The sequence below is a fragment of the Gymnoscopelus microlampas genome (genome assembly GCF_963454915.1).
Source record: "Gymnoscopelus microlampas genome assembly, chromosome: 16".
NCBI lineage: Eukaryota > Metazoa > Chordata > Actinopteri > Myctophiformes > Myctophidae > Gymnoscopelus > Gymnoscopelus microlampas.
Genome location: NC_139953.1, coordinates 39271408 through 39415586, shown reverse-complemented (window position 1 = coordinate 39415586; position 144179 = coordinate 39271408). Strand labels below are relative to the sequence as shown.

Sequence of the window (144179 nt, the reverse complement as noted above, 5' to 3'; positions counted from 1 at the left end):
TGATACCTCAGCTCTGAGCAGCGTTGCCAGATTTTGTGAGTGAAACGAGCGACCAGGTCTATGAAAACAAGCCCAAAAGAAGCGACCGGTTTTACCACTTGACTGAGCCCTATTATATCGGCTATTTGAACATCGCCAATCTACAAGCTCACAAAGAGTCGCAATGCAACGCGTTGTGAGCTTCGTAGATCTGCTATTTTCAAAAAGCATCTTGAAAGAAATTGAACATTTTTAATGTTTTGAAGCATTTTTAACAACACCAATCTTGTGTCGGGGGCCCTGGCACAAAATCTTTTCAGACGGGAGGTCCTTGACAATGCAAATGTTTGAGAACCATTGGTTTAAACAACATCTAGGAAGCAAGCCCAAATATGCAAGTAGGCTACAGTTCAGAAAACTACTGAACAGAAAAACAAGCCCAAAGTCTTATAATAAGCAGACTTGGCAACACTGCCTCTGAGTCTCTTTTAAACACAGAAACAACATCACTGGACCTACCTAGATACCTCATTGGCCTCTGCAGTTCGTTGGAGCGGTACGGTGACCGCCATATTTCCGGGGGGAACGGGCACTGGCCAACACCGCGTGTTGAATACTGGCCAACCACAGCGCGGCTTTTCCAGGACTTGTCAGAATCTAGTTGTCCCGCCCCCACCTGCCTCTGATTGGCCTACTGAACGCCCCCTTCTGTGACGCACACGGAAATTTCCAGCTGCCCCCCCGGAAGCGGAAGCGCGTCCGCCATACAGAAAACTATGAAAACAAGCCATTTGAAAATAGCCGATCTACAAGCATTGCAACGCGTTGTGAAAAGAAAAAAGTTAAATATTTGGAATATATTTGAAACGTTTTAACTACAAAAAAACTGTCGTGTGGCTCTCTGTCACAAAATATTTTCAGATAGGGGGTCTGCAGAGAAATACATATTAATTTGGGGGTCCTTGACATGAAAATGTTTGAGAACCACTGGTTTAAACAATAATAAAAAAACTAATTGGAAGCAAGTCCAAATAAGAAACTACACTTTTACAACAAGCCCAAAAAAACGCAACCCAGCGTGCGTGTGTGTGCACGCGTGCGTTTATGAGCACGCGCATGTGAGTGTGAGTGTATATGAGCACGCACATGAGTGTGTGTGCGTGCGTGTGTGCATGTACACTGGGTGTGTCTCATCCGTGCATCAGTGAGGGATCATAACAGGACGGGTGCATTCCAGTTCCACATCAGAGCAGAGTGTTTCAGGGCAGCAGAGGTGAAGTACCTTCCTTTCCCTTTAATCAGTGGACCAGGAGGTTCTGGAGCCCACCAGACCCTCACCAGGTGCTTCCCCCTGTCTGTCTGTCTGTCTGTCTGTCTGTCTGTCTGTCTGTCTGTCTGTCTGTCTGTCTCTCCCTCTGCAACGCTCCCGCATCCCTTCTCTCTTCTGGTCGTAATCACAATTCACAACCCACACCGGTGGAAGAACTACTAGTTGTTACGACAACAACGGAGAAATGCGAAAAATATTACTTAAGTAATAAAAGTGCAAAAGTAAGGCATCAAAGTGTGAAGTATTTACACACCGAAAGAATGAAGTATTTACACACAACATTTGCAGTTAAAGTGATAGTTCAACCCCCTAAATGACTTTTTTTCTATCGATTAGTCACCCCATGGAGAACTGAATTCATGGATATTTTTTGTTTTTTGTCGCATTCCTAAGCCAATAATTTGATGACCGGCAGCGGTGCCGGTAGGAGACGCAAAGAGTCTCCTTTGTGTCTCTTACCGGAACAGCTGCCTACCAGTCCGCTGGTCATCAAATTATTGGCTTAGGAATGCGATGAAAACAAAAAAATATCCATGAATTCAGTTCTCCATGGGGTGACTAATCGATAGATAGATTTCTTTTTTTTTTTGAGTGAACTATCCCTTTAAATCACGGGTCAAATTTGATCCCCTAGCACCAAAAGTGTCGGCAGGTTTCTAACACAATGCAAGGGTTAATAAAGTACAGTACTTGAGTAAATGTACTTACTTACTTTCCACCACTGTAAACCTAATCAACCGACCACACAAGATGAGGTTCTATTGGTCCATATCCCTCCCTTTCTCTCGTCCTTTCATCTTCGGTGGGGGGGAGGTTGGTTGAAACAGGAAGTTAACATCGACAGAAGTTTTAAGGTTGAAAGGTGTCCAGTCACACGAGGTCAGCAGACGATAGGCCCTTCAGGAGAACAGAGGAGTCGAGTGTGACAGATAAGATTGTGTCCAAGTGCTTTCTCTGACAGCTGATTGGATGAAACCAGATTTTTTGTATTGGTCCGGGAAGGAACACTGTATTGTTTGGTGGATTAGATGTCTCCATGAAGCCTCAGACTCACACAGACCATCTCCCGTCTATTATCCCGTCTCCCAGAGAGTGTTTAAGGACAGGAGAGAGTTGAGCTGGGAATCGCGTTTTTTGGCCATAGACTCTCACTAACGTCGATTTGGAATGACCTCCTATCCTCGTCGATACTTCTTATTTGTCAGTTAACCGCTTAAAGGTAGTGTAAAGCTTTGTATTCTGATAAGTAATCATTACTATAGAGTGTGTGTGTGTGTATGTGTGTGTGTGTGTGTGTGTGTGTGTGTGTGTGTGTGTGTGTGTGTGTGTGTGTGTGTGTGTGTGTGTGTGTGTGTGTGTGTGTGTGTGTGTGTGTGTGTGTGTGTGTGTGTGTGTGTGTGTGTGTGTGTGTGTTCCCTGGGGCTCCACGGCCGTGTATGCGTGGCTTGTTTTCATAGACCTGGTTGCTCATTTCTCTCGCAGAATCTGGCAACACTGCTGAAGTACTGTTAAGTACACCGCTGTTTATGGACAGAAATGTGTAGTTTTGGCTTTTTTCTGTGTGTTCTGTTCCGTCTCAAATTTATTTCACATAGGATCCCTCCAGCGTCAATTTACCGGTGTTAATTTAACTCCGAGAGGGTACAAATAAGACCCTTGCAGGCAGGTGTGTCTAGTAGGCAGAGGTGGGGACTTGGACTCGAGACTCGAGACTCGACTTGACTTGAAGTCCCGATTTTGATGACTTTAGACTTGCTTGACCAAATCAAAAATAGACTTGGACTTGCTTGGGACTTGAATGCCAAAGACTTGAGACTTGACTTGACTTGAACACTAAAGACTTGAGACTTGACTTGACTTGAGCCCTCGTGACTTGAAAATTCAAGTCTTTTCAAGTCACCTTCAAGTCACTTTCAAGTCACTTAAGAAAGCCAAAAATGTTTAAAAAGTGTGCATCAACTATAATGTTATTAGTCAGAAATCCCGGCCGTCAGTGACACCTAGTGTAGGGTTGCCAAAGCTGCTTATTTACCCTAACCGTTGGACAAAATTTGGTTTGTTTTTGGCTTGTTTTTGGAAGTCGGTTCGCTTGTTTCTCTCCCGATACTTGGCAACACTGGCCCACATGTTGCACGTTACCAAACAAACAACACACCGGCTTCACTCCTGCCGTTGCTGCTGGAACTGAAGCCAGGTGGACTAAAATGTCAACTCCAGCAGTTATAGCTTTCGGTTTTAAAGATAGACAAGACGAGAAAAGCAGTATGCAAGGCAAGACCTATACTTCACATTAACATTACTGCGTGCTAAGTGCAAACTATAACCAGTGGTGGAAAGTAACTAAGTACATTTATTCAAGTACTTTACTTAAGTACAATTTTGACTTATTTTTTACTTTACTGAAGTATTTGCAATTTTCAGTACTTTTACTTCTACATTATTTAGCAGACGCTTTTATCCAAAGCGACTTACAGTAAGTGCATTCAACATAGGTAGGGAACGAAACTACTAATCACCAGAAGTCTGAAGTGCATTTTCTGCAAAAACAAGCAACTAAGAGTATACCTAGCGCTAAGGTAAAAGTGCAATATATCAGCTACCTACTTCTACTCAACTACATATGAGAGGCAGATATTAGCCTACTTTTACTCCACTACAATTATTTGAACATTTTAGGTACCAATTACTTTGTAGATTTTGGTTATTAATACAAAACATACATTGACCACTTCAGCGCTATATACATTTCCTCTTCTACCCCGGATTTGAACGCGGTTTCCAGTGCAAGTGCTGAAATTTCACCATCGTGATAATAGAGCCTGCCTGCTTGATCAGAGGATACACTGTGTCAGATCCTGTGTCTAGGTGAGACATGGCCTTTGACATTATCTAAATGTCTCAATAGAAGAGCAGGGAGACAAAATACAACCACCCTGATTGTATAAGTTATATTGTAGTAACATACTCTACCATACAGATTGTACAAAATTACATTAAATTCATTAAAAAGGGCCCTTTTAAACCCTGTCCTCAAGGAGGAAATTAAAAGTACAGTATCTGCGTTCTGTTGACCTGGAAGAACCCATGTTTTAAAACAAATGCAAATTGTGAAAAATGCTCATGATTTATGTAAATCTTTACATATCTTGAATTAACATTTTGACTTGTTTGGGACTCGAAACAAAAGGTTAGGACTTGTTTGGGACTCGAAACAAAAGGTTAGGACTTGTTTGGGACTCGAAACAAAAGGTTAGGACTTGTTTGGGACTCGAAACAAAAGGTTAGGACTTGTTTGGGACTTGAAACAAAAGGTTAGGACTTGTGTGGGACTCGAACCAAAATGCTAAGGACTTGTGTGGGACTCGAAACAAAAAGCTGAGGACTTGGACTTGACTTAGGACTTGGCTGTGTTGACTTGGACTTGACTCGGGACTTGAGAGCAAAGACTTGAGACTCGACTTGGACTTGCAACATAGGGACTTGGTCCCACCTCTGCTAGTAGGGTTATGATGCCACAGCATGGGAGGACGACCGCAGTTCCGACCACCGTTCAGATTATGGGAGAAGAAAACTGACAAAACAATGTTGAACCTGGTCTCTTTCCAGGAGATCCCTCTGTCAGAGATCCTGCAGGTGGATCCGGCTCAGGACTTCAGCTCTCTGCCGCCGGGCAGCAACCGCCACTGCTTCGAGGTGATCACATCCAGCATGGTGTACTACGTGGGGGAGAACATCATCAGAGCGGGAGGAGCAGGAGGAGGAGGAGAAGGAGGCCCCCACCTCCTCCACCACCACCACAACGCCACCCTGGCAGCCTCCGGCCTGGGCCTGGACGTGGCCCAGACCTGGGACAAGGCCATCAGACAGGCCCTGATGCCCGTCACCCCACAGGCCAGTGTCGGCGCCGTCCCTGGCCTGGGCAAAGACCACAGTGAGTTAATAGTGCTATTATTACTTATTTCACTTGATGGTTAACAACCATTCAATCTGGGAATGCATCTCTGTCATTTTAGATTTCTTTGGCTATTAAAGAACATTGCTCAAATACAAGCTCATAAAAACTATTGTTTCTATATCAGTGGTACTCAAACTTTTTCTTGTCAAGGACCCCCAAAATGATATGTTTTTGGCCGCCGATCCCCATTAAAATATGTTGTTCCAGGGACCCCCCGTCCCCCCCAAGAAGCAAAGATTTGAGTTTAAAATGTTGTTTCAAAAAAATATAAATTCAAAGATTTGCACAAATGTTCAAGATTTAAAAAAAATAGCAGATCTACAAGCTCATAGCGCGGCACTCGGTGCCGCGCTTTGAGCTTGTATATCTGCTATTTTTGAATAGCCAAAGTAAATAATGTTTATAGCTAAAAATCTCAAATGGCACAGATGTGTTCCCGGATTGAATGGGTTAACAAATAATTGCGATTAACACAATTTAATTGTGTGGCTTTTAGGCCCTGTAAACAAAAGTTGCACTGGGCAGATACTGTATGACAAAAACTTAAAGGGCAAGACCACTTTGGTAGAGGTTTGGGTTGTGTGTAGTTAGCTTGCCATGATGTAACTCCAAAGGTGGACAAGAAATCAAACATAATTGCTCCTTTGATTAGAAATTGAAAATATGCTCCTCATTGACTTGCATTGTACGGTAAAACAGCTCTCAAAGTTATTCTTTTAGCACGTAAACGAACACAAACAAAGCTGATTCAGACAATATACTGTAGAACATCACCAAACCCAGTGCTGTTTACTTTTTTAATAAAAATGTCAACTTCCTGCTGATTTTACTATTTGAAGATCCGGATCCACGGATCCAGTCCGGGTTTTCTTCTTAATAAAAATAGCAAAATCAACGGGAAGTTGGCCGTCACAAAGTTAACATTTTTATAATAAAAAAAATAAGTCATGTCTACTAATACTACTAATATTAATAATAAAGGATGCTTGCATTACAATCCATTGAGCTTCGCTGTCATGAAAGCAAAACTGACGATAATTTCTTCTCATTATCAAATATGATGATGACCCTGAATGCCTTCATGTTTTGTTTGCGAAATGTTATGTAATGGAGACCAGATGAACCGAAATGAAAAGGGCTTTGAAATGGAGCACTAATGTACCGCAGCGAATAAACACTCACAGCTTTTAATGTGACTAATTCCTAATTCACACACACACACACACACACACACACACACACACACACACACACACACACACACACACACACACGCTCTAAGGACTCCACACGCTCTTTATAAATGATGTGTTTGTAAATGTGTCCTTTGGCTTTTCTAAATCGTCGCTGTCGGGCAGAAAACTCGTATCTCCACGTTTCACAAACTAATTTCACCCACTTTTTTACCTTGTAAACCTGTGATGTGACAATAAACCTGATTCTGATTCAACTTTTCATGTCACTTTCGTAAATCGATGCCCTGCCAGTTTCACACGAAAAGAGTGAAAATAGCTGACGTACAAGCTTGTACATCGCACTTATTGTAAGTCGCTTTGGATAAAAGCGTCTGCTAAATGACTGTAATGTAATGTAATGTAATGTACATCGAACTATTTTAATCTAAAAACATAATAATAATAATAATAATTCAAAAAGTTGCGATTTTGGACATACAAGGTTTCCACCCGACAGTGGCGAAATAATCCACAGTCCTTAAACCCACACATCTGGTTAGCAGAACTATGTAAAAAAAAAAAAAATCAAAAGAGGAAAAAAGATCTGACCTCGAACAGACATCCATGAAAGCAGCACAATCTTATTTCATAATCGTCTCCGTCGGGTGTAAACCTCATATGTCCAAGAATGTTACTTTTCAGGATTCAAATTCAAAAACATCAAAAGTAGCAGATCTACAAGCTCTAAACGCGTCGCTTCGCGCCGCGTTTAGAGCTTGTGGATCTGCTACTTTTGATGCTTTTGTGTGTGATGCTGTAGTATGATCAAGTAGGGCGTTAATTTATGAAAAAACACAAACAGTTTGAATCCGTGGTTCTTAAAGACGCACTGAAGTGACATTTTCGGACATTTTATTTTGAAGGTTCAGCCCGAAACGTCGGCTCAACGACTCTAATCCAATCAGAAGGTCCCATCCCTTCAGGCTATGGGACGTTGGATCTCAATCACTTCAGCCGTGAGCAACACGGCTAGTGTTTGTTTACAAGTGAGAGAGAGACGGCCAGTGAAGCGCGTTTGCTACTACCTGGCTTATTTCTAACCTATAATGTTTTCAGATACATATTTTAGTGTGCAGATGAAGTTTAAAATGAGTAATACACTCATCTTCAATGAGATTCAAAACGGAGTATCTCTGTAATTAAAATCAGCTGTGTTTGAAGAACGTGCAGCTATGGGAATCAAACAGGTGCATGTAATCAAGATTCATTTATATTCACGAAGGTCGAGTTATGTCATCACGCAGCACGTTTTCGTTTACAGGAAGTAATTAAGATTGGCTTTTTAGGGACTTTAGATGTAAAAATACACAAAAATGTTTTTTTTTCATTTTTTTTGGCATCTATTATTAGGTATGCCCATATGATGACCACGGATATGCTCTAAAAGTGTGAAAAACATATTTTTCATTTCACTACACCTTTAAAGGAACTCGTAATTACGGCTAAGTACAGTTAGTACTGCTCTAGTAGCAGTGTCTTGTTAAGTGACATTAACCCATTAACCCACAAGACCCGAGGCCGACTCTACAAAATGTCTTCTAAATCCTAACCGTTTAAAAAAAAAAGAATGTTGCTATATCAGTGGTTCTCTTTTTCACTTTTTCACGTCAAGGACCCCCAAAATGATATGTATTTGGCCGCGGACCCCCATCTCAAAATATTTTGTTCCAGGGACCCCCAGAAGCAAAGATTTAAGTTGGCAAATGTTCGCTTTAAAAATATAAATAATATATTCAAAGAATTGCAAACATTTTCACGAAATAAATAGCAGATCTACAAGCTTGTAGTGCGGTACTCGGTGCCGCGCTATGAGCTTGTTTATCTGCTATTTTTAAATAGCCAAGGAAATCTAAAATGACACAGATGTGTTCCCTGTCTTAATGGCTTAATGATAATAATAGTCTTTATTGTCCCCTCAGGGATATTCGTCTTCACAGTCTGTTCCAACAGAAAATCACATAACCATAACAACACATAACAACATAGCACACAACAACATAACACTAAGACCATACATGAAAGTCCCCCCGTATACACAGAACCATCACATCAGTGAGGCAGTTTGTTTAGTGCAGCAATGGCTGAAAGGGACAAAACTGCTACCAAAACAAACCATTTTTGCCATTTCAAAGTTCTGTATCTTCGTCCAGATGGCATGTAGTCAAGTGACGATCTAAGGGATGATCGGTGTCATTATTGTGAGTGCTAAACGTGTGATGGCTTTATTGTTCATTATCTGAAAGCGTGGGTGTGGGAAGTCCGATAATCCACCCCATTCGGATGCTATCAATGCATTGAATGGGAGATTATCACATTTTATCAGACCATTGAATGGGCGAAGTAGGCGACATACTGACTGTTAGAGCTGTTATTTTTCCTTATCACCCATATGTATAGATACCAATGCAGGGCGAAACATCACATCAGTATGTATACAAAGTACCAGTAACTTTCATCAAAGGCGACAAGAAAAAACCAGACTCAGGACACAGGCAGCCATTGGATGTAACGAAAGTCTATTATTCAGAGAGAGAGAGTAATGGAAGGTTACAGTATCAGCAGGTTCCCGCATCATCGGTCGTCGCCTCTCTCCGCCCTAAACAGAGAAAGCACTGGACTTTAACAGCGTCCAGTAACATAAACATATGACATCATTGAAGATACATCGAGCGTCCATCCGTCAGAGGTGTCGTCCTACTATTGGTGGATAGTGATGCTTGATACGTCGTCGTCAGATGAGGATGATGATGGTAGATGATGAAGATGGTGTGACAGTTTATCTTTGAACAACAGCGTCCACATGTCTCGGACAACATGTTGGCCTCGGGTCTGACCTGTCACTGGTCAGTGATGACTTCAGTGGCGCTGAAGGAATTGTTAGCGCAGAGAACATCGAGATACAGTGTTCTTAAAACAAAGATAAGCACAGAGCGCCTGTGACTAGTTTGGCCTTGCATAGACAGAGACAGAGAAATAGGAGAATATAGTACATGACAGAATTTAGGCCAATATGAGCAGCTATTATATTAATTTGACATTTAAAGCAGGTTAAGGGCACTAGACAAATTATGATCAATCAAAATAACTCCATCAAGCCTACATCTTATCATGATTTGGATAGGGTCAAAGGGCAAGCTGATCAAGTCTTGTACCTTGTGACATTATTCAAACCAAATCAGACACAGACAGGCAAACTTAACATTGTGACAGAGATTTCAATGACTTAAGGGCAAAAATAAATGGTTAGTTATTCAGATAACATACACATTTGTACTTCTTCAAAAGGACTGTATCATTTATTCAGATATTAATTCAAAATTGTACTTCTTCAAAAGGACTGTATAATTTATTCAGAAATTAATTCAAAATTGTACTTCAAAAGGACTGTATAATTTATTCAGAAATTAATTCAAAATTGTACTTCAAAAGGACTGTATATAATGGTTATTTTATTCAACTAGGAAGCAAAACATGGTTATATTTCATGACATTTTAAGACACCACACAAGTTTTCCCTTGCAATTTGCAAATAACTTTATTATAATTCAAAAAATCTCAGCTAATGTACTGTCCCAAACAAACCTTTTCAAAATATGTTTAGATTTATCAATTTTCAGCACCGTTAATGACATTGGCAGCTTAGAGATAGAGTGAGAGAAAACTAACCAGTCTGACAAGTTTTCAAATAATCTGACAAGAGACCTACGTAACTTATCAAAGACGATTCTGGACACGTTCAGAAAAAGAAAAAGTTACCCTCCTCGTTGTGAAGCTGCGGTCCAGTGCTTTATTTAACAAGTTGACCTGTAGGTCCAAGTATTTGAAAATGGAACAATACACTCCTGATACCTGTATTTATTACATCATTTTACACTTTATTTAGGGAAAAACTCACGTGGAATGGTCTTAAAACTCAAGAAATACCTCCCGATTGCATCATGTAGGCATGGGGGCATCAAACAGCTATCCAAGACATTAGTTGAAATCTGTAAGATAGATGGAAATCAAATTTACTGTTTGGCATGAGACCTACAGTTGACTATAGTATGAAACAGAGTTTAAAACAGTTTGGAATAAAATTAAAGTTTTAGCCCTGTATGTCACAATTAGCAGGTATTGTGACATTATTGTTGTCCAGGAATTGGATTAATGGAGTGGCTTACATTCTCGTTCTAAAATGAAACAAAGACAAACAAAGCATTAAACATTTAAATCAAATCATTCATCAAACTCCCCTCTATTTGACACCCACATATCTGTAATATAGTGTGTGTCAGAGGATGAATCTGTTGATGAGAAAGAAAAAATCAAACTGAAAATCAAAAGAAAAAAATGAAAAAAAATCATTTTTTTTTTTTTTTAAATTATAATTAAAATATTTAAAATTAAAATATAACAATGAAAAATAAGGAATAAACATCTTTGTTCTGAAGAGTATATTAGAGTTAGGTAAAGTACACCAAAATAGATCGAAATTAATTTTTTTCCAAAAAGAGCAGATCTACCAGCTCAAAAAAAATCTTAAGTTCAAATGATAAAATATTTTCAAAACTTTTAAAATAATTCAAAATGACTTTATAATAAACTTAATATTATAGTTAATTTTTTCCAATATTGATATTAGAACATATTGAATCGTATTAGGGTTAATTTAACTGAGATGGGTTGAATGAAGTTGAACAATGGAGGCTGTAGGGGCAATCGTTGCTAAGCAACGTGGCAGTTAGGATTACGAGAACTAACACTTCCTGTAAGGAATTATGGGTAATGTAGTTTTAGAGACCAGAGTGGTAAACTAATTTTAACTGACTGGAGAATGACTGAAATTTGGACTAAGATTGTTAGAGAACGAGCAAGACAGACAAACGCGCATTCAAACATTCACGCATGCCTGCATAGCTGAATCGCTCACACACAGAAAAGAGAGAAAGATAAACAGAGAACTTTCACCTTACGCTCTCTCACTCCCTTGCACTCACACACTGGCGGATCCACACAGAGAGAGAGAGAGATAGAGAGAACAAAAAAACAATCGTTCATTAATACACACAGACATACCGAACATACATATTTCAGCGACAAACTAAATTTGGAATGAGAAATATTTTACTGACTGGGTTCAGTATTAGGTTACTTATTAGTTTAAATTATATTAAAAATATTTAAAACTTAGAATTTAAAACTTAGGATTTAAAACTTATTATTAAGGCAAAATATATTCACTGGTTCAAAGGAATATAAAATGTATTATTAAGGCATTTAAAACGTATTGTTTAAAGCTCAATATATTAAATGGATGGATGGTTTAACAGTGGTCAAAATAAAACCGGTCTGTGTTCAATATATATAACTTTGACTGGTGACAGAAGAAATCAGAGAAAAAAATATATATATTTAACAAACCATATAAGACAAAACAAACAAACAAAAAAATGTACTGACAAAGTAAGTAAAACACAAACTTCAAACGGACTCGGGCCGATGCAGAAGTTTCTGAATTACAAGGCAGGCAACCTGGCAATGCCGTACGGGAGTATGCAGCTGCCTATTAATGTTTTGTACTCGCGGACTGGGGCCGATGGGTGGTACTAACATAGAAATACAACTGCATACAAATGTGTTACCTGTAGCTAACAGGTAATATGAGGCCAGGGGAAGAGCAACACTGAAGTACCCTTGAACAGCTGATTTGAGACCCGATAAGGCGGACGTTTTATGCCTGTCTATCTAGAACAGTAGACTAGAACATTAACCCACATACAGCCGATAGGCAGTGTGTAAAGGGGTGGCAGGGGTTAATCTTAGGTCAAATATCAGTATAGAAGGAAAAATGAGTACATTATGACAAACCTGAAATAGTATATATTCATGTAGGCACCACACAGACAACCCCCTCCCACCTAGTGTAAAACTATTATTAGATAAATCTAATCGAACCGAACACCAATGACGTGATAAAGTGGTAATTCGAGGTACAAAAAAATGAATCCATATGTTTATATATATGGTCACGAATACATCGAAACACCCAAGTTTGGATTGTGGGTTATTTCTAGATACATTTACATAAATATATATATAAATAAAGACAAATAACTGTAAGTAACAGCTGATAGCCAAACATCAGTGTAAAAAAACGTTGAGGATGGATGTGTCTGGTGGTGATCAATATATACAATGGACAAGCCAGAAAATAAAACAACATAAATAAAGACCACTGTATTCTAAATAAGAGGATAATTTATGAGACATTCAGGGAATGTCCTCCCAGGTGATAAAACATTTTGACTTGACTGACTCCCTGGCGGAGCTGTGTTAAACAGTAATTTAAAAACAGGCTGATAATTTATGAGACAAATCGTTCGGTAAAGACAATAAAATAAAATAAAAGGTATACTCATCAGATCAAGGTTCACAGGGAGAAGTTACGTGGAGATCCCAATCACTGGACCATGGTAAAATAAAATAAAAATATATACATACCGAATCAATGGTTCGGGGATCTTGACTCCGATGGCTGGACCATGTGGAATTTGAGACATGTCGAGAGTCACAGGGCAAGTCCAAAGGTCCAGCGATCGCGTCCAGGTCCAAAACAAAATAAATAAAATAAAAAATGTGATACTGTTCAAAGATAACCTTCATCTGAATAGAAGTGATACATCGTTACACCCAAGGCTGGTTCGTTTGATACGTATTAAAACAGGGGAAGCCAGGGGAAGAGAGTCTGACCGTACAGTTCCGGTCAATAGCTCAGTTCCCCTCGTCCACCCTGTTTCAACCATATCCGGCTCGAAGGACCAATTGTTAGAGCTGTTATTTTTCCTTATCACCCATATGTATAGATACCAATGCAGGGCGAAACATCACATCAGTATGTATACAAAGTACCAGTAACTTTCATCAAAGGCGATAAAGAAAAACCAGACTCAGGACACAGGCAGCCATGGATGTAATGAAATATCTTGTATTCAGACAGAGAGAGTGGGAAGGTTACAGTATCACAGTGGTAGGCATCATCGGTCGTCGTCTCTCTCTGCCGTTAAACAGAGAAAGCACTGGACTTTAACAGCGTCCAGTAACATAAACATATGACATCATTGAAGATACATCTATTGGTGGATAGTGATGATTACGTCGTCGTCAGATGAGGATGATGATGGTAGATGATGAAGATGGTGTGACAGTTTATCTTTGAACAACAGCGTCCACATGTCTCGGACAACATGTTGGCCTCGGGTCTGACCTGTCACTGGTCAGTGATGACTTCAGTGGCGCTGAAGGAATTGTTAGCGCAGAGAACATCGAGATACAGTGTTCTTAAAACAAAGATAAGCACAGAGCGCCTGTGACTAGTTTGGCCTTGCATAGACAGAGACAGAGAAATAGGAGAATATAGTACATGACAGAATTTAGGCCAATATGAGCAGCTATTATATTAATTTGACATTTAAAGCAGGTTAAGGGCACTAGACAAATTATGATCAATCAAAATAACTCCATCACTGACCTACCCGAGATTTATCAGACCATTCATTGGGTGTTATCAAGACATACTGACCTACCTACCGACGGAGATGACTTAAAAAGTTCAGTTTCGGTTTTGGTTTCGGACCATGACGGAGGCGCACAGTCTCAAGCGAACTGGAGCACGCGAGGGACCAACGAGCGAGCTAAAGCGAGCGAGTTGCCGTCCCGAACCTTGCAACGTTCGAAGGCCGAGGGGCAACACACAATGATCTTAACTTACAGACGTATGGATAGCAGTGGTTCTCACCCAGTGGTCCGTGGACCACCAGTGGTCCTTGGGGGGGTTCCAGGTGGTCCCCAGCTAAATGATGGAGAGTTGGTAACCAAATGGACCCCTTATAGATCTTTAACTCTTGAGAGCGTAAAATGAAACCAAATTGGTTTCATTTAGAGTTAAATTATTGTTAAACATCTGCATTACTTAATTAAATAATTGTTATTTTGCCTGTTATTATCTGTCCTATGGTACAACATCACTACAGCATGGACAAAAATCTTACCCAAGGACAACAAAATATATAAGTTTTGGGTTCTGAGAGGCTAAATCTCATCAAACGGTGGTCCAAACAAATAATGGACCTTGATATGAAAAGGGTTGAAAAACACTGATGTAATGTGTTATTATTGTCTCCACAGAGGACCTGTCACTCAGTATATCTGTGTCAAACTCCCAGATCCAGGAGAACGTGGTAGGTATCTACTCTAACATGAGGTATTTACTGTAGTATGTAGGTATCACTATCTACTGTACCATGTAGGTATCTACTGTACCATGTAGGGCTGCTGGGCCTTGTGACTTCAAATCTATATCACCATTGTTTCAAATTTCTGCCTCGATAAAGTCTTTATCAACGATTATATAATAGAAAGTGAAAATAGCAGATCTACAAGCGATGCGACGTGTTATCAGCTTGTAGATCGGCTATTTCTGTATGCCACCATTGTGCAACGAAGCATAATACATAGGCTTATGTGGTTAATCAGAGTAATGGATTCAGTCGATTGTACAAAAGTCAATAAATAATGGTATTGTGTCAATTCGTTGATATATAAGAAATAAATATATATAATTTTTTGAATATATATATTTATATATGTATAAAAACCCTGCTTCGATTATTCTATTAAGTCGGTTATTGGCTCTAAAATATATATTTTCAGTCAGCCCTAGTACTATGTATGTGTGACTGTGACCTGTACAAACATATTCTGGTATTTTGTTGTGTTGTTTTGTAATAAATGGTTACGTGAATTAATATTTTCAGTAGGTATTGTTATTTTAGAATGATTGGTAACCATTGCCATGATGTGCTGTGTGTCCATCAGGACATCAGTTCTGTGTACCAGATCTTTGCAGACGAGGTGTTGGGTTCTGGACAGTTCGGCATCGTCTATGGAGGTGAGACCTGCATGCACAAACAACTCAAAACCCAACATTTGCCTTCTACCTCACAACCCTCCCTCGCTTTCTTCACTTTTTCTTACTCAACCACTAAGCCACTTAATCACTTAACACACTTAAATAATGTGTGTTGACTGTGTGCTACTGTGTTGTGTAGGGAAACACAGGAAGACTGGCAGAGACGTGGCCATCAAGATCATCGACAAGATGAGGTTCCCCACCAAACAGGAGAGCCAGCTCCGGAACGAGGTGGCCATCCTGCAGGTAATAATTGTCTGTAGTGCTGGAGGTCGTAGCTGTCATTTTAACACTGAGATCTGCTATTGTCGGCTTAGACTTTATAAATGGAATTCAGAAAATCACAAGAATTACAAATGGAATTTAGAAATCCAAAAATGTTGATGTCCTCTCAAGTATACCAATACAAATGTGTGTGTGTGTGTGTGTGTGTGTGTGTGTGTGTGTGTGTGTGTGTGTGTGTGTGTGTGTGTGTGTGTGTGTGTGTGTGTGTGTGTGTGTGTGTGTGTGTGTGTGTGTGTGTGTGTGTGTGTGTGTGTGTGTGTGTGTGTGTGTGACAGAACCTCCACCATCCTGGCATCGTGAATCTGGAGTGTATGTTCGAGACCCCGGAGCGAGTGTTTGTGGTCATGGAGAAGCTCCATGGCGACATGTTGGAGACCATCCTGTCCAGTGAGAGGAGCCGCCTGCCCGAGAGACTCACCAAGTTCCTGGTTACGCAGGTCAGTGGGGGCGGGGCTTCTTAGACCACTGGTTCTCACAGTACAATGGAAACAAGTCCTCAGGACTTTTTTTGCGTTATCCTTTTAGCCCAAATGTATGACTGTACCCGTTCTGTTTGCATTTCTGTCTAATAAAGTATTCAATCAATCAATCAATCAATCAATCAAAATGAGTGGTGGAAAGTAACTAAGTGCATTTACTCAAATGCAGACCCCCATCTGTAAAGATTTATGCCAGCGACCCACAGAATAGAAGTTTTGTGTAAAACAAAAAAACACTTTCAAGATTTTTCCAAAATGTTTCAAAAATAGCAGATGTACAAGCTCGCAGCGCGGCACGAAGTGACGCGCTGTGAGCTTGTATATCTGCTATTTTTGAAAAGCCAACATATAAAATGATTGCGATGCTGTATTAGCACATTTTTCTGGGGACCCCCTGGAACCCCTGGGGGTCCCCGGACTAATGTTCTGTGGAATCCAAATAACTGAAATCAGTCGTGGCGACTGAGAACTTTAATCCATGGATGTTGTCTTGGTTGTCTCCTCCAGATCTTGGTAGCTTTGAGACATCTCCACTTCAAGAACATCGTTCACTGCGACCTCAAACCCGAGAACGTTCTCCTGGCCTCCGCAGAACCCTTCCCTCAGGTCAGAACCCTTACACATACTGTTTAAATCAGGGGTCTTCAACAACGTTTTTCAGCCCAAGGACCCCTCAGCTGAGAGAGAGATGAAGCAGGGACCCCCACTACATATTGTATACAATTGTGTTGCATGTTAATCCTTTTCATAGATTTCATAGATGGCTTCATAGACTTGTTTGTCATCAGTGTATGTTGGATTCATGTTTGTTTGTATTTTCAGACATTAACCACTAAACAGTCAATACTTAGAAAACCTGACCTTTCACTCTGTACTTGGTCTGCTCTTTTTTCCCTCTACTCCAAACCTCTATGCCAAAAATAGCGTATCTACAAGCTCACAACGGCTTGCGCTGTGAGCTTGTAGATATGCTATTTTTGGCTAAAGTTCTCAGAATAGGGATGCTAGAGGTTATTGTAAAATAAAAGGCCCCCCTGTAGTAACTCTGAGGACCCCCTGTTGAAGACCCCTGGTTTATATCCTTTTTTCCCCTCTTTTTTTTTCTTTCAATTTCCTTCACATCAAACAGACATGAATAGAATAAATAATTCTCTGATATCCAAGTAGATGAGACCATTTTTAATGTTCTTAATAGTTACTGAGTAGACCCTTAGTTTTTAACATCTATTAATCAAGGTGCTCCAAGTGATATTTTGTGGTTAAAACAATTTTGTTGAAAGGTTAAAGCTCTATATTGTGATAGTAATCATTGGTATAGAGTGTTTGTTCTGTAACAGGTGTATCCCATAGCCACTGCTATGCCCAAAATAGGTACACCAGACCCTCTGACCCCTCTCTCTCTCTCTCTCTCTCTCTCTCTCTCTCTCTCTCTCTCTCTCTCTCTCTCTCTCCCCCCTCCACCCCATGCAGGTGAAGCTGTGCGACTTCGGCTTCGCCCGGATCATCGGGGAGAAGTCGTTCCGCCGGTCGGTGGTGGGAACGCCGGCCTACCTGGCGCCCGAGGTGCTGCGGAGCAAGGGCTACAACCGCTCGCTGGACATGTGGTCGGTGGGCGTCATCGTGTACGTCAGCCTGAGCGGCACGTTCCCCTTCAACGAGGACGAGGACATCAACGACCAGATCCAGAACGCCGCCTTCATGTACCCGCCCAACCCCTGGAGGGACATCTCTGGAGAGGGTGAGAGAGGGGGAGATATAGCATATTATCGTCTGTGTCGGGTGGAAAACTCATTATGTCCAAAAACGGTTACTTTTCAGGATTCAAATGAAAAAAAAAAACAGCAAAAGCAGCAGATTGACAAGCTCAAAACCAGTGTTTATTTTGTCGACTAATACTGTGTCTGTCGACTACCTTTTTTCACTGACGAAAAAGAAATAAAAACGAAATAAAAACTACGCTATGATGACCAAAACTATGACTAAATATATTGACGATTTCGTCAACAAATAAAAACTAGACTAAAATGTTAGTGAGGGAGTGGAGAAGAGAGGCAGTAGAACTAAGAAAAGTCATCATGGTTGCGCATGGGTGTCACAGACCAAAATTTTTCGGCATGCAGCTAAGTGAAAATCTTTTCGAGGACATCACGGCCAGCCAAAAAAAAAAAGAATCGACTAAATCAACTGTAGATTTAGTCGACTAAAACTACACTAAAAGTAAAACATTTCAGGTGACTAAAATATGACTAAAACTAATCAGAATTTTATTCAAAAGACTAAAACTAAATGTAAATTTGCTGTCAAAATCAACACGCTGTAGTACTGTATGATAAAGTATCTCTATTTTGTAAATAACACCCTATTTTATCATACTAGAGAGTCACACAAAAGTATCAACAGTAGCAGATCCGCAAGCTGGAAAGGCGGCGCGAAGCTTGTAGATCTGCTACTTTTGATGTTTTGGAATTTTAATCCTGAAAAGTAACAGTTTTGGACATCCCATTTCCACCCGACAGAGACGATATCAAACTGGAAAAGATGAAAAAAAATCAGAATAACTGCATAGACCGAACTCCATCTGGGTCAAATGGTTTGACTCACAGTACAGTTGCTCTGCTTTAACTCTGTGCTTCTCCTTCTCCCCCACACAGCCACAGACCTGATTAATAACTTGCTCCAAGTCAAGATGAGGAAGCGTTACAGCGTGGACAAGTCCCTCAGTCACCCCTGGCTTCAGGTACAGCTCCACCGCCTCACCAACTGCTGTCAAAGTGGGACCCCCCCCACCCTGACAAGCACTTGGAATTGTAGGAGTTGAGGCATTACATTTTGTTTGACTCGGTTCCACAGATAAATATTGTGAAAATAGCCAATCTACAAGCTCACAGCGCCTCGCCTATTTTCACCATTTTTTACCTCTTTCTTATATCATTAGACAAGTTGGCCATTGTTTGACCAGTTTTTATAGTTTGTTTGTTGTTATACTTTTGATGCAGTATTTATTTATTAAAGGAGAATTCCGGTCATTTTAAGTGTTATGTTTGATGTGTGTCAAATCACTTACCAACGTAGAAATGAAAATCGCGTTACTCCACAGATCCCCCTATCGACCCCCACCGTTGGCATAATAGGAGTCGCCCGCATAGCAGCAATTCGCCTAGTACTAGGAGAAAAAAACAGACTTTACATTTGTTAAAATAGGCAAATTGCTGCTATGCGGGCGACTCCTATTATGCCAACGGTGGGGGTCGACAGGGGGATCTGTGGAGTAACGCGATTTTCATTTCTACGTTGGTAAGTGATTTGACACACATCAAACATAACACTTAAAATGACCGGAATTCTCCTTTAATTTCATTTATTTAAAAAAAAACTTCATGATTTTTCTTTTTTTGGGGGGGGGGGGGGGGGTCCCCAGATGACAGTGGGGGTCCCGACCCACAGGTTGAGAACCGCTGCTCTTAAGTGGTTAATAATTAGCTTGGTGATGCTAACTAACCCCAACTTCCTATCTCTCCTCTCTCTCTCTCCTGCTCAGGACTACCAGACGTGGCTGGACCTGCGGGAGTTTGAGACGCGCCGCGGCGAGCGCTACATCACCCACGAGAGCGACGACGCTCGCTGGGAGGAGCACGCCGACGAGAGGGGCCTCCACTACCCCACCCACTTCATCATGGCCCCCAACCTGGAGGACATGGACGAGGACCCCTAGTGGTCTGTCTGGGGAAGAGCACACATGCAAAAAAATTAATGAATACATGTAGAACCCAACAACGCAACGGGGAGGATTCAGCCCAGCTGCAATTTGAGCTGATTTTAGCTGAGTTTTTGCTCTTTTAATCGGGAGCTAATTAGAAATGAGAGCGCAGGTGGAGACCAGACAGCTAGCGGCCTTGGAAGATCAGATATACTTGGTGATCATACTGGCGATATAACACGGAGAAGACGCCGAATACACCATTTTTGAGATGAAACTGTTTTAAGTCAGAGTGACCTAAAGTGAACGGAAGGTGTGTTTTCGGTGTATAGCTCACATTAGCGGGAGGGGGAGGGAGGGGATCGAACCTGTGATCTTTCCACCGCAGAACGACGGCTGCTCTGCATGACCAACACTGGGTCCCTTTTGGTCGCCGTGGAGACCTGTCACTACGGAGCCTGTTGCCACGGAGACAGTGAGCTTCTTCACAAACAAAAGGCCATCACAAGGCTTTCCGTCACCTTGAACTGAATTGTGGGAAAAGCATGTGAACCCTGTACATATAACAGGCACCTGTATGCGCAACGCGTGCACGTGTGTGTGTGTTCGTGAGTGCGTGCGTGTGTTTGTGCGTGCGTGTTTGTGCATGCGTGTGTGTCTGTTCGTACGTGCGTGTCTGTACGCGCGTGCGTGTCTGTACGTGCGTGTGTGCGTGCATGTGTGTGTTTGCAGACATGCAGGGAACACTTGAGGTGCTGCTGTACTGTACATCTTTCAGGTTGTTTTCAGGTGGGTTTTTTTCCCCGACATTCCAGAGAGCAGCGCTTCATGGATTTATTGTTTTCTGCGCTCACTCGCCTTTTGTTTTCCTACAAGAACCTATAAGAGACACGACGGCGTTGTTGTGAGCCGGGAGAGAAGACATATGAACATTTCCCAGGGATTTCCCCCCCCCCTCAGAATTCAACATTCCGTTGCGTTTTTTAATAAACTCTTGCGCTGCCCTAGAGCGATTTGAAAGGGCCAAATATTGTATACAACGGGAACAGGACCAAAACCTTAGTCTTTTTTTTGGGGGGGGGTGGGGGGTTAGATCTAAAAACTTTTATTCTTCAATAGGGTATTTTTCTTAACTCGTCACGACGTAGGGGATTTCATAAAACTACCAGAACTGTTGTCAGTCTGTTGCCAGAGCTGTTTCTATATTTTTTACAAAAACGTTCAGGATTCATGGAACTTTTATTATTGTCGTTTTACTGCTGTATTGAGACGAGAAATCTCCTTGATCGTCGCTGTCGGGCAGAAACCACGTATATGTCCATAATTTCAACTTTTTATGTTATTTTTGTAAATGAATGACCTACGTCTTTGTGCAACGGTGTCGCACAATGCTTGTAGATCTGCTATGTTGTTTTGCTATCTATTCGTGAAACATATCGTTGCTGTCGGGCAGAAACCTCTTATCTCCATATTCTAACTTTGTATGTTTTTTCGTAAATTAACGCCCTACTTGATCATACTACGGCGCCACACAAAAGTAGCAGATACACATGCTCAAACTTGAGCTTGTAGATCTGCCACTTTTGCTAATTTTGAGTTTGAATCCTGAACAGATTCAAATTCAACCCGACAGAGACGATATTGAAAGTTTGTGACTAAATATGAACTACATTGGATCCATTGGAACACAGGTTATATTTCTTTCGATTTCCTGGAAAAGTAACAGTAATAGTAATAGACATACAAGTTTTCCACCCGACAGCAACAGTAAAATAGTTGATGTGATTTGAAACTGGAACGGACTACGTCTCAAATACGTTACTGACTATAATGTACATATTTTGTATTGTTCATGTAATTGTTGGGATTGTTTTTGCACAAGTTGGTTAACTCACTTTAAGCAACATGATTCTCAAAGTGGGGGTCTGGGACCCCCAGGGGTCCTTGAGGGGGGTTCCAGGGAGTCCCAGGCAGCATTAGTTGAACCACTTTAACCCTTGGCTGTTTGATACCAGCGCATCGCGATGCGACACGTTGTGAGCTTGTAGATCTGCTATTTTTTTTTTAAAACATGATTTTTTAATTATATTTTTGAATGTTTTCAGACCATTCGGTTCCATTTGTACACACTGTAACTTGAGTTAAATTTACCCTGTGGAGTTGGGGGGTCCCCAGATGATTTTTTTTTGGGGGGGGGGGGTCCCCATTTGACAGTAAAGTGGACGATTTAAGGCTTACAATATAATGCCTATTTAATACCTCAAAAAATAAATGAAAAGACCATTACTGCATCAAAAGTAATCAACAAACTATAATATAAAAACTGGTCAAACATTGGCCAAATTGTCAAATATTAAGAAGAAGGAGATCAGCTATTTTCACAATATTTATGTGTGGAACCGAGTCAAACTCAAATTAATTTATTACTTCAACTCCTACAGCTCCAAGTTCCTGTGCGTCCGGGGGGGGTCCAAAGTTCAAATACGATTATTTTGGTGGTCGTCGTGGCCTGAAAGAGGTTGAGAACCCCTGGACTAACGCATATCAAAGCGGGGGTTCCTGAGATGAAAAGGGCTGAGGATCACTGGCCTAAAAGGCTTGTTTTATACTCGTAAGGTCTTGTTGATAGCGTCAACTGACGCCAATAATGCATTCTCTAAAGATGTATTTTTGGTATTTTTTATGCCTTTATTGATAGGATAGTAGGCTGACAGGAAATGGGGAGAGAGATGGGGAGTGACATGCAGCAACGGACTCGAACCCATGACGCGTTGTCAGGCTGCTTTGGAGCCTAAGCGCCCGGACCGGCCGAATAATGCATTCAAAGAGTCGACGCTAAATTGACAAAACATGGCCTGAGCTGCTGTGGAAAAAACTCTGAGAAGAACGCCTCGTCTGTTTGTAGAGAAAGCACTGTGATCTGTATGAATCCCTCTGATACTATCATGTTTGTCCTAAAACACAGCACTCAACAGAGATTATTTTACTCTTTTTTTTTTAGTTTTTATTTCTAATTACAATCTGGACAAAAGGTGAATAAAAAAAAACAATCTCCCATAAAAGCATCACTTGTTTTTGGAACAGTTTGTATCAGTTCCGTTTTTTTGTTGTTGTTCATTCTTACCTTGGTTCGTCGGAAGTGGTTGAAAGCAAATTATGTAGTTTATTCCGAGATCTGACTCCAGCCTGGAAATTAATTCCGTAATTGTTTTCCCCATTTCATTAGAGCATGGGGTCTTCAACCCTAGCATCCCTATTCTGAGTGGAACATCAGCCGAAAGTAGCTGATCTACAAGCTCACAACACCTAGTCGATCGGCGAAGAGGTTTGGTCAGGTGTAGAAGGAAAAAAGAGCAGACCAAGTACAGAGCCAAAGGTCAAGTTTACCAATTATTGAGGGATTGAGTGGTTAAATGTATACAACACTGATGACAGTCCTGTCAAACACGTTTATGAATCCATCTATGAAATCTATGAAAAAGTTGCCACACATTTTTATACAACATGTAGTGGGACGGCATACGTCCAAAACTGTTACTTTTCAGGATTCAAATTCAGCTTTGAGCTTGTAGATCTGCTATTTTGGATACTTTTTTGTGACGCTGTAGCATGATCAAGTAGGGCGTTAGTTTACGAAAAAAAGAAAAAAAGTTAGAATATGTAGATAAGAGGTTTCTGCCTGCCAGCAATAATATTTTACAATGTACAATAAGCTTTTCAACGTTTTCACAACCCCCCACATTGGGGTGTAGTGAGTTGAGTCAAGGTTAGCCGTGGCTCAAAGGCTCCAAACCTTCATTTGGACCGTAATCACTATTCATGTCACACAGACAGTAGAACACAAAGACATTAAAGCTCAATCCATGGCAATTTAATAGAATTTTATTGTTCAATCAAAGCTGCATTTTGCCTTTGGCTCAGGCACAATTGAAAACATGTTGACATGTGTTATGCCTGCAATGAGTTATGAAATAATAACAGCATTCCCTCTATTAAAGTTGTTGGTGACCCTGAGAAATAATGGTGCTTCTCAGATGCAGTCAGTCGTGGAAGAAGCACTCAGATTTCCTTAAGTATTGCATTCTTACGTGAGTTTTCCATGTTAGTGTGTATTATTCAGGGTTTTATAAATAAAAGGTTTAGGCATCAAACCTCATGAAGAACGTTATCATCACTCTATCTAAACTCTAAAAGGTGGGTTAAATATTACATTCTCGGTTGCATCTTCAATGCCAGTGTGGCTCAAACGTTAAATCAGTGGTTTATAAACAGAAGGTTTAAGGGCCAAAACTCCAGAAGAAAAAAAAAATCACTCTCCGTCTAAATTCTCAAAGGTGGGTGAAGTAATACATTCTCTCTTGCATCTTCCATGCCAGCTAGCATGTGAGATAAATCAGTGATTTATGAAACGTTGGTTAAAAGTTCAAAACTCCCAAAGAACTTTTTCACTCTCCATCTAAATTCTAAAAGGTGGATTAAGTATTGAAGTATATTTTCGATCACAAGAGCGGGCATTTAATACCGGTTTCCTGAAGAAAGCTTAAAGTTGAAAGAAGTCCAGAGTCCAAGGCTTTCAGGTCAAAGCATCTTTTTATTTCAGCCTGACTGGGACGTCTGCCATTGTGGTCAGATCAGCAGCGCGCCCAGTCACATACAAAACACAATCATTTATACAGAGTTCACCTTCTACAACAAGGAGGGGCTAGGTGGTTTAAGCCCAGCCCCCCAACCCCTGTTCACCAATCACACACATACATGCATTCTAACACAGTTGTTGTCGGGCCGAGTCCCCGCCTACCTCACACATTTAGCAGTTATTACAGTGTAACAATCTGTCTTATTTCTAATTATCAAACTTTACTCTTACACAAAGTCTGGTTTAGTATTTCTTGTTCAACATCTCTCAAGCTTTAGAATGAATTCACACACTCTATACTTTCATGGTTACAAACCGCAGTTAGAAATACATAAAGCAACATGTACTCCAGAATGAATCTTCCCTTAATGACATTTCTCTTTGTTAACAGCAGGTCATAGTTATTCAACTTTATTCATTTCAACTATAGCATATGTTTTCACACTGTGTTACTTACTACAAATAAGCTTTTACCCAGAAATAACAATCTGACTCTAACTTCATCTCTGTCCCATGTCCTAGAGACAGAGGGAATTAACAGATGTTCCCCTTTGACCATCACCCTTGCATAAGGACAATAGCCATGAAATCAACCTCCTGATTAACAAAAGAACTTGGCTCTATGACTTGTTTTGAGTTCACACTCAAAGCTGGGAACCTCTGTTTCAGGACAAAAGGCAGGAAAGATCTGTACACAATAGAATCTTCTGTCTTCTTTGGTTAGTCAAATCAAGAGGTGTTTTCTCTGTGCCTTCTCAAACCCCCACGCATCTGGGCTTCTAAACTTAAACCATGGCCAGAACTTTTAGAGTTCTTGGGAATGCAAATTGATGATCGCCTCCCCCCAGATGGGACAGACACTGTTTCCGACTCCAAACACTGTTAACTGCAAAACTCAAAACCACCTAGCACAATATTAGACCTTCCAATGTTTACCCATTTAGATGGAATATTGTGGTTATATCATGTTGCCATGTTTGAAACGATACCACATTCCCCTCTTGGGAGACTTCACAACGTCTCCCACAAAGGAACTTTCAAACCTGTGAAATAATACAACTCCGGGTTAAAGTGTCCTCCAGCCATCTGTCCAACCTAAGAAGAATCAACACTTAACAACCTGCTTATGTATGACACTGAACCTGTAAAACAATCGTCATTTGGTTACTGATCAAAACACATCGTATAGCATCCTGTAACAAAAGTGTCCTTTAGTGTCCACGCGCGCAGAAATGATTTTCTGTTTTTCCTTTTTCGCCTGAGCTAACAAAGCGCAGTTGCGGGATTCTTCTTCTTTGAATGTCCATGTTTTGCACACCGATTCCTCAGTTCATTGAATCAGAAACTGTTCACAGCTTGAGACAGGGGAAAGAATGGGGTTTTGTGGAAATGATGAAGGGTGGGGGTGTAGTGTCATTTTCCAATGACACCTGATGGGGCATGAGTCAGAGGAAAGTGTGGTACGGAATTGATAGGGGGTGGGGGCGTAGTATCACTATTCAAATGTTGGCAACTAGTGCTGCTTCTCTATTATGGCGTCGATAAAAAGGCATATCAAAACATGCACGGGCTTCCAGGGGTCCACTCTCCATGAGAGAGCATACGACTTTCACCTGGACACAGCAACTTAATTGAATCTCCAAGGCCTGCAGATCTGGATTCTGGACCATCTAGCCGTCCGCTTGACGTCTGTGGCTCTATCCTTCTGCCGTCCTGTAGTGTTGTAGTTCGAAGAGTAGTTAGCAGCCATCTGGTTGAAGATTCACACCGGCTCCTGGTTGGTTGAGCTGCTCCTAGTTTCCTTGAAATCTGCTGTCATCCGGGACCTGTCTGTTCTCCTGCTGTCCTGTAGCGATGCGTTAGATGAGCCAATGCTGATGAGTAGACCGACGGCCTGGCGATCGATGCTCCTTTCTCCGCTGATGCCGTGACACGACTCCATCTTGCAGCCCTGGACACCATCCACTCAGCCATGATCCCCTCTGGATTATCAGCCATCTGTGTCTCCAAGTTCCTCCAGCTTTCTCCAACTCCATTCCTGACATGAAAATACTTGGCAAAACTTTCCCTAAACTTTTCCTAATAAATCAAACATTTATCAATGACAATAGATGTGTCCAAACAGATAATACATTTTAACTAGATCTTCACCAATTGATTCCTACATAAATTACTTCTAGCTGAATTTTCCTATTTAACTCTATTTTAACAATAATTCAAAAGGTATACTATAGTATACTCTCGGTATAAGCATTCCCCTCTTGGTCCTAGATTTAGTAATACCAGAATTTTTCTCTCAATATTTTCAAAATGTGTACACTCCTTAGAACCTAATAAATCTATGTTACTTAAGTACAGATCTACAAAGATCAGTGTAAGATCAGTGCTGGGTGATGTTTTGTCACAAGGGTGCAAAGCCGTTTTAAGCAAATGGAACAAAGACCCCCCTCACTATCTGCCAATTTCTATCTAATCTGTCTACCTTTTCCTATCCTGGCGTCTCGAGCCTGAGGATAAACTCCCCTCCAGTCACCTAATTGTGACCCTCAAGGTTCTGCCAAAACTATACTAATTATTAGGTCTGCACCAGAAAAAAGACTTCTTCCACCCCTGGTAACTCACATCAACCAACACTTACCTTAAAACTGCGTCAGATTCTCTTTCTTTCCCTGGTTCCTAACAAAAACAAACAAACAAACAAAATGTGGTAATTTCAAAGCAGACACAGACATCTCCTATTAAATGCTTGGATTTTGTATATTGTTCTGTTACCTTATATAAACGAATTTCAGCCTATTTTTAGCCCCAGTGGTGAACCACTGAATTAAGTATTTAGTTCACTTATCGAAACTCTAAATATTATACTCGATCTGTGAGATTAAAAAGGATAGTGATCCAGACCGGGAACTGTCTATACGCTGTCACTCAATCTAAGGCAAATTTTACAGTTACACTTTAGCACAAAAGAGAAAAGTCTATGTCCTTTTAAAAACCTGAACAAAAAAGTGTAGTCCCTTCTCTTGGCCCTCAAAGGCCGCCAATGACTCTGTCCTAAGATCTCCTATTTAATAAACTAAAATCTAATTCACTTTAGCAAAATAAGAATCACAAATATCTCCCTGTTGCAGTAGTTCAGGTGTTTTTTGGAATGAACCCCCAACCCCTGCAATCAGAAAGCCAGTGAAACTTCTACTTTCTAGTTCCTACATTTTAACCTTCAATTATAACCAAATCATAATTTTAAATCAACACTGTCTATGTACTTATTCACGGCTGAGTCAATTAAATAAAGTGTATCTTTTTAGTCGAAGCACACATGCTAGCTATATCACATGTCCCTCAATATTTAAAGTAACACCAACAGATCCTAATGTGGCCATGTTATGCTTTTCCAATCCGTGTTCAAACCTTGGTGTTCTCGGAAAAACACAAGCAACCCTGTTTCTGGCCAGATAACAGGATCTTCCAAAGGCATGCATTCCCCGGTTTGCATTCTCTCCAAACACAACCCTGATTCGACACAAAAGGACAACACACTCATAACAACATATTAGACCAGTTAAATAATTAAGCCGTCATAAATGAAGCACTAATCAAACCGAATCAATCCTATATAATAAAACCGTAGCTCTCAATATTTAAATATCTTCACACGAACATCTACAAATCTATTGTTGATCAAATTTTAACCTTTGCTCTTATTATTTCAATTATACTGTAACACTCCAATTTTTCCTTTCTTCTAAATTCACTTCTTACTGTCCTATTTTGTAGATTACTTTAACAGTTCAAAGATTATTTTCACTATCGCTTAGACTAAATCGTTATGTCTCTGTTCATCAGTTAAATATTTAAACAATCATTTCATCTCACCCCTCTACAACACTCTTTGCAAAAGATATGTTGTACAAAAATGAAATCCACCAATCTATCTCAAAAACAACACCGGATCCAAGCTATTCCAAGCACCGAAAAAATCTCAACATCCAGTCCAACAAAAAATAAAAATAAAACTTCCTCCACAAGACACAAAATGCGCCGCTCGCCAACACACACACACACACACACAAGACCAGTCATACAACGTCAAAACACAAAATCCCACTCACATCTTACTCACAGACCACTCATCAAAAATTCACGCACGAGACAAACATATACACAGAATCACACTCACACCTTCATTGTCCAGTCCAAGAAAAAATTGCACTACCACGAAAGTGATAATTTAAGAAAGCAGTACGCAGCCGGAAAGCCACAAAGTCACCTCAAAGTAAGAATGATCACACGCTCCTTGCGTCCAGCGCGCGCAGCCTCTGATCATCTAAATCTCCTCCTTGTACCTCCAACACACATACTCACAGACATGCCACTCGCCCCTACAACAAAGACTCATCACATACCCTCACAAGACCAACATTAAAAGAACAGGAAAAACTCCCAAGCAACATTACCACGAATGTGATAATTAAGATCCCATTACACAGCCGAAAAGCCATGACCCCACAAAGACGTTTCATCTCCAAGCAGACCGAAAAGCCTACATAATTAAGTCCATCCATAAACCAGGAAGTAGCCGCTTGCAAAACGGTCACAAAGAAAGTCGCATTACGAACGTAACACATAAAAATTCAACCCCCAAAAAACTCCCATGCGATCACAAAATAAACAATGCCTTGTACCTAAATGTATCTCTTTTCCCCCTACACGGTAGAACACTACAAAATACATACTCATAGGAAGAAACCATATTCTGCTATACTACTCAACGATTTGATTCGACTAATTGTTAGACTTATGCCGATAGTAATTTTCATAATTACAAGTATTTTGCAATGTTCCCAAGATATGTACAAGGCTTACTCATCGTTCGTTCGAGCGTTCCAAAACTAAACCCAGGATTCTTGCCGGGCTAAGGCACTCGAAGTCCATCGCGCGCCGATATCTAAAAGCAATCGTACACTTACTCTTAGTTTATAATCGGACCCTGGGCCCAGTCCTATTGCCAACCGCAGTGGCGTGCGTGCGTGCGTGCGTGCGTACATGTGCGTTCATGTTCTTATTTACATTATTCAAAGTCCTGCTGCTGCACTTCAAACGTATTTACAGTGCATTCAACTCTCAAAAACGACCATAGCAAGCTCTCCTGCTCCTCACAGCTCGTCGATTTTGGAAGGCGAATTGATATTGTTCTAAATGTCATTGTATTATAATGCAACCTATTATTGTTGATTACTGAACCGAGTTGAAATAAACTTCTTTTTGACTTCACTGCCTTTTAGCTCACTGATCAAACGGTTCTGTAATATGAAGTCCTATGATATTGTTATAAATTCAAACACTACCACCAGTAGCTCCACACTCGATTAGAAATAGCTTTTTTGACGTCACTGCCTTTTAGCTCAGATCGAAAGAATATGGAACAGTTCGAAAGAGGTGTTAAAATTTTACAATAATATACCTGTCCCCAAAGCCAGCGCTTTTCGTAACCTCAGTACTTTTGCGCACAGCAGCTCTGGATTTAGTTAATTATCACAGGGAAAAATGATTCCTAAAAAAAATATGCAAGCATTTAACACTCCTGTGCAAGGTCCCAAAAACGAGTAAAATGAGCTTTTTGACCAGGCTAATCATCTCCCCCTCTGCAAATATTCAGTCAATTTCTTGTACTTAACATCTTGCAAATATATCAGAATATATTTACTATTAACTGACTTGCAATTGACTGAAGACTTCAAGAAAATCAAGATAAATAAGCCATTGTCTTTCATTCCCAGGTTATTCGAATCTGGAACACCTCAAGGGGCGCCAAAACCTCCACACACACTAATATTGTTTTTTCCAAAATCAATTCGAAAGAAGCTCTCCTACTCTTGCTCACCAGTCAAACGATTCTGGGAAAATGAAGGCCTATATATCACTATAAGGTATAATTTAGAACAATTTTAGCTCCAAGGCCTTTACCGGCTCAAGAAGCATTTTTTTTTCCACAAAGCACACTTACCTTGGGCCCTGGGTTCTCCCCCCAAAAAACCTCCCCCTCAGGAAACCAGCCATTCGCCCTTAAAATCAAAAATAAAACCACACAAAAAATCAGGTTCTTTTCGTATACCCCATTCTTCAAAAAGAAGAAAAGAATATTAAAACGACTGCCGACAAACGCCATTATGAAGTATATTTTCGATCACAAGAGCGGGCATTTAATACCGGTTTCCTGAAGAAAGCTTAAAGTTGAAAGAAGTCCAGAGTCCAAGGCTTTCAGGTCAAAGCATCTTTTTATTTCAGCCTGACTGGGACGTCTGCCATTGTGGTCAGATCAGCAGCGCGCCCAGTCACATACAAAACACAATCATTTATACAGAGTTCACCTTCTACAACAAGGAGGGGCTAGGTGGTTTAAGCCCAGCCCCCCAACCCCTGTTCACCAATCACACACATACATGCATTCTAACACAGTTGTTGTCGGGCCGAGTCCCCGCCTACCTCACACATTTAGCAGTTATTACAGTGTAACAATCTGTCTTATTTCTAATTATCAAACTTTACTCTTACACAAAGTCTGGTTTAGTATTTCTTGTTCAACATCTCTCAAGCTTTAGAATGAATTCACACACTCTATACTTTCATGGTTACAAACCGCAGTTAGAAATACATAAAGCAACATGTACTCCAGAATGAATCTTCCCTTAATGACATTTCTCTTTGTTAACAGCAGGTCATAGTTATTCAACTTTATTCATTTCAACTATAGCATATGTTTTCACACTGTGTTACTTACTACAAATAAGCTTTTACCCAGAAATAACAATCTGACTCTAACTTCATCTCTGTCCCATGTCCTAGAGACAGAGGGAATTAACAGATGTTCCCCTTTGACCATCACCCTTGCATAAGGACAATAGCCATGAAATCAACCTCCTGATTAACAAAAGAACTTGGCTCTATGACTTGTTTTGAGTTCACACTCAAAGCTGGGAACCTCTGTTTCAGGACAAAAGGCAGGAAAGATCTGTACACAATAGAATCTTCTGTCTTCTTTGGTTAGTCAAATCAAGAGGTGTTTTCTCTGTGCCTTCTCAAACCCCCACGCATCTGGGCTTCTAAACTTAAACCATGGCCAGAACTTTTAGAGTTCTTGGGAATGCAAATTGATGATCGCCTCCCCCCAGATGGGACAGACACTGTTTCCGACTCCAAACACTGTTAACTGCAAAACTCAAAACCACCTAGCACAATATTAGACCTTCCAATGTTTACCCATTTAGATGGAATATTGTGGTTATATCATGTTGCCATGTTTGAAACGATACCACATTCCCCTCTTGGGAGACTTCACAACGTCTCCCACAAAGGAACTTTCAAACCTGTGAAATAATACAACTCCGGGTTAAAGTGTCCTCCAGCCATCTGTCCAACCTAAGAAGAATCAACACTTAACAACCTGCTTATGTATGACACTGAACCTGTAAAACAATCGTCATTTGGTTACTGATCAAAACACATCGTATAGCATCCTGTAACAAAAGTGTCCTTTAGTGTCCACGCGCGCAGAAATGATTTTCTGTTTTTCCTTTTTCGCCTGAGCTAACAAAGCGCAGTTGCGGGATTCTTCTTCTTTGAATGTCCATGTTTTGCACACCGATTCCTCAGTTCATTGAATCAGAAACTGTTCACAGCTTGAGACAGGGGAAAGAATGGGGTTTTGTGGAAATGATGAAGGGTGGGGGTGTAGTGTCATTTTCCAATGACACCTGATGGGGCATGAGTCAGAGGAAAGTGTGGTACGGAATTGATAGGGGGTGGGGGCGTAGTATCACTATTCAAATGTTGGCAACTAGTGCTGCTTCTCTATTATGGCGTCGATAAAAAGGCATATCAAAACATGCACGGGCTTCCAGGGGTCCACTCTCCATGAGAGAGCATACGACTTTCACCTGGACACAGCAACTTAATTGAATCTCCAAGGCCTGCAGATCTGGATTCTGGACCATCTAGCCGTCCGCTTGACGTCTGTGGCTCTATCCTTCTGCCGTCCTGTAGTGTTGTAGTTCGAAGAGTAGTTAGCAGCCATCTGGTTGAAGATTCACACCGGCTCCTGGTTGGTTGAGCTGCTCCTAGTTTCCTTGAAATCTGCTGTCATCCGGGACCTGTCTGTTCTCCTGCTGTCCTGTAGCGATGCGTTAGATGAGCCAATGCTGATGAGTAGACCGACGGCCTGGCGATCGATGCTCCTTTCTCCGCTGATGCCGTGACACGACTCCATCTTGCAGCCCTGGACACCATCCACTCAGCCATGATCCCCTCTGGATTATCAGCCATCTGTGTCTCCAAGTTCCTCCAGCTTTCTCCAACTCCATTCCTGACATGAAAATACTTGGCAAAACTTTCCCTAAACTTTTCCTAATAAATCAAACATTTATCAATGACAATAGATGTGTCCAAACAGATAATACATTTTAACTAGATCTTCACCAATTGATTCCTACATAAATTACTTCTAGCTGAATTTTCCTATTTAACTCTATTTTAACAATAATTCAAAAGGTATACTATAGTATACTCTCGGTATAAGCATTCCCCTCTTGGTCCTAGATTTAGTAATACCAGAATTTTTCTCTCAATATTTTCAAAATGTGTACACTCCTTAGAACCTAATAAATCTATGTTACTTAAGTACAGATCTACAAAGATCAGTGTAAGATCAGTGCTGGGTGATGTTTTGTCACAAGGGTGCAAAGCCGTTTTAAGCAAATGGAACAAAGACCCCCCTCACTATCTGCCAATTTCTATCTAATCTGTCTACCTTTTCCTATCCTGGCGTCTCGAGCCTGAGGATAAACTCCCCTCCAGTCACCTAATTGTGACCCTCAAGGTTCTGCCAAAACTATACTAATTATTAGGTCTGCACCAGAAAAAAGACTTCTTCCACCCCTGGTAACTCACATCAACCAACACTTACCTTAAAACTGCGTCAGATTCTCTTTCTTTCCCTGGTTCCTAACAAAAACAAACAAACAAACAAAATGTGGTAATTTCAAAGCAGACACAGACATCTCCTATTAAATGCTTGGATTTTGTATATTGTTCTGTTACCTTATATAAACGAATTTCAGCCTATTTTTAGCCCCAGTGGTGAACCACTGAATTAAGTATTTAGTTCACTTATCGAAACTCTAAATATTATACTCGATCTGTGAGATTAAAAAGGATAGTGATCCAGACCGGGAACTGTCTATACGCTGTCACTCAATCTAAGGCAAATTTTACAGTTACACTTTAGCACAAAAGAGAAAAGTCTATGTCCTTTTAAAAACCTGAACAAAAAAGTGTAGTCCCTTCTCTTGGCCCTCAAAGGCCGCCAATGACTCTGTCCTAAGATCTCCTATTTAATAAACTAAAATCTAATTCACTTTAGCAAAATAAGAATCACAAATATCTCCCTGTTGCAGTAGTTCAGGTGTTTTTTGGAATGAACCCCCAACCCCTGCAATCAGAAAGCCAGTGAAACTTCTACTTTCTAGTTCCTACATTTTAACCTTCAATTATAACCAAATCATAATTTTAAATCAACACTGTCTATGTACTTATTCACGGCTGAGTCAATTAAATAAAGTGTATCTTTTTAGTCGAAGCACACATGCTAGCTATATCACATGTCCCTCAATATTTAAAGTAACACCAACAGATCCTAATGTGGCCATGTTATGCTTTTCCAATCCGTGTTCAAACCTTGGTGTTCTCGGAAAAACACAAGCAACCCTGTTTCTGGCCAGATAACAGGATCTTCCAAAGGCATGCATTCCCCGGTTTGCATTCTCTCCAAACACAACCCTGATTCGACACAAAAGGACAACACACTCATAACAACATATTAGACCAGTTAAATAATTAAGCCGTCATAAATGAAGCACTAATCAAACCGAATCAATCCTATATAATAAAACCGTAGCTCTCAATATTTAAATATCTTCACACGAACATCTACAAATCTATTGTTGATCAAATTTTAACCTTTGCTCTTATTATTTCAATTATACTGTAACACTCCAATTTTTCCTTTCTTCTAAATTCACTTCTTACTGTCCTATTTTGTAGATTACTTTAACAGTTCAAAGATTATTTTCACTATCGCTTAGACTAAATCGTTATGTCTCTGTTCATCAGTTAAATATTTAAACAATCATTTCATCTCACCCCTCTACAACACTCTTTGCAAAAGATATGTTGTACAAAAATGAAATCCACCAATCTATCTCAAAAACAACACCGGATCCAAGCTATTCCAAGCACCGAAAAAATCTCAACATCCAGTCCAACAAAAAATAAAAATAAAACTTCCTCCACAAGACACAAAATGCGCCGCTCGCCAACACACACACACACACACACAAGACCAGTCATACAACGTCAAAACACAAAATCCCACTCACATCTTACTCACAGACCACTCATCAAAAATTCACGCACGAGACAAACATATACACAGAATCACACTCACACCTTCATTGTCCAGTCCAAGAAAAAATTGCACTACCACGAAAGTGATAATTTAAGAAAGCAGTACGCAGCCGGAAAGCCACAAAGTCACCTCAAAGTAAGAATGATCACACGCTCCTTGCGTCCAGCGCGCGCAGCCTCTGATCATCTAAATCTCCTCCTTGTACCTCCAACACACATACTCACAGACATGCCACTCGCCCCTACAACAAAGACTCATCACATACCCTCACAAGACCAACATTAAAAGAACAGGAAAAACTCCCAAGCAACATTACCACGAATGTGATAATTAAGATCCCATTACACAGCCGAAAAGCCATGACCCCACAAAGACGTTTCATCTCCAAGCAGACCGAAAAGCCTACATAATTAAGTCCATCCATAAACCAGGAAGTAGCCGCTTGCAAAACGGTCACAAAGAAAGTCGCATTACGAACGTAACACATAAAAATTCAACCCCCAAAAAACTCCCATGCGATCACAAAATAAACAATGCCTTGTACCTAAATGTATCTCTTTTCCCCCTACACGGTAGAACACTACAAAATACATACTCATAGGAAGAAACCATATTCTGCTATACTACTCAACGATTTGATTCGACTAATTGTTAGACTTATGCCGATAGTAATTTTCATAATTACAAGTATTTTGCAATGTTCCCAAGATATGTACAAGGCTTACTCATCGTTCGTTCGAGCGTTCCAAAACTAAACCCAGGATTCTTGCCGGGCTAAGGCACTCGAAGTCCATCGCGCGCCGATATCTAAAAGCAATCGTACACTTACTCTTAGTTTATAATCGGACCCTGGGCCCAGTCCTATTGCCAACCGCAGTGGCGTGCGTGCGTGCGTGCGTGCGTACATGTGCGTTCATGTTCTTATTTACATTATTCAAAGTCCTGCTGCTGCACTTCAAACGTATTTACAGTGCATTCAACTCTCAAAAACGACCATAGCAAGCTCTCCTGCTCCTCACAGCTCGTCGATTTTGGAAGGCGAATTGATATTGTTCTAAATGTCATTGTATTATAATGCAACCTATTATTGTTGATTACTGAACCGAGTTGAAATAAACTTCTTTTTGACTTCACTGCCTTTTAGCTCACTGATCAAACGGTTCTGTAATATGAAGTCCTATGATATTGTTATAAATTCAAACACTACCACCAGTAGCTCCACACTCGATTAGAAATAGCTTTTTTGACGTCACTGCCTTTTAGCTCAGATCGAAAGAATATGGAACAGTTCGAAAGAGGTGTTAAAATTTTACAATAATATACCTGTCCCCAAAGCCAGCGCTTTTCGTAACCTCAGTACTTTTGCGCACAGCAGCTCTGGATTTAGTTAATTATCACAGGGAAAAATGATTCCTAAAAAAAATATGCAAGCATTTAACACTCCTGTGCAAGGTCCCAAAAACGAGTAAAATGAGCTTTTTGACCAGGCTAATCATCTCCCCCTCTGCAAATATTCAGTCAATTTCTTGTACTTAACATCTTGCAAATATATCAGAATATATTTACTATTAACTGACTTGCAATTGACTGAAGACTTCAAGAAAATCAAGATAAATAAGCCATTGTCTTTCATTCCCAGGTTATTCGAATCTGGAACACCTCAAGGGGCGCCAAAACCTCCACACACACTAATATTGTTTTTTCCAAAATCAATTCGAAAGAAGCTCTCCTACTCTTGCTCACCAGTCAAACGATTCTGGGAAAATGAAGGCCTATATATCACTATAAGGTATAATTTAGAACAATTTTAGCTCCAAGGCCTTTACCGGCTCAAGAAGCATTTTTTTTTCCACAAAGCACACTTACCTTGGGCCCTGGGTTCTCCCCCCAAAAAACCTCCCCCTCAGGAAACCAGCCATTCGCCCTTAAAATCAAAAATAAAACCACACAAAAAATCAGGTTCTTTTCGTATACCCCATTCTTCAAAAAGAAGAAAAGAATATTAAAACGACTGCCGACAAACGCCATTATGAAGTATATTTTCGATCACAAGAGCGGGCATTTAATACCGGTTTCCTGAAGAAAGCTTAAAGTTGAAAGAAGTCCAGAGTCCAAGGCTTTCAGGTCAAAGCATCTTTTTATTTCAGCCTGACTGGGACGTCTGCCATTGTGGTCAGATCAGCAGCGCGCCCAGTCACATACAAAACACAATCATTTATACAGAGTTCACCTTCTACAACAAGGAGGGGCTAGGTGGTTTAAGCCCAGCCCCCCAACCCCTGTTCACCAATCACACACATACATGCATTCTAACACAGTTGTTGTCGGGCCGAGTCCCCGCCTACCTCACACATTTAGCAGTTATTACAGTGTAACAATCTGTCTTATTTCTAATTATCAAACTTTACTCTTACACAAAGTCTGGTTTAGTATTTCTTGTTCAACATCTCTCAAGCTTTAGAATGAATTCACACACTCTATACTTTCATGGTTACAAACCGCAGTTAGAAATACATAAAGCAACATGTACTCCAGAATGAATCTTCCCTTAATGACATTTCTCTTTGTTAACAGCAGGTCATAGTTATTCAACTTTATTCATTTCAACTATAGCATATGTTTTCACACTGTGTTACTTACTACAAATAAGCTTTTACCCAGAAATAACAATCTGACTCTAACTTCATCTCTGTCCCATGTCCTAGAGACAGAGGGAATTAACAGATGTTCCCCTTTGACCATCACCCTTGCATAAGGACAATAGCCATGAAATCAACCTCCTGATTAACAAAAGAACTTGGCTCTATGACTTGTTTTGAGTTCACACTCAAAGCTGGGAACCTCTGTTTCAGGACAAAAGGCAGGAAAGATCTGTACACAATAGAATCTTCTGTCTTCTTTGGTTAGTCAAATCAAGAGGTGTTTTCTCTGTGCCTTCTCAAACCCCCACGCATCTGGGCTTCTAAACTTAAACCATGGCCAGAACTTTTAGAGTTCTTGGGAATGCAAATTGATGATCGCCTCCCCCCAGATGGGACAGACACTGTTTCCGACTCCAAACACTGTTAACTGCAAAACTCAAAACCACCTAGCACAATATTAGACCTTCCAATGTTTACCCATTTAGATGGAATATTGTGGTTATATCATGTTGCCATGTTTGAAACGATACCACATTCCCCTCTTGGGAGACTTCACAACGTCTCCCACAAAGGAACTTTCAAACCTGTGAAATAATACAACTCCGGGTTAAAGTGTCCTCCAGCCATCTGTCCAACCTAAGAAGAATCAACACTTAACAACCTGCTTATGTATGACACTGAACCTGTAAAACAATCGTCATTTGGTTACTGATCAAAACACATCGTATAGCATCCTGTAACAAAAGTGTCCTTTAGTGTCCACGCGCGCAGAAATGATTTTCTGTTTTTCCTTTTTCGCCTGAGCTAACAAAGCGCAGTTGCGGGATTCTTCTTCTTTGAATGTCCATGTTTTGCACACCGATTCCTCAGTTCATTGAATCAGAAACTGTTCACAGCTTGAGACAGGGGAAAGAATGGGGTTTTGTGGAAATGATGAAGGGTGGGGGTGTAGTGTCATTTTCCAATGACACCTGATGGGGCATGAGTCAGAGGAAAGTGTGGTACGGAATTGATAGGGGGTGGGGGCGTAGTATCACTATTCAAATGTTGGCAACTAGTGCTGCTTCTCTATTATGGCGTCGATAAAAAGGCATATCAAAACATGCACGGGCTTCCAGGGGTCCACTCTCCATGAGAGAGCATACGACTTTCACCTGGACACAGCAACTTAATTGAATCTCCAAGGCCTGCAGATCTGGATTCTGGACCATCTAGCCGTCCGCTTGACGTCTGTGGCTCTATCCTTCTGCCGTCCTGTAGTGTTGTAGTTCGAAGAGTAGTTAGCAGCCATCTGGTTGAAGATTCACACCGGCTCCTGGTTGGTTGAGCTGCTCCTAGTTTCCTTGAAATCTGCTGTCATCCGGGACCTGTCTGTTCTCCTGCTGTCCTGTAGCGATGCGTTAGATGAGCCAATGCTGATGAGTAGACCGACGGCCTGGCGATCGATGCTCCTTTCTCCGCTGATGCCGTGACACGACTCCATCTTGCAGCCCTGGACACCATCCACTCAGCCATGATCCCCTCTGGATTATCAGCCATCTGTGTCTCCAAGTTCCTCCAGCTTTCTCCAACTCCATTCCTGACATGAAAATACTTGGCAAAACTTTCCCTAAACTTTTCCTAATAAATCAAACATTTATCAATGACAATAGATGTGTCCAAACAGATAATACATTTTAACTAGATCTTCACCAATTGATTCCTACATAAATTACTTCTAGCTGAATTTTCCTATTTAACTCTATTTTAACAATAATTCAAAAGGTATACTATAGTATACTCTCGGTATAAGCATTCCCCTCTTGGTCCTAGATTTAGTAATACCAGAATTTTTCTCTCAATATTTTCAAAATGTGTACACTCCTTAGAACCTAATAAATCTATGTTACTTAAGTACAGATCTACAAAGATCAGTGTAAGATCAGTGCTGGGTGATGTTTTGTCACAAGGGTGCAAAGCCGTTTTAAGCAAATGGAACAAAGACCCCCCTCACTATCTGCCAATTTCTATCTAATCTGTCTACCTTTTCCTATCCTGGCGTCTCGAGCCTGAGGATAAACTCCCCTCCAGTCACCTAATTGTGACCCTCAAGGTTCTGCCAAAACTATACTAATTATTAGGTCTGCACCAGAAAAAAGACTTCTTCCACCCCTGGTAACTCACATCAACCAACACTTACCTTAAAACTGCGTCAGATTCTCTTTCTTTCCCTGGTTCCTAACAAAAACAAACAAACAAACAAAATGTGGTAATTTCAAAGCAGACACAGACATCTCCTATTAAATGCTTGGATTTTGTATATTGTTCTGTTACCTTATATAAACGAATTTCAGCCTATTTTTAGCCCCAGTGGTGAACCACTGAATTAAGTATTTAGTTCACTTATCGAAACTCTAAATATTATACTCGATCTGTGAGATTAAAAAGGATAGTGATCCAGACCGGGAACTGTCTATACGCTGTCACTCAATCTAAGGCAAATTTTACAGTTACACTTTAGCACAAAAGAGAAAAGTCTATGTCCTTTTAAAAACCTGAACAAAAAAGTGTAGTCCCTTCTCTTGGCCCTCAAAGGCCGCCAATGACTCTGTCCTAAGATCTCCTATTTAATAAACTAAAATCTAATTCACTTTAGCAAAATAAGAATCACAAATATCTCCCTGTTGCAGTAGTTCAGGTGTTTTTTGGAATGAACCCCCAACCCCTGCAATCAGAAAGCCAGTGAAACTTCTACTTTCTAGTTCCTACATTTTAACCTTCAATTATAACCAAATCATAATTTTAAATCAACACTGTCTATGTACTTATTCACGGCTGAGTCAATTAAATAAAGTGTATCTTTTTAGTCGAAGCACACATGCTAGCTATATCACATGTCCCTCAATATTTAAAGTAACACCAACAGATCCTAATGTGGCCATGTTATGCTTTTCCAATCCGTGTTCAAACCTTGGTGTTCTCGGAAAAACACAAGCAACCCTGTTTCTGGCCAGATAACAGGATCTTCCAAAGGCATGCATTCCCCGGTTTGCATTCTCTCCAAACACAACCCTGATTCGACACAAAAGGACAACACACTCATAACAACATATTAGACCAGTTAAATAATTAAGCCGTCATAAATGAAGCACTAATCAAACCGAATCAATCCTATATAATAAAACCGTAGCTCTCAATATTTAAATATCTTCACACGAACATCTACAAATCTATTGTTGATCAAATTTTAACCTTTGCTCTTATTATTTCAATTATACTGTAACACTCCAATTTTTCCTTTCTTCTAAATTCACTTCTTACTGTCCTATTTTGTAGATTACTTTAACAGTTCAAAGATTATTTTCACTATCGCTTAGACTAAATCGTTATGTCTCTGTTCATCAGTTAAATATTTAAACAATCATTTCATCTCACCCCTCTACAACACTCTTTGCAAAAGATATGTTGTACAAAAATGAAATCCACCAATCTATCTCAAAAACAACACCGGATCCAAGCTATTCCAAGCACCGAAAAAATCTCAACATCCAGTCCAACAAAAAATAAAAATAAAACTTCCTCCACAAGACACAAAATGCGCCGCTCGCCAACACACACACACACACACACAAGACCAGTCATACAACGTCAAAACACAAAATCCCACTCACATCTTACTCACAGACCACTCATCAAAAATTCACGCACGAGACAAACATATACACAGAATCACACTCACACCTTCATTGTCCAGTCCAAGAAAAAATTGCACTACCACGAAAGTGATAATTTAAGAAAGCAGTACGCAGCCGGAAAGCCACAAAGTCACCTCAAAGTAAGAATGATCACACGCTCCTTGCGTCCAGCGCGCGCAGCCTCTGATCATCTAAATCTCCTCCTTGTACCTCCAACACACATACTCACAGACATGCCACTCGCCCCTACAACAAAGACTCATCACATACCCTCACAAGACCAACATTAAAAGAACAGGAAAAACTCCCAAGCAACATTACCACGAATGTGATAATTAAGATCCCATTACACAGCCGAAAAGCCATGACCCCACAAAGACGTTTCATCTCCAAGCAGACCGAAAAGCCTACATAATTAAGTCCATCCATAAACCAGGAAGTAGCCGCTTGCAAAACGGTCACAAAGAAAGTCGCATTACGAACGTAACACATAAAAATTCAACCCCCAAAAAACTCCCATGCGATCACAAAATAAACAATGCCTTGTACCTAAATGTATCTCTTTTCCCCCTACACGGTAGAACACTACAAAATACATACTCATAGGAAGAAACCATATTCTGCTATACTACTCAACGATTTGATTCGACTAATTGTTAGACTTATGCCGATAGTAATTTTCATAATTACAAGTATTTTGCAATGTTCCCAAGATATGTACAAGGCTTACTCATCGTTCGTTCGAGCGTTCCAAAACTAAACCCAGGATTCTTGCCGGGCTAAGGCACTCGAAGTCCATCGCGCGCCGATATCTAAAAGCAATCGTACACTTACTCTTAGTTTATAATCGGACCCTGGGCCCAGTCCTATTGCCAACCGCAGTGGCGTGCGTGCGTGCGTGCGTGCGTACATGTGCGTTCATGTTCTTATTTACATTATTCAAAGTCCTGCTGCTGCACTTCAAACGTATTTACAGTGCATTCAACTCTCAAAAACGACCATAGCAAGCTCTCCTGCTCCTCACAGCTCGTCGATTTTGGAAGGCGAATTGATATTGTTCTAAATGTCATTGTATTATAATGCAACCTATTATTGTTGATTACTGAACCGAGTTGAAATAAACTTCTTTTTGACTTCACTGCCTTTTAGCTCACTGATCAAACGGTTCTGTAATATGAAGTCCTATGATATTGTTATAAATTCAAACACTACCACCAGTAGCTCCACACTCGATTAGAAATAGCTTTTTTGACGTCACTGCCTTTTAGCTCAGATCGAAAGAATATGGAACAGTTCGAAAGAGGTGTTAAAATTTTACAATAATATACCTGTCCCCAAAGCCAGCGCTTTTCGTAACCTCAGTACTTTTGCGCACAGCAGCTCTGGATTTAGTTAATTATCACAGGGAAAAATGATTCCTAAAAAAAATATGCAAGCATTTAACACTCCTGTGCAAGGTCCCAAAAACGAGTAAAATGAGCTTTTTGACCAGGCTAATCATCTCCCCCTCTGCAAATATTCAGTCAATTTCTTGTACTTAACATCTTGCAAATATATCAGAATATATTTACTATTAACTGACTTGCAATTGACTGAAGACTTCAAGAAAATCAAGATAAATAAGCCATTGTCTTTCATTCCCAGGTTATTCGAATCTGGAACACCTCAAGGGGCGCCAAAACCTCCACACACACTAATATTGTTTTTTCCAAAATCAATTCGAAAGAAGCTCTCCTACTCTTGCTCACCAGTCAAACGATTCTGGGAAAATGAAGGCCTATATATCACTATAAGGTATAATTTAGAACAATTTTAGCTCCAAGGCCTTTACCGGCTCAAGAAGCATTTTTTTTTCCACAAAGCACACTTACCTTGGGCCCTGGGTTCTCCCCCCAAAAAACCTCCCCCTCAGGAAACCAGCCATTCGCCCTTAAAATCAAAAATAAAACCACACAAAAAATCAGGTTCTTTTCGTATACCCCATTCTTCAAAAAGAAGAAAAGAATATTAAAACGACTGCCGACAAACGCCATTATGAAGTATATTTTCGATCACAAGAGCGGGCATTTAATACCGGTTTCCTGAAGAAAGCTTAAAGTTGAAAGAAGTCCAGAGTCCAAGGCTTTCAGGTCAAAGCATCTTTTTATTTCAGCCTGACTGGGACGTCTGCCATTGTGGTCAGATCAGCAGCGCGCCCAGTCACATACAAAACACAATCATTTATACAGAGTTCACCTTCTACAACAAGGAGGGGCTAGGTGGTTTAAGCCCAGCCCCCCAACCCCTGTTCACCAATCACACACATACATGCATTCTAACACAGTTGTTGTCGGGCCGAGTCCCCGCCTACCTCACACATTTAGCAGTTATTACAGTGTAACAATCTGTCTTATTTCTAATTATCAAACTTTACTCTTACACAAAGTCTGGTTTAGTATTTCTTGTTCAACATCTCTCAAGCTTTAGAATGAATTCACACACTCTATACTTTCATGGTTACAAACCGCAGTTAGAAATACATAAAGCAACATGTACTCCAGAATGAATCTTCCCTTAATGACATTTCTCTTTGTTAACAGCAGGTCATAGTTATTCAACTTTATTCATTTCAACTATAGCATATGTTTTCACACTGTGTTACTTACTACAAATAAGCTTTTACCCAGAAATAACAATCTGACTCTAACTTCATCTCTGTCCCATGTCCTAGAGACAGAGGGAATTAACAGATGTTCCCCTTTGACCATCACCCTTGCATAAGGACAATAGCCATGAAATCAACCTCCTGATTAACAAAAGAACTTGGCTCTATGACTTGTTTTGAGTTCACACTCAAAGCTGGGAACCTCTGTTTCAGGACAAAAGGCAGGAAAGATCTGTACACAATAGAATCTTCTGTCTTCTTTGGTTAGTCAAATCAAGAGGTGTTTTCTCTGTGCCTTCTCAAACCCCCACGCATCTGGGCTTCTAAACTTAAACCATGGCCAGAACTTTTAGAGTTCTTGGGAATGCAAATTGATGATCGCCTCCCCCCAGATGGGACAGACACTGTTTCCGACTCCAAACACTGTTAACTGCAAAACTCAAAACCACCTAGCACAATATTAGACCTTCCAATGTTTACCCATTTAGATGGAATATTGTGGTTATATCATGTTGCCATGTTTGAAACGATACCACAGTATCACATTCTTATTACGGGGCCAGCTCTGGACCTGTTTTATTATTACGGGGCCAGAGCTCAGCTCTCAGCTCTCTCTCTCTCTCTCTCTCTCTCTCTCTCTCTCTCTCTCTCTCTCTCTCACATAAACAAATACAAATAATTAAATTAATATAATTCAATATATATTATTCGTTTTATTTGCCCTATGATACAGGGACAATGCCTCATAGTACACACTCCTGTACGGTAGATGGCGGTATTGCACCATTTTAATCAATGGTAGGTTACAGATTGCAAACCAGCAGCAGGTGTGAGTGTTTCTTCAACAACGCCAAATAAAAGTAGCTGCGGCCCGCATGCAATTTTAATGCTGTAGTATGATTGGAGGGACAGGTGCGTATAGGAAGATTAGAGTTACAAGTCAAGTCAATCTGTCTTCACTTGCAAACACTTGTTTTATTGAATACAGAACCTGACCATCAGTGTCTCACTAAACCAGTGGTCCTCAAAGTTTTATCATGTCAAGGACCCCCTAAATTGACACATATTAGCCCGCGGACCCCCATTTGAAAAGACATGCCAGGGACCCCCATAAGAAAATATTTTTACGGCCCTTAGCAGTGATTCTCAACTATTTTAATTTCAAAGACCCCTGCAGTTTGACATGCATTAGGGCTGCGGACCCCCCAATTTAATGGCATTTCTATCTCTGGGACCCCCATTTATATTGTAAAATCTGTGTTAATGTAACTCTCTGAGAGTTAAAAATGGAACTCATTTGTACACTCTCAGAGTTAGAGACCTGTAAGGGTCCATTTGGTTCCATGTGTACACTCTCAGAGTTGCAGACCTGGCTGTAAGGGTCCATTTGGTTTAGCTGGGGACCCCTGGAACTCCCTCAAGGACCCCTGGGGGTCCCCGAACCCCACTTTGAGAACAAAAGCCCTATAAACAATTCCTGTAAATAAAGTTTAGGTTTTCCCAGGTTTCTTTCCAAGGTTTAAAAATAAATACCAAGGCATGTTTTTATGACTTTTTGAATAGTAATGTTCTTCCTATGTAAAAGTCTGGAATTCAAAATTGACTTGAGTAAAAGTACAAAAGTATTGGCATCAAAATTAACTTAAGTACCAAAAGTAAAAGTACTCTTTTTGTAGAAGGTCCCATTTCAAAGAAATATTTTTGCTTGAGAATGCAACAAAACAAATACATAATAACCATAGATTCAAGCCTCCAAAGGCGACCAATCAATAAAAAACAAAGTCATTTTAAGGGTGAACAATCCCTTTAATGTTTCGTATATTTCAACAATATGCCAGTCCACAGTCCGTCCACTGTCACACAATTTGCATTCTGTCAATCCTTTTTCACATGCATGTATTAACAACTCCTGTCCATCAACAGACCTGCCAAACACTGACAGCCCAGAGGGAGGCAAAACCAAAAAAGCCAAACGTGCCACAAAATGAAGGTACAGTACATATATAACTAACTACAACCACCTCACCAATGTATTTCCTTCCAACAAATGCAAACACATTCATGCAACCTGCTTGTGCAATAGAAGAACAGTCAATACTGCATACCACTATATATGGCAATTTACAAAAGCTGTGTTGAGACCTATTTCACTTGCTAACATACTTCAATGAAAACTGACCCAATTACATAATGTGTTAAACAATGTGTCTTTTGCAGAGTTTCCATTGGTGGTGTCAAACTCCAGGAGCAAAAGGCAACCTTGATGTGTTTTTTATTTTGGGGGGAGGGCCGTCTTTTATGCATGTTTCTTTGTTTGCCGTGACATTTTGTGTGTAAGTGTTTTTATAGAATATTTATATATTGAAAATTAGATTACTAAATTGTAATTCTGATCAGAGTTATGTACACAGTGTGGTAATTATTGATTTTGTTTATTATTATGTATTATTATTTATTTATTTTTATTTATTTTATTTTTTTATTTTGTGTCAGCATGTTGGTACTGGAATCATTGTTTAATGTGTCTGAATAATCCCGTAAGGGATGGGCTGTGAAAGGCAGCCGGACACGAAAATAAATCATTCATTCATTCATTCATATAGACGTTTAAAAAAAAAACTCACCGATAAACACTTGGAATTGTAGGAGTTGAGGCATTACATCTTCTAGGCTTCAGGCACATCTTCACCAGGCTTCAGATGTGCTCTGCCCCCTGGCGAGGATCGGGGATGACGGGGGCGGAGGCGTGGCGGGTCGATGTGGCTGGTCGGGCTGGTGCCGGGTGGGCCAGATTTGTGGGTGCCAGTCCATTGGCGACGGCGGTGTCGGACTACACTGGATCTGGTTCGCGTGCCGCTGGCCCGGGCTGCTGATGTAGGCCTGTTGGGCCTCTGCCCCCCCTCTTCCTGTGTCTTGGTGGATGGCAGCCCCACTTGGACCTGCCATGTTGACGCCAACAGGGTCATCATCGTCCTGAGGAAGGTTCTTGTTGTCTCACGTGGTGAAGCGCCCGAGCAGGTGAGTTGGTTTCCATGTCTGAGTGATGACGATGTCTCTTCAAAGGTAGCCTCGGGTACCCATGCGTTTGTTTACTTCAACTAAAAACAAACTGTTGTCTTTGAACTCTGTCTGGTGCAGATTCTAAACAAACACGTTTCGGCCTATTGGCCTTCGTCATCGCATGACGGCCTATTGGCCGTCATACGCAGATCTACAAGCTCAAAGCAGATATACAAGAGTGCGACGCATTCTGAGCTTGTAGATCTGCTATTTTTGCTATTTTTGTGTGACATAGAATGGCCTGGTACGGCATTCATTTACGAAAAAAAGTAAAAATACAGAGATAAGAGTTGTCTGCCCGACAGTATATGCAATGTGTCCCTCTGGAGTGAGTGTGGAAATATAGTGGCCCCTCTGCATCATCAAAGTTGCATCACCCCTGCATTAAAGGGATAGGTATCCCGCAAAATGACATTTTTTCTATCGATTACACACCCCCATGGTGACTTTAAAGACTTTTTTGGGGGGGTTTTGTCTCATTCCTGAGCCAATAATGTGATGACCGGCGGTCTCTCCGGTAGGAGTCGCGAAGAGTCTCCTTTGTGTCTCCTTCCGGAGACATTAGCATCTTTCTGCCGGTCACCAAATTATTGTCTCAGGAATGAGACAAAAACAAAAGAATCGCCATGAATTCAAGGCTTCATGGGGTGTGTAATTGATAGAAAATACACATTTTTGGGGTGAACTATCCCTTTTAAGACCTGGAACTCATACTGTGTCATTTTAGATTTTTTGCTTTAACCATTATTTTATACTTTTGGCCATTCAAAAAAAGCAGCTATACAAGCTTGTGGAGCTGCAATTTTTTTAATTCATATTTTTTTATAGCGAACCTTTTTAACTCAAATCTTGCTTTTGGGGGGATTCTACAAATGATTGGACCCTCCCCCATCTGAAAATATGTTGGCCCCCCCCAGGGACCCCCTAGAAGCAAAGATTTAAGTTAAAATGTAAATATTATATTCAAAGATTTGCGCACATTTTCACAATTGTTTTTTTCAAAAATAGCAGATCTACAAAGCTCATAGGCTTTAAAGTGGATTGGCTGCCGTGTTAAGTGGCGGCCCACCCAGATATGGGTGGGCTGCGAACGCTTTCAGGATTTCCAAGTGGGCCCCTGATCCAGTAAAGGTTGAGAACCACCAGGTCTTATTGCATAATGCAATGGTTCTCCAAAGTGGGGTGTAAAAAGCTACAAGCTCAAAGCTTGTAGATCTGCTATTTTTAAAACATCTTGAAAATGTGTGGAAATCTTTAAATCTTTGTTTTAAAAAGTTTTCTTAAAACATTTTTAACACAAAGTTTTGCTTCTGGGGGTCCCTGGGCACAACATATTTTCAGGTGGGGGTTCGCGGCCACATGCATATCTATTTGGGGTCCTTGGCACAAAAAAGGTTGAGAACCACTGGCATAAAGTAACGGTATAACAGGTTAACAGACGTCTTTGTCTCCTTGTCCTTTTTTTTTGCAGAGCAATAATACAAAGGGCAGGGACTTGATCAACGCGAGCTGGTGACTCGCGCTTACTGGGAATTCCTCGTTCATGGGGAATAATTTCAATCCCCATCAAGAGCGGGGCTCGGCGCTTTACCCGCGCCTCTCGGCGAAGGGTAGACGCATGCTGAGCCGCTCAGTGTGACGCGCGTGCAGCTGGGGCTTTCTGTCCTCGCTGCTGGACAAGGTCCAGTCTCACTCCACCGTCATCGGGAAGATCTGGATGAGCGTCCTCTTCCTGTTCCGTATCACGGTGCTGGGCACCGGCGCCGAGAGCGTGTTGGGTACGTTACACGGAATTCTGTGTCCATTAGCAGTGGGGTACATTACACGGAATTCTGATGATATATTAACAATATCATGTATCATTTTTCCTCAGGTGATGAGCAGTCGGGTTTCACCTGCAACACCCAGCAGCCTGGTTGTGAGAACGTGTGCTATGCTTCAGGTAAGGTAACTGACCCATGGGCATATACAGTATGGGCATGCCCATATATGAGCACATGGGTATCCCCCCATGTGCTCATACAGTATATGGGCATGCCCATTAGTGCCCACCCAATACAACACAATTTTGACTCAAACAACAACCACGCCCAATCATCACATTATTGCCTTCAAAATGCAACAAAACACATAAATGTCATTGTTCTCACATGTTGAATTGTGTGTGCTCATCTACAACTATGTGCATGACAACACAGCTATGAACTTATACAAACTGTGTAATCCAACAGTCAAACAAATATGGCCTCACCACAAAAGATGGCTGCGGCCACATGTCCCAAGGCAGCTGCTATTTGTATCCGATACATCCTTGGTGTGGTAAGACCAATATATATTTGCCAATCATGTTCCAAAATGCCCAGTATTGCTACCACTACTCGACTAACAACTGGCTATGTGTGTCTTCCTTTACCCCTACCAGTACGCATGCACTGACCAACATGCAAACAAAGAAGCCCTCGCTACAGAGTTGTACAGCTTGGCCAATGCTGCTGTGCGGGCCGCCAACAGCCCCTTCAGCTGAAACACGTCTCCCAAAAATCAAGCCTAAACACTATTTTACAGTAAGGACAAGGGGGAAAAAACACATGCACAACAAACACAAATATAATGAACTACTTTATTTGTCCAATGAAATACTTAACATGGTATTTGACTATGGTATAATTATAAAATATACTTGTGGTAGTGTACAGTAAGCAAAGTGTTGGTTGGGGTGTCATGGTGTCATTGTAATAATGGTCTACTGTATGTCCACTAACTGTTCCGTGGTTGTAATAGTAGGTCCTTTTACAGTATGTAGGCTAATCACAAGTCGTTGGAATACATTGAGGGTTGCATTGGTGCTATTGCAAAGTGTTCATGCATATCGCATAGATTGGATTTATGCATCAACATTGGTAGGCTACATATAGAATGTGAGCAGTGTGTGTTGTATTTAAGGGTGTATTGATTTGCAAACATGACGACAGTATATAAGATACTTTTGTGTTTTTCCATTACTTTTTTCATTTTTTTATATATTTTTTAAGTGTTTTATTTGAAAGTACAGTATCGCTTAAGTAAAACATGTGAGTACTTTTACCACCACTGCCAGCTTGTCGGTACTGTGCACTCCTGCATCTTTCTTGAGTAGCCTATAACCACGTATGTTAATGTGCCAGCAAATGAAAACACATTCATGCAAGTGCAATAGAAGAACAATCAATGCTGCATACCACTATACAGTATATGGCAATATACAAAAGCTGTGTTATGACCTATTTCACTTGCTAACATACTTCAATGAAAACGGACCCAATTACATAATGTGTTAAACAATGTGTTGTCTTTTGCAGAGTTTCCATTGGTGGTGTCAAACTCCAGGAGCAAAAGGCAACCTTGTGGGCCAACCGGGTGGGCCAAATTTGTGGGTGCCAGTCCATTGGCGACGGCGGTGTCAGACTACACTGCCGGCCCGCTGGGTCGGCAGTGTAGTCCCCCCCCTCTTCCTGTGTCTTGGTGGATGGCAGCCCCACTTGGACCTGCCTTGTTGACGCCAACAGGGTCATCGTCGTCCTGAGGAAGGTTCTTGTTGTCTCACGTGGTGAAGCGCCCGAGCAGGTGAGTTGGTTTCCATGTCTGAGTGATGACGATGTCTCTTCAAAGGTAGCCTCGGGTACCCATGCGTTTGTTTACTTCAACTAAAAACAAACTGTTGTCTTTGAACTCTGTCTGGTGCAGATTCTTAACAAACGCGTTTCGGCCTATTGGCCTTCGTCAGCGTATGACGGCCTGTTGGCCGCCATACGCTGACGAAAGGCCAATAGGCCGAAACGCGTTTGTTTAGTTTTTGTGACAGCTGCTGCTGCTGCATATTAAATGTTTGTATGTGAGTGATGATGAAGACATGGAGACTAATGTGTTTCCTCTTCGTCACAGCAGGTGGTCATCAAGCAAATGGTCGCTGTCGCCCACCAAGAAGAGAGCACACACTGCTACACACTGCTGTGGATGAGGCATTGTTTTTTTTGTCCTTTCTTCCATAGCCCACCTGATGCAGTGCTGCACCAGGACTCAGAGGAGCAGACCCTCTTCTCTCCATAAGAGCAAGATGAATATGCAGCATGCGGCAGTCCTATGTGGTGCACAGAATGGAAGCCTTTTTGTATGAATACTACATCTGGACCCAAAGAACAACCGTTATTCTGACCAGGATTTCTTCGTTGATGGGGGATGACTATAGAGTGAAAGACAATGATGCCAGCACTCGCGTTGTATCTCTCGGGTACTTTCTTTCCACTTAAAACCTCTACCAGGACACATCACATGAAACTATTAGAAAGAAGGGCTCGCAACTCCCTAATATAATGCTCATAACCTGAAGACCTGTGAGGGTCAAAGTATAGTACAGATTAGGCCTGACCTAGATTATTCGAATAGTCGACTAATCAGTTGAGGGAAGTCTGAGTCGACAGCCAATCTGTCGAATTATGAAGAAAAAAGAAATGTGTATATTTTTTTTCATTATTCGACTGAGAGATTGGCCTAATTTGTTATATTAATTAACTAATGGTTAAAAAATAGGATATACATCATGATTTATTGGGAGAAACCAAGCAAGTATGTTAGACATTAAGCACCCCACAGCCAAAATGGAATGTTCTTCTATTGCATAACATCTTTTTTGCAGGATTCGACTGAGATATTGGCAGTTGAATCATGCCAAAAAAAAAAGAAAAATACTTATATTTTATATATATTGGGATCAAATCGACAGGAAGTGATGCCCACAACGCCCTAGGAAACTTGTGGATAGAAATCCTTAGTCGGGGTCAGGCCTAGTGCAGATGTGAGCCTGGTTGGTGGTTGCTGGACCGGCCATGTGACCTGGTCACTTCATACACATGAATAAGGTGACCATAGTAATAACAATACATCTGTAATGTGTTTTTTTTTTGTATGAGGTCGTCGCTGCTTCACTGTGCCTCTCCCAGCAGCTGGAAGGCCTGCCATGGATGAGGCTTGGATATGTTGGCTTACATTAGTACAGATGGCTAGCTTGACATTTTGTCATTTGGTTCTAGTTGTGTTGCAGACTCGTACAGAACAGCATTACACCACGTATGATGAGGCTCACCTACTGCCAATCATGCAGCACATCGCTAAGACTGTTGTTGTTGTCAATGAGGGGAAAACAGAGTTCCAGGTGAGTTGGCAAATTGAAGTCTGAGTAAGATGAGAATGTTTAAAGATGCTAATGGTAGTTTCCCCTCTCCATTAGGTCGTCAAGAGCAAGTACTCGGGGAGCATGCTGATGAAGCACCTTACGAGGCCAATGACTTTGACTGTGGATGAGAGCATGGTGAAGTTCAAGGGACGTCTCGCTTTCAGACAGTATCTCACCCTGAAACCAACACAATGGGATGTCAGGGTCATCGCCGGAGAGCTCCACAGGCTATGTGATAAACCTACAGGTAAGAAAAATAAAATCGGCACGCCAGGTAGCTCCATTTTGCTGATTTATTGTAACAGTGAGTGATGTTTCAAGCACCAAGGTTCTTCCTCAAACTTCGTCTCTGTCGGGTGGAAACCTCATTGATCGAAACACAGGATTCAAATTTGGAAATGGCAAAAGTAGCAGATCTACAAGCTCAAAATGCGTCGCTTCGCGCAATGTTTCAAGCTTGTGGATCTTCTACTTTTGTGTAACGCTGTAGTATGATCAAGTAGGGCGTTAATTTACGAAAAAAACACAAAGTTAGAATGTGGAGATAAGAGGTTTCTGTCAGACAGCAACGACTTGTTTTTCTTACAAACGTCCAGGTCTACACGGGTCGTGAGGGGACACGGCAGGAGAAGGGTCTTGCGGAACGCGTGGTCATGGATCTAGCCAGACCCTACTATATGGATCCCAGCTGACCATATTCATGGACACCTTTTACACCGGGCTGGAGCTTTTAATGGACATTAAGAACCACAGACAGGACGCCTGCGGCACTGTTCGTGCCAACAGAAAGGGCCTCCTGAAGAAGAGCCAAATGCTGATCAAGAAAGCATCGTTGGCAAATCATGATCGTGGTACTGTCAAATTGCCATGGGGACTCCCTCTTTCTTTGGTGTTTCGGCTTGATTGCGTCTAAACCCTAACATTTAACTTCACTAAAACTATGCCTAACCTTAACCTCACAGAAATGATGCCTAAACCTAACCTCAAAACCCTCTCCGCCTTGGCGAAACACCGGGAAAAGACTCTCCCCAGCTGCCACGATCCCACCGTGACAAGGACGGTGAACCGAAGGAAGGAGGGGGGCCTGCCAAACGGAGGCGGTAGTGCCAGCATTCCTCGCTGACTACCAGAAACGCATGAAAGGTATGTTTGCTTGATTGATGTTTTTATTGACAAAAATGCATAACAATGTTCTATCCTTTTGAAATGTATTATATTTCAAAAGGATAAAACAAACAAAAGCTGCAGAGCTCATTTCCGTTGTGGTCCATCGAGTGCAAATGAGTGTGTAAACTGAATATCGTGTGTTGTGTGCCAGGTGTGGATCTGCTGGATCAGATGGTTGGCTACTACCAGTTCCAGCATCGAGTTGTGGAGGAGGCTCTTTTACTACTTCTCGAGTGTGTCCTGCCACAATGCATTCATACCCTCCTGCCATTCCCGACGTACCATCATGTAACAGTTTAGTTAATATGTATAGGTGTAGCTATCACTATACAAGAGACCAATCCATTTTTTTTTACAGTTAGGATGTGGTAAGATTGACGATCAAATGTCATGCAACGGTATCCTCAACAGGTCTTTTTTTTGTCTAAGTCAACCTTTTTGAAATAAAACTCAGGTGAGGCATATTTCTGCTGGCAAGTGACTTTTTGTAGGATATTTTGTTTCATATACACACATGTACATTCTCAATGTAACGGTGGGGGGGTGGGGGATTCTATGTAGCCTTACAAGCTAGATCAAGCTTCTGCCATGGTAAACTGCTTGTAGCTTTTAAAGTAGCTTCCCCAATAACTCTAGTATGTTACAGACTAGACCTGTGTTTATCACATGCAGTGTTTGAGGTCCCACCATTTGTTAATACATCAATAACAATGTATCTGTATTTTCCAACTACATTTTTGCGTGCACTCCTTATTGTCGCAGAGCTGCAAGCTGTTTAGAAAAGCTTTCACTTGCATTTAACCCTGTTGGATATGCTGGCAATCTGTAAGTGTGTTAACAAGGTTGACCACTAGGTGAGGCCGTTGCCATCATAATACTATGTTCAGATAGCAAACACACAGTATCATGGTTAGCACACACATGACTAACCATGATACTGACATGATGCTGTTCATGATATTGACCAGATGCTAACCAAATGATGCTTGCTCAAATAAGTGTTTAATAGCTCTATATTCCCATAGTAATCATGGCTGTGTATATAGTGTTTGTTCAGAAACAGGGATCTCCCTAGTCCCACTATGTCTCTAGCTCTTTACTACACAGAAAATGCCTTTTCAGGTCAGTCATTTTAAACAACCAGGAGAGCGCAATTGAATTTTTTTTCTATTTTATTTCTTTTTGCATCTGTGTACTGGCATAATTGCATTGCTGATATGATGAATAAAAACAATTGATAACAAAAACAAAGTTTCAGCCAAAGCATATCCCTTACACTACTGTTAATATTTCATAAAGGCTCAGTGCTTATTGCATTACTTACGTATCTGAGACACATACTGTACAGTGATGTGATCAACTTTTCACAATATTACTAGTCTAATGTATTGGTTCTCAAAGTGGGGTCGGGGGGGGGGGGGGGGTCACAATCATTTTAACCATATTTTATTTTTTTAGATGAGGGTCCGCAGCGAAATACATATGTTTTTGGGGGTCCTTGACATGAAAAAAGTTTGAGAACCACTGCTGTATTGCATACCAAACTGGGGGTCCTTGTAATGAAAAAGGTTGAGAATCATTGCTATAGTGTACAGACTGACGTGCATGTTACTGTCTGCAGTCAGAATGGACGTTTTGCATTAACTATTCACCTGTTTCCTAGGCTGTGTGTTTTCCACTTCCTGTCGTTTTCTTAACTACACATAAGTAATTAAAATCAGCCCCATCTTCACCAACGGCAACATTAAAGTGACAAATACATTCATGCATTACTAATAAAGATTGTGAAATGGATCTGCATAAAAAGCATATTTTATGTTTGATACTTTAAGTTTTGATGCCAATACTTTTGTGCTCTTACTCAAACACAATCTTGAATACAGCACTTTTACTTGTAACAGACTATTTTCACATTGTGGTATTGTGTGAAACCAATAGAAAATAATTTCATTACTTGTGTCTTACTGGTGGAAAGATGTATCCGGTAGGAGACTCAAAAGGATACTTTTTGAGTCTCCTACCTGAGAGACTGCCGGTCATCAAATTATTGGCTTAAGAATGCGAAAAAAAACAATTGAATGCGAGAAAAAAAACAAAAACATCTCCATGAATTCAATGCTTCATGGGGTGTGTAATTGATAGAAAACAAGTCATTTTTTGGGTGAACTACTCCTTTAACCACTAGGCAATCATAGATTGTTTCTGATGTAGATATGAGAGGAGACACAAAGTGTAAACATTTTTTGCTCCTCCAGATCAGATGCACTCACTCTTCTCTTCCCATGGGAACCTTTTTCTCCAGAACCCTAAAAGAGAAAACATGCTTCAAGTTGGGCAACACCCAAACACATATTACAGAACTGGTTGTGGATGCAGAAAGATGAAAGATGTAATTATAGGCTACTGGAAGATGCTTTTTTTCTGTGTGATAATCTACTGTGTGAACGCTTTGGTGATAAGGGCTAGGATGGATAAACTCTATAGCTCTGGATGATTTGGAGCAGAAGTATTTGAAGCAGAGGTGGGTAGAGTAGCCAAATCTGTATTAGTGTAAAAACATTTTTACAGTTTAAAATAAAATAAAAAATAAGTCATCAAAATAAGCTTGAGCAAGGGTAAGAAAGTATCTAGTTTAAAGACTACTGAAGTGTCTTGTCTAATACAAATAAATAAAAAACAAAGTTTAAAGTGTCCTTGAAGTCTCTCTGATACATGAAGGAATTAAAAAAGCAAAGCACACAAAATGTGCATCGAATACAAAATGGGTAAAATTGTAAGTTAGTAACAAGTATAACAATAAGTGGAACAAATTATTTGGAAAAATGAATAAGAAAAGAAAAAGAAAAACAGTATTACTCCTTTACTCCGGTCAACTAAGTATATAGGGGGTTTAAGTGGTTAAATAAATGTATCCGAGTAAATGTAAGTCATTACTCCCCCACCTCTGCTTTGAAGTGAGTTGAACACATGCTTTGGCTTCCAGAGACATGCAGTTTAGTTCGGCTGTGAGGGAACCCTTAACATCCTGTGTGGGGGAAGACATGGGGTTTCACCCCTGGCTCTTCCACATACTTGTGGGCCTTCAAAGTCTAAAGAAACCCTCTCAGAAGCGGCGCTTTCCCACCAGAAGCATGTATTTTCCGTGTGTTATTCGTGATTGTAATTGCCTGTTGGTTCCAATACATTCAGCTATTTTAGAAACGGGCCCAAAACAACATGCTATAGGGAAAAACTACAGCATTTGTTGTTCCTTTTATGGTGGGAAAAAAACTGCTTCTTTTCTTCACAGGCGATGTAACAGAGTATAGGCAGCAAACACACACACACACACACACACACACACACACACACACACACACACACACACACACACACACACACACACACACACACACACACACACACACACACACACACACGTGGTCCATTTGGTTACCATTTTGTATACACTCACTGTCTGAGTTAAATTAACCAGCACCACTCAAACCCTTAATTGCATTCCTACTCTGTGGCTAATATTTGCTTAATAAATTGCCGATCTACAAGCTCACAACAAGCTTATGAGCTTGTAGATCAGCTATTTTTACAGGAGCAGCCTGTACATGTTGAGATAACAATTAAACTGTGATCAAAACAGACATCCTTGTAACTATGTTCTCCAGTTATATTTACTTGTACGTGTAGTAGGATGATGATGAAGAAGATTAACTTTCAATCATTTAGCACAGGGAGTAGGGACCCCCTGGAACCCCCTCAAGGAACCCAGAGGTCAAGCAGTGGTGAAAGGCTGCTCTCATTATTGACTTAAATGAATATTTGGCTCTTTTCCCCCGACATCAATGGGTCCTCACTAAGGCTCACTATGGCATTGGTTCTCAAAGTGGGGTCCGGGGACCCCCAGGGGTCGTGCGGGGGGGTACCAGGGGATTCCCAGCTAAATGAGTTAATTTAGCATTCAATTCAGTTTAACCATTTAAGCCCGATACATTGGCTATTTGAAAATAGCCGATCTACAAGATCACAACGCGTAGCAATGCAACGCGTTGTGAGCTTGTAGATCTGCTATTTAAAAAACAAAATAGTGCAAAAAATGTTTAACATTTGGAATGTTGATGGCATCCGGGAGCAGTATGGGATGGCGCCCCAGCCTGTGTCTTCCGTGAGGAAGAAGCCCAACAAGTCCACGGTGAGGACTTTAAGGAGGGCCATTCAAGCAAGCCGCAAGTGGAGCCTGCAGTACCACCACGGCCCAAGAAACCATCACACCAGAATGAAAACGCTCAGGTCCTGGACCTGGTGAGACGAAGGAGGAGCCCGGCCAGGAGGCCACCCACAGAGCCTAGTCTCTCCATGTGTCGGAGCCTCTCCTCTCATAGTAGTTCCGGAGAAGCGGATTGAGTGGCCCTGTCTTTCCATAAGAGGACTGACCGTGGGTAGCTACTGGGATGTAAGTCGGGGCATGATCAACCCCGGCTGGGTCACCTGGGCGAGGGTCTATGTTGTTGCGAGCCCCAAAACACCCCAGGCTACAACACTGATGATACACCCCAGTTGCATCCATGTGATGTTTTTCTTTATGGAATATTTTTGAAACATTTTAACACAAATGTTGTATCCCCCATACCCCGTACCTGGCACAAAATATTTTCAGATGGGGGTGCACGGCCAAATACATGTCAATTTGGGGGTCCTTGACATGAAAAAGTTTGAGAACCACTGTACATATGGGACAATGTCATTTCTGTGTCTCAGAAGTGGACGGCGGATGGTTGTAAGATGTGTTTTTGAACTAATAGACAGTCAGTTTTTGGATTGTTTTAAATTTGTGGAGATTATGGGCAGAATAAATCAACTAAAGGGTGAAATGCAACTTTTTAATTTTGAGGTCCCCCAATGTGATAAGATTTTTTAAACTCTGGACCCCAATCTGAGAACTTTTGTATTATTAGACATTATGTGGTCTGGTTTTTCATTTGCCTACTGTAGTTCTCAAACATGTTGCACGACATGTGAGCTTGTAAATCTGCTATTTCCGAATATAACAGTGAAACTCAGATCAAAATAGACAATAATTCTTGTATGTTCTTTAGTTGAATATTCTTGTAGGCTAAAAGCGGTGACGATAAACAACCAATCATCAAGCTTGTGACCCCCTGGAACCCTCTCCTCAATGACTTCTGAGGCTGGGTCCCCGAATCCCACTTGATTACCACTGCCCAGAGGTGAAAAGTAACTAAGTACATTTCCTTAAGTAATCTTGAATTCCAGACTTTTAATTGTAACAGAGTATTTCTACATTGCAGTATTGATACTTTTGCTTAACCCATTGAGACCTGGAACGCATCTGTGTCACTTTAGATGTCTTTGGCTATTAAAAAATAGCAGATCTACAAGCTCATAGCGCGGCACCGAGTGCCGCGCTATGAGCTTGTAGATCTGCTATTTTTGAAAAAGTCGTGAAAAAATATTTTTTATATTTTTTTCAAAAAACTGTTAGGATTTAGATTTTTTAAGAATCGCCTCAGGACTTCATTTAAGTAAAAAATGTGAATACTTTTTCCACCACTGCCCTCAACGTCGACCCCTGGGGGTCCCCGAACCCCAGGTTGACTACCACCACCTGTAATTTGACACCACCGCCCCATGGCCCCGCCCCCATGCGCTCGTGTTGCTGCTGCTGCTGGTTTCACAGAGAAACTTGTTTCAGTGTGTCACACACTGGAGGCAGACAGCGTGTATGTGTGTGTGAGTGTGTCAGTGGATACTACTAGTGTGTGTGTCGTTGTAGTCGGTTACTAATTATTATGTTAATTGGTTAAATGAGTGAACAGCCTGGTTGTTAATTAAACAGCCTGGTTCGGTTCGGGTAGAAACATGGACCCTGTGACCAAGTGGACCCCGACTGAAGTAGTGGACTGGATGAAAGGTTGGTACAATTAAAAGCGAGTGGTGGAAAGTAACTAAGTACATGTACTCAAGTACTGTACTTAAGTACCATTTTGAGGTAATTTTTTTACTTACAATTTTCAGTACTTTTACTTCTACTCCATTACATCTCAGAGGCAAATATTGTACTTTTACTCCACTACAATCATTTAGTTATAGTTATTTTGTAGATTTTTATTATCATTACAAAACATACATTAACAATTCAATTCAGCCCTAAATACATTTCGGTCATTTGAAAATAGCAGATCTTTATAAGCTCACGAGCTTGTAGATCTGCTATTTTCAAAAGACTTATTCATTTTGAAACTTGAAATGGGACATTCTGCATAATGAGTACTTTTACTTTTGGTACTTTAAGTATTGATGCCAATACTTGTAAAAATTTCAATATCGAACTTTTACTTGCAACAGTATTTTACATTGTGGTATTGTTACTTTTACTTAAGTAAAAATGTGAGTACTTTTTCAACCACTGTTGTTGGTAGAATTAAAAGCCAAATAAATAGTGTCTCTACTATTAGCTTCTTTTGTACAATTGACACATTTTACTTTGTTCACACAGCCGTTGCTTTATTTATTAATTTAGTTTCCAGACAGATATGAAACTCCCCGATAGTTTCAGGTGTGAGTAGCTATTTCAAATTCATTTATATGTAAAGTACTTAGCGTTTAATACAGTGGTTCTCAACCTGTGGGTCGGGACCCCCAGTGAGGTCCCCACATGATTTTTTGGTTTTGTTTTGCTTTTTTTTAAAGGACTTTCAAGACATTTTTTTATTATTACTGTATCAACTATCAAAAGTCATCAACAAATTCTACTTTAAAAAACTGGTCAAACATTGGCCAAATTGTCAAATAATATAAGAAAGAGGAAAGAGAAGAAAATAGTACAGGGGTCTTCAAAGTTTTCAGGCCAGGGACCCCCTAGCTGAGAGAGAGATGAAGCAGGGACCCCCTCTATATATAATTAGGTCTGCTCTTTTTTCCCTCTACACCTATACCTCTTTGCCAGCGAGGCGTTGTGAGCTTGTAGATCTGCTATTTTTGGCTGAAGTTCTTCTCAGAATAGGGATGATAGGGTTCAAGTGGTTAATGTAAAAAAAAAAATCCTATCACACAAAGATTTGGCGGACCCCCTGTAGTAACTCTGAGGACCCCCTAGGCGTCCCGGACCCCCTGTTGAAGACCCTGAAATAGTAGATGTACAAGCTCACAGGCGTTGTGAGCTTGTAGATCTGCTATTTCCACAATATTATCTGTGGAACCGAGTCAAACTAAATGTAATGCCTCCCCAGTTCAAACATGATTATTTTGGCAGTTCAAATATGATTATTTTGGCAGTTCAAATATGATTATGTTGGGGGGGTCACGGCCTGAAAAGGTTGAGAACCACAGGTTTAATAAAGCTGTTTTTGCTGACGGGTCAATAGACAGAACACACTGCTGACCCACATGGATGACCTGTAGTTTCACAACCTGTTGCTGCTGCTGTCAAACACTTTGGGACATTATTGCAACATTAATCACAAAAATGATGAGTTTCTCTTAGGTTATTATTATGTCGTAGTAGGTAGAGATAGCATAGGTCAGGATATTACCTGTGTATTACAGTGGTTAATTCATAGACAGTGTAAGAGAACATGCTGTTACTGTATTGTAGATCAGGGGTCTTCAACGTTTTCAGGCCAAGGACCCCCTAGCTGAGAGAGAGATGAAGCAGGGACCCCCTCTATATTGTATAAAATTGTGTTTCAGATAAACGTTTGCTGCTCTTTTTTCCCTCTACACCTATAACTCTTTGCCAAAAATAGCAGATCTACAAGCTCACAACGCCTCACGCTGCGAGGCGTTGTGAGCTTGTAGATCGGCTATTTTTGGCAAAAGTTCTCCCCAGAAAAGGGATGCTAGGGTTCAAGTGGTTCATGTAAAAAAAAAAATCATATCACACAAAGATTTGGCGTACCCCCTGTAGTAACTCTGAGGACCCCCTAGGGGTCCCGGACCCCCTGTTGAAGACCCCTGTTAATCAGTTGACATTGCCATGATGGTCCTGTCTGTGCGTCAGTGGATAAAAGACCCCATGGTTATTGTGTCGAACCTTTTTCACGGTTACATTCCTCTCATATTTGGGTCCGCGACCCAAAAATGGGTCCTGACCCACGGTTTGGGAAACACTGGCCTAACGCATACCAGACGTGAAATTGAAAAAGATTGAAAGCCGCCACACTACATGGCATTAAGTGTTTGTGTCTAGTGTGTGTTGATGACACAGGCTTTGCGCCCCAGCTGGCTGAATACAGGGTTGTTATTGTGAAGCAGGTGTGACCCACCCACTCAACACAGCAGCCACATGCAGCCACACAACCCGTAACACACACTGACAACCTGTAAACAAATCTCTCATTTTCACACCAAAGCCCTGACTGTAGAAGACACACGTTTTTTTTTTACTGCATGCTTTGCTGTAGCAATACCGCTGGACTGGGCTCCAAAGCGGTGGTGTTTTGAAATGAACATAAAAAAAGGCTTCTGCTCTCCATTCCACTGTCACAGACAAGGTTCAAACACAGACACTATACCAGGGGGCGGGAATACAAGAACGCTCGCCTCAAAACACGCTCACCCTGGGTCAAACGTAACCTCAGTAAAACTATGCCTAAACCTACCCTTATTCCTAAACGTAACCTCAGTAAAACTATGCCTAAACCTATCCTTACTCCTAAACGTAACCTCAGTAAAACTATGCCTAAACCTATCCTTATTCCTAAACGTAACCTCAGTAAAACTATGCCTAAACCTATCCTTATTCCTAAACGTAACCTCAGTAAAACTATGCCTAAACCTAACCTTATTCCTTAATGTAACCTCAGTAAAACTATGCCTAAACCTAACCTTATTCCTTAATGTAACCTCAGTAAAACTATGCCTAAACCTAACCTTATTCCTTAATGTAACCTCAGTAAAACTATGCCTAAACCTTACCTTATTCCTTAATGTAACCTCAGTAAAACTATGCCCAAACCTAAACTTATTCCTAACCTTAACCTCAGTAAAACTATGCCTAAACCTAACCTTATTCCTAACCTCAGTAAAACTAATACAAGAATACAAGAAGGGGTCCGCGGGAAAAAATGGGGGCGAGTGTGTTTTGGGGCGATCGTTCCGGTTACCGGGGGCGGTAGTGTGGTAACTGAAAGGTTTAACCGGTTCAATCCCCGGCAGCTCTTCCTGGTCTTCACGTTGTCGTGCCCTTGAGCAAGACGTTGTTTACTGAACCCCTAACTGCTCCTGAGGGGCCGTGTGAATGTGTGTGTGTTTGAATGGGGGTGATTTGTAAACGTACATTGTAAAGCGATTTGTGTAGAAACGCAAGACCGTTTAGCATCATTTTGTGTGTGATTGCATTAAAACCACTTTTCAACCTGGCCTCTCTGATTTGGGCATTATTGGCGAAAAAGTCAAAAATGTGCAAACTTGCAAAAGAAAAAGGGGAAAAGAAAATAGCAGATCTATAAGCTCACAACGAGTCGCAATGCAACGTGTTGTGATCTTGTAGATCGGCTATTTTGACTTCAGTACTACTAACGTGTACTGTAGTGACAAGACAACATGACACAAATGCATGCAGAGATACTAACACCGTAGCAATTAAAAACCCTTTAAGACCGGGAACGCATCTGTGTCATTTTAGATTTCTTTGGCTATTCAAAAACAGCAGATATACAAGCTCATAGCGCGGCACCGAGTGCCGCGCAATGAGCTTGTATATCTGCTATTTTTGAAAAATCGTGAAAATGTGTGCAAATCTTTGAATATATGTATTTTTTAATACATTTTTAGAATCGGCCTCAGGTCTTAATGGGTTAAAAACACAGTATGTAATATGGTTGGCATTGGGGCCATGCTGCTCCATAGCTGACTCAACAAGACGTCTCCGTCGGGTGGAAACCTCATATGTGCAAAACTGTTACTTTTCAGGATTCAAATTCAACAGCATCAAAAGTAGCAGATCTACAAGCTCGCGTTTCGAGCTTGTAGATCTGCTACTTTTGATGCTTTTGTGTGACACTGTGGTATGATCAAGTAGGGCGTTCATTTTCGGAAAAACACAAAAGGTTTTAAACATGGAGATAAGAGGATTCTGCCCGACAACAACAAAGAGCTCTTTGCAAAGGTCTGCATCCCGCTGTGTGTGTGTGTGTGTGTGTGTGTGTGTGTGTGTGTGTGTGTGTGTGTGTGTGTGTGTGTGTGTGTGTGTGTGTGTGTGTGTGTGTGTGTGTGTGTGTGTGTGTGTGTGTGTGTGTGTGTGTGTGTGTGTGTGTGTGTGTGTGTGTGTGTGTGTGTGTGTGTGCGCGCAATGGGCCAAAGGGTCATTCATTGCAGCTACATGTACTGTAGGCTTGAAGGTGTTTGAAAATGAACAATAATTCTCTTCTGGGGGTCCCTGGCACAAAGCATTTTCAGATGGGGGTCCGCGATCATATATATATATATCATTTTGGGGGTCCTTGGCACAAAAAAAGTTAGAGAACTTCTGGTTTGTAAGGTAGAATGGGCCTCAGGTCTTAGGTTAAAGTCATTTAGATCTTTGCCCCTATCAGACAGACTGTGTGTTTTGTGCCTTTGGGCAGCAAGCACAATGACACATGACACACACAACCATGTGTGTGTGTGTGTGTGTGTGTGTGTGTGTGTGTGTGTGTGTGTGTGTGTGTGTGTGTGTGTGTGTGTGTGTGTGTGTGTGTGTGTGTGTGTGTGTGTGTGTGTGTGTGTGTGTGTGTGTGTGTGTGTGTGGCTGTGTGTGTGTGGCTGTGTGTGTGTGTGTGGCTGTGTGTGTGTGTGTGTGTGGCTGTGTGGCTGTGTGTGTGTTGTGTGACAGCCAAAAAGAAGATCGGCGCCTGCAGCTATGAAGGGTGTGTGCGTGCACACGTGTTTTCCACATGTTTGTGTATGTTTGTATGTCTGCGTGTGTGTGTGTGCGTGCGTGTGTGTGTACACTTGTATTACTAAACTTGTGAGGTTCAAGTACAGTACAGAGAAATAGACATTGTGAAGACAATTTAACTGTCCCTCCTCACAAGAGAAATTTTTAAATTGTATTTCATGGTTAAACTTATGATTTTGTTAGGCTTACAATTAGTAAAAAAAATCAGGTTTGCTTTAGGCTTATAGGATTAGACGCACAACACTTTGCGGCGAGACACGTTGTACATCTGCTATTTTCGGATTTTAGAGTTTTTTAGAATTTTTCATATTCATAAAATTGCTGTTCTGTAATGTTGATGAAGTACTGTAAAGTAAGTGTGTGTGTGTGGGCGCGCACGTGCACCGTGCACGTGCACGAGCGTGTTTCCGGGGGAGATGTTAGAGGTGGTGTTAAAATAACTCTTGTTTGTCTTGGCATACTTTCCCACGGTGCCGACACCTTGTCTGCAAGTCTGTGTCAAAGTCACTTCAGTAACCCCAGCGTACGTAGTTAACAAGACAAACACATCCAGGGAATTGTTGTTCCATTGACCACTTAAATAACCCATGCAATGGAACACATCTCTGTCATTTTTAGATTTCTTTGGCTATTCAAAAATAGCAGATACACAAGCTCATAGCGCGGCACCGAGTGCTTGAGCTTGTAGATCTGCTATTTTTGAAAAATCGTGAAAATGTGTGCAAATCTTTGAATATATATTCTTTCAAAAATAGCAGATTAAATGCCATTTTTGATTAGCCAAAGAAAAAGAAAAATGACAGAGATACGTTCCCGGATTGAATGGTTTAAAGGAGTAGTTCAGCCATAAAATGATTTATTTTCTATCAATTACACACCCACGACTGGGGTGGCTGGTCACGGTCAGTAGGAGACTCAATAGAGTCTCCTACTCAATTGACTCCGCTGGTGACACAGATGCTTTCCCGGTATTAATAAGAGGCAGGGTTCCCACGGTCATGAAATTGCTGGAAATATTTTGAATTTAGACAGTTTTCCAGGCCTGGAAAAGGTTTGGAATTCATCTTTTGGAAAAACGTTTGGGGTATACAGTACATTGTTTTTGCCTATTGATTTTGTCAATGAAACCATGTCCAACATGACGTGAAATATGTGACATGTTAAAATGTAGTGCTCGTGCAAGCTGTGCGAGCACGGTCTAATCATGTATACAGGACACGTGACAAAAAGAATAGAACTCCAAGCGAATAACCCATTGCTCCGTGAAGATACGTTGTTGGCATGTATGTAGATCTGTTATTTTTGTCACAGGAAGCCTTCGCTCGAGTCTTGGGGCATTGGTAGAACACTGGAGTCAGAGCCTCATTTTTGCCCCATATGATTGCTATAGGCCTGGAAATGGGGTAAAATCATAGTTCCAAATAATAGAGAGGGCACCGGAAATCCCCTCCCATCCACTTGCATTGAGTTGCTCACCCAGCGCATGAGGCGAAATCACCGGTTCAATCTTTTGGGTTGGAAAATGTAAGGGGCGAGGCCTATTTGGGGCCACTGTGACACGTTTTGCGCCACTGAGGTGCCACGTTTTGCTCCCCACAGAGGTGCGCAGCCCCGTGCGCGAGCTCATGCGCAATCTCGTGAGTCGAGCCCATTGGTCGAAACCGTTTCCGCTCGTTCATGTGCAGTGACCCCAGTCGTTTTAAGCTGCAGTACCTATGAATGGCCAGCATGTCCAACAATGCGCTTCAATGGAACCACTGGGTTCTGGAGGCTTGGGTAAAATACTTTGGAAAAGTTACGGAATAGTTTTTCAAATGGTACAAATGTGTGGGAACCCTGAAGAGGTTACAAAGGTAACATGTTCTTAGTCTTCTTGTCATAGTCGTGTCCCAAAGGACTGGTCTTGGTGACATTGGCGTACACATAGAGAGAGATGTTGGTGGCATACTGAAGCACGTGGCCTCTCTCCCATGCACTGGTCACTCAGCCATGAAGTGACAACATTGAATCAACATGACACGGTGCTGGGTGCATAGAACTGGATGAACTGTTGTCGATGTGGATGTATAGATATATGGAATTACACTGTATTTACCAGACTGTCAATGACTATACTGTTAGGCCTGCCTGTCACAATTATTACATAATAGTCTAGTCGCAATCATTTTGGAGATAATCGCAAATTTATTTTTGCATAATCGTCATAATCGTTTCCATGTTGAAAATGTGTCCCACATTTTCAAATATTAAAATAGCAGATCTACAAGCTTACAACGCGTCACTTTGTGACGCGTTGTAAGCTTGTAGATCAGCTATTTCTGCTATTTTTAAATGTATAAAATTATGAAATATGGCAATAATTTCTTTGTGCATTTTAGTTATTTGTTATAATCTGCCCTATACAATTGTTTTTATATGAAGCCTAAAAGGCTCCATATGTTCCAATGTTCAACACCAAACACACAATTAAATCGTTAATCGCAATTATTTGAGTGACAATTAATCGTCAACTTTGGGTTTCCAACCCCTTCCTTGGAACTCCCCCCCCCCCCCTTGTTACATCTGACAAAAGCTGAGACCCCCCCCCCCCACACACACACACACACAGGCGTGCATGTGCGCGAGAGGCCGCCTGGTGATCGGATGGAAAGAAAGTGGGATATTTACCTGTAAAAATGGCTTGTTGTGAGCATATGTTTGAGAACCTCTGATCATAGATTATAGAACTGGTTGATAGGCATATCAGAGATATATAAATACTGTACATGTGTGGAGGCATACAAGGAATGCTCTCTCATGTTCAGACATGTTCACATATTTCTCTGGGTTTTGTGGCAGCAGGTGCTGCTGTCATACAGCGGAATGTACATGCTCATTGAATTGTAAATCAAAAATTCACATTCAGACAAGGTTGACTTGAGTACAGAAGCACTGCCCAGTAGGCCAGTACAACCAGAGACTTCTACTGTTGGTTACTAGGAGCTGACCAATACAACCACAGTCTTCTACTGTTGGTCACTGGGAGCTGACCAGTACAACCACAGACTTCTACTGTTGGTTACTTGGAGCTGACCAGTACAACCACAGTCTTCTACTGTTGGTCACTGTGGAGCTTACCAGTATAACCACAGTATTAATACTGTTGGTCACTGAACATCTCCATTAGATCCGCAGGGGCTTTAATCTAAGACAGTGGTGTTCAAAGTGGGGTCCAGGCTGGGACCCGCATTGAAGAGTTTCCAGGGGGTCCCCAGCAAAATGTGTTAATATAGCATCACAAACCACTTTAACCCTATTTTATACATAGGCATTTTTTGTTGTTGTTGAAAAAACAAATCTTCTCTTATGGGGGGCACCTACCACAAAATGTTTTAAGATGGGGGTCCACAGCCAACTACATACAGTATCAATTTGGGGGTCCTTGACATGAAAATGCTACATGAAAACACTGATCCAAGATGTTGAGGAGAGGGAAGAGCAGTGCTTTAGCTTTCCCCAGCTGGCCTCGGTGGGGATTTGAACCGTCAGACTGTGTGGACTGGAGTCTTAACCTCTGGAGTCTTGTATATGAGCGACAAAACCAATATTGACACTGCAGCGTTTTCAGCAAAGTGTTAATCCTGTAATGTCCTTTTGGACGGGATCCAGCCAGCGTTTAGATTAGATAACATTCTGATGGGTTTCCTGCTGATAAGCAGCGAGGAGGATCTGGAGAAACACGTGAAGAAAGGTTTCCCATCGAGCTCTGACCACGACCAGATATGTTCTTTCTTACACTTCTCCCTGTAGGCCAACAGACAGAGGACAGTCACAGATATAAGATATATAGGGCTGTCATCTAACCATCGTAGAATTTTAGTTGACGATGAATTTGTCATACAAATAATTGCGGTCCCCTAAAGGTCCTTGAGGAGTTAACCCATTCAATCCGCGAAAGCATCTGTGTCATTTTAAGATGTCTTGGGCTTTTAAAAAATTGCAGATATACAAGCTCATAGCGCGGCACCAAGTGCCACGCTATGAGCTTGTATGAGCTTTGATTTTTTTTTGTTGCAAATCTTTGAATATATATATGTATATATATATATATATATTTTTTTTTAAAGCGAACATTTGTAACTCAAATCTTTGCTTCATGGGGGTCCAAAAAACATTTTGAGATGGGGGTCCGCGGCCTTTCTAAATTCTTCTATTCTTATTCTTCAACATTCTCAGTATGTTGCTATATCAGTGGTGCTCCAACATTTCCATGTCAAGGACCCCCAAAATGATATGTATTTGGACCCCCATCTCAAAATATGTTATTCCAGGGACCCCCAGAAGCACAGATCAGAGTTAAAAAAATGTCACTTTAAAACATATATTATATATATTCAAAGATTTGCAGAACATTTTCAGTTTTTTTTCAAAGAATAGCTCTACAATAGATCTACCAGCTCATAGCACTCGGTGACAAGCTATGAGCTTGTATATCTGCTATTTTTTGAATAGCCAAAGAAAACGCTCAGTACTGTGGAACATTGTGTGAAGACAGTTGGACCAATAAATGTAACGTTTGCTCCATGTGACCGTGTGTGTGTGTGTGTGTGTGTGTGTGTGTGACACTGTTTTGTTGCCTTTCTGCGTTTGTCACAAGATGTTTGTCACCTCAAACGTACAAATTGTACATCTTATCAGGAGAGAAGCTGACTGACTTCCCCCGGTAGCACACAGCGTTTTTTCCCTGAATCAGCGGAAACGGACAGATTCCTCCTCGTTCCGGGATGTTCTTCCTGTTTCTGTTGAACCTTTCTTTCCCTTGTCACTTTTACATTAGGATTCCTTCAGCCGTCATCAGAGAGGGGACTGATCCTAAAATGTTCCTACATGCACGTCATGGCCTGGTCATTGCCTCTGCCTCCGTCTGTCGGTGAGCAGGATATCTTGGCGCGGTTTATGAACGGATTTAGCACATAACTTAATCCCAACAGTATTCTGAAAAACACATGTTTCTATATCAGTGGTTCTCAAACTGTTTCATGTCCCCATAATGATATGTATTTGGCCACCGACCCCCATCTCAAAATATTTTGTTCCAGGGACCCTCAGAAGCAAAAATTTGAGTTAAAAATGTACGCTTTAAAAATATAAATATTCAAAGATTTGCACACATTTTCACAATTTTTCAAAAATAGCAGATCTACAAGCTCGTAGCGCGGCACTCGGTGCCACGCTACGAGCTTGTATATCTGCTATTTTTGAATAGCCAAAGTGTAAACTAATGCTTTTTAGCTCAAATAAAATATATACCGGTACTCTCCTCACAAATATGTGTGTGTGTGTGTGTGTGTGTGTGTGTGTGTGTGTGTGTGTGCGCGCGCGTGTGGCTGGCTCTGTTCCATGGCTCTCAAGGTGTTGTGGATAAGGCACCTCATAGCCTCTCTACGCTGATATGAGGTGATGGTGGGAAAACTATTTTATTATCAGCATGATTCACTGTTGAGTCTCCTTAAGGACTGTCAAATGCTCTGCCCCCCCCCCCCCTGGGAACCACATGCCACTCAAACTGTAGTAAAAACTGTCATAAAAAACAGTCACCAATGACTTCTTATTTGTGTATGTTTTCAGTTCATATACTGTATTGGTTCTTATGGTCTTCGAGAATGTTTCACTTCCACTGATGTTCTGTTAGATGTGAATCCCGATTCCCTGGCTTCCATACAAATCGTGGTGTATCATGTTTAAATACTTGTGGTGATTATTAAATAGTGGGGAGACTGTAGCTCACCATACATTATCAGACTAATGGGTAATTCCCGTCCTGGCTCGCCACTAGGCCTGTCACAATTATTACATAATCGTCATAATTGTCATAATCAATTCCATGTTAAAACATTTCATATATTTAAAAAAAAAATCAAAAATAGTGGAAATAGCAGATCTATAAGCTCAAAACGTGTCGCGATGCAACGCGTTTTGAGCTTATAGATCGGCTATTTCCACTATTAATGTTTATTTTTAGGTATAAAGTAATTAAATATGTGTTTGTCATATCTTTTTTGTGCAACTTTTGTTTACGAAAGCTAAAAGCCAAACAGAAATGCAATTTGTATTCATAATGTTCATAAGAAACACAATTAAATTGTTAATCGCAATTATTTGAGTGCTACTTAATCGTCAACTTAAATGTGTAATCGTGACAGCCCTACTCGCCACAGCGGATCCATCTGGTTGTGTTCTCTGTGACTCTTGCCACCTGCATGTCATCTCTCACCGCATCCATAACTAAGTTCTTCTCCTTCTTGTGGCAGCGGTGGCCTAGTGGTTAGAGGGGCGGCCTTGATACCGGAAGGTCCCTAGTTCGATTCCCCAATTCATCACATCGATCATGAATCACCGCTGAATAGCCCTTGAGCAAGGCTTCCATGCAGGGTCCGGCTGGAAACAAGTTTCGTACTTAGTCCGACACCCTGGGTAAACAACAAACTTTGCTTTGCTTTGCCTCTTACCTGGCAGTTCCATCTTCAGCATCCTCCTTCTCCCAATGTACCCCTCATCCCTCCTGTCCAAACCATCTCAAACTCGCTTCTCTTGTTTCATCCCTAAAGCTTCTAACTGGGAACTGGCAACATGGAGTCACAAAAATGTGAATAACTTCAAGAAGATTCATTCAGATTTTTGAATAAAACATTTTTTTTTGGTTAGTAATGTTATGCCCATTGATGACACAGTCTAGCGCAACCAGCTGTAACTGTATACTGTCTCAAAAACACACAGGGAAAGTAAGGGGAAGCAGCAGCTGTCATCAATGAAAGATGATGACGTTGAGCTGTTCTCTCCACTGAACATTAGTTGTCAAAAAAGAGACTGAAGACTTATTTCACACCCAACAATTTACAATTACAATTTAGGCATTTAGCAGATGCTCTTAACTCATTCAGTGCCAGACATATTTCTGGCTGTGTTTGCCCAGTGCCAGAGATTTTTCGAGGTGTCACAGAATATTTATCTCCAGTATGATCGCTAATCACAGAGGGTTTCACTGTGCTTCCAAAAAAAAAAAAATGTCATCGCGACCTCCCGTTCCCTTTATTCCACCTTTTGAAAATAGCATGTCTCGGCCAAAAATACATGGTAATAGTAAAAAAAAAAAGTACACAGGAGCCAAGATACAGGATTTTTAAGTAATAAGTTAACCAAGAAGTGAATGGAGCGGTAAATCTTCGGATCACGTTATCTTGGGTTTTAGAAAAAAAAAAACAGATGTCGGCGACGTCAATGGCGCTCTGGGCTTATGGAAATTTGGACGTCGGCAACTTCAATGCCACTGGATGAGTTGATCCAGAGCGATTTACAGTAAGCAAGGTCAACACAAGGTAATGCATCAAATGCACAGAGACGGTGTACTGTATGTAGTGCCTCAGTAATCTAGGATCACACAGGTCAACCAAGAATGTCAGATGCTGCAGCTTCTTACTTGCTGCCTTTTGCTTTTGAGCCAACACCAGGTTTCAGCTGGTTTGCGGTAGATTGTGTCATCAATGGGCTTAACATTAGCATAAGTAGCATTTCCCCCCCAAAAAAATCTAGTGCAAATCTGTACTGTATATCGTTGGTTCTCAAAGTGGGGTCCGGAGACCCCCAGGGGTACCTGAGGGGGTTCCAGGGGGTCCCCAGCTAAATGATGGACAGGGACCAAATGGACCCTTATTAATTAAAGCTGACTCTTTGGTTGATTTTTAAGTCCTCACTGTATTGCCTATTTTAATGTTTTATGCTTTTGCTTTTATTTTATTTTATTTTTTGTTTGCTTTATTGTTAAATTGGTTGTAACTGTAACTGTATTCTTGCTCTGTAAAGCACTTTGCGCTGCATTTCATGTCATGAAAGGTGCTATACAAAATAAAGTTTATTATTATTATTATTATTATTATGAGTCTGTAACTCTGAGAGTGTACAAATGGAACCAAATGGACCCTAACGGGTCCATTTGGTTCCATTTGTACACTCTCAGAGTTAAATTAACATTGAATTAACATTGATTACAATATGAATTGGGGTCCCAGACGTATGAATTCCATTAAACGGGGGTCCGTAGCCTAATGCATGTCAAACTGGGGGTCCTTGAAATTAAAATGGTTGAGAATCACTGCTAGAGAGCCGTAAAAAACTTCTCCCTGGTTTATCTTTTCAAATGGGGGTCCGCGGGCTAATAAGTGTAACTTTGGGGGTCCTTGACATGAAAAAGTTTGAGAACCACTGCTGTATATCTACTTGGAAGTTATGCACCTCTCTGTGATAGGCACACACACGCTCTCCCCAGCAAAACGTCGAGGAACAAACACACAACAATGTTCACTCCCATCCTGAACCATTTTTAGATCTTATGTCCCAACAATGGCCTGTCTTTAGGCTGTTTAGAATGTCGTGCTGGCTTTGTACTTCGCGTTGTATGGATCTTGTGTTTTGTGTTGTTTTGTGTCCTAAGCCTGTTGTTGTGTGTGTTCGTCGTTTTAATGCGTTCTAAGAATGCAGGACTTTGTTGAATGGTTCCAGTCTCGTGTTGTTGGAGACTGTTCCCCACAAATCCCCTGCATGCTCAAGGAAATCCTTTTTCCTCTTGAATAGGCTTGGTTTTTAACAGAGTGCAGCTTCCTTTGTACCATTCATTTGTGTGGCGTGTGTGAGTGTGTGTGTGTGTGTGTGTGTGTGTGTGTGTGTGTGTGAGAGAGAGCAAGACAACAGAGACACAGACAGGCATACATTGAGGGGAGTGACATACCCTCTGCGAAAGGGACAGACAGAGAGGGAGTATAAACATTGTTTTTATTGATCTCTGGGCGTGTGTAGAATGCAGGGTTCAAATTCCACCGTCATTCAGGCCTGTCTGTGGTGGTGGTGGGGGGTGGTGGGGGGGGGGCAGACAACACAGCACAGCACGTGCCTGACTTTATGAACAACAGCCATGAGCTCTGATCTGATGTATGGCCAGGCCAATAAATCACATTTGAATTTGAGAGAAAACACACACACACACACACACACACACACACACACACACATGGCATCAATGAAAGTATAGTGGCTGATTCACTGCCAGTGAGCGTTGCCATATCTGCTTATTATAAGCGACTGTGTTTGTAAATATTAGTAGTTGCGGTTTGCGTTAGTGTAGTTGTGTGCAAGTGTACTTGCTTATTTTTTGGGGCTTGCTTCCTAATGCTGTTTAAAACGGTGGTTCTTCAAACCTTTTCATGCCATGGACCCCCCCAAATTAATACGTAAAATATATTGTGTTGTTAAAATCTTCCAAACATTTTATTTCAAGATCATTATTTTTTGAAAATAGCAGATCTACAAGCACAACGCTCGTTAAAAAAAAAAGTTTAACATTTGGAATAATCTTTAAACATTTTAACACAAATCTTGTATGGGGGGTCCCTGGCACAAAATATTTTCAGATGGGGGTCCGCAGGCAGCCAAATACATATCAATTTGGGGGTCCTTGGCATGAAAAAGTTTGAGAACCACTGGCGTAGATCAGCTATTTTCCCTGAACGATCGCCCCAAAATAGGTACGTGTGTTAAACTGTCAAGTCCAGGAGATAAGTGTTTTTCTCAACGTTTGGCTGAAAGGTGGAAAAACCTCACAGTCTAAATGACTTTGTTTGTTTTTATCTTTGTCATTAATGATTAACCCATTCAATCCGGCGGGAACGCATCTGTGTCATATTAGCTGTAACCATTATTGTATACTTTGGCTTTTCAAAAATAGCAGATCTTCAAGCTCATCTGCTATATAGGCATCTGCTATTGTTGAAAAATATAAAAATATTTTTGTATTTTTTAAATACAATTTTTAACTCAAATCTTTGCTTCTGGGGGTCCCTGGAACAACATAGTTTGATTGCGATCGGTGGCCAAAAACATAATTTTAGGGGTCCTTGACAAGAAAAAAGTCTGAGCAACACTGATATAACAACAATAGTTTTTCAGAAAACTGTTAGGATTTTGTCCGATAGATCTACAAGCTCATATCGCGGCACCAAGTGCCACGCTATGAGCTTGTATATCTGCTATATCTGTATCTTGTATATCTGCTGGTCATCAAATTATTGGTATAGGAATGCGACAAAAACAAAAAAATATCCATGAATTCAAGTCTCTATGGGGTGACTAATCAATAGAAAACAAGTAATGTTTTGGGTGAACTATCTCTTTAATGATTAACATGCAGTCTTTGTGTATGAGAGTAGAATGCCCACAGAGTGCACACAACATGTAGACTAACTGACGTTAGCCTACTTTTCAGCGGTTCGTTCACCGCTGGGAAGCTAACCTCTGGATTGTTTTGACCACAGTAGTTCTCAAAGTGGGGTCCGGGGACCCTCAGGGGGCATTGAGGTGGTCTCATTGGGGGTCCCCAGCTAAAATTATTAATAGTTAGGAGGATTATGAACCAAATGGACCCATAGCGGTAAAATATTCGTTGAAAAATATCCGTTCGCTTGTTATACTGTACGCCTTTGAAAATAGCACGTTTCGCCAAACATACATGGTAAAACACAGGAGCCGAGATACCGAATATTTCACAAATACTTAAACTAGGAAGTGAATGGAGCAGTAAATCTTTGGATCACGTTATCTCCTGGTTCTGTGAGAAAAAAAAAGATCTCCGTCAATGGCGGTGAAAGGGTGGATTCGAAATGACGTAGATCTCCGTCAATGGCAAAGCATTTGCCACAAACTACAACTAAAGTTTTCGTTCCTCTCTGTGAGTTCTCATGTGTTTTTAAACTGAAGCTTTGCTCACAAACTGTGCCGGTTAAGGCTTTTCTATGGTTTAAGCCAGGAGTCTTCAACAGGGGGTCCGGGACCCCTAGGGGGTCCTCAGAGTTACTACAGGGGGTCCGCCAAATCTTCGTGTGATAGGATTTTTTTTTTTTACCTTAACCACTTGAACCCTAACATCCCTTTTCTGAGGAGAACTTTAGCCAAAAATAGCCGATCTACAAGCTCACTACGCCTCGCGCTGCAAGGCGTAGTGAGCTTGTAGATCTGCTATTTTTGGCAAAGAGTTATATAGGTGTAGAGGGAAAAAAGAGCAGTAAACAAAGCAAGTAGGCCTAAACAAAAAAAAGTTTAATCTATAACGCAATTTTATACAATATAGAGGGGGTCCCTGATTCATCTCTCTCTCAGCTAGGGGGTCCTTGGCCTGAAAAGGTTGAAGACCCCTGGTTTAAGCTCTTAATTACACAGTTGTGGTCTCCGTCTCAAGCGGTGGACATTTAAGTGTAGCAGGACATAAGCATAATCGTAAATGAATACATCAAATAAAATGTTTACAGCTGCAAATGAAGAGTCTGCTTTTGGCAGCTTGACAGACAATAAAAGCGACCAGCTGTTCTTAGACCTGGCTGGAGGACAAATCGTGTCACTCGTTCGTGCACATTGCGTCACACAACAAATGAGCAATTGAAAGTGTATCTGTTTTTATTGTTTTATTATAGTGTTGTAATGTTGTTTTTGGTTTGTGCAGCAGGTGTTTCTCTTCTAGTGGCTCTCTCATCACACTCATCCCTCTTTGTTTGGAACGGTAACCCCTAGCAACCAGAGCTCGGCCTGTGAATATTTCATGTGGGTGTGGGAAAGTGTGTGTGTGTGTGTGTGTGTGTGTGTGTGTGTGAGAGACAGACATTGTATGTTGGCAGAGGGATTTCTCCCAGGCAAAAAGTTATGGAGATAGTGACAAAACAGAATACCGCCGCAGATATACAGTAACAAGCTCACAGCGTGGCACTGTGAGCTTGTAGATCTGCTATTTTTGAAAAATCGTGAAAATGTGTGCAAATCTTTGAATATATATTGTTTTAAAGCGAACATTTGTAACTGTCAAATGTTCGCTTGAACCCCCATCAACCCCCCCCAGAAGCAAAGATTTGAGTTAAAAATGTTGTGAATTCAAAGATTCAAAAATAGCAGATCTACAAGCTAGCTTGCCGCGCTACGAGCTAGATGGTAGATCTGCTATTTTTGAATAGCTCAAAGTATAAAATAATCGTTATAGCAAAAAAATCTAAAATGACATGCGTTCTTGGATTGAAAGGGTTAAACATAGCCCCCAGAACCAAAGCCACTGACATTAAACCTCATATTTGAATGTAACAAATGTCGTGGTGAGTTTGAAGTCACCCTTCTAAGTCGGGCATCAGGCCTTGGGGCGACGATATTATGGGATGGAATTGCAACAGAACGAGAGCAACGTTTTGTCTACAAATCAAATCAAACGGCTTGTTCTTGTTGCTCAATAGTGAAAGTTGGCTCCAGTTGTGGTTTATTATTGCAGAGTGTCTGAGTGGATTGACAAAGACTTTGGCAGTAATTTGTGCTGTCGAACCTCCCTGAGGATTAATGGACTTTGTAGTGCTTTGTTTGTCCCATTGTCTTTTGTTGTGTAGTTTAGCTTCTCAAACGTTTTGATGTCAAGGACCCTCAACCCAAACTCAAATAACCTCCCCCCCCCAGGACCCCACTTTGAGAACCACTGGTGTCGTCCCTCTTATTCATTCTTGTGTTCAGCAGATAGTAACGCACAGGGGTTATAGGAAAAGAGTACCAGAAACCAGGTATTCTACATAATTCTACATCTGTCTTGGCCCCTCATCATCTATTGAACTGCCTGAGAAAGAACAATTTCTACTGAGTCTGAAGAAAAGCATGTTGGTTGATTGATTCCAATCCACCCAGAAGTTTCCAGAAACCATCAAAGAGTGACACTGTTTTGAAATCATAATAAAACACGTCACTTCACTTGTTTCGTGTGTGTGTGTGTGTGTGTGTGTGTGTGTGTGTGTGTGTGTGTGTGTGTGTGTGTGTGTGTGTGTGTGTGTGTGTGTGTGTGTGTGTGTGTGTGTGTGTGTGTGTGTGTGTGTGTGTGTGTGTGTGTGTGTGTGTGTGTCTCTCTCGCGCGCGCGCGTGCAGGCTGGCAGTGTGTTCTGTTTACAGACATCAGCCTCCTCAGGTGACAGGAACAGGATCCAGCCTGTCTGAGCCACGCGCAACACAGACACACACACACACACACACACACACACACACACACACACACACACACACACACACACACACACACACACACACACACACACACACACACACACACACGACATGACAACAGCACTCATAGAGGTTTGTACAGTACTTGTCAAACTCCGGACGGACAAGCTCCTGGCTTGGTGTCATATTGGATAAACAGACGTTACTTTGTCATATTATTATTTCTGTAGTTGTACATGGTTACGTTACTTGGGCTCTTAGCATTCTGACATGTCTTGCAGTGAGTGTATCCTAGCCATTACATTTTGGTCTAACACATAGTTGACACGTAGCACACATTACCACCTTATTACAAGATCTCTCTCCCTCTCTGTCTGTCTGTCTGTCTCCCTCTCTCTCTCTCTATGTCCCCCCCCCCCCTCCTCTCTCTCTCTCTCTCTCTCTCTCTCTCTCTCTCTCTCTCTCTCTCTCTCTCTCTCTCTCTCTCTCTCTCTCTCTCTCTCTCTCTCTCTCTCTCTCTCTCTCTCTCTCTCTCTCTGTCTGTCTGACCACTGCTCGTTCGTTCAGCCAGTGTCAACCATCTGTTGCTCGGTGTGGCATTCCAAACCTACCAGGAGCCAGAGCTGCCCTGCTGTGCTTTTAATGACCACACACGCACACACACACACACACACACGCACACACACACACACACACACACACACGCACACACACACACACACACACACACACACACGCACACACACACACACACACACACACACGCACACGCACACTTGGGGGGGAGGGGTAGCAGTTTGCCGGTGCAGCTGGAAACGTAACACCATTTGGTGGATGCGTTTCTCAAGTGTCTGTGCTACCGTGTCAGTGTATTTGTTGTTATTACACGGACCAGTGACCACAGTGGGAATCGTACCAGCAGTGTGTCATCATCATGGCTCCATCCATCCCTTGAGCTGAACTTACTGGCATTAACCCATTCAATGCGGGAACGCATCTCTGTATATTTTCGATTTCTTAGGCTATTCAAAAATAGCAGATCTACAAGCTCGTAGCGCGGCACCGAGTGCCGCGCTATGAGCTTGTATATCTGCTATTTTTGAAAAAAAAATCGGGACAATGTTTGCAAATCTTTGAATATATATATTTTTGAAGTGAACATTTGTAAAAAAATATATTACAAATTAATATTTTGTTTGTTATATATATGTTGCTATTGTATATCAGTGGTGCTCAAACTTTTTCATGTCAAGGACCCCCAAAATGATTTGGCCGGGGACCCCCATCTAAAAGTTAAAAATGTTCGCTCGAAAACATATATATACATTCAAAGATTTGCGCAAATGTTCAAGATTTTTTTTAAATAGCAGATCTACAAGCTCATAGCGTGGCACTCTCTGCAGAGCTATGAACTTGTATATCTGCTATTTTTGAATGCCCAAAGTATAAAATAATGGTTATGGCTAAAGTCTAAAATGACACAGTATGCGTTCCCGGTTTGAATGGGTTAAAACATTATAATACTTTAAACTCTGCCGGTGTTAGTAGTTCAATATGCCAATACGTGGTGTTCAAAGTGGGGTCCAGGCTGGGATCCCCATGAGGTCATTGAAGGGGTTTCCAGGCCCTATAGAGTGCTAACAGGGATGAGTTTTTTTTTTCTTGGCCAAGTAACCTACATACAGTATGCCATAGATTCCCTCCTTTTCCTAAAAGTGTACATAATGTACATGTGACGGCTTGGTTCCAGGGTGTTAACACTGTGGCTCTGTGACCTACTTCTATGTTCAAGGGTCATCCTTTCATCCTGACCCCTGTTCCCAGAGGTCAGATTACATGGATTACTGGGGTTTACTGTTGGACCCGCTGCAATTCCTTCCTCCACACCTTGTTTTCTTATTCTAATCTACATGACATTTTTGTAGCGATTTTTGAGATAAAAGCTCAAATATTTTCGTCTTTTCAGCACGAGGCACAGAGTCGCACCGCTCGCAGATATACAAGCTCATAGCGCGGCACCGAGTGCCGCGCCATGAGCTTGTAGATCTGCTGTTTTTTTAAAGATCTTGAAAATGTGTGCAAATCTTTGAATATATATATATTTGTTTTTTGTAAATCTGCTATTTTTTTGCTTTTTTGTTGTTGAAAAATCGTGACATTTTGGCAAATCTTTGAATATAGGCCTATATGTTTTTTAAAGCGAACATTTTTAACTCAAATCTTTGCTTCTGGGGATTCTACAAATGTCTTCTAAATCATCAACAGTTAAAAAAAATTAAAAAAAACGTATGTTGCCATAATATCAGTGGTTCTCAAACTTTTCATGTCAAGGACATGAATGTATTTGATATGTATTTGTCTGCAAACCCCCCCCATCTCAAAATATGTTGTTCCAGGAACCCCCCCCCCACCCCCCCCCCCCCGAAGAAAAGATTTGAGTTAGAAATGTATATACCTATATTCAAAGATTTGCATACATTTTCACGATTTTTCCAAAATAGCAGATCTACAAGCTCATAGCACGGCACAGTGCATATCTGCTATTTTTGAATGGCCAAAGACATCTAAAATGACACAGATGCGTTCCCCCGGATTGAGTGGGTCAACAGTGCAGAGTGACAGCGCTGGCAGTCAAAGAACACTTTCTGTGTGGACACACAGCCCCTGTTCGCCGAGGATGAAGTGCCTGTAGTGACACGTCTCGGTGTCACCATCGTCACCCTTAAGCCTCATTTATACTCTGTCATTACGTTGTTTCACAGACCTAAAATAGCAGACCAAAAAGCTCACAACGCGTCGCGGATGTGGCGCGTTGTGAGCTAGTAGGTCTGCTATTTTAGGCAAACAAACGCCGCCATGCGACAAATTTATGAATTAGGCTTTAGTCAGCATGGAGCAGTAAAGCACCACTGTGCAGGGCTGGAGGTGACCTATATATTATACAGTATTCTTCTGAAATTAGCATACACAAACATTGTTTTTCTGTAAAGCTTCGATTTTTGGGAGAAACCCGTTAAAAACCTGTGATTTAAAGACATGAATTAAAGTGCTTGTTAATTTTGTTATACCTGACAAATGTCCATGAGTTATGGTAAATGGACTGCTTTATATAGCTCCTTTCTCCAATCCACCAGCTCAGTGGCCTTGTTATTAGAGCGTCCGCTGTGACACTGGAAGGTCGGGGGTTCAATTCCTGACCGGGTCGTACCAAAGACCATAAAAATGGGACCCAATACTAGAGGGAGCGTAAACGACGATCTGGTAACACCCACCTATAGAACAAACATGGGTAAATTCTCCTTCTACAGCACTGCCACCCAAGTGTGGAATGCCCTGACCCCATCCCTTAAAAAATGTGGCTCACTGGCTTCCTTTAAAACAGCCCTGAAAATTCACCTTTCAGCTTGGCCAAAGGAAAGGTAATTATCACTTCTCCCTTAGACAAGCGACCCCCCCCCCCTTTTTTTTTCTCTACTCTGTACATATAGTGTTTTAGATTTGTGATGATATTGATTTTGGTAGCTTCCCACTCTGGAAACAGGAGATGGGCTCCTGACCTATTGGCCACATGGCTCGAGAACCGTTGGTTCCTAAAGGCTACAAGCGCTTTACACTGTATTTCACATTCACCCATATTCACACACACACACACACACACACACATTCACACACCTATGGCAGAGGCAACCATGCAGGGCACCAACCTGCTCATCCAGGTTCAGTGTCCGTTTCATCTTGTGAAGAGTTATTGTTTAGAATTTTGTCGTTTAATCACCAGGGTTTGTGAAAAAACGATTTTCCAAGACTTGGAACGTGGAACGGCTTTAATCTGTCCGTGCCAAAACCAGAGATAGTTTTGGATTGTAGCAAATGGAAGGTTGACACCGAGTTGTGTGATTTGTGTGGCGTTGTGTCGGGACGGTGTTAACAGCAGTCAGTGATGCTTCATCACAGAGTCAATAGAGAGTGTGTGTTGACACTGTGTGTGTGTGTGTGTGTGTGTGTGTGTGTGTGTGTGTGTGTGTGTGTGTGTGTGTGTGTGTGTGTGTGTGTGTGTGTGTGTGTGTGTGTGTGTGTGTGTGTGTGTGTGTGTGTGTGTGTGCTGTCAGACTGCTATGAGATCATAACACGCATCCTCTCTTCTGGCAGAAAGAATGGAGTTCTTTGTGAAGAAACTCACTCAATCCTCTCGAGCTTCATTTATACTCCCATCGCACAACGCTGTGTCGCTTGCCGGGCATAACTGGTTTTCGACAAGCGATACCACACGGCAGTGTTTTGACTAGTAGTGCTCACGCTTACAATTGTGAATGAAAAGGTTTTTAATAGTGTGGGAAACTGTTCATTGTCTCCTCGTACATTTACTCTGTGATGTTTCAAACTGAACTTTGGAAAATACACACGTGCGAGTGAGAGAAAACGGAAGGCACAGGGACAGAAGGGTGGATGGATGGAGAGAAAGAGAGAGAGACGACGAAGGAGGAGGGAGGCGAAAAAAGAACTAATGTAAGGGGTTGTGATAGGTGGATGCATGAGCAAGCATTAAGATGTGTCAAGCCTAATTTATACTCTGTACAATGGTTCCCAACGTATCTTTTTTTCCCTCCATTGAACCCCCCCCTTCTTACTGTACTGACAAAGGCCGAGACCCCCCCCAGGTGTGCGGCGCTCACACACATGGACATGCACGCACAGACAGACAGACAGACAGACAGACAGACACTTGTGTTTTACAGACATGTTAACAACTTAAGCCCTATATACATCTCGTATGACAAATGGCAAAAATAGCTGATCTACAAACTCATAACGCGCCACGTATGAACGTGGTTATTATTATAGTTTTTTTCTGTGCTTCACAATGATGTAACATGTGGGAGAGTTAGCTATGTTAAAGTTACAGGATAACAGAATCTGTAAGACAAGTTGGACTGATGTCATGTCGAGAACATGCCTGTAGGCAGAGAGTGGATGAAAGCCGGTTATGAAGACTTAGTGAAAGTTCAATAAAGACGGTCTTGTCTCTCAGGCTTGCTTTCCATCCATCCATCCGTCCATCCATCCATCCATCCATCCATTCATCCATCCATTCATCCATCCATTTCCAACCGCTTATCCAGACTCGGGTCGCGGGGGTAACGGTTCCAACAGAGAGCTCCAGACCTCCCTTTCCAGAGCAACATTAGCAACTTCTTGCTGGGGGAGGCGTTCCAAGGCCAGTGTGGAGATATAATCCCCCCCAACTGGTCCTTGGTCTACCCAGGGGGTCTCCTCACTGTGGGATGTGCAGCGAGGACCTCCCTAGGGAGACCTAAGCTGGCTCCTTTCCAAGTCAAGGAGCAGCGGTTCTACTCCGAGTCTCTCACGGATGACTGAACTTCTCACCCTATCTCTAAACCATTAAGACCTGGAACGCGTCTGTGTCATTTTTTGATTTGAGCTAAAAAAAGCATTATTTTACACTTTGGCTATTCAAAAATAGCAGATCTACAAGCTCATAGCGCGGCACCGAGTGCCGCGCTACGAGCTTCAGACAACTGTTGGGATTTAGAAGACATTTTGTAGAATCGGCTTCAGGTCTTCTTAATGGGCTAAGGGAGAGGCCGGGCCACCTGTCTGAGAAAACTAATTTTGGTCGCTTGTATCCGTATCGCTTGTATCTTATTCTTTCAGTCATTCATTTAAATCTCCTCTCCTCTCCTCTCCTGTCAGGTCTAGATGACAGCCTCCAGCAGTACATCGCCTCCTTCCAGACGGAGCAGATAGACGGGGAGAGGTTGCTGAGAATCACCCACCAGGACCTCCTGGCACTGGGTGTGAGCCGAGTGGGACACCAGGAGCTGGTCCTGGAGTCTGTAGACCTGCTGTGTGCTCTGGTTAGTACTATACCCTGATGTTTTAAGCCTCAGTTATACTACTTGGTTGCGTGCTGGTGTCGTGCTCAGTAAAATAGCAGATCTACAAGCTCACGACACGTCACGAATGACGCTGTTGTGAACTCAATATTTGTAAACCCCACAGACACACTGTGTGCTGTGCTCTGAAGTAGGCGGGCGTGGACTAGGCGTACACACACACCAACTTTTTTATTTTTATTATGTTTTCAAAACTATCATATCTAGATTCGCTATTTTGCTACTTCTTTTCTGTATAAAATAGGGTTTAAGAGGTTAAAGGGATATTTCACTTTAAAAACGAAATTGGGTCATTTTATCGTCTACTCAGGCTTTTGGGAGCACCCCCAATCAGTTTTTAAGTTGCTTGATTCAGTATTTAGATATTTGATATTCATTTTATCAGACACACCCCCTTCCTATACAAACCCATTGTAACCTCAAACTCCATTTTAACCATGTTAGATTCATCGGAAACACCTGTCATTGGTTCTGGTGACTGATATTGTCCTTCCAATACGTGAGGGGACCGTGTTTGAAAATGGAGTTTGAAGTTATAATGGGTTTGTATAGGAAGTGTCTGATAAAATGAATATCAAATATCTAAATACTGAATCAAGCAACTTAAAAACTGTCTTGGGGGGCTCACATAAGCCTGAGTAGACGATAAAAAAGTGAAATATCCCTTTAAGCAACCAATAGCCGAGTGGATGTTGCTTATGTGTTTGGGCTCGTTTCCTAGCAACATGACAGTGTATGGATGAAACCACATTGTTTGTGACAGGTGTTGAAGTTTCAGTCAGGTGTGTTTGCATTGTCACAGTGTGTGTGTGCTGTTTATGGGGGGGAGGGGTGGGGCTGGGAGCTGGGGGTGGGGCTGGGAGCTGGCGCTGCCATCAGGAACCAGGGATTACACTGGAATGTTGGCTCAGCTGTCTGTCTGTCTGTCTGTCTGTCTGTCTGTGTCTCCCTCTTTGTATGCATTTCTGTATCTGTGTGTGTACAGTGGTGGAAGAAATATTCCTATTTTGTTTTTGACTTGAGTAAAAGTATGAAAGCATTGAACCTATTGGACCAATGTAAACATTTTTCAGAATTTCTCCAACTTTTTCGAAAATTTCTGATCTACCAGCTCAAAAAAAGTATGGAAATACTTAATGCACTTAATGTACTTAAAGTACCAAAAATAGATCTCATTATGCAGAATGTCCCATTGCACACGTTTTCAAATGTTTAAAAATATTTTGAAAATAGCAGATCTACAAGCTCAGTGTGAGCTTGTAGCTTGGAGCTTGATCGTCTATTTTCAAATGGCCGAAATGTATGTAGGGCTGAAGTGGTTAATGTATGTTTCGTAATAATAATCAAAATCCACAAAGTAAATACTAACTAAAGTTTTCATATAATTGCAGTGGGGTAAAAAGTACAATATTTGCTTTTAGGTGTAGTGGAGTAGAAGTACAAGTACTGAAAATTGGAAATACTCCAAATAAATCAAAAGTGTACTTAAGGACAGTACCTAGTTAGAGTAAATGTACTTAGTTACTTTACACCACTGTGTGGCAGTCAGATAATATCATAACTGACTGTCAATCAGCCATTATGTTGAAGTCTTATCTCTGTATTGATATGACTGGTTTCTATTATGGCTTGACTTCCATGCCAGAGAATGTGCTCATGAAAATAATCATGCCGTCTGTTATCTTCTGAACGCAGCGCCTCCACTCTGTCACAATCACACTAGTTCAGTGCTTCTCAACCAGCGGTCCGGGGACCACCAGTGGTCCTTGAGGGGGTTCCATGTGGTCCCCAGCTAAATGATGGAGAGTTGGTAACCACATGGACCCCTTATAGATCTTTAACTCTTGAGAGCGTAAAATGAAACCAAATGGACCCTTTTGAGAGCGTAAACTGAAACCAAATGGACCCTTACGGGTCCATTTGGTTTCAGTTTACGCTCTCAAAAGTTAAATTATTGTTAAACATCTGCATTTACTTCATTAAAGAATTGTTATTTTGATCGATTGCCTGTTATCTCTCCTATGGTACCAGCATCTATACAGCATGGAATTGTGGACAAAATCGTATCCAACGATAACAAAATATTCTAAGTCGTGGGTCTGAGTCTAAATCTCATCAAATGGTGGCTCAAATGCCGAATAAATAATGGACCTTGATATGAAAAGGGTTGAAAACCACTGTTGATAAAGACAAACCAAGCTATGTTACAGTGTATATATATATATATATATATATATATATATATATATATACAAGTATACAATACAGTATATATACTTAAATGTTGCAGATCTACAAGCTCACAAGAACTTTTAGAAAATCTTAAATTCTCACCTAATGACACAGCCTAACTAGGGAGGCCAGGTTGAAAGCTGTTAAATATGTCTGTGTTATACATATTTAACCAATGAAACTATTAACAATTTGACTAAATAATAACTACAGTACATTCGATCCATTGGAAGGTTATTTCCAATGTTTTATTTTTTCCCTTTTTCATCTCCTGAAAAGTCAATGTTTTGGACACACTGTACAAGGTGTTCACCGGACAGTGGCGATATTCTTTTTATCAAGTTCACTTGAAGACGTGATGTACAGTAGTGAATGATGTAGTGGACATCTTACTTACTTTGTATGTGCAGTCAGATAATGTTTCACATTTCACTGCAAAACAAGAGATTAAATGTGGAAAACTGGTTGTGTTATCACTTCATTCACACAAAGAATCTTTTAAACAAATTTTATTTTTATTTCAGACTCTGGGTCCATCCATATCACATACCAAATGACAAAATACACAAACAATAAATAGTACATATTAAAGTATTGAATTCTGCCTCATGTAAAGTACTTTTAATTGCCTTTGTGCATGACATTTGCTATACAAACGCTATACAACTGTGATCCAACTATACAAACATACATCAGCCCTATTTTCAAACATTTTTGAAAATGTTTTATATCCATGACCTATGACTCCAAATCAGTCCGATCTTTGGCCTACTGGCAGTGTGCACACAAACTTTGGCGCTGATCCGTCTGGACACACAGACACACAGACAGACCCTCTCATAGATGGCCAACGTTCCTGCAGAGCCACACGCTGTAAAAAGCATTATTGAAAAACTGTCATTGTTGACAGTCAGACGGCTGTACAGTAGCTGTCCTATGTGGGTTTACAATCGGTGCCGGGGCCGCTTGTGTTGTGGGACGTTGGGGCACATGAATAGAAAGCCACCAGGCTCCAAGTGACGCCTCCTGCTATGAGAGCAGATGTCATGTGACAAACATGTCTGAACTGACTGACCTCTCAGCCGTGACCCACAGAGGAACCAGGGAGTTCATATTTTGACACTTTTGACCGGATTTGGTTGAGACTGTGACCTTTCACTTTGTGAGGAAATCTCTGACCTCCTCCTGGCCAAGACGAGTTGCATAAAGACGAATGTAAAATATGAAATGCTGGTGCACTCCAAGTGGCTGAGGGGAACAGTATTTCATATTTCTTTATGCATGTTAGTGCAAAGTGATTCTGTTTCGGCAATATTGACTAATTGAGAAGCTAAGAAAAAGTGGCACATGGGGAATTGAGAGTGTGTGTGAAAGAGACGGAGTAATAAAGCAGAGACTCTGAATAAGGGAAGGGAGAGAGAAACATGTTTGTGATATCCAGTGGTATGATGGCCTTTCTTGTTGATCACCAACCATAATTGTGTTTTTATTTGATGTAGCACTAGCCATGTATTCTTGTGCTCCTTTGATTTTTAATGTCTGCATTTATTGTAATGAAAATGAGGGCTCGCCCTCAATAGGCTCTATGCACAGCAGCCATATTGGAAAGAAATTGGGGCCTCTTCTTACTTCCTTCACAGGTTTTGCCAATGATACTAATGACGGCTTTTTACGGTGGTTCTCAAACTTTTAATTTCAAGGACCCCCATAGCTCTGAGAGTGTACAAATGGAACCAAATGGACCCGTAAGGGTCCATTTGGTTCCATTTGTACACTCTCAGAGTTGCACACCTTTTTTAAATATCAGCACAATATCAGCACCCTGACTCTGATTGACCAGAATGGAACAGAGCCTTCATTAGTATCATTGGTAACACCTGTGAAGGAAGTAAGACGAGGCCCAATTTCTCTCCAAAATGGCTGCTGTAGATAGAGCCTAGTCTTTTTCCGACGGGTTAAATAATTGATGAATTGATGATGATGATATTGATCTCCATTGTCTGTTAGCCAACATGTACTGAGATATTAGTTATAAGTAACAACAGTTGCCGATAAAAACACTACTTGTAGTGACTGTAGTGACTAACGTGTTCAGTCCAGTAATTAACACGGTTTACTGTACTGTATGTCCCGCTAGCTTAGATGTACATATGCAGTTTACTGTATGCTCTGCTAGCTTAAATGTACATGGTAAACATAAGAGTGTATACAGAAAGCTGCTGCAGTCGTCTGTAATGAGAAGCAAGTCTGCTGTCAGCACATGGAAGTCTTTAATCTGAGGCGGAAGAAGGGACACAACGCCGTCACATGGACATCAAACACTCCACCCTCTCTCTCTCTCTCTCTCTCTCTCTCTCTCTCTCTCTCTCTGTCTCTCTCTGTCTCCACTCATGTCTCTCGTCCGTTCTTCCTCCTCTGTGTTGGTTAGTGTGTTGATGAAGAGAGCCTGCCGGTGTCGCCTGAGGCGGGACAGATGTTGTCCGCCTGGGCGTCCTGACACGCTCTCTGAACATCTGCAGCTCAAACAGCCACGCGACGCGGCCATGTAGATCTGCAGATTCAAATGTTTTTATTGTTGTACTTGCAGTGGTGTAAAGTAACTAAGTACATTTACTCAAGTACTGTACTTGTTCAATTTTCCGTACTTTTACTTCTACTCCACTACATGAGTACTTTTTCCACCACTGACAGTAGATCTGTACACTGCAGATTCAATATGTTTTACTGTTGTACTTGTATACAAGCAGAAGAGTAGCAGCAGTAATAACAAAAACAAAGAAATATTAACGAATAGCAACAATAGTAAGAAAAGGACTGATTATGTACATTAGTCATCGCACACTTTGTGGTGCTTGTGTGCATGGTTCCTAGTACTTATAAATATGATCCATATATTATACATTATGTTATCCCAGTGCACAATAAATCTGCCATAACGGCGCACCCTGAGAGACTATCAGGATACAACAAGTCTGACATTCTTATCATTCTATATCTGTTCTGTTGACAACACACACACGCACGTGCGCGCACGCATGCACACACACACACACACACACACACACACACACACACACACCGCTGATAATGGAGAATGGTGTGGATGGGGTCCGTTTTGATTGATTGATTTAACAGTTAGCAAAAAGTACAGTGGTCCGATTATACAATGATGCTTAAAGGATAACACAAAAAGCCCTGAGGGCTTATACTATTACTAGGTGTTCGGGCCGTTACGCGGCCCTCACATTTAGTAGCCTACAATATAGGCTATATACACTATCATTCCTCAAATACAAACCCCCAATACAAGCCTCCGACCTGAGGCTCTTTACTGCATACCACCCCCCCCCTCTCTCTTGCCTTCCCTGTCCCTAAAGCAGTTTTCCCTCCCAAACACCTGTTTTGACTTTTTATGGGTTGTAAAACATCCCATTTTTACCTTTCCTACAAAAAGAAACCTAGAAAGAAGAATTCTACAAATCTTTCCAATGTTTCCAAAAAGCTCACACGTTCGTGAGCTTGTAGATCGGCTATTTGCCACTGAATGTTCAGTGGTTAATGCTGCAGAAGGACAGGCCTCTGCTCTGAAGCAGTGGTGGAAAGTAACTAAGTACATTTACTTAAGTACAATTTTGAGGTATTTGTACTTTACTTGAGTGTTTCCAATTTCCATTACTTTTACTTCTACTCCACTACATCTGAGGCAAATATTGTACTTTTACTCCACTACAATTATTTGAAAACTTTAGCTGCTAGTTACTTTTCAGATATAAATGAAGTTATAATGAAACATACACTAACCACTTTAAACCTATTTTAAACCTACGCTATTTGAAAATAGCAGATCTACAAGCTCACAACGCGTCGCATCGCGACGCGTTGTGAGCTTGTAGATCGGCTATTTTCAAATATTTAGTACTTCTACTTTTGGTACTTTAAGTACATTTTGATGCCAATACTTTTGTACTTTAACTCAAGTAATTTTTTAATTCTGGACTTTTACTTGTAACAGAGTATTTTTATATTGCAGTATTGGTACTTTTACTTAAGTAAAGAATTTGAGTACTTTTTCCACCACTGCTCTGAAGCATCACACTTTTCTTTTTTGGTGGCTCGTTGCATTGTCCTCTGTTCTGCCTCCACCCATGTGGTTCCTTCGCAGGATGAAAACAAACGCACACACACACACAAATGCGCGTGCGGCGTGACCCTGGAGGCTTGTGAAAGAGTTGTGGAGGAAGGGAGGAGCTGGCAGAAGAAGAGAAAGGGAGGAAGAGAGGAAAGTGTTGAGCGGAGGCAGAGAGCGAGAGAGAGGGAGAGCGAGCGAGAGCGGCAGAACAAACATCATCTGATCTGAACCCACTGGAACAATGCTGTCATGGCTTTTCATCTGCGTGTGTGTGTGTGTGTGTGTGTGTGTGTGTGTGTGTGTGTGTGTGTGTGTGTGTGTGTGTGTGTGTGTGTGAACAGAACCGTGTGTAGGCCTACAATACGTTTGTGTTTGTTTTTTTGTGTGCGTGTGCGTTTGTGTGCATGTACAGTATGTGTGTGTCCTTGTATGTGTTGATGAATTCTCGTCTGTGGGGGGGGGGGGCTCTTTGACATGTAGGCGGGGTCACATGTGCTTCCTGTTCGCCACGAGAGCACAACTGTTCCCAGTGACCCTTGCACTCTGAATCTTTTTAATAGATTTTTAACCTTGTACTTAAATAATGGAACGGTCTGCTATTTGACAGGTTTATATATATAAATATGTTGTAACTCTACATTTCCATGACATACGTATACAAGCTCTTGGGGCGGCCCAGTGGATCACAGAGTAATGCCTAAACTTTTTTGGCATTTTTTTACTATTTTGAAAAACATTTTGAAATTGCTCAAATAGCCGATCTACAAGCTCACAACGTGTTGATGTATATCGACTATTTTGACTATTTTAAAATGTTTTTCCAAATAGTAAAAAATGCCAAAGAAGTTTTAGGGGTAAGGCGGCACACAAGATAGAGATTTGATAGGCTATTTTTGTGGTTAAATTCATAATGTATATCTGTAAGTTTCGGTCTACACTGAAATTCTCTTTTGGGTCTCGAGCTGAAAAAGTTTGGAGATCTAAAGCAAGGAATTCCCCAAATAAATCTAAGTAGTGAAATGATGTTACAACATTAAGTCTCAGTGTGATATGAAATACCTATCGTTGCTGTCCGGCAGAAACCAGCTAACTCCATGACGCTTTTGCATTTTTTTCCATCAGGGCCATTGAACACCCTTTACGTCTGTGTGTTGGTAAAACAAATATTGAACCAATGGAGAAAAAAAAAAAAAAAAGCGCTTCTGACAAAACCAGCTAACTCCAATGGATCCTCAAACTTTCTGCTAAACCAGCTAACTCCACCTGAGCCTGGTTTTGCTGACTCCAGGCTCCACCCCCTTTTGACCTCCAACCTCATTGTGAGCTTGGAGGTCCATTAAGCTGTTCTTATCAATGATGAACAAAACCTCCTAACTCCACTTTTTTTCATTTCCTGAAAAATTAACATTTTGGAGTTAGCATGGTTTCTGCCGAACAGCAGAGATATGCTGGAGACTTATTTGACAGTGTTGGTCTGTCTGTCTGTCTGTCATTATCATGATGTCATTACCGGCTCCTCACAGACATGCCTTACTTCCTGTGTTCCATTTCCTTCCGACCAAACCCCACCTTCACTTCCTGTTTTAACAGTAGAGTGCATCTCACATGTCCCTGTGGCGTGTGGCGTTTGGAACTGATGACGTAAAGACCCCGGGTGGTCTGACCACATGAGACTATAGGTCATCAGAGCCAATGCATCCAGACCAGTGGTTTTCAAAGTGTGGTCCGGGTACCAAATGGACCCTTTACAGGTCCCCGGACCCCTCTTTTTACAGGTATTACAGTGGTTCTCAAACCTTTTCATGTCAAGGACCCCCACATTTATATGTATTTGGCCGCAAACCCCCATCTGAAAATGTTATGTACCAGGGACCCCCAGGAGCAAAAATTTGTGTTAAAAATGTTTGCTTTAAAAAACAATAATAATTCAAACAGTTGCAAACATTTTGAAGGTTTTTCCCCGGACCCCACTTTGAGAACCAATGGTCTATTGTATTCCTAACACAAGGTCCTTGACATCTCCTGTTTCACCCCATGCAGTGAAGTGACCCCCAACATTAAAGAGATAGTGCACCCCCAAAATGACTTTTTTTCCTAAATATCAGTCACCCCATGGAGACTTGAATTTGTGGCTTTTTTTTTGTTTTTGTCACATTCCTAAGTCAATAATTTGATGACCGGCAGCGGTTCCGGTAGGAGACACAAAGAGTCTCCTTTGTGTCTCCTACCGGAACGGCTGCCTACCGGTCCGCTGGTCATCAAATTATTGGCTTAGGAATGCGACAAAAAACTAAAAGAAATATCCATGAATTCAAGTCTCCATGGGGGGACTAATCGATAGAAAAAAAAACATTTTGGCGGTGCACTATCCCTTTAACATGGAGTGTTATTGAACAGCTTAGTGTGAAAGTATAACAGACTTTCCTTTGGCGAACAAACCGCTGTGATTTGAGTTGAGAGGATTTGCTTTGACTGAAGCTGACGCAGGCCGGAATATTTTCTGGTCAGATGATCGCTATGGTGACTGGTCCCAAGGAATGTGGGAGTTTGGTGTGTGTGTGTGTGTGTGTGTGTGTGTGAGGGGGGGGGGTTCAGGGGTCATGAGAATGACTCTGGTGGCTTTAATCGCTCCATCAGTCACTGTGGGTTATGACAGAGGGTTACGTGGTCTCGACCCGACATAGTCACAGGAATTTGGTCTTCTGGCAATCATACCGACGGGTGATCCCCGCTTGGCTAAGGGTGCCGATCTCAGCTGTCCCACCGGGATTTATAAAAGCATTTGTCTAGGTCTTTTTGGTCTGTCTGCCAAGCTGTCTCTTCCCCCCCCCCCTCTGTCTGCCTCTTATGTATTTATGTTCATAAGCACTTTCAACCTGGCGTGTGCCTATTCTTGGGAATGTCGCTGTAACCGAAAACATGTTAGCAAAATATATTGCAGATCTGCAATGCGATGCGTTGTTGAGAACCAGTGGTTCTCAAACTGCCAAGGACCCCCAAATTGATATGTATGTGGACCCCCACCTGAAAATATGGTGTGCCAGGGACCCCCAGAAGCAAAGATTTGTGTTACATATATATCTTTTTTTAATGTTTAAAGATTTGCACACATGTTCAAGATTTTTCAAAAATAGCAGATCTACAAGCTTGTAGCGCTGCACTCGGTGTGAGCTTGTAGATCTGCTATTTTTGAATAGCCAAAGTATAAAATATGGATAAAGGGGTTATTAACTCATTTTGCTGGGGACCCCCTGGTCTGGTCAGGTTCTCAAACTGTCTTGGCTCAGGGGGTCGCCCCTGTAAATAACTTTCATCCATGGCACCCCCTGAATTACATTATACTGCAGCACCTTACATTTATGTCATAATACAGCACGTAAATATGTAAATCGTTCCCCCTATACTGTATATATACAGTATGTCACGAGGAAAACTTGAGAGAATATTATTTTCCATGAGGTACATGTTAAGTACGATGTACTTAACTTGACGTTTAACCACTTGAACCCCAGCGTCGCTGGTCTGGGGGGAACATTTGCCAAAAATAGCCTCACAAGGTATTGCAAGACACGTTGTGACACCTTTGAACCTTTATCTCCCGTAAAATTATGGCGTGGAGTGACCTTTTGACCTTTTATCTCCTGTAGAACTATGGCGTGGTGGAGTGACCTTTTGACCCTTTTATCTCCCGCAGAACTATGGCGTGGAGTCGGACAACCTGAAGACGCTGGTGGGCCGGATGAGGTCGGCCTCGCACAACCTGCACAACGCGGCGTCCGAGCGCCGGAAGAACCCCGCCTACGACGGCGTCACCGCCCACAAGCCCTCCAACGCCTTCCTGACCGCCGTGGTGGAGCTGATCGCCGCCGCCAAGAGTCTGCTGGCCTGGCTGGACAGGTAAACGCATTGATTGATTAATCCATTGATTGATTGATCTTTATTGATCATGAAATAAGGATATGACATCTGACCCACACTTAACCCACCATAATCAAAAGGATAATGCAAAAAAACGCTTACAGCTTGTTTCTATTGCGGTCCTCAGTATGAGGTGTGTATGAGGTCATGTAGTGTGGTGCTGTCTATAAATAGGGAAAATAGCCAATCTACAAGCTCACAACGCTTCGCGATGCGATGTGTTCTGAGCTTGTGTTTTTGCTATTTGTGAGTTATGTTTTGTCACTATTTCAATAACTTTTTGGCTTTGAGCAATCCCTCTGCCTACTTAATTGTCTGTCACACAGGCATGTACGCACGCACGCACGCACGCACGCACACACACACGCACGCGCACTCACACACACACGGAGGCACGCGAGGCATTCTTCACTTAACTGTCAGTGAGGAATTCAGGTGATGAGGACGTTAACAGCTTTGTTAACGAGTGTCTTCCTGTCAGGCTCCTTTAAAAGCAGTGGTTTTACAGTCTGTACCCGTCCAGACATTCCATCTGTCGTCAGGACGTCCTGTGGTCTTCATGTATATTGATCGCTGTCAGGCAGAAACCTGTGTGTTTTTATGTAAATGAATGAACCCTCTACTTGATCACACTACAGCGTCACACAAAAGCATCCAAAGTATCAGATCCACAAGCTCGAAAAGCGGCGCGATGCGACACATTTATAAATATTGAACCAATGAAAAGTATTAACAAGAGCTTGTGACTAAATAATAACTGGATCCCAGGTTATAATTCTTTTTCCATTTCATGAAAAGTAACGGTTTTGTATATATGAGGTTTTCACCCGACAGAGACGATTATGATCCCAGCCTGTCGGAGCATGAAACGCATTCCACCGAATAAAAAACATATCGATTTGATATTCGATGCAGCAGTGGTTCTCCATCATCTTCATCTCAAGGACCCCAAAATGTATATGAGTTTAGCCGCGGACAGCCGGACACCCATTTGAAATGGCTTTGTTCAACCCCATTTGAAAGGATTTTGTGCCACTGTCCCCCGTAAGAGAAGATTTGGCAGGTTTCGACAACATTGTTCTAAAATAGCCGATATACAGGCTCACAACGTGTAGCATCGTGACCCGTTGTGAGCTTGTAGATCAGCTAGTTTCGAATAGCCTCATATAGCTTAAACTCGTACTCATTTTAAGGTTAAAAGGCGTGACAGCAGAGCTAACAACAACACTGTAGAGCTCAAGGCCCTGATGCTAGACAGGAGGGCGAGGAGGGCAGAGATTCAGGGGTCCTGAGTCGGTGTTGGCTAGTCTCTCTCGCACTCTCGCATTCACATCGCACTCATTTTACTGGGGACCCCCTTGAACCCCCTTGAAGTCCTTGAGGGGGTTCAAGAACCTGTGCAATACAAAACAACACAGCTGCAAGACGACGCAAAGACATTTCGTGTCTCACATCAACCTGATAACATACTGTACATTTATTTGCTGTTATGGGTGGCCACTTATCCTGGCAGTGTTAACGTCTTGTGTAACTCCTCGGCTTGTATGGACTTGAAATGCATTCCCAAAGAGCCTGGCAGTGTGAAATCACAACAAATCGTATCGTCAGATCACTGCCAGCTGTTGTGTGTCTTTCAACACAACATGACATCTTCTTGTGCAGGCATTACTCCTAATAACCAATGGTGGAAATTAACCAGTACTTTAAACTTACTGTATACCCCACTACGTCTCAGAGGCAAATATTGCACTTTTTACTCTATTATAGGTACAGTTATATGACAGCTTTTAGTTACTTGTTACTTTGCATATTTAAATGACTAGATGTGAAGGCCACAGCTAGATTTTCAGGCTGCGTCATGGCCTGAGAATCAATGGTGTAAAGTAAGTACATGTACTCAAGTACTGTACTTAACACATCGGGTTCCAGCATTTTTTCATAACAACTTACGTTGGGTGCCAGCATTCTCCCCATTGACTGCGCTTTGCTGTTTAAAGCTCTAGACTCCACGACCAGCAAATCCACGTAAAAAAAAGCATCCATTCATGTTGAGCGATGACCCTGGCTACAGCCTGGAACCATAACATTTCAGTCGCGAGTTACAACGGGGGGGGATCGCACATCGCGCATGACCGGTTTTCACCACCGGAAACGGATTCGGAGATATAGGCGTTTTAAAGAAGGAAATAGATAGGAAGCGGACGGAATCCATGTTTTTGTTTCCGGTGATCTATCTGGCCCTTCCTTCTCAAGATCACAATGGGTACTCCCAGGGCTGCTCTAGCCCCGCCCGTGCGGAGAAAAACGAAAAAAAACAAAAAGACTGAAATCACGGTTCAGACCGTGAACGGCGCCAGAGCGCTACTATGTAAACACACGGTTCAGACCGTGATCGGCACCCGATGTGTTAAGTACTATTTTGAGGTATTTTTACTTCACTGGAGTATTTCCAATTTTCTGTACTTTTACTTCTACTCCACTACATCTCGTAACTACAACTTTAGTTACGAATTACTTTTGATTATAATTACAAAACTTACATTAACCACTTCAGCCCTATATACATTTTGGCCAATGAAATGTCAAAGCATGTCACCTTTGTGACATTTACGTTTGTGATTGTATTTTCTTAGCCAGCTGAATCGTTTTGTTCCGTCTCATGCAAAAGTATGGGAATTGCACAATAGCATGTGACGTCACACCATCGCATAGGCTGGAGGGCAGTGGTTTTCAAAGTGGGATCCAGGGAATCTCAGGGTTTGTTGAGGGGGTCAAATTGACAGTTACTAGTCTGGAGCTCTGACAGCATACCAATGGAACCAAATGGATCCGCAAGGGTCCATTTGGTTGCTGTCAGAGTTAAGGGGATGGGGGTCCTTGAAAAGTACAGGTCTGAGACTGATGCTGTAAGGTCAATGTATTGTGTGACATCACAACAATGTGTGATGTCACAACACAGCTCTGGTCTCTATCTATATAAGGTGTGGCAGAGTGTTTACATAGTGCACTGTTGTGGAGAGACGCTCAAACACAGAGAGATTTGGTGACAGACAGGGACACAGCGACAGACAGACAGACACAGAGATAAAGGATAAAAGAGACAGAGATACAGTATGTTACGCTGGACGGTGGCCAAGCGGGAGAAAGGACCAGACGGAGTGGGTCAGGCTGCCGTTGCAGTCGGGAACCAGGTGTACTCCTTTGGACGGTATAGGTACATGAATGACGGCGCCGGTTCGATTGGTGTGAACGTCTTCCACACTGTGTCTTTGCGCTGGAGGAGGTTGCCCCCATTGACAATTGGGGGAGAAGAGCGTCCCTATGACGTAACATTGTTGTACCCCCACACAGCTGTGCTGATAGACGATATCGTCTACATCTGGGGGTGGTATGGGTCTCTCACAGGGAAGTCCCGTGTTTATTCCTTTGACGTCGACACCCACAGGTGTCTCAAGCCCAGGGTCTCTGGGACCGTTCCAGAGGCGAGGCTCAACCACTCGGCCTGTGCCTTGGGGAAGCTCATGTATGTCTGTGGAGGATACATCCCGTGGAAATGGTGTTGTGCTAAGGAAAGATGTCTTCGTGACATCTACAGTTTGGACACCACTACACTGGTCTGGTCTTTGATTAACACCAAAGGCACAATAGCATTTTGTTATTATCCATTCTCTGTATTCACCACCGGGACAAAGATGTTTGTATGTGAAGGCGAAACGGACAGAGCGGTGAAGAAGGCCTACCCCAAGATCCGCGTATTTGACACGGAGACCAACCGCTGGCTAGCCAGGCGTCCTCCGATCGATCAGGGACCTTATTCCACGACTACGTCTTCAGCCTTCGCCTACAATAGAGAACTGTACCTGTACACCTCTCGTCGAAACGTATCGGTCCCCGGCGGCGACTCACCGCTCACCACTGCCTGCAATGATCTGCGGAAATTCTGTCCAAAGACCTCGTCCTGGAAGAGCGTGGAGCTCAAGGGGAAAGGCCCGTGTTCAAGGATGGACGGGATGTGCTGTTGCGTGGTGGGAGACCGTGTCATCCTCTTTGGAGGAAACAACGACTCCAAACTCAACGATGACAACGATGACCTGTACATCTTGGACTTTAGTCCTAGCCTGAAGACGATATGCAAGCTAGCAGTCATTCAGTACGGTCTGAAGCAGTCGGAACTCCCACACAGCGTCAGGTGGGAACTGGCAACCATGGGTACCAAATGATTGATAGTTTGGCAACTAAATTTGATTGATTAAGCCTTTTAGACCGTAAAACGCATCCGTGTCATTTTATGATTCCTTTGGCTATTCAAAAATAGCAGATCTACAAGCTCATAGCGCAAGACATGTATACCAGCTTGCTTTCTGTTTTCTCTGATTTGTCTCGCAGAATCTGGCGACACTGCTAGTGGCTCCCCATTGGCTTAGACCTGTTGCTTATTTCTCTCGCAGAATCTGGCCACACTGCCATAGAGGCGAGAGGCGTGTCTAGTACCATAGCTTGGGAGGACGAGACCGCCCGTTCAGAGTATGGGAAAGTATCCCCATTGGCTTAAAGGGCAGCCAATGATGATGAAAAAGTGTTGAGAAAGTGTTGACTAGACTCAGTCTCTTCTTAGACCAGCGTGCTTTGCAAGCTGGTAAAAATGTCATCAAATGGGGGTCCGTGACCTAATGCATATCAAACTGGTGGTGCTTTAAATGAAAAAGAAAGGTTGAGAATGCCTGTTGTACACATTGTAGCTGTTGGGTGGAAACCTTATGTATATCCAAAACCGTAACGTTTCAGGAACCGGAACAAACATTTTCAGAAATAGTGTAAATAGAAGATTTACAAGCTTTTGATTGATTGATTGATTGATTGATTGATTGATTGATTGATTGATTGATTGATTGAATTTTTTATTAGGCAAAAGAATGTAAAACAACACAGTTACATTTATAATGCTTTTGTCTAAAAGGTCCGGCCAAAAAAGTCCTTGCGGGCTTGTTTCCGTTGGGGGAAGCTGAGCTTGTAGATTGGCTTTTTTCACTTAATTTCCTTGACAGTCTTTTACGACGAAGTAGGGGCATTAAGTAACGGACAAAACAACCGACATCGATGTTAATACCTGAGGCCGATTCTACAAATCATCTATGTCGGGTGGAAAGCTCATATGTCCAAAACTGTTACTTTTCAGGATTCAAATTCAAAAGTAGCAGATCTACAAGCTCGAAACGTGTCGCTTCGCGCCGCGTTTCGAGCTTGTAGATCTGCTACTTTTGATGCTTTTGTGTGACACTGTAGTATGATCAAGTAGGGTGTTTAAAAAAAACACCAAAAGTTAGGATATGGAGATAAGATGTTTCTCCCCTACAGTGACGTTAACATAAGTTCAATATTACACCCTGTGGGGAATCTCCACCCTGACCTGTACAGTGTTGGTGGTTATTGTGGAGTAGAAGCGGAAGTGACTGATGACGTATTTTCTGTGTGTGTGTGTGTGTGTGTGTGTGTGTGTGTGTGTGTGGTGTCTATCAGGACTCCTCTGACGGGAATCAGCGACTTCTCTGGAACCAAGAACAGCATCATTCAGCTGTGTCTGGAGCTCACCTCCACCGTGCAGAAGGTCAGCAACGTCTCACTGCTTTCACACCTTTTACACACAGATCATTTGTACCGTTTTTGCGTGAGTTCTGTGTGGGAAGAACCAAAAACGTGAATTGCCCTGTTATAGCGCCACCATGAGGCCGATTTGAGAAATTTGGGGGGCAGAGGTTCGTCCTTGACTTTACAGGGAGTGTGCGTGCACACACACACACACACACACACACACACACACACACACACACACACACACACACACACACACACACACACACACACACACACACACACACACACACACACACACACACATACACACAGGCTCAATCCCATGTCAGCATATGTAAAATGTAACTGGAAGCCTGACCTTGCAAGGCTTTAAAAGTCGTCAACAAATCTTTAAATCAATTCTGAAACCTGATTGCAGTCATTCGAGATAATCGCAATTACTTTGCATAATCGTCATCGTAGTTCATTATGACGATCATTTAAAGCTCAGAACGCGTCGTCGTGAGCTTGTAGATCAGCTGATTGTCGCCCCCTCAGAATAGGGATGTTGGTTAGTTGAAGTGGTTAATGTGTAAAAAAACAAAACAAAACTTTTTTTTAGAAGTTCCTATCACTCAAAGATTTGGTGGCCCCCCTATAGTCACTCTGAGGACCCCCTATGGGTCCCGGACCCCCTGTTGAAGACCTCTGGTGCAGAGGAAGAGAGGGAGAAGAAGGGAGGGAGTAGCAGTTTATTTGAACAACGCACCAGAATGGTCAGACCCCAAATAGCAGATCTACAAGCTCACAACGCGTCGCAAGCTTGTAGATCTGCTTTTTGTTTTTATGTTGAATTTTACTAAAAATACTAACTAAAAAAAAATAGGAAATGAAAAAAGAAACACAAAAGACTCCTTCTCATTCAAACCAGTAAATGCTGATGATGTGCAGAGAAAACTTTTAACCCTCCAGCCGAACAAGGCCACCGGCCTTGACAATATCCCCACCAGATTCCTCAGAGACGCAGCTACTGCTATTGCCCCCATAGTAGCCCAAATCACAAACCTATCCATCAGCCAGTGTCACGTCCCACAGGATTTCAAATTGGCAAGAGTAATCCCTCTACATAAAAAAGGAAGCAAATTAGAACCTGGCAACTATAGGCCTGTTTCCATCCTTTGTTCCATCTCAAAGGTTGTAGAGCGATTAATTCAAGAACAAATCAACAGCTACCTCAGCGAGCATAAACTGTTGTTTGAATTCCAATCGGGCTTCAGAACCTCCCATTCCACTGACACATGCCTGATGTATTTGACCGACTACATCAAACGTGAGGTAGACGCGGGCAAATACTGCGGCATGGTCATGTTGGACCTCCAAAAAGCGTTCGACACTGTAAACCATTCAATTTTACTTGATAAGCTGAGGGCGATTGGTTTTGACTGCACATCATTAAACTGGATGAGATCCTACTTGGAGGGTAGAGAGCAAGTGGTTGACATCAACGGAACCATGTCCTCTTCCCTCCCGGTGAGCTGTGGGGTTCCTCAGGGCAGCATTCTTGGGCCGTTACTGTTCCTTTTATACATTAACGACATGAATGCTGCCTGTAACTGCAAATTGTTCCTGTTCGCTGATGACTCGGCACTCCTGATCTCGGGAGAGGACAAGTTGCAAGTTGAGGAGGCGCTCAGCTCTGAACTCTCAAAAATCCGTACTTGGCTTACCGATAACAAACTGTCACTACACCTTGGGAAAACTGAATCCATTCTCTTTGGGACCAAACATTCCCTCAGACAGATGGAGGTAAATGATTTCAAGGTCAAAGTCGATGACACAATTATCGCTAGCAAAGAAGAGATTACCTATTTGGGTTGTATTCTCGACAAATACCTGTCGGGTGAAAGCATGGGGACAAAGGTGGTCAAAATAGTAAACCAGAGAACCAAATTTATGGGCAGAGTTTCCTCTTTTGTCAACCCACAGGCCCTCAGGACCCTCTCAGGGGCCCTGATTCAACCACATTTTGACTATGCTAGCACCTCCTGGTACTCCAACACCTCAGTGTCACTGAAGACTAAGCTTCAAACCTCCCAAAACAAACTGATTCGGCTACTCCTCGGATTGGGGCCCATGACCCACCTTTCTCCCGCCCATTTTGCCAGCCTAGGCTGGCTCAGGGTGGAAGACAGGGTTAAACAACTAAAAATGGGACTGGCCTTCAAAATTGTAAACGAAAATTTGCCCGATATGCCCCCTATTCCCGCATATCTGAGTAAATACCTCCAAAAGGTTAGTGACACCCACAGTCACAATACCAGAGGGAGCGTTAACAACAATTTGGTACCACCCACCCATAAAACAAACATGGGCAAATTCTCCTTCTACAGCACTGCCACCCAGGATTGGAATGGGCTAACCCCATCCCTCAAAAAATGCAGTTCGCTGGGCTCATTTAAAAGAGCCTTAAAAAATCACCTTCCAGGAGGCCAAAAGAGGAGGTAGTACCATTTTCCCATTAGATAGCCGACCCCCCCCCCCCCCTGTTCTTGTACATATCCCCCCCCCCCCCTTTTTTATTTTTTTATTTTCTTTTGTTGTACATAGTATTATATGTATGTATATAGGTATGTATATATATATATATATGTGTATAGATATATATATGGATATATAGATATATATATATATTCTTGCTGTTTTTTTATTTTCTTTGTGTAATGATATTCGAACTGTGATGCCACTATATATGTCTATGAATTGAATACCAAGGCCCTCATTGGAAACAAGTCCGCAAGGACTTTTATGAACGGACCTGTTAGACAAAGTATTTTAAATGTAAATGTGTTGTTTTACATTTTTTGCCTAATAAAATATTCAATCAATCAAACAAAAGAGAGATATTTACCCATAAAAATAGAGAGGTAGAGAGGGTTAAAAACACCTAACCCTACAGAGAATGGTGAAAGAGAAGCATCATAAGCCGGATTCAAACCTGTGGCATCCTGAGCCCTCCGTGTGTGTCTGTTTAGTCCTCTGAACTCCTCTGGGGGAGTTGCAGTTTAGTCATGTTCCACAACACTGCACATGCAGTATCATGTCACAATAATACACATGCAGTATCATGTCACAATAATACACATGCAGTATCATGTCACAATAATACACATGCAGTATCATGTCACAATAATACACACACTAACACATGCAGTATCATGTCACAATAATACACACCAACACAAGCTGTGGAAACCCAAACAAAACTGACACTCCTCACTGAGTGATGGCCCTCAACACCTGTCACTGGCTCTTCTTTACATGTACAGTCAGTCCATCAGGGGCTGTGACTCATATGGTCCCCACAAGTATAGTAGAATTTGAGAAACAGACATCAAATTCGCGTTTTGAGCTTGCGGATCTGCTACTTTTACGCCGTAGTATGATCAAGTACGGCGTTAATTTACGTGTTGTGAGCTTGTAGATCTGCCATTTTCACTATTCATCGTACGCACTTGCAAAGTTATAAGCAGACGCGTCGCTAGGTCTCTACTAGGTCGGGGGCTTAGCCCCGCAGGCAACGGGCACATGCACGCGCGCGCAGCGCGCGTGCATGTGCCCCTCCTCCCGCGCGAAGTTCCCGTTCCCGACTATCTAATTGCTGGGTTTGCACCGAGTGCCGCGTTATGAGCTTGTAGATCTTCTATTTTTTGAAAATTATTTTTGATTATATATTTCTCGCACTTTTCAGGCCGCGACCCCCCCAAAAATTTATCAATACTAGAGGTGCGGGTCGCTACGCGACCCTTCCGTCTAGTCGCTGGCGCGAGGCTCTCGTGAAGTGGGCTGTAGATGTTTTGGAGACGCAAACCAAAAGCGAGAGCAACAGTGTTTCCAGACGCAAACCGAAAACGAAAGCAAACTGAGAAGCAGCACCCTCAGCCCAGCGAGACGGCGCGCGCTGCGTTCAACCCTCTCAAAGAGTCAGACAGACAGACAGTATTTGGATGGGGGGCGTGGTTGGCGGGGTTGCCATGTCCAGGAGTTGTAAGCGTGAAGTGGCGTGTAATTGGTTAGGAAAGTGCGTCCACGCATGCGCAGTGCGCAGCGCGGTGCTGTTGGATGAAGCTGGTTGCTTGTTGCTGGCGCGCAAGTGTGGCAACACTGATGCAAGTTGCCCACAGACAACCGTCGTGGCGCATGACTGTAGATCCCAATTGTAAGGTAGATTTGAACTGGGGACCCCGCACCCTGACTAGCGCTTGGAATTGTAGGCATTATATTTTGTTTGACTATGTTCCACAGATAAATATTGTGAAAATAGAGAACCACTGGTTTAGAGCCTGTGTGTGTTTGTGTTTCATTTCAGGACTGCACTGTTTACGAGATGGAGGAGAAGATCATGGAAGTCGTAAGTGTCTTGTTTTTGCTTCTTTATCGTCTCTGGTTTTTAGACGACCCAGCAGATCCGAATCACACACGTACACACGCACGCACACAGACACACGCACGCACGCACACACACACACACACACACACACACACACACACACACACACACACACACACACACACACACACACACACACACACACACACACACACACACACACACACACACACACACACACACACACACTGACATCACGAACAAGCAAGATCTTTTAAAATGTCAGCCAACGAAGAAATACACACACACACACACACACACACACACACACACTTCCCAGTCACATTGGGTTGTGAACAACACAAGCACATTTACCCTAAACACAAACACTCACTTCCTCTTTCCTGTAATACTGTGTGTGTGTTTGTGTGTGCGTGCGTGCGTGCACGTGCGTTGTCATGTGGCTTCCACAGAAGCCCTTCTATCCACTTCCCGTGTTAGGTAACACTTCCTGTGATGGTTAAACCCACCCACAACTTCCTTTAAACCACTTTCAACCTGGCGTCCCTATTTCTGGCCATTTTATTAGGTGAAAGTTTTCCAAAACAGCAGATCTATAAGCTTGTGTGAGCTTGTGCATTGCCTTTTTCAGTGAGGAGATTCTAGCGTAGAAGGGAAAAAGGTATAGAGGCCTGGTTTGGATCAGAACTCTGTTAATACAGTAGGTACTGTTGTTTTGGTTCAAATTTACATTAAAGGACCACTTCCCCTATTTCTTCTTCATGTAATTGGTCCTCACGGATGGTCAATATAAGATGGCACCATTTATGTCTACTCTGTGTCTCAGGGGAGGGCCGTGGACAGTTCCTGAACTGTCCATCGGTAGCACCATCGGTAGGCAGGTTTGGTCATTTATTCTCTCTCTCTCTCTCTCCGTGTGTGTGTGTGTGTGTGTGTGTGTGTGTGTGTGTGTGTGTGTGTGTGTGTGTGTGTGTGTGTGTGTGTGTGTGTGTGTGTGTGTGTGTGTGTGTGTGTGTGTGTGTGTGTGTGTGTGTGTGTGTGTGTGTGTGTGCAGTCACAGGCCCTGAACGGTATCTGTGAGCAGACGGTGCGTGCGACCTCTGACCCTTTAAAGAGTCAGGTGACCTGCCTGGAGGAAGTCCACATCACCAACATCAAGCCTGGAGAGGGACTGGTGAGAGCACACACACACACACACACACACACACACACACACACACACACACACACACACACACACACAGTTGTGTTTTATTAAGATAAAGAACTGGGAAAGAAAAGGGTAAAAACTAAACCAGTTTAACAGTTATAAAAGTGAAATTGAACTGAGATGAGAACTTTTCAGATGAAATGATAAAGATAGTTGTTTTTTCTCTTCCAGGGGATGTACATCAAATCAACATATGATGGACTACATGTCATCACAGGGACCACAGAGAATGTGAGGCTCCAGGGTTTTAATATGGTTTCAAAGAAATGATCACATAACACTTTAGCCATAATTGAAAGGGGTCTACAGTAAATTATATTTTTTTTCTTTCAAATAAGCGTTAAATAGCTCTGTATTCCCATGGTAATCGTTGCTGTAGAGTGTTTCTTCACTGTGAAACTTTGCCCGCACTTTCCCACAAGGCCAAGGAAGAAATGCCACCCTACGCTATAACAGGCTGATTCGCTCTTCTACCCAGGGCCATAACTAGACCGATCGGTGTGAAACTTTGCACGCACACTCCCTAGAGGCTATGGAAAAACCTCTGCCCTGCATTTTTAACATCACCCTTTTATAGCGCCAACACCAGAGGCCGATTTTTGCACCAAAGAAAATATTGTATTTGTCCTTTCAGATTTTGTCCAAACATCATGCAAATCGGTACACATTATCTCTTTAGTTATGTGATCAACACGGATCTATCAAATGTTTTATATTCCATCCTGATTGGCTAAGATTGGCATCTAAAGAGTGGCTCGTTTTGAACAAAATGCCTCAAATCATGAACGCAGCGTCCGATTGCCACGCACATTCCCACTAGGCTATAGGTTATAGCGCCACCAGGAGGCAAATTAAACATATTTTGTTACATTACTCCTACAGATTTTGTCCAAACATAACGCAAATCGGTACACATTATCTCTATAGTCATGTGATCTAGACGGAGCTGTCAGATTTTTCATATTCCATCCAGATTGGCGAATTCCAAACATTGCTGGCCCTCAATATCTAGTTAAAATGTAAATTAAAACTGCAATCCATAACGTGTGTGTGTGTGTGTGTGTGTGTGTGTGTGTGTGTTGTTTAGTCTCCAGCAGACAGAACCCAGAGGATCCATGCAGGAGATGAGGTGATACAAGTCAACAAACAGACTGTGGTATGTGATTCATACACACACACCAGTCTTTGTGTTTTTTCTTATGTCAATGATGTTCGAAGTAAAATAATCTTTCAGACTCTTTTCCCAAGAATAGATGGCATTATCATTGGTATAAGTCTTACAGTACATTAGGGATGGGACGATAATGCTTAAAACTCTCCAAATGCCACTTTTGTTAACCACCTGCACCCCAGCATCCATATTCTGGGGGGTAATCTATATATAATGTTTTATTATTAAATACTTGAACTAGAGGTGTAACGGTACACATATTCGTATTGAAAATGTTCGGTACGAGGCGATTGGTTCAGTTCGCACTTCAAACGGTACGGTACCTAGGTTTTTCTTTGTTCTGGAAATGTCTCTGCCATTTATATTCCTTTGCCGTATCAGAAAAGTATCGAACAGGTGACACCAAAATATCGCATCCAACCGAACCATGGATTTTTGCGAACCTTTAACACCTCTAATTTGAACATGTCTGACAGTGTACAGTATAGGTACATTATTGATGGTGATGACATGCAGGTATTCTGTGCTGTGATTGGTCCTAGGTGGGCTGGCAGCTGAAGCACCTGGTGGGGAAGTTGAAGGCGGGGCCAGGGGAGGTGGTCTTGGTGGTGAAGAAACGCCCCTCTGGGACGTCCTGCAGCTTTGCCCCCGCCCCCCTGAAGAACCTGCGCTGGAGACCCCCGCTCGTACAGGTACACCCCAGCATCCCTATTCTGTGTACAGGCACACCCCAGCATCCCTATTCTGTGTACAGGTACACCCTACCATCCCTATTCTGTGTACAGGTACACCCCAGCATCCCTATTCTGTGTACAGGTACACCCCAGCATCCCTATTCTGTGTACAGGTACACCCCAGCGTCCCTATTCTGGGGGGAAATGCAGCAAAAATAGCCGATCTGCAAGCTCACAAGGCATCGCAATGCAACGCCTTGTGAGCATGAAGATTGGCTACTTTCGTGTGATACTTTACAATGATGAAGTAGGAAATTAATTTATGAAAAAATTATAAAAGTTGAAATATGGAGATACAAGGCTTGTGCCCGACAGCGACGATTATGATCATGTCAAAATAAAGGACTTGAAGTGCAGTTCGCTTGCAGGTTTGTTAAATGGTTTACCAGCATAACAGAATTAAAAAAAAAACTGAATTAAACAAAAAAACTTCTTGAAGCTTTACTGTAGGAATTTATTAGAGCAGTGGTTCTCAACCTTTTCTGGATCAGGGCCCACTTGAAAATCTCAAGTGGAATTCAGAGTACATTGATTTTAATGATCAATAAATACATTTTTTGGGGTGTTTCTGGCTTGGGTCAATGGAACGAAGAGTATCAAGGTTTTAAAGAAAAGAAAAATACCATGATTCTTTTTGTAGTCATGTAAAATCTTGCCATTTATTTGGGGTTCCACATGCAATAACCTCACGGCCCACCAGTTTGAGAAACAGTTTTTAGAGGATTATATGAACGCAAAGAAATAATTGACACAAGTTAGTTAAGTTAACCCATTAAGACCGGGAACGCATCTGTGTCATTTTTTGATTTCTTTGGATATTCAAAAATAGCAGATCTACAAGCTCATAGCGTGGCACTCGGTGCCACGCTATGAGCTTGTAGATCTGCTATTTTTGAAAAATCATGAAAATGTGTGCAAATCTTTGAATATATATATTTTTTTAAAGCGAACATTTGTAACTCAAATCTTTGCTTCTGGGGATTCTACAAATGTCTTCTAAATCCAAACAGTTTATTTTTTTTAAAACATATGTTGCTATAAAATCAGTGGTTCTCAAACTTGTTCATGTCAAAGACCACCCAAAATGTATATGGCCGCAGACCCCCCCATCTCAAAATGTTTTCTTCCAGGGACCCCCCAGATGCAAAGATTTGAGTTACAAAATGTTCGCTTTAAAAAAGATCTACAGATCTACAAGCTCATAGCGCGACACTTGGGTGCCACGCTATGAGCTTGTAGATCTGCTATTTTTGAATAGCCAAAGAAATGTTAAAATGACACAGACGCTTTCCCTGTCTTAACGGATTAACGAGGAGAAAAGTATAGTCCTCTTCTCACAATGGGCTCTTGCCGTGGCACAAATCCCTTGTGCATGCACAGACGGATGTGGTAGGGCGTCACGAAAAAGGGTGTTCCTGGGTTAGGACAGCCGTCATGCCATCCACGCACGCACGCACGCACGCACGCACGCACGCACGCACGCACGCACGCACGCACGCACGCACGCACGCACGCACGCACGCACACACACACACACACACACACACACGTTTGTATTACTATACTTGTGAGGACATCAACGCTTTAGGACAGCCATTTTATGAGTCATTTAAAAGCATATATATTATTTTGCCATTTTTAACCGTAAGCCTAAAGCCGAAAAACTGCAGATCTATAAGCTCACAACGCGTGTTGTGAGCTTATAGATCGGCTGTTTTTCGGTGCATGACACTGTCGCGCAACTAAGTATACATTTTTAACTCGTAAAAGTATCTCTAAAAATGTTTTTTTTTAACTATAAAACAACCATTTGTCTTGTGAGGACCAGAAAAACGGTCCTCACAATGTAGATTTCTTCAAATTCTACTATACTTGGTCATCGCAAGTATATTAATACATACACACACACACACACACACACACACACACACACACACACACACACACACACACACACACACACACACACACACACACACACACACACACACACACACACACACACACACAACAACAACAAACATTTCCTTGGATAAATAGAGGCTAAAACCTCAACAGCTTTCAATTCACGTCTGATAAATAAGAGGCTAAAAACTGGAGGCTTTCAATTGACTGTCTGCTGTTTGTTTTGCCGAGGAGGCCCTTTAATGTTTGGGACACACGTCTTAATTAGAAACAACAGGCTTTCCTCAGCCTACCCAGAATGCCATTGGGTTTTGTCAGTCAGTGGGGTGGGTTGGGGGGACGGGGTTGTCTGAACAATGGACCCCTTCTTCCTTCTCCTTCCTCTTGGAAGAACATGAAGACAGAGTTTAAACATGAACCTCACCCTCTCCACCGATGTCAAGACTTCTATAGAAGGTGACTCATGTGTTAAAAAGTAACTAAGTACTGTACTGGACTACGACGTTGAGGTACTTTTACTTGACTTTAGTACAGCCATTTTTATATAGCCAGACACTTTATACCTCTACTCCACTGCATCTCAAAGGCAAATATTGTACTTTTTTCCTGCACTGTCATTATTTGAAAAGTGGATTTGTAGATTTAGATTACTGTTGCAAAAAGTAACCAAAAAAGAGAACTTTTGAAAAAAAATCTTTAATGGGACATGCTGCACATTGAGTCTTTTTACTTTTGCCAATACTTATGTTCTTTTGCTCAAGTAATACAGGACTTTTACTTGAGTATTTCTACGTTGTGGTATCGCTATTTACTTTACTTATGTAAAACTACATCTTCCACCACTGTCCTCCACCAACGTCAGACATCCATAGAAGGATGACTCATATCGTTGCTGTCGGAGCAGAAACCTCTTATCTCCATTCCCTAACTTCTTTCTTTTTTAACCCATTAAGACCTGAGGCCGATTCTTACTTATGTCTTCTAACGCTTCTATGTCAGTGGTTCTCAAACCATTTCATGTCAAGGACCCCCAAAATGATATGTATTTGGCCGCCGACCCCCATCTCAAAATATGTTGTTCCAGGAACCCCCCAGAAGCAAAGATTTGAGTTTAAAATGTTTGCTTGAAAAGAATATAAATATATTGATTTGCACACATTTTCTTGATTTTTCAAAAATGGCAGATCTACAAGCTCATAGCGCGGCACTCGTTGCGCGCTATGAGCTAAAATAATGCTTAGCGGATCTGCTAACTTTTGATGCTTTTTAATTTGAATCCTGAAAAGCAACGGCGTCGGACATACGAGGTTTCCACCCCACAGACGATGTGTTAAAGACAATGAGACAATGGTGAATTCAGCCGGTTGGGTGTGTTTGTTTGTTTTAGGAAGAAATGCAGGATGTGTGTTTAGGGGAAGATAGGCTGAAATGAATGCCCCCCCTAAAATGTCACCGCACACACACACAGATCCCACTGTGTGTGTGTGTGTGGGGAGGGGGGAGACCCCTCTAATCTTTTAGTAATCTCCAAAGGTGGAAGGTCATCGGTGCAGTTTTCGGGTCATTTCTGAGCACACGCACGCAAAATACACACACACACACACACACACACACACACACACACACACACACACACACACACACACACACACCGGCGGAGACTCAAAGAGTCTCCATTGAGACCCTGCCGATCATCAAATTATTGGCTTAGGAATGCGACCAAAAGTAAAAAAAATCTCCATGAATTCAAGGCTTTATGGGGTGTGTAATTGATAGACAATAAGTAATGTTTTGGTTGAACTATCCCTTTTAAGCAGCAAAAAAAAACGGAACGGAGCTTGTTGTGTGTTTCGGTGGCTTTAGGGGAGAGAGCTGAGAGCCTCTCATGTGGTCAGAGAACAGTGAGATACTGTCTGTCTGTCTGTCTGTCTGTCTGTCTGTTGCTTTCACTTCACCAAATCATTGGTGTCAGGCAGAAACCTTGCATCTCCATGTTTCAACTTTTTATGTTTTTTTCATGATTTAATATCGTCTCTGTCGCAACATGACACAAACTGTTCTGCCTGACAGCAACGATATACTCATGCAAAATTAGCAACAATAGCCAAAAAGTCGCGAAAATGGCCTATTCTGTTTGATTAATTGCTCCCAACATGACGCTTTGTGAGCTTGTGAATATTTAACCCATTAAGACGTAGAACGCATCTGTGTCACTTATTGATTTGAGCTAAAAAAGCATTATTTTACACTTTGGCTATTCAAAAATAGCAGATATACAAGCTCATAGCGCGGCACCGAGTGCCGCGCTACGAGCTTGTACATCTGCTATTTTTGAAAAATCGAGACATTTTGTGCAAATCTTTGAATATATATTCTTTAAAGCGAACATTTGTAACTCAAATCTTTGCTTGTGGGGGCCCCTGGAAAAAAATATTTTGAGATGGTGGTCCGCGGCAAAATACATTTTGGGGGTCCTTGACATGAAAAAGTTTGAGCACCACACTCAGAAAACCGTTAACCAATGAAAAGTATAACGTGCTTTGTGAGTAAATAATAACTGCGTTGGATTCATTGGAACACAGGTTCTTTTTTTCCCCCGTTTCCTGAAAAGTAACGGTGTTGGACATACAAGGTCTCCACCGTACAGCAATGAAATGGAACTTCGTTCTTAGCTTTATTGCTTGAGCATTAATGGAAGCATTGTGGTTAATGTCTGGAGGGAGGAAGTTACTGAGGAATGCTCTTCTACTCTCCAATGCCCTTAAGCAAGGCAAGGGTTGTTTTTAGAAGCATTGTTGTTGTACTTCCTCTTTTATGAAAAACATTGACGTCAACAGCAATTCTGCTTCTGATAGAAATGGTAAATGGATGCATTTATCCCATTATTTTATACTTTGGCTAGCGTGGCGAGTGCCGCGCTACGAGCTTGTAGATCTGCTATTTTGGAACAATATTGAACATGTGTGCAAATCTTTGAAGACATATATTTTTTTAAACAACATTTTTATGTCAAATCTTTGCTTCTGGGGGGGTCCCTGGAACAACATATTTTGATGGGGATCGGCGGCCCAAATATGTATAATTGTGGGGGTCCTTGACATGAAAAAGTTTGAGAACCACTGATGTGTGTTTTTAAAAAAAAAACTGTTAAGATTTAGAAGACATTTGTAAAGATTTGCAAAAATGTTCATGATTTTTAGCAGCTATATTTGAATAGCCTAAGAAATCTAAAATGACAGAGATGCGTTCCCAGATTGAATGGGTTGTATAGCGCCTTTATCCAAAGCACTTTACAATGTGCATTACAGTCACCGATGGCGGAGGTAACCATGCAAGGCACCAACCTGCTAATCGGGACCAATCGTAGTTAAGTGTCCTGCTCAAGGACACTTCGACAGTAACACTGGGGGAGCCGGGGATCAAAACGGGAACCTTCCATTTCACTATTCCTAAAAAATATGTTTGGCTATATAGATGAACATCAATACATCAAGTTTCCCCATTAAAACCGGGAAAGCATCTTGTCATTTTAGATTTTAGCTACCGGTGTGTATATAGCAAGATATGTTTTTCAGAAAACTATTAGGATTTAGAACAGTGGTTTAGAACAGATATACAAGCTCACACAAGATATACAAGCTCACAGCGCGTCACTTCGTGCCGCGCTGTGAGCTTGTACATCTGCTATTTTTGACCATTTTGGAAAAATCTTGAAAGTGTTTGAATTCTTTTACACAAATGATCTTCTCGTCTTCCCTGGCACAAAACATTTTCAGATGGGGGGTCCGCAGCCAAATATATATAATTTTGGGGGTCCTTGGCACGAAAAGGTTCATCATGACATTGATATACCGTACATGATAATCAAAAAGAGAGGTTTGATTGACAGGTGAAATCCATTAAACTGGCCAATAACGGGTCTTGTGTGGTTACTGTCTCGTCCTATCAGGGTGGCCCAGGTCTACACAAAGCCCCGCCCATTGAAGACGCTCTTCACACCAAGAAAGACAGACCCAACATCCTGGATCTGTACCTTCCTCCTCCTCCTAATGGACCCTACATTCCACGGTAAGAACCTTTATAACACCACCACCACGTAACGCAGTGGTTTTCAACCTTTTTTAGCGGTGCCAACCGCTCTACATTTGACTCCGTGTGTGTGTCCGTCCGTCCGTCCGTCCGTATGTTATGTCCGTCCGTATGCTTGAACACGGCAAAACACATGCGCCACTTCAACCCACACACACACTCGCCAATACTGCACACATGCGCACACACGAACACACGAACACACGCACACACACACACACACACACTTGACGTCCGTATGTCCGTCCGTATGTTATGTCCGTTTGAGCACGGCATTTAAACAGCTATAACTCCAGTTCGCAGCAAGCTACGGAGTACAAATTTTGTACATGGACTAAAACCACCAATAGGGACAAACTGAAATTAATTAAGCCCCGCCCCCTCTGTCTTTCTATTGGCTGGGCTTTAAACAGCCGTAAGTCCAGTTTGCAGCATGCCACCAAGTCCAAATTTGGTATGTGGACTTAGACCACCAATAGGGACGAGCTGTAATTACTTAATCCCCGCCCCCTCTGTCTGCCCATTGGCTGGGCTTTAAACAGCCATTATTCTAGTTTGCAGCATGCTACCAAGTACAAATTTGGTAAGTGGACTCAGACCACCAATAGGGACGAACTGAAATTAGTTAATCCCCGCCCCAAAGGCACCGCTTCCTTCACACAGGGTGTGATTTTTTTATATCAAGGTCCATTATTTATACGGCATTTGAGAGATGTATTCCCTATACAGATGAATTCCCTGCCTTAATGGGTTAATATTCCCGTAATTTTCGTTAAACTTTGTTCTCTCTCTCCTCCATGTTGTGTTGGTGGGTGTCCTCTCCAGGGATGGGAACACACATCACGCGAGTGTGAAGCTGAGGTGCAAGTCTCCCAACTCCTACCTGGACGTGGACGGGAGGAGGAGGTTCACCGTGGCCGACTACGAGCACAAGGTGTCGGCGGCTGCTCCTCCTCCTGAACACTGCCTCCTGCTGCAGCCGCCCGTACGCCTCCGACAGAGAGCCTCCACACGAGGTACACACACACACACACACACACACACACACACACACACACACACACAAATCGTCTCTGTCGGGCGGAAAGCTCATTATGTCCAAAACTGTTACTTTTCAGGATTCTCATTCAAAAACAGCAAAAGTAGCAGATCTACAAGCTCGAAACGCGTCGCTTCGCGCCGCGTTTCGAGCTTGTAGATCTGCTACTTTTGATGCTTTTGTGTGATGCTGTAATATGATCAAGTAGGGTGTTAATTTACAAAACAAATACGCAAAAAGTTTGAATATGGAGATGAGAGGTTTCTGCCTGACAGCGACGACATGCCTTCTAAATCCTAAGAGTTTTCTGAAAAACGTATGTTGCTATATGTATACATATATATAGCTAAAACAACACAGATGCAACACATTAAAATATGTAGTCACATCTGTAATTAAAGTGTTCTGTATGATGACAGCTTTACATAGCGAACAGGACAAGGAAAGCAACCATCAAACAGTTTTAATGGGTTAAAGAATAATGGTGTTTATTTTAAAACTGTTTGCTTTGCAGGTAAACCTCGTCCGTTGTCCATGCCAGTGAACCCTGGCTCAGTGTTATCAGACGCGTCCTCCAGACCCTGGCTGGCTCAGGGAAGGACAGGTAAGCATACTGTACTGTACTGTACTGTACATGTTTCTATTGAACTGTGTGTGTGTGATACACACAAATATACCCTCTTTTCACCTGCCTCAGTAAAACAACCATGGACCGCCTCCAACCAGTGTTGATTTCGTCGACTAAAACTACGACGAAAAATGTTCGTCGACTACCTTTTTTCACTGATGAAAACTAAATAAAAACTATATAAAAACTAAGCTATGATGACTAAGACTAAATATATTGACAATTTCGTCAACAAATAAAAACTAGGCTAAAATATTAGGGAGGGAACTAGGGTGTTGCGCTCTGAAAATAGCAGATCTACAAGCTCACAACGCGTCGCAGCGCGACGCATTGGGAGCTTGTAGATCAGCTATTTTCAGCATGCAACCAAGTGTAAAATCAGCCATTACGACGCCATCAAGGCCGCCTAAATACATTTTAGTCGACTAAATCAACTGTAGATTTAGTCTAAAAAAAAAAAAATTAAAAAAAAGATTTAGTCGACTAAAATTGTATGATATTTAGTCGACTAAAACTAGACAAAAACGAAAACATTTCAGATGACTGAAATATGACTAAAACTCAAAAGACTATGACTAAAACTAAACCCAAATTTGCTGCTAAAATCAACACTGCCTCCAACTAAATCCAAAACGCTGCTGCCAGACTGTTAACCAGGTCCAGCAGAAGGTGTCATGTCACATCACTCCAGATCTGGCCTCCTTGCACATGGCTTCCTGTTTATTTCAGGTTCCAGTTCAAAGTCCAGCTGGTGCTCACTTATTATAGAGCTCTGCGTTGGTCAAGGCCCCGGAAACCTTAACTGACCTGTTCCCACATTTTGTGCCCACTGCAGCAGGAACCCTAAGGTCTGCTGAACAAGGGTCTGTTAGCCATTCCCCGTACTAAATGAATAACACAAGGTGACAAAGCCTTTCAGGCTGTAGCTCCCAAGCTCTGGAATGCTCTTCCACAGGTCTTGAGAGTTGCAGCCTCTAAGAACAACCTTAAAACTCTACTATTTGAACAAGCGTTTGTAGAAGTTACTTGATTTTTATTTCCATGCTTTTTGACTGCTTGAGATAAATTGTACAGGCCTTTTCTGTTCCAACTGCCTTAAAGGGATAGTTCACCCCAAAAAATACTTTTTCTATGGATTAGTCACCCCATGGAGACTTGAATTCATGGGTATTTTTTTGTTTTTGTCGCATTCCTAAGCCAATAATTTGATGACCAGCAGACCGGTAGGCAGCGGTTCCGGTAGGAGACACAAAGGAGACTCTTTGTGTCTCCTACCGGAACCGCCGCCGGGCATCAAATTATTGGCTTAGGAATGCGCCGAAAACTAAAAAATATCCATTTTGCTATTATCCATTGCTTTTCCGGAATGCAATTTTGTTCAACGCACTCGAGGCAAATTCCGTACTGGGGGAAAAAAAAGTTTGGCACACATTGGAGATCATGGAAGTTCTCATAGTAATGAATGAACTAAACAGAATTACAGACAGAACACAGAGCTGAATGGAACGCAGGCGTCATCCTCACACACAAACAGAGCGGCGTTCATTTTGACAGCAAATTTTGATTTCGTTTTAGTCATAGTCTTTTGAATAAAATTCCATTTAGTTTTAGGTCATATTTTAGTAAGTAACTGAAATGTTTTACTTTTAGTCTAGTTTCAGTTGACAACATATCAGAAGATTAGAATCTACAGTTGATTTAGTCGACTAACATTTATTTTGGCGGGCCGTTATGCCTGATTTATACTTCGCTGCATGCCGAAAATAGCCGATCTACAAGCTCACAACGACAAGCTTGTAGATTTCTAATCTACAGTCTAGCTGTTATCGTTCTGGTCATTTCACACAACTATGCTGGACAAACTGGAGCCACTTCGGCCTGCATGCTTAGAATTGTTACCGTGTTGTTCATTAACTCTGAACCCTGCTGACTAATTGACAGCGTCGGCTTTTTATTCTTGGCTACTGGCTTCACCTTGAGCTGTAAGGGTGTGTGGGTTTTTTGTTCAGTTATTTTCTTAAGTGGTTAGTCTAAGATAGCATGGTCTCTATGCTATTTGAGCTGCAATGAACGTGTGATAGTAGTATTATGACTGCATTATCTGGTACTCATTTGCCTGATGAAGACCTAGAAGGTCGAAACGTTGCAAAAATAAAAAGTGAGTTTCTTGGAGCTTGAGAACAGTGTGCGGACTTCCTTCTTCTTTTTCTTGATTCTTCCTTGATGTCCAGCACCTGGCCTAAATACAGGCGTGGGATGTGCACAGAACCTCCTCTTTGCATTATCTGGTATTCATTCATATAATTAGTGTAAGATATCATTGACCTTCATGGTTTTTGACGTCAGGTGGAACGTATAGATTTAACACTTTTTCCCTTTGTTTTTACCTGATGAAGACTCGCTGTCGGGCAGAAACCAGCTCTCTCCATTTTTCAAGATTTTTATTTTTATAAACCCGTGCTATTGAACACCCTTTTCGTCTGGGTTTTACAAATATTGAACCAATGAAAATGATTAAAAAGCGCTTCTGACTAAACCTCCTAACTCCATTGGATCCTCAAAACCTCAAACAGCATCTCTCTAAATAATTTGAATCGCAAGTAAGCTGTTTTCTGACTCTCCCCTCCTCCTCCTCCTCTCCCCCAGGTCAGGACGCCCTCTACAGATACCTGAGCAACGAGAGGATCCCCACCACCATCGCCGAGGACGAGACCCCCCCCTGCTTCCCCCTGCCGTACCGCGCCGGACCCCCGCCCGGGGACCCCCGCCACGGCCACCACGGCCACGGGCTGGTGCGCGGCGTGGACCACATCAGAGGGAGCCAGTGTTTCATCAACGCCGAGCTGCACAACAGCGCCACCATCCCTTACCAGGAAACACACAACACCAAAAAAGGTGGCGGCCAGGGGGGGAAGGCCGCCGCCCCCATGGCCCCGCCCCCTTCCACCATCGCCGCTGGCGGCGGCGGTGGCCGCGGCCTGTCTCCGCCTACTGCTGGTTCTAAGCCCGCCTCCTCCATTCTGGGAGGGTTTCTGTCCCGCCTGAGGCTGCTGAGTCACTGACAGTTTAAATTCTATATATTTATATTTTAAAAAACATTTATAGAGAGTTCTCTCCTTTTTGGGTTTTTGCCTTTATTAACCACTTTAACCCTGGCGTCCCTTTTTTTGGGCACGTTGTTATAGGAGATTTGGAAAAATGTTGGAACATTTCAACATTTTTTTAACGTTTTATTGTCATTTTTTGAAAATAGGGCTTAAGTGGATAAAGGACCACTTGACCCATGTTCACCCTATCTTCATATAATTGGTCCTCACTAATGCTCATTATAAGATGGCACAATTTCCGTCTACTCACTCTGTGTCTCCGAGGGAGGGCTGTGGACAGTTCAGAAACCTGCCTACGAGTGACATCATTGGTCGATTTTTGTTGTTGTTGATTAATGCAAGAACAATGGCTTCTATTTCAGCATGCTAACTTTCCATGAAGAGAAAAGGCTGTAGTTGCTTATTAGCTTGGAATCCCCTGATCGAATGAGTATGGACAGAAATTGTGCCATCTCATACTTAGCATCAGTGACGACCAATTCTATGAAGATGGGGTTGAAAATGGGTGAAGTGCTCCTTGGAGATCATATAGCAAGTTGCGAGGGAGGGACACACAGAGGATATGATCAGCAACCAGCAACATCATTAACATTGCATCCCCCCACCCTACCTTCTGTGACTCACTCAATGAGTGAGCGGGTAGGGGTTCGATGCCTTTGCTCGACGGCACTTCCACGAGACAGACAGAGTTGATGGACACGTGTTTGTATTTTTTGACAGTTATCAGGGTGAGAGTTCATCCGCCAGTGAACTGTGTTGGCCTGGTTCATCCGCTATAGTGCAGTGATTCTCAACCTTTCAGGCCGTGACCCCCCAAAATAATCCTATTTCAACTGGGGACCCCCCACCCTGACAAGCACTTGGAATGTAGGAGTTGAGGCATTACATTTTGTTTGGCCTGGTTCATCTGGTAGTGAACTGTGTTGACCTGGTTAATAATAGTGAAGTGGTTCTCAACATTTAGGTCAGATTCTGAGGGGGTCCCCAGCTGACAGTAAAGCGACAGTTTACAGACTTTTATGACCTTTTTCAATACCTAAAATAAAATAGAAAATAATAAATGAAAAATACCATTACTGCATCAAAGGTAACCAATACAATTAAAACGTTTCAAACATTGGCCAAATTGTCAAATAATATAAGAAAGATTATTTAATCCCATGCGAGGCTTGGGATAAATATTCACAATATTTATCTGTGGAACAGAGTCAAATGTAATGCCTCAACTCCTACAATTTCAAGTGCTTGTCAGGGTAGGGGCCCCCAGTTCAAATATGATTATTTTGGGGGGTCCCCAGTTCAAATATTATCATTTTTGGGGGTCGCGGCCTGAAAAGCTTGAGAACCACTGCGCTAGTGAACTGTGTTTGCCTGCTTCATCCGCTAGTGAACTGTGTTGGCCTGGTTCATCCGCTAGTGAACTGTGTTGGCCTGGTTCATCCGCTAGTGAACTGTGTTGACCTGCTTTTAACTCAAGAGCAGGACCCACACAAGAGTCTCAGATAGCAATAATGCCGGATTATTATTATTATTGCGGCTGCGATCCCACTTGTGCCTCTGTTATTATGGATTATGTAAAACACTGTCCCAATCCTGCTGCTGCAAATCTTCACTCAGTATTATATTTAACAAGACTTTTCTATCCCGTGTTTTCTTGGAGTGGACACAGGAAGTTTGTTCACTATCTCGCTCAAGACAGTCAGTCGTAAAGATCACATCTGAGAAACAAATGGGTTTTGCCTAGGGTCTGAACTAAGCCTTAACGTCCTTCCGATGTCGGAAACGTCTGTTTCGAGAAGGGTTATCTATTCCATTTGTGCACCAGTTCGAAACGCGCCTCGTTTCGAGCTTGTGGATCTGCTACTTTTGATGCTTTTACAAAAAAAAAACACACAAAAAGTTTGAATATTCGAATATGGAGATAAAAGGTTTCTGCCCGACAGCGACTATATGCATTAGTCCACGGACGCCCCTTTTGATTTTTTTGTTTTTGTTTTCCCTCTGGGGCCCACGGGGCTTAGCGCTGTGCTCACGTCAGCACGGAGGCTACAGCACAGAAAAAGTGTGAAAAAGCACTTGAAGAGCTGCTGTTACTGCACATTCCTCTCTCCAACAACCCCATGAGGACTGTAATAATACCAGAACCAACACTTAAACGCCTTGCTTCTTCTTTTCTAAGCTGTCCTTATATACTGTTGTAATTACTTAAGTTATTTAATTAGCGACGGACAAAAATTGCCTTGTAAATATGTATGTCTAAAAGCTGTCTCGTTTTCAGACGATATTTCTGTGTACAGGGACCGGTGTGTGTTTGTATTTCAGTGCTATATTATATAGACCGAATTCAGGTGAACTTCTCTAAAAGCTTTACTAAAGTCACATGGAAATGTTGCAATTCTAACGTGTGGCTTTGAAGTTGTATATCGGGTTCCAAATTGAAACATTTCTCTTAGCGTTGTGAGGTAAAAGCGCGTGTCTGTGTGTGTGCGTGCGTGCGTTGAACCTGGGTCAACTATTGGCATATACAGTGTGTGTGTGTATATACAATGTGTGTATGCGTATATATATATATATATATACTGTATATATATTTATATATACATATATATATAAAATATGGGTTTCAGAAAGTACAGATAGTTACAAATGTACCTGAAAGTCTGTTTACTACACTTTTGTCGAACGACAATGTAAAGGCTGATCATACCTGACACTGCCTGCATTGTGTTGGTTCAGACGCCCCCTCTGCTGACTCTAACAAGATGTAACTACACAAATGCCGCTACTCAAACGTGTTCATTTCAAGGCCCCCAATAACTCTGAGAGTTATGGGGGTCCAAGGAACCCTGAGGGTACCTGGACCCCCACCTTGAGAACCACTGATTTTTTTGTTGTTGACCCATTAGAGGTGTGGTGTATCCTGGGTTGAACATTGAAAGAGTGGGTGTGATTATTTCCTCACCATATGGTCTTAAATATTTCAGGTGTGACTTATAGCTACGTTGGAATTTAAGCTAGTAGATGCAACAATACAATAAATTCATTCAATATACAACAAGAGCACACTGCCTGTCTCGTGTCCTTACTTGCTGCTGTAGTGATTTCCACATTTCTTCTCGGAGATTAATAACTACTTGAACGCTTACAACAACTCGATGCGTTGTGAGCTTGTCCAACGGCTATTTTCGGCAGAGATATTTGGTGAGGCGGTAAAATGGAGAGGGCCTATGTAATAGACCCCTGGGCAGTGGTAGAAAGTAACTGCGTACATTTCCGTACAATCTTGAGGTATTTTTTACTTTACTGGAGTTTTTCCAATTTTCAGTATTTTTTACATCTACTCCACTACATCTCAGCGACAAATATTATACTTTTACTCCACAACAATTATTTTACAACTTTAGTTACTAGTTATTTTATAGATTTTAATTATCATTACAAAACATACATTTACCACTTCGGCTCTGTATATATTTCGGCCATTTGAAAATATCAGATCTACAAGCTCACAATGTGTCGCGATGTGACGCATTGTGAGCTTGTAGATCTGATATTTTCAAAAGATGTTCGTACATTTGAAAACGTGTGAAATGACATTCTGCATAATGATTACTTAGTATATTTTGTATATTTTGATACCAATACTTTTGTACTTTTACTCAAGTAAATTCTGATTACTGGACTTTTACTTGTAACAGAGTATTTCTACATTGCAGTATTGATACTTTTACTTACTTAAGTGAAAAAAAAATCTTTTTCCACCACTGCAAGCTTGTCAGCTATTTTCAACATTTTTGGTTGAGGTTGAGAACCACTGCATTAGACCACGGACCTCTATTTAATATGATTTTTAACTCGGGGACCCCAATAATTATCTATACACTGTAAAACTATAAGTGTTAACTCTGAGAAGGTACACATGTAACCAAATCCGACCCATAAGGGTCCATTTGGTTACATTCGTACCCTCTCAGAATTACAGACCCATGTGGACCCCTGGTGGTCCCTGGACCACCAAGTTGAGAAACACACTGTACTATTGCATGGCTTTTCCATTCTAGTGAGGACAGTTGTATAATGACATGCCATTATTCTAGGCCTTAACCCTCCACTTTTATTTCCTCTAGTGTCAACCCATTAAGACCGGGAACGCATCTGTGTCATTTTTAGATTTCTTTAGGCTATTCAAAAATAGCAGATATACAAGTTCATACGAGCTTGTAGATCTGCTATTTTTGTAAAATCGTGAAAATGTGTCCAAATCTTTGAATATATATGTATTTTTTAAAGCGTTAGGAATTAGAAAACATTTTTTTCATCGGCCTCAGGTCTTAATGGGTTAAATGTCTAGTCTGTCTTGTAAATGCCTCTTTTATGCCTTTTTGTAAAGCACTATGATTGCCTTTAGTGTATGAAACATGATACAAATGTACAGATACACTTGCCTTGCCTTACTGGACTGTCACATACTGTTGGAAGGGCCTGCATGCATGCTGTCTGCTTGTAGTGTTGGTAGTACTCAGCTTTTGTACTTAAGTCATTGCCCTACACTGCCTCCTTGTGGTAAATACTGTCTATGACATCAGAGGAGTGCCCACAAGTTACAGCCTCAATGTAGTGCGTCTTTCCCGGGACAGCTCCGTTCCGTGAGCAGAAATTGGACTTCCGGTTTTGGGGGCTAGCTGAAATAAGGTTTCCGGTTGCCTTCAAAATAAGATCGTACATTTTTATGTTTTTTAAAAGACACAAATCTAATTTAAAAATACATTTATGATATTGATTTGTGTGTGTTACATATATGTATTGTTTTTGTATTGTTTGTCCATTGTTGTAATAATGCTGACTCTAGGCCAGGTCACTCTTGGAAAATGATGATGATATAATATTGTTTATTGCAGAAGCAAATAAACAATGATGAAAGAGACCACAAAATATGCTACAAATAATAATAGTAGATAGTGCAGGTGAGATAAAAAAAAAGAAGAATTTGGGGTTTATAAAGTTGATCTCACCTATTTAAAAACTAAAATACAATACAAATACAAATGTAATCAGAAAAAAAACATTAGAAATGTATTATTTAACAACATATATACAACATGGAAACACAGCATAAAAAAAGATAGAGGTGTGTGTGTGTGTGTGTGTGTGTGTGTGTGTGTGTGTGTGTGTGTGTGTGTGTGTGTGTGTGTGTGTGTGTGTGTGTGTGTGTGTACTTCTCCATAACTGAGCGCCCCTAAACTTGATAGAAAATGGATACAGACCAGTACAGAATGTTGGTGAACATTTGAGAGATAATTTGTAAAAAAAGGAAAGTGGCAGGCCGCCAAGTGCGGCCTGAGGTAAGAAAAGTGCCATTTTCAGACAATACTGGACACTGGACAGGAGACGGCTGTTGGCGCCAGCACTTGTGACATACACACGCGTTCGGGGAGACCCCCTCTACAACGCCACACTCTGCGCTAAGCGGGAGAGGTGTAAAAAAAAGTGTGGCGGGCCGTCCAGTGAGGTCAGAGGTCAGAAAAGTGCCCTTTTCTGCCATTTTCAGACAATAGTGGACACTGGACCGGAGACGGCTGCCGATGCCAGCACTTGTGACATACACACGCGTTCGGGGAGACCCCCTCTACAAAGCCAGACAGGTGTATTTGTAAGAGTGGCGGGCCGTCCAGTGAGGTCAGGGGTCAGAAAACAGCCATTTTCAGTGCATAGACTTCACAAATTGGGCGCTGGACACGAGACAGCTATTTGCGGGGGCACGTGTGACATACGCATGCGTTCAGGGAGACCCCCTCTACAACGCCACACTAAATAAATAAATAAAAATAAATGTGCACTGACAAGTGATTCTGACGTATATCTGCATGCTAATCGTCTATTTTCACTATTTCAAAAATGTTTTAGAGGGGGTCTGAAAATGGCTGTTTTCTGACTCTGACCTCACTGGACGGCCCGACACTTTTCCAAATACACCTGTCTGGCTTAGCGGAGAGTGTGGCGTTGTAGAGGGGGTCTCCCTGAACGCGTGTGTATGTCACAAGTGCTGGCATCGGCAGCCGTCTCCGGTCCAGTGTCCACTATTGTCTGAAAATGGCAGAAAAGGGCACTTTTCTGACCTCTGACCTCACTGGACGGTCCGCCACACTTTTTTTTACACCTCTCCCGCTTAGCGAAGAGTGTGGCAGTGTAGAGGGGGTCTCCCCGAACGCGTGTGTATGTCACAAGTGCTGGCATCGCCAGCCGTCTCCGGTCCAGTGTCCAATTTGTATAGGCTATGCAGTTCTTTGAACAGCATTTATCAATTTAGATAATGTTTTAATGTTTTAAAAAACGTTTTTGTTACACAGAAACATAATATGTGTTATATAGCTTCGTTTAAATGCTTAATTTATAGTTTTAATGTGCAAATGAACCGTTTTTCAATTTTTTTCAATGGTTTCTTTTTACTCTAGAAGGTACTCTTATTCTGAAGAGATCGTCAACCGGAAGTCTTATTTCTGCTCCGTTATTTCTGCGCACGGAACACAGCTCAGTTCTAGTTACCCGGAAATGCTCCCTCCTGTTTATTCATGGCCAGCTGTTTCAGATTGATTGAGTGATTCATTGATGGAATACTTTATTTAGAAGTTTGTAGAAAAAAAGCACATGCAAGTATACAGTTTAAATACAAGGTCAGCTAAATAGGATTAAAACGCCCATGAAAGCCCAATGGCTTGTTTCAAATGGGGTCCTTATGTTATGTACTCAATTCATAGTGACATTAAATGACAGACAGATATACACTACAATGCAGAACATCATATAAACAGTTTAGAATAGAAGTAGAAGAACCTGACGTGACGATGAAGTCCACCCCAGAGGTCCATCACTTGACCCAGCCCAGTTGAAGGTACAACTGTTATGATATAGTGTGTACGGTATCTAACTTCCTTTTGGTTTGTGTAGGTATATGGCCAAGATGGCAGTTAGCACACAGGTATTATAGTGATTTACTGTATGTAATTCTACCTTTGACCACCAGGGGGCACTCATGTTATGGCTGTGACTATTTGCAATGAAGATGCTTCTGTATTATGACTCCTTACAGAAAGTTGACAATAAAATCCTAAGTGTTAATTTATCCATTTTAAATTCTGATTTTTTTCAAAATGTACAGTAGGCTACATCTCAGAGTTAAATTACCCCTAAGGATTGTAGAAGCTGCTATATAAGCTATATAATGTATAAAGCATGAAAGTTTCCTCAAAATCTTCCCCACATTTCCAAATGTTTAACAAAAACACAATTTCAAAAAATGTAAATCTATTTTTACAATTTTCAAAAAATAGCAAAAAACTTGATCCACAAGTTTGTTTGGCTATTTTCATAATTCGTCATACGAAACGTCCTGTAGGTTCTTAAGTGATTAAGTGAGATACTGAAGACACAAATGAAGCGATAAGTTGATTCTAGTGATTGTGTCTGAGCTCGTCATAGAATCACTATAGTCTCCACACAGTCAGTGCCTCAGTCAGACCTGTGAATGTACAGTATTACATACAGACGAGTTGTTAGGTCCAGAATATCATCGCGTCTTCTGATTCTGAACAGGCTTAGGGAACAACTGGTCACTAATACGCGCTCAAATCCTCATACGTTCCAATTGACCCAATGTCTTTTTGTTATTTATACTCACACAGGCTCTTGTTAAGACTTTTCATTTGAAAAGTCGTCCCGCCTGCACTGTCAGCCAACGCCAACCTGCCTGAACCCTCGTCAGCTGTCATCGACCTGCCCTGAACCCCTGTCAGCTTTCCCAGCTGACGCCCCATCTGAACATTCTGAATTAGCCACCGGTCATCAGCAGTAAAGTCAACCGAGCCCTCTCCAAAGGTCAGTCTCCATCCCTGACTCACACAATCTGTACCTCCCTTTTGTTCCCCGGGGTCTCTGGCCCTCGATTCGATCTCCCCGGGCCCCTATGTTCAGCTCTGGGGCGTCCTTCTGCCATCTAGCCACTCTCAATTCAATTCAATTTTATTAAAGTGTCAAATCACAACAAGTTGTCTCAAGACACTTTACATGTAGAGAAGAGACCCGACAATCCCACCCTGAGCAAGCAATTTTGCGACAGTGGCAACGAAAAACTCCCTCTTAACTGGAAGAAACATCAGGCAGACCCTAGGCTTTAGGGTGGCGGCCTTCTACCTCGACCGTGTCGGGGGAAAGAAGAGAGAGAGAGAGGAGAGACAGAGGAGAGACAGAAAGAGATACAAGTAGTAACAATAACAATAGTAGTAAATATAATAGTGTAAGATAATATATGATAATATAATATATAGTACAGCAATAATGTGTATGCAGTATATAATGGTATAATATAAGAATGTTAAGATAATATACAGTATAGTGTAGTGGTATAGTTTAATGTAGTAGAAATCCAAGGTCGTGCTCCATGGAGAGGCCCGGTCCGCACGCAGTCACAGTCTTGAGCCGCAGCTGGGGGTCCGTAGTGACAGTCCATGGACCTGCGGCGTGGGAGATAAAAGGAACTCCGAGGAACGGGTCCCCGGGTGTAGAATTAGTGGCAGGCCTTACTAGAGCGTGAATCCGTACATGGTTAATTACGATCGTACCAATGGGACTCAAACCCACACAACCAAAAAGGGAGGACGAGAAGAGAGAGGACGAGAGGAGAGAGGAGAGAGGGAGGGAGGTGGGGAGGGAGAGGGGAGAGAGGATGACTATAGGGTGACTGAGTCTATACACTTCGGCTATAGGCTTTATCATAGAGAAAGGTTTTTAATCAGTCTCAGTCTGCTTCACGGACTGAGACTGGGAGATGGTTCCACAGCTGCGGTGCCTGAAACTTAAATGCTCTGCCTCCTGTTCTAGCTTTTTTGGGGTTTCCTGGAGCCGTAAGCATTTTTTCATACTGTGGACGCAATGTCGGTTTGTCTGTCTGTCTGTTTGTCTGCCAGTCTGTCTCAGTGATGTTGCTAGGTTTTCAATGTAATGGGTCCTGGGATGCAAGGGTGGTCTTTTAGATGGGTCCCAGGGACATTTTATGGGTCCCCAATTACACGTCCCCCCCCTATCGTTTTCTTTGATCTCCAATCTCCATATCTTCTATGCGTGTGTGACTGTGTACATTATATCCTGATGCAGTGGATCTCAACCTTTTCAGGCAGCGACCCCCCAAAATAATCATATTTTAACTGGGGACCCCCCACCCTGAGGAATTAGGAGTTGAGGCACTTAATTTAGTTTGATTCAGTTCCACAGATACATATTGTGAAAATAGCAGATCTAGATCAGTGCGACCCGTTCCTGCTTTTCAAGACCGATACCGATATATATACATATATTAAAAAATCATAAATATATTTTTTCAAATGTATATGATTCTGTAGTATTAGCACACCTTATGGTAAGAAATACTAGTAGTGGGCAACAGGTGGATTTAACATACCTTTGACCAATAGAATACATTTAATCATAGAACCTTTTAATCATTATTATTATTTTATTTTGTATTATTTATGAATGTAGAATTTATTTTTACTATTTATTGTGTAGACTGAAAACACTGGCTTACAGTGGAAGTATTGGCAAATAAAGAAATAGGAATTCAAGAAATAATGAAGACAAATACTGACAATGCCTATGAACATTGGCTTGCAGTTATTGCACATAGTCAACATGCAATAATACCATTAGGCTTGTCATTGAGAAAGGAAAATAAAGTTGTCTTTTTGAGGAGAAGTGGAACCGTATAAGTCACTTTAAGTTTAGCATGAGGGAGAGGGTCTACCCTCTTCAGGGAATTAATTGTTATGATATCTCTAAGCTACAGAAAACATCCAGTTGCCTATTAAACATACACAAGACACAGACGATAGACAACCGGTTACTTACAGCTGCCATTAATTAGTGCTTTTGTTTGCCTTTGTGGTCAAATCGGGGTCAAATGCATAGGATCAACGAGCCATCGTTAACCTGCTAATGTTACACAGCTGATTGCATCACTCTGATCTCCAAGCAAGTGGGAGAACACTCTAAAATCGGGGATTTTACTTTGGCTGGTCAATTTAAGATGACAACAGCAACAAAGATTAGTAGTAGACCTGTATGTATGATGATCAGTTATTATTCCAGACAGTGGTCTATCCAAGACGTTTTAACACGTTTAAGAGCAGGTCCTCATGCCGTCTTTCTCTCTCTCTCTCTCTGTGTGTAGCGTAGACTAACAGCGAGGGGCTGTGCTGCTGCTTCTGCCACACAACGCCGTTTAACCGAGTTATACTTCTCCAGTACAACGGTGTCTAACCGGAGAGTTATACTTCTCCACCAACGGTACCTAACCGAGAGAGTCCATGTAGATCACAGCTGACAAATATTATATATTATCGGAGCTAATCGGAGCTGCGTCCCATGGACGCACTAGAGTTGTCATGAATGCGTCCTTTCGCAATATGGTGCGTCAGCGACGCAGGACGCAGGCCTACGAGCATCTCTGCCTGTCTGCTATAGTCTCTTTGTCTGTCTGTCTACTCCCGGGTCCTCCAGTCTCCTTTTTGACCCGTTTCCCCGGCAACCTCTGAGCGGTCGCCACCAGGTATTCCTAAACGTAACCTCAGTAAAACTATGCCTAACCCTAAACTTATTCCTAACCTTATCCTCAGTAAAACGAATACAAGAATACAAGAACCGCTGGGGGCGAGTGGTCCGGTAGAAAATTGGGGAGAGCGTTCTGGTTACGGTTTGTCTGCTTACCTGCCTGCCTGCCTGTTTATTACCCTGTCTCTTGGTTTGTCTCACGTTGTGAGCCTGTGTGCTTGTCGATCTGCTATGCATCTACTCCAGTGAGACTGTTTATTGTTTCTTTTTGTATCCAGCGTGGACCTTTGTTTTTTCCATTGTGGAGACTGAACTTTAAGTTGGACTTTCTTTCTGGACTTGGATTTCTGTTGGATTAACTTTTTATTTCTGTGAGGACAGTATGGACGGTAACGTGCGTTCGTGCGTTTGTGCGTGCGTGAGTCACGGACTTTGCGTTCGGTTTGGACATCACACGGACTTATTGTTCAAATCTATCATGAACTGTGTGCGTCTATTCTGGCAAGTGTCATTATTTGATTCAATTCATTCAGATAAAGACCACCTTCTGAGCTTAATCTGTGTTGGTGTCTGTTGTTTATAAAGCCATTCATTGCGTGCTACGTTTTGTTAAACATATCTATTCTATCTTAAATAAGATTATTTTCAACCCATGATTTTTTTGTAATTGTTGATAGCAATATCTGACCGTTACAAGTATATGCCCATACATGGGCGTGCTGATATGCCCATATATATGGAGATCCCTGATGTCATCAGTACAGTATATGCCCATATATGGACATGCCCCCTTTTGTGCCCATATATAGAGCTGAGTGATTTGCTTGCGTCTGATGCCATGACCACACATTGAGGTTAGTATTTAGGCGTTGCTGCATCGGGAACTCCTTCTATGATTATAGCTGAGTCATGGTGACATGAGTGTGATGTCAGAGGTCCGCCCGCCCGCCCGGTTATAAATGGTTGGTGTGTCACAGGCTGGTAACATACATTCCAAGGTGGGAGCTCAGGTAACCGAGAGAATGTCGTCAGCTGAATACGAAGATGTCAAACCTAGTTGGTCCACCCAACTAGGTTTGGTGGACCTAAGGGGTAGGTATAAAGTAGATGAATATAAAGCAGCAGATGAAGTGAGACGAGCTTCAAAAGCCCAGAGAAAGAATTGGAAGAAATTTGGAAACTCTGAGTTCGACGCACCAGGTCCTAATGTTGCTACCACCACTGTCGGTGACGATGTCTTCATGACCTTCACCAGGTTCACTCAATGCCTAGAGGCATTGAGTGAACCCATGAACAAGCTCAAGGGACAGAAGATTGTGACTTGTCGTACGTGCAGAGGCGACCATTGGACCACCCGCTGCCCTTATCTTTAACACATACAGTAGACATTATAACAAAATACAGGACACTGGTGTTTGGAGGCTGGCTAGGGGAGGAAGACACCTGAACTTCTGGAACCAGGCAGCTTTATAGTGAAGCCCAAGAAGACAGGAGCCAATCACCTGCGAGAATCCACCCACTAGTTAGCCAATCACACTCAGCCAACATTCACACCAGCTGGTACTCAAATCACTCACTCCTCACCACTCATTCACAAACACACCTATGAGAGGGAAAACACAGGAAAATACATAATATGACCCAGGGTCATAACACAAGGACACTGGAGATAAGATGAAGCCTGCTGGCTCAGGAGAGTCAGAGTCTGCACAGCCGACACAGAGCAAGACTGGGAAATATGTTCTGCCCAGCTTGAGGGATGGAGGCACGCGTAGAGGAGAGTCCATGCAGCCCAACGGCCGAGCTGGCGACAACGCCACTATCCGTGTGACAAAAATCTGTCTGAGGACACTCGTGAGTACGACCTTCAGGAGCTCTTCAAGCCATTTGGCTCCCTTTCCAGGACCTACCTAGCCAAGGGACAACTTTACCCGACAGTCCAAGGGGCTTTGCTTTTATCAGCTTCCACCGTCGGGAGGATGCAGCCGGGGCCATTGCAGGGGTGTCAGGATATGGTTATGATCATCTTATTCTCAATGTTGCATGGGCAACGCCATCAAACAACTGAGTGCCACTATCCAAAACATTCCAGGGGCATGCTGGATTTTATTCTTCCAGTTCAATTTGCCAATGTTAGCCAATTAGGATGGAATATGAAATATCAGACACATCCGTCTTGATCACATGACTATAGATCATGTAGATACTGTGAACCGATTTGCGTGATTTTTGGACAGTATCTGAACGAGTAACAGCACTTTTTTCTTTTTTTTTACAAAAGTCAGCCTCCTGGTGGTGCTCTAAAAGGCATATAAAAAAAAAAGGGCAAAGTTTCACTCTATCGGTGCAGTTATAGATGAAAACGTGAAAAATGTAATTTCTTCCTCGGCCTAGTGTGAATGTGCGTGCAAAATTTCACGGAAATCGCATGCGTTCATGATTCCAGGCATTTTGTTCAAAATGAACCAGTCCTGCACACTTTGGAAGCCAATCTTAGCCAATCAGGATGGAATATAGAAAATAGGACAAATCCGTGTTGATCACATGACTAGAGTTACTGATGTTTGGACAAAGTCTGTAGGAGTAATATATATATCTTTTTTTTTTTGCAAAAATCTGCCTTGTCTGGCGCTATAAAAATGTGGGGCAGAGGTTTGGCTTTGGCATCCAGGGAGTGTGTGTGCACAGTTTCGCAGCGACCGGGCCAACAGTGCCGGGGATTAGCTGTTCACAGACGGACACACGGACACACGAATGGACAGGGGGAAGTTTCCCACATAATATTACTGTGTTGACAAAGTGACCACATGACCTGTAAGTACATTTTAAAAGTGCTAGAGAACACTTTAAATGTCCTGCCTGTGCACTAACCTACAGTATGACACTTACACATTAGTCATTAAAGCTAAAAGCCTCTACCCAGGAATATCAGCATAATTGAACTCAGAGTGTACAAATGTAACCAAATCGACCCTTACATTTGTACACTCTCAAAGTTACAAATGATTAAATTAATGCTGACGATTTTCCTGTGTAGACACTTAAAATCACTTGTAATTTGTGTTGGTAGCATAATTAAAATGTCAAGCTTAAAAGAAACCCTGTTATCAGCACATCTTTGGATGTGTGATAAATATAACTACATAGACCTTATACTTTGTTGACCGGGGTCCCCCAGTGGTCTATACTTGGTCCGCTCCTTTTTTCCCTCTACACCAGCCATCCGATCGCCAAGCTCACAACGTTGTGACAGATTGTTGTGAGCTTAGATTGTCTGTTTTCGCAGAAATTTTGCCTATTATGCCTAGATTAGGGACGCCATGGTTCATGGGGTCAAAAGCAGAGAAGACATATCAAAAGCCGCTGTTAGAGCACTAAATGTGGACATGGCCATAAAACAAAAACAAAAAAGGAAAACATAAGACAATAGTGTTAGTAGGTCACTGTCTCTATGGTTGCTCACACTGGTTTGAGAAATGCTGCTCTACGTACACATATACGTGACACTTGCACATTTGATTCATACTATTGCTTTGTACATCTGCACATGCACTTTGCACATTTTGGGTGAACATTTCCGATCAGAAATTGACTGCACACGGCAGTTACTTTCTCTTATAATCTTCTTGCTTTAATATATTTTTCGTTATAGTAGCACAATCTGTGGGACACGTCCCAACAACATTTCGCTGCTTGTACCTGCATATTTAAGTCGGTGACAAATAAATCGTCTTCAATCTTGAACAAACGTCCTCTTGGACTCAGGCATGAACGGATTAGAAGTAGGTGGGGTCAAAGTTCACTGTGACCTCACAAAACACCTTCATTCAATTCTTTCAAATTCCTTCCATTCACTACAACAGTGGTGCTCATGCTCAACCTTTTTCATGTAAGGGACCCCAAAAATATAAGATTATATGTATTTTGTTCTAGGGACCCCCTGAAGCAAAGATTTGAGTTACAAATGTTGGCTTTAAAAATATATATATTTTCAAAAATAGCAGATCTACAAGCTCTATGAGGCATACAACCACAATGTGGTATTTCTGGTTACCACTGCACCAACCCACCCAAGAATATACTGTAGGTACCACCAAGCGGTGGTTTAGAGCGGTGGTTCTCAAAGTACCAGGGGTCCCCGGCAACATTAGTTATTATAGCGTCACAATCATTTTAACCATATTTTTTTACTTAGGCTATTCAGACATATAGATATAGAAAGATATAAGCTCATAGCTATGAGCTTGTAGAACTGCTATTTTTGAAAAATGTTGAAAATTCGTGCAAATATTTTTGATTGATTGATTGAACACTTTATTAACAGTTTGCAAATAGTCCAGTGGTAAGATTATACAATGGAGCTAAAAGGATAACACCAAAGGTTGTGTTATCCATTGTTTCCATTGTGGTCCTGTGTATTCAATTCATCTAGACATTGAAAGACATACAATAATATCAAGGACATCAACACTAGTAGCAATAAAACGTACATGTACAGTAAACAGTTGGGGGTGGGGGGGGGGGGGTCATTTCTGGTGTTACATTTTTTTTTTTATCATGGTATGTTTTTTTATTCAGGTTGACTGTTTTATTCTTACAAAAGTACAAAAATACACTTACAAACAAATCCATACAAATATACATACATCCCAGACTCTTCAGAATAAATATTCACATCTTTATCAATTCATTTATGGCAATAAAAAGACCAATCTATTATTAAAAGTGTAGAAAGTGCCAAGGTGTTACTTTTCTTCTATTTTTATCTAGAGTACGAGCCCTTTTAAGGCTGGTCAGAATCTGGTTAAAAACCACGTTATGTGGAATTATTTGAACTTGACCTAATGACATTTTACATCGTGTTTTCCAAAGTTTTGCCACAACTACACACATGATCCACCAAAAAAAATCATGTTTTTCCTTGTCCATTGTCTCTCTGAAGATACCAAATCTGCAAGAATTGTTACTTATTTCAACATTAAAACCAATTCCCACCATACTGGCCCATACTTTTCTAGATCTATCACATTCAAACAAGAAGTGTTGTAAGGTTTCGGGGTAAGAGCAATTGGGTATAGGACATTCAGTTGTGTTGACTCTGTTACACCATCTCAGTATATGTCTAACTGGAAGCTTATTTTGGGAAATAAGAAAAGCTCTATCTTGCATTTCATATGATATGTTTCTTGCATAGATGTTCTTCACACATTTGTCATTTTCTTCCTCATTTAACCCTTCATATTGAGTCATACCTCCATTTACTTCCTCATTAATCATAGAATATAACATTTTACTTGATAATGTGCTCCAGTCAATATTCAAGTGTTCATATTTCTTTATAAAATCACCATAGAGCAATTTGTAGTCAGGTATACCATTCCGACTTCTACCGTATCTTTTTTCCATGAATTTGGATCCCCAACCCAGATTGCTCTCCTCTTAATACCATTAGCTATATTTTTAACAAAAAGTATCTTTAATTTTAGATCTAGATCAACGGCATCAAGTCCACCATTCTTTTTACTGCGGAATAAGATCTTTCTCTTGGTGATTTCATAGTTGGTTCCCCAGATGAAGTTCACACACATTTTATTCATTTTTGTTAAGAATGTTCTTGGGGGGGGGGGGAATATCGTACCCAAGAACATAAGAGTTGATATTAAGTAGCATTTCTGTATTTCCACTTTGGACCTATAAGAGGCTTTCATTCTATCATATTTACTTATTTCTTCTTTTAATTTTATGATTCTCTTCTCCCAGTTTTTTTCACAACATTTTTCCTTATTTATATAAAGACCCAAGACTTTGATTTCATCTTTTACAATTACGTTAATTTCTGGTTTATTTTCATCAATACCCATCCAAACTCCTTCTGTTTTATCTTGATTGAGTTTGGCTCCAGCTACTTCTTCTTCTGGTGTTAAGCTTAGACCAGTTACAGATTGCAGACAGGTGCTCTTTGAATATGTTTTTTCTCAAATCTTTGCTTCCGGAGGTCTCTGGCACAAAACCTTTTCAGATGGGGGGGGTTGCGGCCAATTACATGTCAATTTGGGGCATCCTTGGCACGAAAAAGTTTGAGAACCGCTGTTCTAGAGGTCAACGTAACAGCCGGTGACAAATGACCGCCCGGAAGCCACGCTAAAAGCTCATCAGAACTGACCTTGCTCACGCCAGACAGTCAGACAGGACACAGCAGGCGGGCCCGGTGAACGGTCGTCCAGTACTGTACCCCAAAATGACACGGGTCTGACCCCTTCCTCGGCCACATGCAGGGCACTCATCGGCTTGTTATGAACGTGTAGATCGGCTTTTTTTTCGGCGAAGCGTTCTGGAGTTGGGACCAAGTGGTGTTGGACCAAATATATAGGACAGTGTGGTTCTCAAAATGTGTTAATACAGCATCACAAGCATTTTAACCACTTTATCCATTGGCTATTCAAAAATAGCCGATCTACAAGCTCACAGCATGTCACTTTGTGCCACGGCACCTTTGCTAAATCCAGTGTATTTACATTACATTGATATGTATTGTTCCTTAATTTGCTGTCCTGTCTAAATAAACAAATAAAGTAAATAAACTGTCATTTGGAGTCAAATATTCACCCAACCCTATTACTGTAAACCTATTGTAGCTACAACTGAAGCCCCTCTGTGTGAACGGACAGGTGTGTGTCACTAATGAATCCTAGGTGAAGGTTACTGTCCAAATGTTCTTGCTAATGCAGAGAATAAAATGACACAACTAATGCAGAGAGAGAGAGAGAGAGAGAGAGAGAGAGAGAGAGAGAGAGAGAGAGAGATAGTTACATTTTATGCCTGACATGGCAGAGCTGAGCTGTCTGGCCTTAACTAACCCTCCCCCCCAAACACACACACCCCTCTTCTATTCTCTCTCTCTCTCTCTCTCTCTCTCTCTCTCTCTCTCTCTCTCTCTCTCTCTCTCTCTCTCTCTCTCTCTCTCTCACATGCTGCAGTTTGTGACTCAGGGTCTTGCATGACTTGATCTGCAGCAGGTCTACTAAGGATTTGCAATTTACAATCCGGACTCCACACAGTGACATGGTGACATCTTTGGCACACTGTCACAAATCTGGAGTGATAATTTAATGGAACATTTGGTTCCATGTGTGCCCTCGTGGTGGGTTACAAATGGCTGAATGAAACACTGAGTATCTCTCTGCAAGGCATCTTAAGTCCGGTACAGTATGCAAGTGATGTTTTTGACTTGCAATTTGGACTTAACATATGGACATATGTTCCACTACTGATACGACAGGCTTTATCCGAGGTTAAGCACAAAGGACACAATCAATGCAAACACTAGAAACAAACTAACAAAAAAAACGGAACCCATGAATTAACAAATCTGCTGAAATATGTATGGGTGACTCGCGCGTTACCTCTGTGTCAGCCTGGACGGCCAAAAACTGAGAAATATGTGTCACGTCTGTCTGTCTGTCTGTCTGTCTGTCTGTCTGTCTGTCTGTCTGTCTGTCTGTCTGTCTGTCTGTCTGTCTGTCTGTTTGTCTGTCTGTGTGGCTGTCTGTGGCTGTCTGTGAACAGCTAATCTCCGGCACTGCTGGACTGATTGGCGTGAAACTTTGCACACACCCTTCCAGTAGGCCAAGGAAGAACCTCCACACCCACCACACTGTCTGTCTGCCTGGAATCGCTCAGCCTGTCAGCACCACTGCTTTAAACATGTAGTGTTGTTGTTTGTAGGAATAAACATCTATCTATCTATCTATCTATCTATCTATCTATCTATCTATCTATCTATCTATCTATCTATCTATCTATCTATCTTTCTAAACCTTTTTTTTTAAAACTGCCACATTAGACAGTAGTAGGCGCTATAAGACACAATCCGCTCGAAGGAAGTCGAGTCTTTGTGCAACTTCAGCAAAAAAAAAAAAGGAAAAGAAATCCCAAAATATCCTTCCTCCCTTTCTCTCTGTGAAGGTGAAACTAAGGAGTGCAACACCTTTGTTCTCCGAGTGTGGTGGCAGAAATAGCTCTCAATAATGCATTAGGAGAATAAAGACTGTGAGCTCATTTGTATGGAGATGAGGGTTTAGGTTAGACTCCATGTGCCAAGACAAGCTGTTTTCTGTGCTGTCTCAGTGGTGCTGTCGAGCAGAACCCTCCTATCTCCATATTTTAACTTTTTGTGTTTTTTTCGCAAATTAACGCCCTACTACCTAACAATCATATTACAGCGTCAAAAGTAGCAGATCTGCAAGCTCGAAACGCGTTTCGAGCTTGTAGATCTAATACTTTTGCTACTTTTGAATTTGTACACTGAAAAGTAACGGTTTTGGGCATATGAGGTTTCCACCCAACGGAGGCACTATATTGTATTGTACACAGTAACATTTAACTTAGTGTGTATTGTTACATGTCAATCTACGTCCCAGGCTTAAAGGTCCAGTTCACACTTACAAGCCATAGTTTAAATCTTCAGACATATAAATCTTTCCTCAACAAATGTTCATGTATTGTTCTCACCCAAAACCATCAATGAAGGAGTTTTATTAGTATCTCAAACTTGGCTTTATCTTTGCCCTCATTTAGAATTCCAGGATCTATTAATTAAGCCCTCCTCATTAATATGCCAATATGACACGCCCCTGGGATCAACATGCAGAAATCCCCCCCCCCCCCCAAAAAAAAACAACTAAACAACAACATCAACTTAAACATTTAAACACATTCTCCCTCACACACCTGTATCATTATGGCAAGAGGCAATATTAGACTAATTATCTTTGCGCCGGGTTTCGAGCTTGTAGATCTGCTACTTTTGGTACTTTTGTGTGACGCTGTAGCCTAGTATGATCAAGTAGGGCATTAGTTTACGAAAAAACACACAAAAAGTTATGTAGATAAGCGGTTTCTGCCTGATAGCAACGATATCCATCATAGAAACTGTGGGAAGCCGCTCTTGGGGTCTTGAAATAAAACGTTTACTCATCATGTCAAGGACATAAGTTTATAACTATGTGTTTACATCATCTTTTGTAGCAGAGCTCAAAGCATTTGTAGCCCACTGAGGCCTGACTTTGTCCAGTGGAGGTGACAGTAAAGGACACTTATACTGGACTTGTTATTTTTGCCTGGAAATAAAATGTTGAATCAGAGCAGTTGTGGACAGTAACGAAGTACATTTAGTGTGAGTAGGCCTACTGTACTTTAGTAAATACAATTTTGTATCTGTACTTCACTTTTTATAATTTTGTACTTTTGATACTAGCCACTTTAGTAGACCTTTAAATTCTTGGAAAACATTGTCAAAGAAACATTGTCTACATTTTAGTACAGCAATGCATTTATATTAAAAAGAAAATCCACCTTGTCATTTGTGCTTTTGAATACTTACATGACATGATACCATGATACTGACATGATACTGACAGGATACTGACATGATACTGACATGATACTGACAGGATACTGACAAGATACTGACATGATACTGACAGGATACTGACAAGATACTGACATGATACTGACCATGATACTGACCTTGATACTGACCCTGAAACTGACATGAGATACTGACTTTAAAAGCAAGTACTCCAGTACTTTAACTCAAGTACATATTGGACTGAGCAACTTGCATAGTAGTTGAGTAACATTTGACCAGGAGTAGCCTATCCATATTTTGACTCAAATACTGGGGTTGAGTACTTTGTCCACCACTGTCTGCATCACATGCATGCATTGTTGGAGTCAACCATGTCTTTGCTAAACAGGGCCAATTGCCATTCTTTCTACCCCTGACCAGCAGGTGGCAGTGAGAGTATTTGCAACTGTTATTTCCTCTATGTAGTGTTAGTTCAATATGTCACACATCAAGCGTCTGTTTTTAGGACGTCATTCTAGGACCCCAGGGGTCCTAGAATGGCTCTCGGGCATCAATTAGTTTAACCACATTAACCCTATTCTATACTTTGTCTATTTAGAAATCGCAGATCTACAAGCTTGTAATGTAGATCTACCATTTAAAAAAGAAAACACTTTTTTATGTTGTGTAAGTTTCCTATTTTGCTCAAGTGTCTGTTCAAGTGAGCCAAAGAGGCTGACAGAGATTATGCCACTCAAAATGCTGAAGCTAAAGGGTTGAGGAATGGGTTAAAACAGGGTTTGAATGCGTTGAAAAGAAATGGCGCTCGGGTGGCGCAGTGGTAAAGTCCCTGCCCACCACCACCACCACGGAGGTTGTGGGTTTGAATCCACCGTGGTGCATCCGGCTTTGTCTGGCGTCTACACGAACACAATTGGCACGTGTTCGGGGGAGGGAGGCCGGGCAGGGAGGGTGAAATGGGTCATTGCGTGTACTCCTCCTACGAGCTGGGGGCGGCACCTGTCAGCAGGGAGTGTTGCGCGGGAGGAGTAGGATGAAGGCTCTACAAAAAATATTTGAAAAACGAAAAATGATTTATTAAAGGTAGGGTAAGTGATATTTTTGGGCTAAAACAAAAAGTATTTTGTTAAAAGGTTAAAGCACTATATTCTATAGTAATCATTGCTATAGAGTGTTTGTAAAGTAACAGCTCTTTAATAAACAGAAAATACATTTTCCGGTAGGTGTCAAAATCTCAGCCAATCAGGAGAAAGTACCCATTTTTAAGCTTCATTTTTATAGTGTTCCAGTTCCAATTTTGTCTGCTCATTTCTTAGTGTCATCACTTCCAATTCCACTTGTTTAATCTATATCCTGATTGAGTTCTCTATCCTGATTGGATAAAATTGGAAATGAAACGAAAATGAATTTTCTGTTTTATAAAGAGCTGGAGAGACAAGGAGACTCCTTTTACTGAACAAACACTCTATAGTAATGAGTACTATCAGAATATAGAGCTATTTAGCACTTATTTTAACCAAAGAAAATCACTTACCCTACCTTTAAGTATAATAATGAAATATTAAAATGTTTTGACACAGAATCAAATGTTTTATGGTCATGATTCACCAGGAGCCTGGATGGCTTGGTTCCAAGCTTGAAATAATGTATATAAATATTTTTGGAAATCTCTTTGGGAAAAAGGAATGGGTTCTCTATCTGTGGCACCGCAAAATGGCCACCACTGCTATGCCCTATTACAAATGTATGTCAACTACAACCACACATTTTCCATATGTGTCAATATATAGCAGATGTAAAAGCTTACTAACGCATCATGTGTTGTGATTGTAGTATAGTATAAAGGGCTTAAGTGGTTAAGAAAATGTCTCTCTCTAGGATGATGTCACCTCATGTTTCCATTGTTGTGAGACTTTTTTTTTTTTTTGTATTGTAGGAGGAGGTTGGCCTTTCGCTGCAGAATAAATGACTCTGTTTCATGTTAACAGGAGCAAATTAAGTTTGTCACTTATTGTCCCCGACTCCCCCCACCCCCGACCCCCCCACCCCCACGTGAAATGACAATAATGGATGTTTGTGCAAATTGGAGTCGAGTTCAAAGGGTTTGAATCCACCACCCCCGCCGGGTCGTTAAGATGTTGTCATCCACCTGCAACACCCACACGGTTCACTTATCAAACATACTCCAGGTCTAGGAGGCCCGTTTATACTCGGTGTCTCCATGCTGCATGTGAGACACACTGGCTCCTTTGAAATGTTCCTTGAAAACAGGGTTGGATTTCGTTGCATTGTTGTCGGGCAGAAACCTCTTATCTCCATATTTTACCTTTTTTGTGTTTTTATTGTAAATGAACGGCCTACTTTATCATACTACAGCGTCACACAAAAGCATAAAAAGTAGCTGATCCATCGATTCAAATATTACTTACTGCGGCCCAGAAGGTAAAATCAGTACTCCACTTGTACTTTGACATCAGAGACTGAACAAAAAACATGTTGGTTTTCTGTTGTTATTTTTTTTATTTTTTTCCTGCTTTTTTTTTTCTTCCCCCCTTTTACTTTGTAACAGGGCTAGAGGTTATCTAACGAACACAAATATGATTTGCTTTGGTTTTTCATTTCATTTGCATTATTTAACCCATTGCGACCTGAAGCCGATTCTACATGTCTCCTAAATCTCAACAGTATTCTGAAAAACGTATTTTTCTATATCAGTGGTGCTCAATCTTTTTCATCTCAAGGACCCCCAAAATTATACCTTTTTGGCCGCGGACCCCCATCAAAATATTTTGTCCCAGGGACCCCCCAGAAGCAAAGCTTTGAGTTAAAAATGTTCGCTTTAAAAATCTATATATTCATAAGATTTGCACACATTTTCATGATTTTTCAAAAATAGCAGATCTACAAGCTCGTAGCGCGGCACTTGGTGCCGCGCTATGAGCTTGTATATCTGCTATTTTTGAATAGCCCAAAGTGTGAAATAATGTTTTTTAGCTCAAATCTAAAAATGACACAGTTCCAGGTTTAAAAAAAAAAAAGATATATTGTCTTATATACATCATGGTTTTCCCTTTCCTATAATGTCTATGCGAACCCGGGGGTCTGGTAGGGGGGTTAGGCAGGGATCTGGGACAGCCGAATCAGAGGAAGAGCCTGTCACAATTGCCAGCGGGCAGGCTATACAGTACATGACTATACTGACGGACAATCTATGTACTGAAAAGACACTTTTTGTATGCCACTGCAGTGAGAATTTGTATGAATTGCTGATGTGATGCAACGTCTCTTTCCTCTGGAAAGCTTGTTTTAAAAAAGTAATAAAATAAAAAGTTGGTCACAAAAAAAAATAAGTAGCTGATCCACAAGCTCGAAAAGCGGCGCGTAGCCGCGAGAAAGAGAGAGGGAGGTCTAGTACAGGGGTCTTCAACAGGGGGTCCAGGACCCCTAGGGGGTCCTCAGAGCTACTATAGGGGGTCCGCCAAATTTTTGTGGGATAGGATTTAGTTTTTTTACATTAACCAATTGAACCCTAGAATTCCTTTTCTGAGGAGAACATTAGCCAAAAATAGCAGATATACAAGCTCTCAACGCCTCGCGCTGCGAGGCGTTGAGATCTTGTAGATCTGCTATTTTTGGCAAAGAGGCTATAGGTGTAGAGGGAAAAAAGAGCAGACTAAGTAAAAAAAATGTTTTAATCTGAAACACAATTTTATACAATATAGAGTAGGGGGTCCCTGCTTCATCTCTCTCTTAGCTAGGGGGTCCTTGGCCTGAAAACGTTGAAGACCCCTGGTCTAGTCTTAAATGTAACAAAGTAACGCCACTGTTTTGGAAAAAGTAACTAAGTAACCGAGTAATTGCAAAACTAATGCGTTAGGTAGGTTACTCCGTTACTCGAAAAAGTAATCAGCTCGCCCCGGAACACACACTCTCCCCGCTTGGTGAGGACAGACTACAGCCCCTAACATTAAGTTAGGAAGTAGTTAGGCATTAGGCGTGTTTTGAGCCACGAGAGGCACCGCCGAGCGAGCTTAGTAGCGTCAAAATGTATACAGTACTTACAGAGAAAGGAGGGGTGGGGGCAGGGTTGCCAGATCTGCTTATTATAATTTCCCCTCAAGATTTTAAATAGCCGATCTACAAGATCACAACGTGTCGCATCGTCCTGGTTGCTTGTTTCTCTCACAGAATCTGGCAACAATGGGTGGGGGTGGAGGGCAGAGGATGCTATACTACTCTACTACCAAGGTGTTCAAGGAGTTAAACTATGCACAATTGTATTTTAAGGTCAGCCATTAGGTTAGTTTTGAGTGTGTGTGTGTGTGTGTGTGTGTGTGTGTGTGTGTGTGTGTGTGTGTGTGTGTGTGTGTGTGTGTGTGTGTGTGTGTGTGTGTGTGTGTGTGTGTGTGTGTGTGTGTGTGTGTGTGTGTGTGTGTGTGTGAATGTAATGCACTATATAAATGCACCATTTATCATTTCTACCATCAAGAACACTCAAACTGCAAGACCCTGTTTACTTTAAACCCTTAACCAACATACATGGATGGATGGATGTTTTAATGGTTGTTGTATGACTTAAAATGACATTTAAAGAGAGAACATTTTCATTCAGACAGAAAAGGTTCATTCATGTTGTGTGCGAATCTGTTCAATCTATCCATCCACTGTCTGACCTCATTGAAAACATTGAAAACGTCTCTCTTTTTTGTGTTGTGATTGTATATTACAGCCTCTCTCTCTCCTGCCTATCTCTCTCCTCTCTGTGTCTCCCTCTCTCCCCCTCTCTCTTTCTCTCTCGTATTACAGTCTCTCCCTCCCTCTCTCTCTCTCTCTCTCTCTCCTTCTCTTCAAAAAATGTTGCTGTTTGTGTGTGGACTTTGTCCTGTCGTGTCAAACAGTGTTGTTAGGTCAGATTAACAAATGGTTTGGGCCGGTGGCGTGGCTGAATAACAGCATTAACCAGAGGACAATGGAGGCGTGGGACTCTGACAGCCCGTACGGTTGATGTCATCCTCTGACTCAGGCGGTTAAAACACGCTTCTGCCGCCCCGTCAGCCCGCACGGACGCCAAAAGCCCAGTGACATCAGCAACTATTACTGACACATATCACTCTCCCTCCCTCACACACACACACACACACACTCTGGTTCAGTGGCTCCCAAACTTCTCTAAATTAACCCATTAAGACCAGGAACCCATCTGTGTAATTTTTTAGATTTCTTTGGGCTTTTCAAAAATAGCAGCCAAGTGCCGCGCTATGAGCTTGTAGATCTGCTATTTTTTGGGGAAAAAACATGAAAATGTGTGTAAATCTTTGAATATATATATGTTTTAAAGCGAAAATGTTTAACTCCGATCTGTGCTTCTGCATGAGGGGTCCCTGGAACAACATATTTTGAGATGGGGGTCCGCGGCCAAATACATATCATTTTGGGGGTCCTTGACATGGAAAAGTTGGAGCACCACTGATACAGCAACATATCTGTTAGGATTTAGAAAACATTTTTAGATATGTGTGTGGCCGCGGACCCACCCACATGTTCGTGTAGGCACACATGCACAAACTTTTGTTTTTCCACACACACGTTGGGCACTTGAGCCTTACATAATTCTCTCATATGACAAATCACTGGATCATCTATCATTGCTATTTTCTCAAAAGTTTTGAAAAATATGGCAAGTTGACTGCCACGGTAGAACAGTGAAGTGGTCAAATATGGGAATGCAATACTTCCGCACTGCTCGGTGCTCAAGACTTCTGCATTTGGGGCACCCAAATTTGCTGCCCAAATGTGGAAGTACAGTAGAGCGTTCTTCCGGGTGCTTCAAAACTTTCATTGAAATGAATAGCTGGGGGCGGGGCAGTCCACCCTCTACATATATTATAACTCTATGGACAGACCGTGGTGGATGACAGCAAGTTATGATTTTGTGCAACATGTTAAAAAAGTTTGGACTGTCTCCAAACAGCCTAGATACTGTAGGCCTCACACTGTGAACTATGTCGCCAGATTTTGCGAGAGGAACAAGCAACCAGGTCTATGAAAACAAGCAACTACACTTTAGAAACAAGCCCCCAAAAAAACTCAACCGGCAACTACCAATGTTTCACTAGCAACTTCGGAGGAAAACAAACAAGCCCAAGACTGTGAACACTGTGCACTACAGTACCCTGTGTGACGCTCTCCCCCAAAGAGGGGGGCCCCGGACCCCCAGGTCTGATTACGACTCTCTTCTCTCACGGTGGCGTCCTTCACACAGAATGCGGACAAGGAGGGAATTTTATAACCACGCAGGCAGAGAGCAACATGGCGAGAAAATAAATTGTGACGAGACAGCCAATTTGTTTAACCCATTAAGACCTGGGGCCGATTTTACAAATGCCTTCTAAATCAGTAGTTCTCAAACTTTTTCGTGCCAAGGACCCCCCCAAATTGATATGTATTTGGCCGCGGACCCCCATCTGAAAAATGTTTTGTGCCAGGGAGAGACCCAGAATTTTTTTTCCCCAAAAATGCTCAAAAATAGCAGATGTACAAACTCGCAGCGCGGCACGAAGTAACGCACTGTGAGCTTGTAAATCTGCTATTATTGTTCTAAACTACTGTTGTAAGAGTTTTCTGAAAAACTATAATTATATACATAGCTAAAATTAAAAAATCCCACATTAGCAAGCTAGCGCTGCCTGGCTGGTAGGCCTATAAGGTGCATATCAGTGTAGTATAGTGCTTATTAGTTATAGTCCTGGTAACCCCGAATGACACGGATGTTTTGGTCAGTGAATTTTTATTCATTATTATTACAAATCAGGGTATATTCC

At 41.7% G+C, this 144179-nt stretch overlaps 2 protein-coding genes and 1 pseudogene across 4 annotated transcripts in view; all 3 read left to right on the top strand.

The window, feature by feature from the left end:
• LOC311063592 (serine/threonine-protein kinase D3-like) overlaps positions 1-23924 on the top strand; it is a 68100-nt gene extending 44176 nt beyond the window's left edge. For both annotated transcript variants that reach the window (XM_084083101.1, XM_084083102.1), the window contains exons 11-19: positions 4916-5240; positions 14666-14718; positions 15356-15428; positions 15589-15695; positions 16010-16171; positions 16721-16819; positions 17684-17951; positions 18865-18950; positions 19752-23924. In XM_084083101.1, coding sequence (XP_083939227.1) covers positions 4916-5240; positions 14666-14718; positions 15356-15428; positions 15589-15695; positions 16010-16171; positions 16721-16819; positions 17684-17951; positions 18865-18950; positions 19752-19925 — 1347 coding nt within the window. In that variant the 3' untranslated portion in view covers positions 19926-23924. The remainder of the gene's footprint in view (positions 1-4915; positions 5241-14665; positions 14719-15355; positions 15429-15588; positions 15696-16009; positions 16172-16720; positions 16820-17683; positions 17952-18864; positions 18951-19751) is intronic.
• A 35215-nt stretch (positions 23925-59139) lies between these two features.
• Positions 59140-120821, top strand: LOC311063428 (connector enhancer of kinase suppressor of ras 3-like). Its single transcript, XM_084082889.1, has 13 exons — positions 59140-59327; positions 83046-83209; positions 93304-93506; positions 99045-99132; positions 103465-103506; positions 104561-104680; positions 104888-104947; positions 105804-105872; positions 106430-106579; positions 112476-112594; positions 113441-113631; positions 114169-114258; positions 116929-120821. Exons 1-13 carry the CDS (start codon positions 59276-59278, stop codon positions 117342-117344), a joined length of 1764 nt encoding a protein of 587 aa, XP_083939015.1. The 5' UTR covers positions 59140-59275; the 3' UTR covers positions 117345-120821.
• Positions 120822-129010: 8189 nt separating this feature from the next.
• On the top strand, positions 129011-130056 carry LOC311063832 (eukaryotic translation initiation factor 3 subunit G-like; annotated as a pseudogene). The gene is made up of 2 exons: positions 129011-129399; positions 129648-130056. The product of its transcript is annotated as a eukaryotic translation initiation factor 3 subunit G-like (transcript).
• The last annotated feature ends 14123 nt before the right edge of the window (positions 130057-144179 follow it).

What these genes read in the sequence shown, in the direction of transcription:
- LOC311063428 (XM_084082889.1), top strand. Translation starts at nt 59,276, where the DNA reads ATGGACCCTGTGACCAAGTGGACCCCGACTGAAGTAGTGGACTGGATG. An exon ending in TAGACCTGCTGTGTGCTCTG is followed by an intron (nt 83,210 to 93,303) that starts GTTAGTACTATA and finishes TATCTCCCGCAG; the next exon opens with AACTATGGCGTGGAGTCGGA. An exon ending in ACAGAGAGCCTCCACACGAG is followed by an intron (nt 113,632 to 114,168) that starts GTACACACACAC and finishes TTTGCTTTGCAG; the next exon opens with GTAAACCTCGTCCGTTGTCC.